The following is a 144,179-nucleotide window of genomic DNA, read 5'->3' on the forward strand; positions in this document are numbered from 1 at the left end:
GGGCTACGAAAAGCTGCAGAAAGGCTTGGCAGGAATTTAGCCACTGTACATGATTGCTGGCAGCGGTGTTCAGGAGAATGTACAGCCGCAAGGGGACGGAGCTCCCTTCGACCACGTCGCACTGCCGAGAGGGAAGACTATCGTGTTCGGCGTATGACTCTGGCACATCTTACTGCAGCTGTAGCAGCAATTTGAGCAATAGTTTGCACCACAGTGACCAATGAACTGTTACAAGTAAGTTTCTTCGAGAACAGCTCCGAGACACACGCCTTGTAGCACACATTCCACTGACCCCAGACCGTCGCCGTTTGCGTTGTCAAGCCAGACCTCGCTGGAGGGCAGGATGGAGGCCTTTTGTGTTTTCTGATGAAAGTTGGTTCTGCTCCGGTGCCAGTGATGGCCATTTGTTGACTAGAAGGAGACCAGTTGAGGGCTGCAACCAACATGTGTGCGTGCTACACACTGTGGGCCCACACCTGTAGTTATGATCATGGCTGTGACTTCGTACTACAGCAAGCCCACTCTTGTGGTTATCCCACGCACCGTGATTGCAAATTTGTACGCAAATCTGGTGACTCGACCTGTTGTGCTGCCATTCATGAACGGCATTTCAGGGGGTGTTTTCCAACAAGATAATGCGCGCTCACATACCACTATGCCAATCCAACATGCTCTATAGAATGATGACATATTGCCTTGGCCTGCTCTATCACCAGATCCGTCTACATTGGAGCACATATGACACATCATCGGACGACAAGTCCAGCGTCATCCGAAAACAGCGTTAATCGTCGTTTTACTAACCGACCGGGCACAGCGGGGACGTAAATCCATCCCTCAAATTGACATCCAGCACCTGTACGATACAATGCAAGCACGTTTGCTTGCTTTCATTCAACGTTCTAGCGGTTACACCAGATATTAATGTACCAGCATTTCATATGGCTTACATTAATCTGGAATCTTGCAGTGCTTATCACTTAAGTATGTTACTATACAAATATATTCCCAGAATTTCATTACTGTACGTTAATTATTTTTTGGTGTTGCGATTCTCTTCCGTGAGTGTAGTTCTCACGAATTGAGATGCCTTTATCCATCCATCAAGAGCATTCAAAAAAATGTTCAAATGGCTCTGAGCACTATGGGACTTAAAATCTGAGGTCATCAATCCCCTAGAACTTAGAACTACTTAAACCTAACTAACCTAAGGACATCACATAGAGCCATGCCCGAGGCAGGATTCGAACCTGCGACCGTAGCGCCTAGAACCGCTCGGCCGCATAGGCCGGCCAAGAGCATTCCTTTTGTCCCGTTCCGTGTAGATGTTGTAGAGGTCGGAGAATAGAACACAATCCTGTCTGACAACTTTTGATACACTGAAGAAATCAGACGTCCCAGCACTTGTCTGCATAGCTGTGAGGTAGTTACTGTATATTAATACTGGTTCCCGAAAATTTATAAGTACTTTTTCGCGGGCTAGTTGACGTATATCTTCGAACGTCTGCAGTTTCAGGTTTCACTCGTTGGGTGATTTCCGCACGTGGCGAAGCCTCATGGTGACATTTTACAACGTGACACATGCAAGGAATTTGTAGCAGAGTTCAGTGTCTTACAAAATGATCTAGTGATAAATCACTCACTTCGATTGTAGTTGTATATACTCGTGCATTTAATTTTGAAATTAATACTGTATATTAAAGATTTGCTAGCGCCAGACTCTAAAGACACTGCAGCTATTACCAGCAGTTTCTCCAAATGTACGTATGATAACCATCGGTAATGTAAAGAAGATGGTCAATTATTGTAATCTACAGTTCTCTACATGTCCAAGACAACCGGATCACATATATGGATGTACATCGCTACAGTATTTTCTTACGGAGGACGGAGTAGCAGTAATATGTAATGCTTCTGCTTTCTTGCAGTTTTGCACTCGGGAGAAGACGGACTGAGCAATAGGTACGGCAGACACCTCTCAAAGGTCTGCAAATATGTACACAGTCGCGCAGCACCTCTGCTTTCACCACCACCAGCATGGCTCACAGCTTGCGTAAAACTCTGACATTTAAAATTTCGACTTGACTGAACGGCTGGTTGTTTCTATTACGGCTCATACTCTCACTGAATCAATACGTTTCCTTTTCCTAGCAATGTACCATGTGGCATAGGGTGAAAGTACATATACGAGGCGTCGTAGTATCTTCTCTCTTTCAGCGGCGTTATATTTTGCCGAAACGTACTGTGAGAACTTTTTCAAATTTCTTTTTTTATAACTGTTCTTACAGTTTAATTATTTTATTTAAATACCACCATTTCTCATCACCTGCCTTTCCTTCATATCTCCATGGTTTTATACACCTCATTTGACGTTGCATCTGGAATTTTATTATTTACATCATTAGCTCTCTGCATTCTTAACTTACCTCTTAAAACACACAGCTTTAAAAACACTTCGCAATGCTTGCACAGATTTTCGTCTTCTGCTAGCTACTGTGCAATTCCTTCACCTTACAGCTATTTTCAAAGATTTCAGCCCCGAAATACTGGGATAAGAAATTGCCCCCGGAGAAGAACCGAATAAAGAGCTAGGCAACCAGTGTCGAAGCGGTACCAGCAAAATCTCAGAGATGGAAGCTGCCTTAAAGATCACGAGAGCTCATACAGTACTAGGTACAGAAAACTGATTAAACTGGTGTTGTAAGTAAGCTCTTTAGGTTTTTATGTTGGTAACGCCACGTTGTTGTTGTTGTGGTCTTCAGTCCTGAGACTGGTTTGATGCAGCTCTCCATGCTACTCTATCCTGTGCAAGCTTTTTCATCTCCCAGTACCTACTGCAACCTACATCCTTCTGAATCTGCTTAGTGTATTCATCTCTTGGTCTCCCTCTACGATTTTTACCCTCCACGCTGCCCTCCAATACTAAATTGGTGATCCCTTGATGCCTCAGAACATGTCCTACCAACCGATCCCTTCTTCTGGTCAAGTTGTGCCACAAACTTCTCTTCTCCCCAATCCTATTCAATACTTCCTCGGCCGGCCGAAGTGGCCGTGCGGTTAAAGGCGCTGCAGTCTGGAACCGCAAGATCGCTACGGTCGTAGGTTCGAATCCTGCCTCGGGCATGGATGTTTGTGATGTCCTTAGGTTAGTTAGGTTTAACTAGTTCTAAGTTCTAGGGGACTAATGACCTCAGCAGTTGAGTCCCATAGTGCTCAGAGCCATTTGAACCATTTGAATCAATACTTCCTCATTAGTTATGTGATCTACCCATCTAATCTTCAGCATTCTTCTGTAGCACCACATTTCGAAAGCTTCTATTTTCTTCTTGTCCAAACTATTTATCGTCCATGTTTCACTTCCATACATGGCTACACTCCATACAAATACTTTCAGAAATGACTTCCTGACACTTAAATCTATACTCGATGTTAACAAATTTCTCTTCTTCAGAAACGCTTTCCTTGCCATTGCCAGTCTACATTTGATATCCTCTCTACTTCGACCATCATCAGTTATTTTGCTCCCCAAATAGCAAAACTCCTTTACTACTTTAAGTGTCTCATTTCCTAATCTAATTCCCTCAGCATCACCCGACTTAATTAGACTACATTCCATTATCCTTGTTTTGCTTTTGTTGATGTTCATCTTATATCCTCCTTTCAAGACACTGTCCATTCCATTCAACTGCTCTTCCAAGTCCTTTGCTGTCTCTGACAGAATTACAATGTCATCGGCGAACCTCAAAGTTTTTATTCCTTCTCCATGAATTTTAATACCTACTCCGAATTTTTCTTTTGTTTCCTTTACTGCTTGCTCAATATACAGATTGAACAACATCGGGGAGAGGCTACAACCCTGTCTTACTCCCTTCCCAACCACTGCTTCCCTTTCATGTCCCTCGACTCTTATAACTGCCATCTGGTTTCTGTACAAATTGTAAATAGCCTTTCGCTCCCTGTATTTTACCCCTGCCACCTTTAGAATTTGAAAGAGAGTATTCCAGTCACCATAGTCAAAAGCTTTCTCTAAGTCTACAAATGCTAGAAACGTAGGTTTGCCTTTCCTTAATCTTTCTTCTAAGATAAGTCGTAAGGTCAGTATTGCCTCACGTGTTCCAGTGTTTCTACGGAATCCAAACTGATCTTCCCCGAGGTTGGCTTCTACTAGTTTTTCCATTCGTCTGTAAAGAATTCGTGTTAGTATTTTGCAGCTATGACTTATTAAACTGATAGTTCGGTAATTTTCACATCTGTCAACACCTGCTTTCTTTGGGATTGGAATTATTATATTCTTCTTGAAGTCTGAGGGTATTTCGCCTGTTTCATACATCTTGCTCACCAGATGCTAGAGTTTTGTCAGGACTGGCTCTCCCAAGGCCGTCAGTAGTTCCAATGGAATGTTGTCTACTCCGGGGGCCTTGTTTCGACTCAGGTCTTTCAGTGCTCTGTCAAACTCTTCACGCAGTATCATATCTCCCATTTCATCTTCATCTACATCCTCTTCCATTTCCATAATATTGTCCTCAAGTACATCGCCCTTGTATAGACCCTCTATATACTCCTTCCACCTTTCTGCTTTCCTTTCTTTGCTTAGAACTGAGTTTCCATCTGAGCTCTTGATATTCATACAAGTCGCCACGTAGCGCTCTGTATTACAATCGCTGACTGCGCTGTGTGCAGTCTGTGGCTGGTTGGACTCGTTGTTGGAAGTCATTCGCCAGTACAGTGTAGTGTTGGGCAGTTGGATGTGAACAGCCCGTAGGGTTGGGCAGCTGGATATATACACTCCCGGAAATGGAAAAAAGAACACATTGACACCGGTGTGTCAGACCCACCATACTTGCTCCGGACACTGCGAGAGGGCTGTACAAGCAATGATCACACGCACGGCACAGCGGACACATCAGGAACCGCGGTGTTGGCCGTCGAATGGCGCTAGCTGCGCAGCATTTGTGCACCGCCGCCGTCAGTGTCAGCCAGTTTGCCGTGGCATACGGAGCTCCATCGCAGTCTTTAACACTGGTAGCATGCCGCGACAGCGTGGACGTGAACCGTATGTGCAGTTGACGGACTTTGAGCGAGGGCGTATAGTGGGCATGCGGGAGGCCGGGTGGACGTACCGCCGAATTGCTCAACACGTGGGGCGTGAGGTCTCCACAGTACATCGATGTTGTCGCCAGTGGTCGGCGGAAGGTGCACGTGCCCGTCGACCTGGGACCGGACCGCAGCGACGCACGGATGCACGCCAAGACTGTAGGATCCTACGCAGTGCCGTAGGGGACCGCACCGCCACTTCCCAGCAAATTAGGGACATTGTTGCTCCTGGAGTATCGGCGAGGACCATTCGCAACCGTCTCCATGAAGCTGGGCTACGGTCCCGCACACCGTTAGGCCGTCTTCCGCTCACGCCCCAACATCGTGCAGCCCGCCTCCAGTGGTGTCGCGACAGGCGTGAATGGAGGGACGAATGGAGACGTGTCGTCTTCAGCGATGAGAGTCGTTTCTGCCTTGGTGCCAATGATGGTCGTATGCGTGTTTGGCGCCGTGCAGGTGAGCGCCACAATCAGGACTGCATACGACCGGGGCACACAGGGCCAACACCCGGCATCATGGTGTGGGGAGCGATCTCCTACACTGGCCGTACACCACTGGTGATCGTCGAGGGGACACTGAATAGTGCACGGTACATCCAAACCGTCATCGAACCCATCGTTCTACCATTCCTAGACCGGCAAGGGAACTTGCTGTTCCAACAGGACAATGCACGTCCGCATGTATCCCGTGCCACCCAACGTGCTCTAGAAGGTGTAAGTCAACTACCCTGGCCAGCAAGATCTCCGGATCTGTCCCCCATTGAGCATGTTTGGGACTGGATGAAGCGTCGTCTCACGCGGTCTGCACGTCCAGCACGAACGCTGGTCCAACTGAGGCGCCAGGTGGAACTGGCATGGCAAGCCGTTCCACAGGACTACATCCAGCATCTCTACGATCGTCTCCATGGGAGAATAGCAGCCTGCATTGCTGCGAAAGGTGGATATACACTGTACTAGTGCCGACATTGTGCATGGTCTGTTGCCTGTGTCTATGAGCCTGTGGTTCTGTCAGTGTGATCATGTGATGTATCTGACCCCAGGAATGTGTCAATAAAGTTTCCCCTTCCTGGGACAATGAATTCACGGTGTTCTTATTTCAATTTCCAGGAGTGTATATATCCGCTCATATAAACGTCTCAGAACTCTGGCATCTCTCTCCCCACATCATCCACTGCTGGCGGCTCACCTCCAGCTGCCCAACCCTACGGACTGTTCAAATAAATACATTGTTTGTTCTCTATCAAAATCTTTCATTTGCTAACTATATGCCTATCAGTAGTTAGTGCCTTCAATAGTTAGAACCTTTTATTTAGCTGGCAGTATTGGCGCTCGTTGTATTGCAGTAGTTCGAGTAACGAAGATTTTTGTGAGGTAACTGATTCATGAAAGGTATAGGTTATTGTTAGTCAGGGCCATTCTTTTGTAGGGATTTTTGAAAGTCAGACTGCGTTGCGCTGGAATATTGTGTGTCGGTTTAGTGATGATCAGAATAAGTAAAGAGAGAACTGAAACTTCCTGGCAGACTAAAACTGTGTGCCGGACTGAGACTCGAACTCGGGACCTTTGTCTTTCGCGGGCAAGTGCTCTACCAACTGGTCCGCAGAAGAGCTTCTGTGAAGTTTGTAAATTGGGAGACGAGATACTGGCAGAATTAAGCTATGAGAACGGGTAAAGAGTAGCTCAGTCAAAGCCGGCACGGTAGCTCAGCGTGTTCGGTCAGAGAGCTGGTTGGCCTCTGTAATAAAAAAAACTGAGTGGAAGGATCAACAAAACGAACTTTAATGGATGTCATGTGACGTCCGCAACGAACGACCAAACCCAACGATCAACAAAGAACAAAAGAAAAAGTAAAAAAATAAACAAAAAAAGTCGGTAGAGCACTTGCCCGCGAAAGACAAAGGTTCGAGTCTCGGTCCGGCACACAGTTTTAATCTGCCAGGAAGTTTCATATCAGCGCACACTCTGCTGCAGAGTAAAAATCTGGTGCTGGTAAGAGAACTGACTGAGTACGTTGAGTTTTGCTCAGCTGTTTGAAAATCAAATAACGTAAGAGTTTTACCAGCACAATCTCTCTTTACATTCAAAGGGGAAGTTTCAGTGTTTTTATCGCAGTAGACAAGAAACTCAAACCCACTGAAATACTCGTAGAAACTGCAACCGCAAGATATTGGTAGTATAAATGGGGCAATCAAAAAGTTTCAATTTCAGGATATTGCTGCAGCGTATACGCAACGTAGCGTGACTCCGCTGCAGCTGTATAAGCACCGACATGTCGGTAAGGGATTAGTTTAGCATTCGTGTCTTTCCCAGGTGCGTGCGGTAAATGCGGAAACGTAAACTATGGTGACGTTATTACCACATGTGTACAACGTGCTGTTATTCTTTTCAAACTCCGGTAGAGATCCGTCAGGGAATCAAGAATGTGTATGGGGCAGCATGTCTGTCGAAAACCATCGATGTGGAACAGTAAGTCAACTTCTGCACTGGTCGATTCGACACAAGACGCTGGTCGATCTGGGAGGCCTGCCTCATCCATTACAGAAAAGTTGATAACACCGGAGCGCCCGCTGTGTTGTCCTGATCTCCCTGCATGCAATAATCACGCGTTCGGTCCTTTAAAAAAGGCCTTGAATGGTCGACAATTCCTGTCGGAGGAGGATATGCGGCAGGCAGTTCTTCACAAGGCGGCACACGGTATTTTACCAAACAGGTATCTTCAGCCTGGTGCGTCAGTGGGATGATTGCCTCAGTGCTCATGGTGGTTCTGCTGATTGACATACCGGTTCTGGACTGTACGGCCTTCGAAAACAAACTTTTTGATCGCACCTTTTAAAATACAGGATGGTCGGAAATTCCCGTTACAAACATCTAGGACATGTAGAGGGTAGTGAGTACACAACATTTTGAATAGGAACCCATGTCCGGAATCGTATCGTTTCCGTTCTATGACAGTTTCAATTCAGATGTGTACCTCGTCAACGTCTGCTTAGAGGAGGATAAACGTCTCAGAGTTCCCTGTCCTGGTATGCAACAGGATAGACACGATGACATGTACTACGTGAAACGATCCCCAGATGTACTATCCGCTTTGCTGTGAGACCGAGTCAATACCTATGCATCACCGATAGGGGAAACTAGGTGCAGTACACGTTTGTGGAATACACAGACATGCTCCTTGTGTATGGCGAAGCTGGAGGTAACGAGAGAGCTGCTAGTCGGCTGTGTCACGAACGTTCTCCACACCGTCACACTCCATCGCACAAACTGTTTGCCCAAGTTACACAACGGCTACGAGAAACGGGTACCTTCACCGTGAGGAGGCAGGACTGTGGTGGTCCACGGCGACGCCGCACTCCCGAATTTGAAGAAGGTGTACGGCGTCGCACTGAAGATATCCAGTCAACGAGTTCGCGAACAATTGCGCGTGCAATGGCTGTTAGTCACAGTACCGTCTTGGACGTCCTGCATGAGCAACAATTACATCCGTACCACTTACAAAGGGTACACGGTATGGGTCCAGCAGACTTTCCATAACGCGTCGCCTTCTGCACACGGTTCCTGCACCGTTACACCGACGCGCCCCTGTTTCCACGTCGAGTTCTCTTCGCAGATGAACGTAGGTTCACAAGTGATTGTGGTCTGAATGCTCGAAATAGCCATGTCTGGACGGACGAAAACCCTCATGCCACGCATGTTCACGGATTTTAAGACAGGTTTGGAGTTAACGTGTGGGCGGGTATGCTGGACGGTCATGTGGTTGGACCATACCTCCTTCCATCCAAGCTCACTAGTCCCGCATACTTGGTCTTCCTACAACAACGTAATGGACCCGTTCTTGGAAGCTGTGCCATTGAATATCCGTCAGGAAATGTGGTCAGCATGATGAAGCACCACCTCACTTTTCACTGGCTGTCCGGAGACATCTCAGCAGACGGTATGGTGAAAGATGGATAGGCCGTGGTGGTCCAACCGCGTAGCCGCAACGATCGCCGGATTTAACCCCTATGGACTACTTCTTGTGGGGTCGTATGAAGAGCCTAACTTATGGCTCAAATGGCTCTGAGCACTATGAGACTTAACTGCTGTGGTCATCAGTCCCCTAGAACTTAGAACTACTGAAACCTAACTAACCTAAGGACATCACACACATCCATGCCCGAAGCAGGATTCGAACCTGCGACCGTAGCGGTCACGCGGTTCCAGACTGTAGCGCCTAGAACCGCACGGCCACTCCGGCCGGCCCTAATTTATGAGACATCTGTAGAGACAGAAGAAGATCTGCTGGCCTCTGCACAAGACAATGAAGAGACACCAGGTGGTATGGAGAGAGTGTACCAGAAAATGCTTCGGAGTTAAAATGTGTGTAACAACGTTGGTGGTCGCCACATCGAGCCGCTGTTGTAATGCATCGATACGTTGCGGCTGGTGCCGTAGATGCTGGGTTCTTGTTGTTGTCGACTAATGTAAACCATAAGGTGTAGGTTGTAATGAAAATGCGTAAGTAATAACGGAACGAGTCAGTATTCTTTTCAAATGGATTGAAATCATTGTACTGGGTCACGCCTAAGTACATTCCTCACGTGGGTGTGGATGAGATAATCATCCGCATTGAAACTGTCGTACAACGGAAACGTTACGTTTCCGGACATGGGTTTCTATTCAAAATGTTATGTACTCACTAACCTCTATATGACCTAGAAGTTTGTAACGGAAATTTCCGACCACCCTGTATAATGTCGGCAAGAATACATGACTGCACGCGTCTGGTATTCATGTGATTTTTCTACTAACTGTAATCAAGTCTCGAATAGCAGCGACAAGGGAAACTTAAAGAACTGTCATTTACTTTTTAAAGTTGATCAATATGGCACGTTGACAATCTGGTGATGGACAAATTGTACAGTATGTTATTAAAATTAGATTTTGCTGTAAGTGTGCCTGAAATAGCAAGTGTTTTAATGTCAGCCAGCGATGACCGAGCGAGGTGGCGCAGTGGTTAGACACTGGACTCGCATTCGGGAGGACGACGGTTCAATACCGCGTCCGGCCATCCTGATTTAGGTTTTCCGTGATTTCCCTAAATCGCTCCAGGTAAATGCCGGGATGGTTCCTTTCAAAGGGCACGGCCGATTTCCTTCCCCGTCCTTCCCTAATCCGATGAGACCGATGACCTCGCTGTCTGGTCTCCTTCCCCAAACAACCCAACCCAACCCAACCTCAGCCAGCGATGAATGAACAGCTTCGGACGGCACTGCGAGGAGCGCAGCGGTGTATCAAACATTTCTTCGCGTCGCTTGAAAACACTTCGGCTAAGGTTGGCGTTTCGACACAGAAGAACTGATAACAGCGAGATACTGTTTCGAAGCGCGTCAGGTGAGTAAACAGCTGGCGTAAAGGCTTTTGTTGACGGAATACTAGCCCCAGTAAGCCGACGAACACTTGCTCGCCCCGTTAGCGTATAGACTTATAGAGTGCGGCGGACGTTATAAACTGTCGCATCAAAAGGATTCAGACACCTATTAGTGGACATTAATATGGGGTATGTCCATCCTTCACCTTAAGGGCGGCTTCAAGTCCGCTTGGGACTTTTTCAGTGAGGTGTCTGAATGTCTGTAGAGGAATGGCAGACCATTCTTCCTCAAGAGCCAAAACCAGAGAGGGTAATCATGTTGTTCTGATGTGCTCTGGAGTGAAGTCGATGTTCTACCTCATGCCAAAGGTGTTCAGTCAGGTTCAAGTCGGGACTCTTGGCAGGCCAATCCATTTCAAGAATGGTTTTGTCCACAAACCATCACCTCACAGATGCTGCTTTATGACTTGGTGCATTGTCATGGTAAAAAAAAAAAAAAATCATCGCCTATGAACTTCTCCTGTGCCGTACACTCTACACAATGCCACAAAATGTGTTCATATCATTCCGCATTTAGCGTTTTCTTAAACGCAATATGGAGACTACATCCTAACCCCGAAAAACACCCCCATACCGTAACATTGCCTTCCGCGAACCTCTGTTGGCACTAAACATGATGACAGGTAACGTTTTCCACAGGATTGCAACACAGTGTAGTGTAATTAATTACTCCAAACCACTCGTTTCCAGTCATCTACTGTCAGTGGCGTTCCTCTTTACACCCCGTCAAGCGTCGCGTTGCACTCGCTACAGAAATGTGTGGCTTATGGGAAACTGCTAGACCATTCTACCCCATTCTATTTGACTCTACGTACACGATCACTTTTCTAGGTTTATTGCTGGTAGCAATTTGGAAGTCACGAATGACTTTTTCCGCTAACTTCATGCGATCTTTAACAAGCAACCTCGACAATGTTTGATGTTCCCTGTCCGACAGCACATGACTGGTCTTGATTTATGGGTGGTTGCTTCGTGTTTCCACTTCATCATCACATCACCACTGTCGAGCTGGGACGTTTTAGAAGGGTTCAAATGTGCCTGACAGATTTGTTAATAAGGTGACGTCCAATGTCTAGTCCAAGTTCGAGTCTACTGAACTCTCCTGATCGACCCATTCTGCTGTGCTGCTTCTCTGGATACAACAAAATACTTCCTGCCCGCCTCTCGCGACATCTAGAAGTAGACGTGTTTCATTTAATCCGAATTTGTTGTCATATACTCCAACAGTGATGAACTACCTGTCAGATCATTTGTCAATAAACGAACCTTGTCCTTGAAACTTTTGCATTTTTTTCGACAGCTGTGTACGCAATTGAGAAATTCTGTGAATATTATCCACTTAAAATCCAGAACTGTAGTAAATAAACGCTACTATCTGAAAGTAATGGAAAGCATTACACTTCCTCACGATAATGACTTTAAATTGCACGCATCAAAAAATATTTTGCATCACCTCGGTTCCGAAAGCTCCGGAACCTGTACAGAAAATTGCAATAGATATCAACATAAACATCATTTCTGCCCTTTTTATTGCTCATGAAAATCACACATTGCATGTTGTACCACCATACAGTGAGACCTTCAGATGTGGTGGTCCACACTGCTGTGCACAATCGTACCCCCAATACCCAGTAGCACGTCCTCTTGCAGTGATGCATGCCTCTATTTGTGGCAGCATACTATCCACAAGTTCATTAAGGCACTGTTGGTACAGATTGTCCCATTTCTCATCGGCGATTCGGCGTAGATCTCTCACAGTGGTTGGTGGGTCACGTCGTCCATAACAGCCCTTTTCAATCTATCCCGGGCATCCAGAACGAAATTTTCACTCTGCAGCGGAGCGTGCGCTGTAAAGTTTGGAAGGTAGGAGCCGAGGTACTGGCAGAAGTAAAGCTGTGGGGACGGAACGTGAGTCGTGCTTGGGAAGCTCACTTGGTGGAGCACTTGCCCGCGAAAGGCAAAGGTCCCGAGTTCGAATCTCGGTCCGGCATACAGCTTTAATCTGCCAGGAAGTGTCCCGGGCATGTTCGAGAGGGTTCATGTCTGGGGGACATACTGGCCACTCTAGTCGAGCGATGTCGTTATCCTGAAGGAAGTCATTCACAAGATGTGCACGATGGGGGCGCGAATTGTCGTCCATGAAGACGAATGCCACGCGAATATGCTGCCGATATGGTTCCACTATCGGTCGGAGGATGGAATTTTTGTATCGTACAGCCGATACGGTGCCTTCCATGGCCACCAGCGGCGTACGTCGGCCCCACATAATACCAACCCAAAACAGCAGGGAACCTCCACCTTGCTGCACTCGCTGGACAGTGTGTCTAAGGCGTTCAGCCTGATCGGGTTGCCTCCAAACACGTCTCCGACGATTGCCTGGTTGAAGGCATATGTGGCACTCATCGGTGAAGAGAATGTGATGCCAACCCTGAGCTGTCCATGCGGCATGTTGTTGGGCCCATCTGTACTGTGCTGCATGGTGTCGTGGTTGCAAAGATTGACCTCGCCATGGACTTTGCGCATCATGCAGCCTACTGCACACTGCTTGAGTCGTAACACGACGTCCTGTGGCTGCACGAAAAGCATCATTCAACATGGTAGTGTTGCTGTCAGGGTTCCTCCGAGCCATAATACATGGGTAGCGGTCATCCACTGCAGTAGTAGCCCTTGGGCGGCCTGAGGGAGGCATGTAATCGACAGTTCCTGTCTCTCTGTATCTCCTCCATATCCGAACAACATCGCTTTGGTTCACTCCGAGACGCCTGGACACTTTCCTTGCTGAGAGCACTTCCTGGCACAAAGTAACAATGCGGGCGCGAACGAACCGTGATATTGACCGTCTAGACAAGGTTGAACTACAGACAACACGAGCGGTGTACATATTTCCTGGTGGAATGACTGGAACTGATCGACTGCCGGACCCGCTCCGTCTAATAGGCGCTGCTCGTACATCGTTGTTTACATCTCTAGGCGGGTTTAGTGACATCTCTGCACAGCAAAGGGACTGTGTCTGTGATACAATATCCACAGTCAATGTCTATCTTTAGGAGTTCTGGGAACCGAGGTGATGCAAAACGTTTTTTGATGTGTGCATTTCCTTAAATGTCGCGACTTGAATTGTTTGATCTGTCATGTAATGCGTAACGGAATCTCTCTGCGCGTGCCCTACATCTCGTGGACTCGGACAGCGAAGAACGTGCCTTACAAATTTAAAGACCATGCATTTATGTACTTGTCTATGTGCAGTATAGGCAGCTGAACGTGGTACATAAGTATGAGACTGCGACTTTGGGAGTGATATGGTCGGCAGTACAAAAAACAATGCTCAGGCTGTGCAAAAACATTACCAGAAACATTGGTTGAAGATTATATTAAAATGAAAAATGGCAAAGATGATAGAGTTCCAATCACAGAGGTTACTGTTAGCGTACATATCCAATAGCTGAAAGCTCACAAATGCGTGAGGTACAATTTTCCAAAAGAAAAGAAAAAACGAGCTTTTCGTCAGGCCGATGAGACACAGGGGATGTCTACCGGCCGTCGCGTCGTCCTCTTCCTTGCGGCGTCATGCAGATGCGGTATGGAGGGACATGTGGTCAGCACAATACTCTCCACGCCGCTCTGCGCACTTCCGGTCCTCAGTTGCCACCACGAGGCTGTGTGCACCCCGTACCAACCCTCCCACCCTCGAAAATCCTTGCCAGTAACTGGGATAGAACCCGGGTCCACTGCATATTAGCCAACTATACTGAATACTCAGCTATGGAGGCGGAAAATTTGCTCAAAGTTCATCAGTTGGTTTTGGAACTAGGGGAGAGTACCACTTTGGAGTTTTTATTCATTATAGTCTAAATGGTCGCCGGTCGGTGTGGCCGAGCGGTTCTAGGCGCTTCAGTCTGGAACCGCGTGACCGCTGCGGTCGCAGGTTCGAATCCTGCCTCGGGCATGGATGTGTGTGATGTCCTTAGGTTAGTTAGGTTTAAGTAGTTCTAAGTTTTAGGGAACTGATGACCTCAGGTGTTAAGTCCCATAGTGCTCAGAGCCATTTGACCCATTTTTTTCTAAATGGTCAACTCCAAGATGTTTTTGGATTTTGATTTTAAGAACGGAAATTGTGAGAAAAATAAGCACAGTACACTTAATTTTGTAAACATCCGAAAGCGGTAAAAGTTAGGAATCTGATTTCCTAATTTGTACCAGTGCGTGCATAAATTGTACCACCACCATAAACGTTTTCGCTTGACTTAATATATGCTACAGTCTGAGTTTAAGGAAACGTTCTGCATGTTAGTTCTCACATCACTATTTGCAGGCCTGCAATATAACCCTTTCCCTTTGTAGCCCATCCCTGGACAGCTTGCATGGTTCCACATCTGTACACTCTGAGACTAATTGGCATGCCCATAATGCTCCAAACGTTCTCAACTGGGGAGAGAGCGGGCGACATTGTTAGCCAAGGTAGGGTTTGGAAAGCACGAAGACAAGCAGTGAAAACTCTCTCCGTGACAAAGCGGTCATTATCTTGCTGAAATGTAAGACGTGCGTGGCTTTCTATGAAGGGCAACAAAACGAGGAGTAGAATATCGTCGACGTACCGCTACGCTGTAAGGGGTCCGCGGATGACAACCAATAGGGTTCTCCTATGAAATGAAATGGCACATTGGATCATCACTCCGACTGGAGTAGAATTGTCTTCAGTGATGAGTCCCGCTTCGAACTTAGCCTCGATGACCAGGAAGGTTTCCGGATCTCTCCCCAGTAGAGAAGGATTGGGGCTTTATGGGTAGGAACCTCCAACCATTTTGGGATTTTGATGATCTAAAGTGCAAATAGGACACAATTTAGCACAATATCCCTCAGGAAGACATCCAACAACTCTATCAATCATTTGTCTGTGCTTGTACATCACGTGTACCGATTTCCGTCTCATTCGGATAATTTCTTCGTGGTGCGTAGGTTTTAATTTTTATTTTTATTATTTTTTATTTTTTAACAGTATATTCCAAGCTCCTAACGATTTCTTTTATTCGATATTCCTCGCACAATTGGCTGTAGCGTTCCTCCTTTTTACGAATGAGTTTCTGTGGCGGCTTCGCGGCTGACCTTCCATAACACTTCCTTACCACAAATGAAGCTGTAGTTCTAGATTTCTTCTTCTTTGCTTGCTTAGCCTTTTTTGCATGATTTGCTCGTCATCTCAAAGGCTCCTTAGCTAGGCCTTTAAGGTTTGCTTGGAACTTTCACCATATTTCTGGAATTCGTCGATATTTGTTCGATGAATACCTTCAGCCCACTTTTTGCCTGCTATAGCTTCTTCTGCATTGAAACTCTTGGGTAAAGTCAAACGTAAATTTTCTTATGCCTGACGTGCTTAAACTGAACATCATCTCTTCGCATGTTACCATGTAATCTTCCAAGTCGTTTTCAATCTCGCTGGAAACATTTTTACTGCGGCCAAACGTTTATACACTGAAGAGCCAAAGAGACTGGTACAGGCATGCGTATTCAAATATAGAGATACGTAAACAAGCAGAATACGGCGCTGCAGCCGACAACGCCTACATAAGATAACAAATGTCTGGCGCAGATGTTACATCGGTTATGCTGCTACAATGGCAACTCAAGATTCAAGCCAGTTTAAACATGGTGTTATATTCGGCGCTCGGGCGATGGGACACAGTGTCTCCGAGATAGCAAAGAAGTGGGGATTTTCCTGTACGACCATTTCACGAGTGTACACTGAATATCAGGAATCCGGTAAAACATCAAATCTCCGACATCAATGCGGCCGGAAAAAGATCCTGCAGGAACGGGACCAATGACGACTGAAGAGAATCGTTCAACGTGACAGAAGTGCAATCCTTCCGCAAATTGCTGCGGATTTCAATGTTGGGCCATCAAAAGTGTCATCGTGCAACCATTCAACGAAATATCATCGATATTGGCTTTCGGAGGCGAAGGTTCACTCTTGTACCCACGACACAAAGCTTTACGCCTCGCCTGGGCCCGTCAACGCCGACATTGGACTGTTGATGACTGGAAACATGTTGCCTGGTCGGACGAGTCTAGTTTCAAATTGTATCTAGCGGATGGACATAACGGGTATGGGGACAACCTCATGAATCCATCGATCCTGCATGTCAGCAGAGGACTGCTCAAGCTGGTGGAGACCCTGTAATTGTGCGGGGCGTGTACATTTAGAGTGATATGGGACCCCCGACATGTCTAGATACAACTCTGTCAGGTGACACGTACGCAAGCATCCTGTCTGATCACCTGCATCCATTCATGACCACTGTGCACTCCGATGGACTTGGGAAATTCCAGCAGGACAATGCGACACACCTTCTACATCTACATCTACGTGATTACTCTGCTATTCACAATAAAGTGCCTGGCAGAGGGTTCAATGAACCACCTTCAAGCTGTCTCTCTACCGTTCCATTCTCTCACGGCACGCGGAAAAAACGAACACTTAATTTTTTCTGTGCGAGCCCTGATTTCTCTTATTTTATTGTGATGATCATTTCTCCATATGTAGGTGGGTGCCAACAGAATGTTTTCGCAATAGGAGGAGAAAAATGGTGATTGAAGTTTCATGAGAATATCCCTTCGCAACGAAAAACGCCTTTGTTTTAATGATTGCCACTCCAATTCACGTATCATGTCTGTAACACTATCTCCCCTATTTCGCGATAATACAATCCGAGCTGCCCTTCTTTGTGCTTTCTCGATATCATCCGTCAGTCCCACCTGATGCGGATGCCACAGCGCACAGCAATATTCCAGAATAAGGCGGACAAGCGTGGTGTAAGAAGTTTCTTTAGTAGACCTGTTGCACCTTCTAAGTGTTCTACCAATGAATCGCAGTCTTTGGTTTGCTCTACCCACAATATTATCTATGTGATCGTTCCAGTTGACATCCAGAATTGCTACAGAGTGGCTCCAGGAATACTCCTCTGAGTTCAAACACTTCCGCTGGCCACCAAACTCCCCAGACATGAACATATCTGGGATGCCTTGCAACGTGCTGTCCAAAAGAGATTTCCACTCCCTCGTACTCTTACGGATTTATGGACAGCCCAGCAGGATTCATGCTCTCAACTCCCTCCAACGCTACTTCAGACATTAGTCGAGTCCATGCCACTTCATGTTGTGGCACTTCTGCCTGCTGGCGGGGCCCTACACGATATGAGGCAGGTATACCAATTTCTTTGATTCTTCAGTTTATATCCCCCTTTCAATTTTTGTTTTTAATTTCAGCGCCCTGTTAACTGTTTGCTATGGCACATTTTATATGCAGGTATGTGTATATAAATTTAATCTATCGTCCCTATTTAGGTAAACTGTTACAGCTATATGCAATTTATCTGTGCCCCACTTTCCATAACACATTTCTGTCACCGAACTACAACAAAAATCCTTATTTAATTATTAACGTAGACTAAAGAACGTTTTAGAAAACGTAACCCATCATTTTTAAACATTGTCTTGCTAGATGATTATAGGCTATCAGTCGCTGACATGTGTGATTACCTTCTTCGAAACTCAATTTCTACGTCATCTTAAGTGATTATAAAGGCCTATCCTGGAGTTCCAGATTTTTTAACATTGTTGACACGCATTTGTTCTGGTGAGGACTGGTTGCGTAATGTTTCTTATCTCCTGGAACACCTGTTGTTTCGTAGAATTGCGCTTGTCACTCGGGGCGCTGAACTCTTTCTCAAACATTACGACGATTAAGTGCACTAGTTTCCCAGTTACCAGTTTCAATTTGACATCTTTTCATACTGTCCTTCAATACATTTTTGTATCGTTTTTGTGGTCCCCCTAGCTTTCTATAACCATCCTTTAGCTGGGAATATATAATTTGTTCTGGTAGACGGGATTCAGGCGCACGAACAACGTGGCTCGTCCAACTTAATTGGTGCATGATGATCATGGCTTCAATGCTAGTACAGTTTACTTCTTACAGAACACTGCCGTTAGTGCACCGATCTTACCATTTCACCTTTAGGATCCTTCCCGGGCAGCGCTAATACCACTTATCCATACAAAACATGTCCCATGTCTCATACATAAGGCAGTGTTGGATTTCAGCATCAGTATTTACATTTTCTGAAAGATAGCTGCCAAGGTATGGGAAGTGTTCTGCACTCTGCAGGACTTTGCCTTGGACTGTGATTGTTGGGCGTAAGGTGATAGAGTAAGGTGCTGGTTGATGTAGGACCAGCGTCTTCTGGATCTTAAGGCTTAGTCCAGTGGTCTTCTGAGTTAGTAAGAACCGCATGTCATCCGTATGCTCAAGTTCTACGATGGATGTAGTGAATACTTTAGTCTTGGCCAGTAGTCTACTGAGATTGAACAAATCACTATCAATCCTGTATTCTTTTTCTGTGACATTTAGCAGTTTCCTATCGACAAGATTAAGTATGGCTCCAATAAATTTTGAAAACAAAATGGGAGCTGTCACACAACCTTGCTTGATAATCGGTGTGATTTCGAAATTCTCTCCAGGGCTATTGCTGATAAGATCCAGCTGCCTAACATATGATGACGAGCAGATAGAAGAAGTGGACGGTGTTAAATTCTTAGGATTACAGATTGATAATAAATTCACCTGGGAGGAGCACGCCACACAAAACTGCTGAAGCGTCCAAACAAATCTATTTGGAATGCGAATTCGTATCAGACATAGGGGATATAAAAATGAAAAAGCTGGCATACTATGCTTACTTTCACTCCACAATGTAATATGAGATTATTTTTTTGGGTAATTCATCAAACCAAGCTAAAGTTTTCCTGGCGCAAAAACGTGTAACAAGAGTTATATGTGATGAGAACTAAAGAACATCCTGCAGAGGCCTGTTTAGGGAACTAGGGATACCAACTACCGCTTCCCAATATATTTATTCCTTAATGAAATTTGTCATTAAAAATATATCACTTTTTCAAACCAACAGCCCAGTTCATGGAATCAATAATAGAAATAAGAATAATCTTCACAAGGATTTAAAGTCACTTACTCGTGTACAAAAAGGTGTGCATTATTCAGGAACACACATTTTCAATAACTTGCCAGCAGCCATTAAAAGCTTAACAACCAATGAAATTCAGATTAAGAGAAGCCTAAAGGATTTATTGGTGGGCAACTCCTTCTACTCCATTGATGAATTTCTCAGTAGAACCAACTGATATTTTGTGTGTGTGTGTGTGTGTGTGTGTGTGTGTGTGTGTGTTTACACATAACTTCTGCACCATTTCAATGCAGTAATGTGTTCATTGTAAATAAGTATTGTAGTAGTTCTATTACGTGTTAATTGCCTTATAAATAAAAAACTTTTTTTAATTTTAAATTCAGTGCATTAATGCCATCTTAGTAAATGAGTAGTGTAAAATGATCCTGTCATATAGTGTTCATTAAAAAACAAAAAAACACGATCATTCCACTTGGTACCTGTGGAAGGTATATTAGCTTATTTGTTTTAGTTGTAAATATTTGTCATGTATTATTGTTTTTCTGGCATGTTCTACATCCTGGAGGACCTCCTCACTACGGATCAATTGGAATGAAAGTAAATCTAATCTAATTTAATCCATTCCATTTATGTTATCGTAGGGCAGTGTTAATGTACTTCATAAGACAGCCTGTTTTAGGTGAGATCTTTCATAAGGCATGTCGTTTGACTGAGTCGAAGGCCTTGACAAGATGCCATGTACAGAGGACGTTATTCTTCGCACTCCTCCTGCATTTGTCTGGAACAGAAAATCATATCACCGATCGAGGTGGCGCAGGGGTTAGAACACTGGACTCGCATTCGGGAGGACGACGGTTCAAACCCGCGTCCGGCCATCCTCATTCATGTTTTCCATGATTTCCTTAAATTGCTTAAGGCAAATGCCGGAATGGTTCCTTCGAAAGGGCACGGTCGACTTCCTTCCACATTCTTTTCTAATCCGATGGTACCGATGACCTCGCTGTTTGCCCCCTCCACCAAATCGACTAACCAACCAAAATCATATCTGTGGTCCTGCGATTCGGTCGAAATCCACACTGTGTTTCAGGTAAATGATCTCCAGCGAGAGATATCAGGCGGTTGGATAGAATTCGAGCAAATATTTTTTCCAGCAGCAGAGAGAAGTTATACTCTAAGGTAGTTACCACAGTCAGTTCTATCGCCTTTTCTGAGGGTGGAAGCTGTCAGCGTATCTCTGAAATCAAGACGAGATTTTCAGTGTTCCATATTTTCACAATGGGCATTAGTATATGTTCAGCGAGAATTCGTCCACCTGCCTTGCAAAATTTAGCAGGGATTCCATCTGATCTGGTGGGTTTGTCATTTTTGAATTGCTTAACATCTTTCTCAGGTTCTTGTAGAGAAGGAACTTCGCCAAGATCAAGGTTTTTATACTTTTGCGGAATTGTGGAAGGTGTTGTTTCATCGATCTCAGGACCTTATTTCAAGAGCTCGTGGAAATTGTCCCTCCACCGTGTGTTAATGGAATTGCTGTCTTTCAGAAGAGTGAAGCCATATCTAAATTCAAGAGGGTTTTGTACAACAGTCTAAAAATGTAAATGTATCTCATAGGACTGCCTATTTTAGTTATGATTCTCCATAAGGCATCTAATTTGACTGAATCAAAGGCGTTGACAAGATCTATGAATGCCATGTACAGAGAATGTTGTTGTTCTTAGCACTTATCCTGGCACAGAAATAGTAATTCCCGCCGTCATGTACGCAAAAATTAGATAAAACCTGCAACAAAATCAACGCGGTCCTCAGACGCCCTGTACCACAACACACAGAACTCACAGTTGACAGTATGGCTCCAAGAAGCACCCAGTTCACGCTGACCTCACTAAAAGTTGTATAGTACAAGATGTACGAATTGTATAGCAGTAGTACCAATTAGGAACCGATACAATATAGGCAACTCTCCCGCACTACACCTAACAGTAAAAGAAAATATAAGTCATTTAAAAAAAACTGAAGACGAGAAACAAGGATATCCGTTTGGTCCTGTACAAGTGTTGAATGTCAGACAACTGTTAAACAAGCTGCGATACCAATGCAGCACTTTCTATAACCAGTTAATTGCACAGTATGATGCGGGGAGACTGGGATCTTGCTTTCTGTTGATAATTAGTACGAGGAATAACGATGACAACGGAAGATTGATCTCACGAGAGATGTAACAACTTCGCGACTTACTCTCAGATACTCGCAGGGAGACGTCTTGAATAAATATTTGGTGGCTGCATGCTCGTATCGCAGGGAAATTCAACATTTGCACTCTTCTGTCACACGAGAGGTAGGCTGAAGGCCAAATGCAATGTGCGTAATAACATTGAAAGTTTTTGCTACCAACTGCGATGTATTCTGGGTAGCTGACAGCAACAGGGCGACAAGGCGTGCAGACATGTGTGTGTTATCTGCGAGGAATTCACCTGTGAAACTGTCAGTGGTAGCTGATGTCGTGGCCTTGACCAACGCTACAGGGCAAAATGATATTTTGAAAGAAAAACAGTCAAGTGTTTTGCGAAATGATTTGTCGAAGAGTAAGAAATAAAATATATCAGAGAAAAATTTGGTGTGCTTTTGAATGATGCAGGTACAGGAATGGTACCTCAACGGACAAGTATCTTCTAGTAGTCTTTAAAAGTCTATGACTCTAATTTAATCATTAAACTTTTTAAGTTCTCATTCGCCACCACATTTACCATTAATGATTTCGAGCGCCATTCAAAGGCACGTCAAATGTTTCTCTAACCTGTTTCATTTCTCACTTTCACTCAAATAATTTCACTAAAAATTTTATTGAAAATACTTTCTTCATTTTTAGATTTTTTCACAAAGCATGAAATATAAATTATTTCAGTATCGACTAGTATTATATTTTTAGTAAGTTTGCACAGATCAAGAAAAAGCAGAGAGGTTTCAATTTATGCTGTGATATGATTTTTTTTGACACTACAATTACATAACTAACAGTATTTCAGTTTCCCCACAAACCATTAATGGCGACAGCGTCTGTTTCTTTAGACACGGGGAGTGTGTGAAGGACATTGTATTGTAATAAATACACATAAAAGTAAGCATATCCAATGGACATTGTATTCTAATAAATTGACTTACTGCGTCAACATAGCCGCTGTCGCCATTAATGATATAATCATAACTGGTGGGGCTAAAATGACGATACAAAATAACATTTGTCCTCCTGTGCTTAGATTCACGGATGTGCGAGCATTTGGATTGTGACTGCGTGTCGTGTGCAGGTTTGGGCCAGCATTGGGGGCGTGCTCAGATGTGCTCAGAAGTGGTTAAGGCGACTACTCATGACAGGCGAGAAATCTGCGTTCTAGTCCCGGTTTGGTATAAAATATCATTTGTCACAAGTAAATGACGCAAATATGTACTCACAATATGTGAATCCATTTCATTTTCCAGAAATCACTAGTTACATTTTTCTTAATTATCCTGATAACTTTCAAAACCAGACTTTATCTGGTAATGACCTCATTTGGTCCTTTCCCACTCTTTGTTTGGCTATGAAAATTCGAACAAAAAACCATTGTGTAATTTCGATGATGTCTTCTTCTCGCTCCACTCAAATATTTCACATAAAAATCTTTCTAACACACATGTGGTCTAGGACCAAAGACTTTCTTGCTTCATGAGTATCGATAGCGTGTGAACATAGCTGTGTATTTGCACGCATCATCTGCTAAATCAGTCAAAAGCGAGTGATGAAACTTCATTATTGCATATACAGTCACATTTCAGCCTGTTTCCTAGACGAAAGTGTTCACGAGTTGTGCGTGACGTGATCTGCATTATCATATTAAAAGCTGCACTCTTCGAGGGAAAGTTGTTTGTAGGGTTGGACATGTTCTGATATCCAGCATTCATCAAACTTCCCCGATAGAAGTAGAGATGTCCGACTTCTGTACATAATATTGGCCTACCACATGACTGACCCACTTCCCGTTCAATTCATGGCACTGCATGGCTGAGACCTGACACTGGCTGTGGGAAATTGCAAGACTGTAAATTTAAGACTCGTGTGTTGAATCAAAAGGGTTCTGTCGTGCACCAGTGCTCCTTAACACCCTAAAAGAAATGTATATCAATCTTGAAGCCAATTCGTTAGTACAGACATCAGCTAACATGAAAATAAATAAATGAGCAATAAATGAATAACAAAATCAAAGGGCAAACAGTGTAAAAATAATGAATGGCTTAAAATTTGACATGGATTTACTCAAATAACCTCCCAAATATGTGTAAATGATGGGCTCACATAATTTGATAAATTAATCGAACAGTGATTTTAGATGCAAAATTAAAGTAGACATGTTATGCAAGCAGAGCAGTCAGAGGCTGCAGCAATTTTGGGATAATCACACAATAATAATACAAAAACCTGCAGCAGGAACATAAAGTTCAAGAACGTGAGTATCTCGCAACTGCAGAACCTGAAGTTGATTAACACTGCTGTCAGAAGTAAAACCATCTGGGTTAATTCCACTAATCAATTACATAAGGCTCCAAACAACTATAGTTCACAGCTGCCAAGAAATACACAAATATATATACATACAATACTGGACATTAAAATTGCTACACCAAGAAGAAATGCAGATGATAAACGGGTATTCATTGGACAAATATATTATACTAGAACTGACATGTGATTACATTTTCACACAATTTGGGTGCATAGATCCTGAGAAATCAGTACCCAGAACAACCATCTCTGGCCGTAATATCGGCCTTGATACGCCTGGGCATTGAGTCAAACAGACCTTGGATGGCGTGAACAGGTACAGCTGCCCATGCAGCATCAACAGTTCATCAAGAGTAGTGACTGTCGTATTGTGACGATCCAGTTGCTCGGCCACCACTGACCAGACGTTTTCAGTTGGTGAAAGATCTGGAGAATGTGCTGGCCAGGGCAGCAGTCGAACATTTTCTGCATCCATAAAGACCCTTACAGGACCTGCAACATGCGGTCGTGCATTATCCTGCTGAAATGTAGGGTTACGCATGGATCGAATGAAGGGTAGAGCCACGGGTCGTAACACATCTGATATGTAACGTCCACTGTTCAAAGTGGCGTCAATGCGAACAAGAGGCGACCGGGACGTGTAACCAATGACCCATACCATCACGCCGGGTGATACGCCAGTATGGCGATGACGAATACACGCTTCCAATGTGCGTTCACCGCGATGTCGCCAAACACGGATGCTACCATCATGATGCTGTAAACAGAACCTGGTTTCATCCGAAAAAATGACGTCTTGCCATTCGTGCACCCAGGTTCGTCGTTGAGTACACCATCGCAGGCGCTCCTGTCTGTGATGCAGCGTCAAGGGTAACTGCAGCCATGGTCTCCGAGCTGATATGGCTCTGAGCACTATGGGACTTAACATCTATGGTCATCAGTCCCCTACAACTTAGAACTACTTAAACCTAACTAACTTAAGGACATCACACACATCCATGCCCGAGGCAGGATTCGAACCTGCGACCGTAGCAGTCGCGCGGTTCCGGACTGAGCGCCTAGAACCGCTAGACTCCGAGCTGATAGTCCATGCTGCTACAAACGTCGTCGAACTGTTTGTGAAGATGGTTGTTGTCGTGCAAACGTCCCCATCTGCTGACTCAGGGATCGAGACGTGGCTGCACGATCCGTTACAGCCATGCGGATAATATGACTGTCATCTCGACTGCTAGTGATACGAGGCCGTTGGGATCCAACACGGCGTTCCGTATTACCCTCTTGAACCCACCGATTCCATATTCTGCTAACAGTCATTAGATCTCGACCAACGCGAGCAGCAATGTCACGATACGAAAAACCGCAATTGCGGAAACGTGATGGTACGCATTTCTCCTCCTTACACGAGGAATCACAACGTTTCACCAGGCAACGCCGGCCAACTGCTGATTGTGTATGAGAAATCGGTTGGAAACTTTCCTCGTGTCAGCACGTTGTATGTGTCGCCACCGGCGTCAACCTTGTGTGAATACTCTGAAAAGCTAATCATTTGCATATCACAGCATCTTCTTCCTGTCGTTTAAATTTCGCGTCTGTAGCACGTCAACTTCGTGGTGTAGCAATTTTAATGGGCACTAGTGTATTTGCTAAGTATTGTGCTTAGCACCTTTGTTCAGTAAAGTATCCAATTTGTTTTACAGTGAAAGTCGCGATTTGTTGTTAAAACCGTCTGGCGCCAGTATGTACAATTATCATCGTTATTCTTTTGTAGCTCAAGGGATTTCCAATCTCCACAGATCAGCCCATTAACGCTGACCCATCGCCGTCGAAATAACAGTTAAATGAAGTTCAAGGCCGTTTCCTTGCTAAGAATGTCCCGGCAGAGGAAAAGTACCTCACCTCCGGCGACCCCTGCGTGAAATCAACAAGCGCATCAGCGCGGATCAGTGCCCTCTACGAGCGAGATAGCTTTCAGACATTGCTGCGACCCGCGTCGCCCGCCCTGTGGAGAAGTAAACAGACGGCGCGTCCTTCCAGCGCCAGGCTGACTGGCGTACGAGAGCTGTTGCACGGAGCTGTTGTCCAGAGGCAGCGCAGTCGGCGCCGATGTCCAGCTCCAGATAAGCGGTGCTCGCCCGCCAGGGACCTCGAGATCACGCGCTGAGCGCCAGCCGGGCAGCAACCACCGAACGCGTGTGCTGCGAACCGGTCCACGGTAGCTGAGCCGAGGACGCCGTTGGACCGTCTCGCGCAACTCACAACTGGTATTCACCAAGCCAGGGCACCTATTTGGCAGAGTCAAATGTAGTGATGTAATCATGCAGTTCCAAGAAGACACATAACTCTCTTCAAACTTTGATTTTGCCGCCACCTCGGGAACTTGTACAGAGGTTATACTGGAGAAAAACCTGAAGCTAACAGCTTGCACTCGTGCACCTGAAACACAGAAAATAGAGCGCCTCTGTAAATGAAGGATAATTATCCGTATTTAAATACAAATAGGCTATTCAGGGATATTGTCTCAATATTTTCGTACAATGATGTGATCTGGAGACTTTTCTAACTCTCTCTCTCTCTCTCTCTCTCGCTCTCGCTCTCGCACCCGCACACACACACACACACACACACACACACACACACACACACACAGGGAGGTTCCAACGACCTTTTCGTCGAGCCCAGGTAATACGAAATATTTAATTAATATCAGATCTAATCACAGATCCGAACTATGGAAGAGGTAACGAACCAAATTACCGCAGTCGTGGGTCAACTGCGTGCTCAGTCAGTTACCTGATAAATTTCCCATAATTTCGAAGCGACAGACTTTCTTTCTTTTTTTTTTTTTTTGCCAATACATAGTCTTAGACGTGTCATGTGACACCATACAGGCGGTTTATGACTCTACGAAGATAAGGACAACAGGCCGAGCGGTTCTTGGTGCTACAGTCTGGAACCGCGCGACCGCTAAGGTCGCAGGTTCGAATCCTGCCTCGGGCATGGATGTGTGAGATGTCCTTAGGTTAGTTAGGTTTAAGTAGTTCTACGTTCTAGGGGACTGATGGCCTCAGAAGTGAAGTCTCATAGTGCTCAGAGACATTTGAACCATTTGATAAGGACAACACAATACCCAGTCCCCAAACACAGAGAATCTCTGACCATGCTGGAAAACGAAGCCGGACCCTTTCTGCAACCAACTGCCGCACTCATTCCACAACTACCGAGTCCGACTGACCGAAGTGTTGCCAAGGATAAGGACCACAGGAACCTTAAAAAGGCAAAAAGGAGGCGTTGTGTTCAAATTTATTCCACGGCCACGCCGTAGAAGAAGAATACATTTTTCTTCCGCGTCTCTGGATTGGAGCTGCCAAAGACCACGGAAAACAGTAATGGCAAGAGATGTGGATGTGTACCAACAAACGGAAAGTGGATACTGTGCGGCATTACAACCTCAAATTCCGACAAGGACGTGGTTTATGAGGACGCATTTCGACCGGTATACGATTTCCGTGGTTATTCGACTCCGCTTTAAGCAAACGTCGTTTACTGTACGTCTGAACAGAGCCAACATCTACGGCTCCCCTGCATGTGAGTCTGATTACGAGTCTAAAGGTGATGTAAACCCCATTTCGGCGATATATCTCGTAATAAATATGCAACCAGTCGCTTTTTTACGATTTATTCAGTCATGAACATGTTTTCGAGGCACCACAGGCTCATCATCAGTAATGTTGTGGACCAACTGTAGCTAGGTGCAGTACTGGTGAGTGCACTGCCTTGTGGTATCCATATCAGAGCTCTTCCTATAATGTACATTATTAAGGTATACAGACAAATATACATAGTGTTTAGCTGCACTTGGTTTTACCGATTTACAGAAAGTAAACAGTGGATGTTTTTACAAAGAATATATTCTCTGTAAAAACATCCACTGTTACTTTCTGTGAATCAGTGTAAAACCAAGTGCAGCTGGGTTGGGGTTGTTTCGGGGAGGAGACCAGACAGCGAGGTCATCGGTCTCATCGGCTTAGCGAAGGACAGAGAAGGAAGTCGGCCGTGCCCTTTCAAAGGAACCATCCAGGCATTTGTCTGGAGCGATTTAGGGAAATCACGGAAAACCTAAATCAGGATGGCCGGACGCGGGATTGAACCGTCGTCCTCCCGAATGTGAGTCCACTGTGCTAGCCACTGCGCCAACTCGCTCGGTCCAAGTGCAGCTGAATACTGTGTGTATTTGTGTACACAGCTTAGTAATGTACATCACAGGCGGAGACCTGATATGGATACCACAAGTCAGTGCATTTACCAGCACTACATCTAGCTACACTTGGTACACAGCATCATGCTCTTGTAACACCTCCATCTGATGATGAGCTTGCAGTGGCTCGAAAACATGTTCATGGTTGAATAAATCGTAAAAAAGCGACTGGTTGCATATTTATTACCAGATAAATCGCCAATGTAAATCACAGTCGCAGTTCGACATCCACAATGGATATACTGAGAAAACCACATTTTGTTTTCGTGTACCAAATTTGTCAATGAACGGTCGTAATTTCTGAAGACTGATGAATATGTGTTACCTCCTCCTTCAAATAGCGTCTTTTGGGTTCTAAAGATATTCGCCTATATAAAGTGATTGCCAATTTTCTGAAGAGTATAGAGAAAAGTCTATAGGACTTGTATATTCGATTAGCTTTATCACTTATTATGAGATTTAAGAACTAGTGTGAATAACAACATACACTCCTGGAAATTGAAATAAGAACACCGTGAATTCATTGTCCCAGGAAGGGGAAACTTTATTGACACATTCCTGGGGTCAGATACATCACATGATCACACTGACAGAACCACAGGCACATAGACACAGGCAACAGAGCATGCACAATGTCGGCACTAGTACAGTGTATATCCACCTTTCGCAGCAATGCAGGCTGCTATTCTCCCATGGAGACGATCGTAGAGATGCTGGATGTAGTCCTGTGGAACGGCTTGCCATGCCATTTCCACCTGGCGCCTCAGTTGGACCAGCGTTCGTGCTGGACGTGCAGACCGCGTGAGACGACGCTTCATCCAGTCCCAAACATGCTCAATGGGGGACAGATCCGGAGATCTTGCTGGCCAGGGTAGTTGACTTACACCTTATAGAGCACGTTGGGTGGCACGGGATACATGCGGACGTGCATTGTCCTGTTGGAACAGCAAGTTCCCTTGCCGGTCTAGGAATGGTAGAACGATGGGTTCGATGACGGTTTGGATGTACCGTGCACTATTCAGTGTCCCCTCGACGATCACCAGTGGTGTACGGCCAGTGTAGGAGATCGCTCCCCACACCATGATGGCGGGTGTTGGCCCTGTGTGCCTCGGTCGTATGCAGTCCTGATTGTGGCGCTCACCTGCACGGCGCCAAACACGCATACGACCATCATTGGCACCAAGGCAGAAGCGACTCTCATCGCTGAAGACGACACGTCTCCATTCGTCCCCCCATTCACGCCTGTCGCGACACCACTGGAGGCGGGCTGCACGATGTTGAGGCGTGAGCGGAAGACGGCCTAACGGTGTGCGGGACCGTAGCCGAGGTTCATGGAGACGGTTGCGAATGGTCCTCGCCGATACCCCAGGAGCAACAGTGTCCCTAATTTGCTGGGAAGTGGCGGTGCGGGCCCCTACGGCACTGCGTAGGATCCTACGGTCTTGGCGTGCATCCGTGCGTCGCTGCGGTCCGGTCCCAGGTCGACGGGCACGTGCACCTTCCGCCGACCACTGGCGACAACATCGATGTACTGTGGAGACCTCACGCCCCACGTGTTGAGCAATTCGGCGGTACGTCCACCCGGCCTCCCGCATGCCCACTATACGCCCTCGCTCAAAGTCCGTCAACTGCACATACGGTTCACGTCCACGCTGTCGCGGCATGCTACCAGTGTTAAAGACTGCGATGGAGCTCCGTATGCCACGGCAAACTGGCTGACACTGACGGCGGCGGTGCACAAATGCTGCGCAGCTAGCGCCATTCGACGGCCAACACCGCGGTTCCTTGTGTGTCCGCTGTGCCGTGCGTGTGATCATTGCTTGTACAGCCCTCTCGCAGTGTCCGGAGCAAGTATGGTGGGTCTGACACACCGGTGTCAATGTGTTCTTTTTTCCATTTCCAGGAGTGTATATGTCTAGTTGACTTATAATTACATTTGCTAAGCTTTTGCTGTAGAAAAAATTGACGCCTTGAAATTTCAATTCTGTAAATATGCATTTATGTATTTCTCTCTAAAATTATCTATTCTATGGAAACATGTGTTGTTGGTGTCTAAACAGTGTAGAAATTCTGGAGGCTAAATGAAACAAGCAAACTAAAAAACAAATTTTCAGTGAAGACACATCGACTGAGGAAATAAAACCGATGGAGCTCTGAAGCAGTGTCTACTCGCGAGTGGTTGGTTTTTTTGTGAAGACTGGCATGCAAGATGCAGGTTGCAATACGTGCTACACTTCATTACCTGGGTGTCAGATGAGTACAGGAACCTCACGATAGTAATCAAGTCGTGTCACAAGAAAATGTACACGATTTCAGCTACGGCCGTAACAGCAAGCGGTCGTGTCCTGTTCTGCAAGCAGCCTGCCACCGGCACGCCGGTGCTTCCGTAATAAACTACACGCCCGTGCGCACGCGGCCTCGTTCTCGTATCTGTTACTCTCATGGCTCATTAATTCCTTACTTATTCCCTTCAGATTAGTCATCTCTCGGTATACGTAGTAATTTTGCCTAACGACTGGAACGTATTCGTACCGTCAGTATCTTTCTGTGCCTTAATGTATTATTTTCCTGCTAATAGCTTGCTGTTGCCAACAGTATTCCAGAATTGAGGATTCATGTCTTTTCCTCCACTGTGAAGGCTACCTCGCATTTTCCCGTGTGCTTCAGACGAATATACGAATTCTGGATTCAGCCGCAGCATCCCTGTTGCTCGTCTGTAGCCTTCCTCATATCGTTAAAATCGCAGACACGCCACTGTTGAGACGTTGCGAGTTCCGATACTGAATGGTCAAAGAAATAGGCAGATCTTTCAGATAAGCCGTAATTTTTTCGAAAAATTGTAGGAAGGAGTGACAGAGTTTCAGGTACGCTTGTGATCATCGACAGGAAAGAAGCATTCTATTTCCACATTAGTGCAAAGTCGTCACATGAGCGATTGCATCCCACCCTTTTTTTATTTATTAATTTCTTCACGAGTGGTGACGCAGCAACACCATATATCTCTCAAGCCATACCATGTGCAGCTTACAGGGGACCCGTAGTTTCCATTGGCACGTTACTGAGTGTGTCATTTCGTTTGATTTCAACTCCCTACTTATCTTTGGTATGTATTGCACTAAAAATATATGTAAAACTAGCGACATGTTGTCGGTATACTCTGTGTGTCTTCTTAGGAAACAAATTTGTTCCATTCATTGACCGCTACGGTCGCAGGTTCGAATCCTGCCTCTGGCATGGATGTGTGTGATGTTCTTAGGTTAATTAGGTGTAAGTAGTTCTAGGTTCTAGGAGACTGATGACCTCAGAAGTTAAGGCCCATAGTGCTCAGAGCCTTTTTTTTCCATTCATTCACGGCACTTCTTATGACAACAGCCATTCTCACTTCAGTTTACTCCTTGAAGCTCCCATTCAATGCTGCTAGTATCGGCCACGGGTTTGTTTTTCTGGCGGTGTTAATTGTAGGATAACAGAAATACACAACGGTACGGATGGGATTGCTGATGAAGAGTCAGTTGATATGCACCTCGCGTATGGGTTCACTAACTTCGATGAATAAGCGGCAAAACGATGTTATGCTGAGCTGATCCCGTAGCGACGGAGACCACATCACAATATCTTTCCATCTGTACAGAGGTGCCTGCGAAAAACCGGATCCTTTTCTATACCGAATAGTTAGAGTGGAGAGGACTTGCTGCTCGAGGAGTGGCAGAACATCCGATCTGGAATAGAATGCGTTATCGACATTAGTGACAACATGCCACCAGTAGCCGGCGCATTGCAATAGTCCTGAACAAAACCCAAGAACAAGTTTGAGAATCTTATATAAACGACAAATGCACCCGCATCATTCACAGAAGGTGCAGTTATTCCAGCTAGTGATCTTCCAGTGTCAACTTGAGTTTGCAAATTTATTCCTTCAGTAATGTGCAGAAAACAACAATTCTCTCACGTTAGTTTTGTTTGCCGCCGAGGCCATGTTTACAAGTGAAGGCATTTCCAGCAGATGGAACAGCCATCTACACTATGTAATCAAAAGTATCCGAGCACCCCCCAAAAACATACGTTTTTCTTATTAGGTGCCTTGTGCAGCCACCTATTACCAGGTACTCCATATCAGCGACTTCAGTAGTCATTAGACATCGTGAGAGAGCGGAATGGGGCGCTCCGCGGAACTCACAGAATTCGAACGCGGTCAGGTGATTGGGTGTCACTGGAGTCATACGTCTGTAGGTGAGATTTCCACACTCCTAAACACCCCTAGGTCCACTGTTTCCGATGTGATAGTGAAATGGAAACGTGAAGGGATATGTACAGCACAAAAGCGTGTAGACCAACCTCGTCTGTTGACTGACAGAGACTGCCGACAGTTGAGTAGGGTCGTAATGTGTAATATGCAGAAATCTATCCAGACCACCGCACAGGAATTCCAAACTGCATCAGGGTCCACTGCAAGTACTACGACAGTTAGGCGGGAGGTGAGAAAACTTGGATTTCATATCGGCTGCTCATAAGCCACACATCACGTCGGAAAATGCCAAACGACGTCTCGCTTGGTGTAAGGAGCATAAACGTAGCACTATTGAACAGTGGGGAAACGTCGTGTGGAGTGACGAATCACGGTACATAATTTAGCGATCCGATGGCAGGGTGTGGGTATGGTGAATGCCCGGTGACCGTCATCTGCCAGCATGTGTAGTGCCAACAGTAAAATTCGGAGGCGGTGGTGTTATGGTGTGATCGTGTTTTTCATAGAGGGGGCTTGCACCCCTTGTTGTTTTACGTGGCACTATCACAGCACAGGCCTACATTGATGGTTTAAGCACCTTCTTGCTTCCCACTGTTGAAGAGTAATTCGGGGATGGCGATTGCATCTTTCAACACCTGTTCATAATACACGGCCTTTGGCGGAGTGGTTACACGACAATAACATCAGTGCAGCGAATTGGCCTGCACGGAGTCCTGACCTGGATCCTATAGAACACCTTTGGGATGTCTTGGAACGCCGACTTCGTGACAGGTCTCACCGACCGACATCGATACCTCTCCTCAGTACAACAGTCCGCGAAGAATTGGCTGCGATTCCCCAAGAAACCTTACAGCATCTGATTGAACATATGCCCGCGAGAGTGGAAGCTGTCATCAAGGCTAATGGTGGGCCAACACGATATTTAATTCCAGTATTACCGCTGGAGGGTGCCACAAACTTGTAAGTCATTTTCAGACTGGTGTCGGGACACTTTTAATCACACTCATTGATATATCGATTTTATCACAAGTTCGCTGTGGATGTACCAGGTGGTATTGCCAACTACGCAGTCCAGTCACATTAATATGACCACCAGTCAAAAGCCTGAATAAGCACCGTCTGCAGCACAGACTGGTGCGAACCATGCAGGAAGAGCGTCAGTGAGTATCTGGAAGGTACCGACAGTGATGTGGAGCCATACCGACTCCAGTGCCGTAGTCAGGTGCGCTAGGTTTATCGGTGTGAACATCCCAGTCGAGATGGTCGACTTCGGATTAATTCGGAGTGTTTGGTGCACAGGGATATATGGTAAACAGATCCTCATTCTCTTCCAACCACGCACGTACACAGCGAGCTGGATAACACGTTGCATTGTTCTGCTGGTAAATGCCATCGTTGCGAGAAAAACTAACTCGATGTAGGGATGGACGTGATAGCTAAGGATAGACGCATATTTGTGCTGAAGCATTGTGCCTTCCAGAATGATGAGATCGCCCAGGGAATGCCACGGTAACATTCCCCATGGCATAACGCTCCCTCCTCTGGGATGGACCCATTGCTTTCAGACGTCGGCACTCAATGTACGTCCAGCTACAATATTGGCGTCCAAATTCCAACCGTTGTCGCTGATGAACAGCAGTCAACATGGGTGAACGAGGCGCCAGTTATAGCCCATAAGCAGCAATTCTCGTTTTGGATAGCGCCTTTTTTATATGCGTGATATACTTTAATCGCAGCCGCATGCGAATATTTTACAGACGTTGATATTTTGGAAATGCTTCCACCGGTGGCTCGAAAGCCAGTGATCATGCCCTTTTGGACGTCAGATAAATCGCTACACTTCCGCATTACAGCGACGACTGCTTTATTCCGCATCCCCATCCCGACACGCTTTATACACTCTTCACTGCTAGTGTTGCCACCTGCCTTCTGTGAGTTGTTGTTGCTCACTGACTTCGGACATAGTCGGTGGTCACATTAATGTTACTGGACAGTGTATCATGTGATTGAACCGCACGTGCTTCACGATTAACTGAACGAAGTCCTACGCGAAACATTTCTTCAGTATCCTTCCACAGTTCCCGGAAGGTGTGTCAGCTTGTATGGTTCAACATGACTGGTCGCTGGTGCGCTCTACAGCCGATGTTAAGAACTACAGTAATGTAGAGTCTGGACAACAATGAAATGATCGCGGTGCTCCCGCCACGTGGTTAGCTCAGTTATCAAACTTGACACCAATGGATGTGTTCTTCAGAGGGGCATGTGATGAGCTTAGTTTAAGAGATTCTTGTCGATAGTCGTATAAACCAGTTTGATAGGATAGGTTGCAAGACCCCCTCGCTTCTAAACTGATACTTGCATGGGGGCTTAATTATTTAAAATGCAAATATTTTTAATTTTAGTCGCTGTCTGTCCGGTTACGCAATCTCGTAACCGGTTGGCCCTGACTCGTATTAGTACGCAATCTGACTGCATAGAATAACAACAAATAATGAAAGAAAACTTCCGTTAACACAATTAATTAATTAAGTCCCCAGCAACTATAAAATCTACGAAACAACAAAGCACAAGTGTAACTGTTCTGTGTGTGGAAGTGTGATTCAGCATACACATCTGGCACGGTTCTTCCTCAATAATACAAGATATTTTAAACACCATTTACACTGAAGTAATTAAAAAAAAACAACAGAAATACTATAATTGCACATAGAAACCAGAATTACACTGTAATACATGAACACAAGCCAGATGCTTTGTTGACTGAACCTATGATCAAGAGACATTGTTAGTTAGGAAATTTAAAAAAATAAAAAAAATGTTTTTTACCTTCATATATTGACGAAAAGTACACTCTGATCATTACAACATCCCCATTCGAACAACACCTGCAGTCTAGCGCATCAAAACAACTGCACACGACATGGCCTCAAATAGTACAGCTATCAACATCCTCTCAGCAAACACTAGCCACCACAACTTCTGAACAAGCACTGCCAGTGGAGGCGGCGGAATAAAACTCTTTGGCGCAATCTCTGGCGCTGTGACTCAGTGTAGCCACCTTTCATATGCCCCTCCTCCACGGGCTAGAATTTGATGGTATTTTTGCCAACATTGGTGGTGAAAATACCACCAAATTCGTAAAAAAAATACAGACAAAAATAAAAGAAAATATTAATAAGTAAATATCACATAACTAGATAAAGTTTGGTTTTGCACTGACCCTTCAATAACCTAATATATAAAATACAGTAAGGAATACAAATGCTTGCATACATGTGATTTTACATAATAGTTTACACAAGTATCATTCAATCAATGGCACCAGCAATGACGAATAGGTGTAGGTAAGAGTCTCATAACATTTCATAAACAGTAAATACACAAAAAAAATCAGTTTATACAAATATTCACATAAAATCTTTTCAATAGTTCAATAAACGAGTAGCACTCCTCAGAGTAGTTCACAGTTCCAACAGTAGCACCCGGCAATGGTCAACAGGTGCAAATAGCAGTCTCATAACATTTCATCAGCAGTGTTTAAACAGCTCCAACAGTGGCACCCAGCAATGTTGAACAGGTGCAGACACCAGCAAGTGACATCATTTCAGTAGAAGCAGTTCCATCAGTGGCACCCAGTAATGATGAACAGGTGCAGGCAGCAACAAGTGACATTATGTCAGTAGAAGCAGTTCCATCAGTGGCACCCAGTAAGGTGCAGACACCAACAAGTGACATTATGTCAGTAGAAGCAGTTCCATCAGTGGCACCCAGCAATGTTGAACAGGTGCAGACACCAACAAGTGACATTATGTCAGTAGAAGCCGTTCCATCTGTGGCACCCAGCAATGTTGAGCAGGTGCAGACAGCAACAAGTAACATCATTTCAGTAGAAGCAGTTCCATCAGTGGCACCCAGCAATGTTGAACAGGTGCAGACACCAACTAGTGACATTATCTCAGTAGAAGCAGTTCCATCAGCGACACCCAGTAATGTTGACAGGTGCAGACAGCAACAAGTGACATCATTTCAGTAGAAGTTCCAACAGTGGCACCCAGTAATATTGAACAGGTGCAGGTAACAGTCCATAATATTCACTATCACTAATCAGACAGTTCATCAGAGTTCATTAGCACAAATTAAACATTTCCAAGTGGCACCCATCATGTTGAACAAGTGCACGCATGTACAACAGTTTGAAGGCACGCAAAATTGCTTTTACAAAATTATCATCAATGCTCTTACACTAAACATACAAATAATAATAAACACATAAATGATACCAGATAATTGTCATATTAAATATTACAAATACACAATTATCAGTAAACCTATAATATTTATGGGTGTCAGTGCAAGCCACAACAAACAAGTAAAATAATATTTAGGAGATAGGTCGGTACCAATTATTTGGGATTAGGAAGGGAAAACACACAAAACACACTCACTCACCTTTCATCCACATTAAGTACTACTGTGTAATTGAATAGTGTTAACTGTGTAAATGCAATTCTGTCAAAGATTTGATGTTCGACATGTGTATCAAGTAGTAGTGGCAGCAGTGTATAATAGTCAGTAATAGTTAGTCAACGTCATAATGTCAAGACCAATGTTTGCCAAGCCAAATCAAAATGTATGGTTTCTGAACAACTGTCAGTGTGCCAAGATATGCAATTACTTCATCTCTCCAAAAAAAAAGTATATACCGCTTATTGATATAACAAAGTGTGTGTGTAGACAATCTTCCTTCTACTTGAGTGTTCTAGTCTGCCATCTTCATCCTCCTTGTTCCATATAAACCAACAGAAAAAATATGCTCCTCACTTACTTTACCTCTTATCCACCAAAACTCCAATAATCATCAGCATCACATAAACTTAATACTTCAATAATACCTCTTACGTCGATACATATAGACCTTATCATCAATATCATTTACCTTACCTCTTGTCCACCAAATCTCCAATAATCATCAACTTCACACAATCTCAATACCTCAATAATACCTCTTCAATATATCGACACATATAAACCTTATCGCCAATATCATTTCACTTCCATAACAACTCTTTCCTCTAGTCAGTCTCCTCGAACAAGTACAGATAAAATCCTAGTACAAACTTCAATTCATCATCCCATACAATCCGAAGACACAATGTCCGCACACAACCTCTGTGTAATCCATCTGACACAAATATTCTACTCATTATGAATTATAAAATACATTTTGGTTACCTTGTCCATCATTAAATAAAAGAAATGCATACATGACCTCTAACAGCATTTAGTTTGAATAACTTTCAGTAAGTAAGTACGAGTACGGAGTGTGAATGATCGTAATATTTCACAGTGTGTACACCACTTCAAGAATCATGGCAAAACAGAAGCAAACATGTGGAGTATTTCTTGTGTCAAGTGTCACTTGCTATTTCAATTGCTCACGAACAATGCAATGTAATAACTGTCAATGGTCTAAACCTAGTGTTGGTATGTCATGTCGTTAGCTTCCTTCCTATTAGCATACATTTATACAGCTTCCATACAACCTCCAGCTCATGTGACTTCAATGAAGTTTCTTGTACCAATGTCGTTCGTAGAATTATACCAGTTCATTTTCTTATCTCAAAATATAAGGCACTGAGCGTAAGCAAAACATGCAATAGCGAGTAAATATACCAGAAGGGAACAGAATGTCAACAAGTGGATGCAGCACATTTCCTACAACGAGGCTCTGCCAAGCGAAAAATCTTTAATTGATACCATAGTGTGACCTAAACTCCATGTTAGTACACCGCATATCAGCATTTCTATATACGAAATTAAAGAGTAGTTATGACAACAAACAGAAATGTATAAATATGCAATCCATACGCAAAGCAGCAAATATGTATCTTACATAATAAACAGGTCATTAGCATCATATCAGCATAAGCAAATAAATGTTCATATGTAATCTTAATAAGTAAACATGAAGGCGCAAGCAGATAAATCAAAAAGAGTAACTTACATACATAACCACAGCCAGCACAATTAATCAGGTGACAATTATAATTTAAATAAATAAGCACAGCAGGCACATAAAAAAATAATGTGACATCAGTGAAAAAGCATAGCAGCCAAGCGATGCGTAATATACATAAGTAACAACCCTGTTCATTAATCAATCATTGTCAAAATCAGATAACACAAAGTATAAATCACGTAATCGCGAGCAGCAAATTACTTCTAAAGTACGTACCTAAGTGGAAATATGTTACCTGAAAAATAAACTCAATTAATAGTTACCTTTTTAGTTTATTAGTTTCTTCTTCGAAATTACATTCTTCCTGAAAATTTCTCGATAGCAAGTCCTCTTAACGTCGGACACACACAGAATTTACCTGAAGTTCTTAAATATTTTATACAACCGTATCCTGAAAAATACTGAACGTTAATAACATAATTTATCAAGTCACTATAGCTTTATACTGAATTTAATCAGAGAAAATAGACCGTGTATTTGTTTACGGCTGTCAGTGCATTCTTACTGAGCGCTCGATCAGCTGTAGGTACGCGTGACGTAGAAAGTAATTGTTTGCGGTCAACGACTGCCTTGTGCGCCCCACAGACTTGACTGTTGCTTTGAGTATGTGCCGCCGCCGGAACGCGGCGCGGTATCCTTGTACTCTCCGTGTGTTTACGTATAACTGTTAGTTTCTCAAAAGTATGTCATTCCACAAAAATTTTAACGTTCGATATATGATGTATTCCCCTAGAGCGCCGAGATTTAAGAGTTTCTACTTCGACAGTGTTATCGTGAATGATTTTGCGAACCCTATATGGACCGTTATAAAGCAGAAAAAATTTGCGACACAAGCCTTTTCCTTTATGAGACAAACGATGAGACTTAATTAACACCTTTTGACCAACTAACAAGGTTTTTAAACGACCAGGACGTTTAGCTGATTTCTCTCTTCTAGCAGCCACAGATGCAATATTTTGTACAGCCAGGTTGACAACTTCAGAATGCCGCAGTTTCCGTGAAGTCGGAAAAGGAACGATTTCAGAAATGCGATTTGTTGGTGCTTTATTTTTTAATAGCAATATAGGCGGTAAATAAGTTGAATCATTAGGGAGTTCATTCAGTATGTTTTGAAAAATACGAAGATACTGATCCCACGTTCTATGATTCTGATGACAATAAAGTCGACACAATTTACTGATTTCCTTCATCCATCTCTCTGAAGCATTAGATTGAGGGTGAAAAAGTGAAATGAAAATTGGTTTAATCTTACGACGCCGTAGAGTTCGAAGCCAAATTTTAGAGCGAAACTGTGATCCATTATCTGATATAACCTTATCAACATGACCCACTTCTTTAAGAAAATGTTTGATGAAAGCAATAGATACTGAACGAGCTGTTGCTTTGCGTAAAGGTGTAAAACACGTATTTTGATGTCAATTCCACTGCTACCAAAATGTACGCAAAACCATCAGTAGAACGAACCACTGGACCGAACAAATCGACTGCAGCAATCTCCTTTAATTTCGCTGGAATGATAGGAAATAACGGTGCTCTGTGAGAAATAGTTGGCGGCTTAGCCTTTTGACATAATTTGCATTTAGCAAGAACAGATCAAATACGTTTTTCCATATTACTGAAGTAGCAATTTTCTCGTAATTTATGAAAGCATTTTCTGGGACCAAAGTGTGCATAACTGAAATGTGTACACCAAATCAATTTATTAACCCACTCATCAGGAATGCAAACTAACCAAACAGAGTTGTCGACCGATTTTCGTTTAAAAAGAATATCATTGCGAACTGAATAATACTGTCTAATCGCTACGCTTTCCTTTCTCCTCCACTTCTCCTTAGTGTCCTTCCAGACTGGATCCTTATTTTGCTCCTTAGCTATGTCCTGGAGCGAAGACGAAATAAAATTTTCAAACGCAACACCTTGAATATACATCAAACAATAATTGTTTTCTTTGCAATCCTCTTCAGCACTTTGTTTCAAACCCATAGGTGCACGTGATAAAGCATCAGCAATAATATTTGAAGAACCCTGTATGTAAACAATACTAAAATCAAATTCCTGTAGATACAGCGCCCATCGTGACAATCTTCCATGAGTTAATTTTGTTGACATAAGAAATTCCAAAGCTCGATGATCGGTGTAAACCTTAGTATGTCTGCCATACAAAAAGATGCGAAATTTTGTGAAAGCCCATACAACAGCCAAAGCTTCAAGTTCCGTAATCGAATAATTCTTTTCTGATTTAGAGAGAACACGATTTCCAAATGCAATAGTTTTCTGTACTACAACGCCGTTTTCTTCTATCTCTTGAAATAAATGTGCACCTAGGCCTTTGTATGATGAGTCCGTCGCCAAACAAAAATCTTTAGATAAATCCGGATGTGAAAGAAGAGGAGCAGCAACTAAAGCATCACGAAGTTGTTCAAATTCTGATTGAGCTTCCTCATCCCAACACCAATTAGAATTCTTTCCAGATAGTTCACATAAACGAGGTGTGGCCAAATCGTCCAATCTAACAAAGCGTCTAAGAAAATTACAGACACCAAGGAAACTACGAACATCACGTTTTGTAGTAGGAACAGCATAATTACGAATAGCATCTAGTTTCTCTGGATCAGGAAGAATACCTTCTGTAGAAATAATATGACCAAGAAATTTCACCTAAGAACGACCAAATTCAGATTTTTCCAAGTTCACTATAATGCCAACCCTTGCAAAAATCCGTAATAATGAATCCAAAATTTTGTTGTGCTCACTCCAAGAACGTTTAGCAATAAGAATATCGTCAACATATGAAGTAATATTGTCACGAAGATAAACAGGTAAAATTTCGTTTAAACTACGAATGAATGCTGCTGAAGTTACAGTAAGTCCAAACGGTAATTTCCGAAACTGATAACAGTTACCAAAGGCTAAAAAAGCAGTGTATTTTCTACAATCAGGGTGGAGTTCTATTTGCCAAAAACTTGCGCGCATGTCAATCGTGGATAAAACTTTAATTCCATGGAAATGTTGAAGAAGTTCATCTAAATTTTGTGGACAGTCAGTTTCAGGAATGATGATATTATTTATCTGTCTGGAATCCAGAACCAAACGAATTGACCCATCCTTCTTAAGAACGACATGTAATGGGCTGGTATAAGGACTGACTGCTGGCTCAATAATGCCTTGATCTAACATGTATTGAAGTTCACTCTTAACCTTGTCTCTGTAAGCCAAAGGAATAGCGTACGTTTTTCCTCGAAATGGTGTGTGTTCTTGTAATTTAAATAAATATTGTAAGCCTTGTATAGTTCCTGTGTGATGACTAAATACTGTAGCATGCGAAGTCAAAATTTGGTGCAGTTCTTCTCTTGCAACGTCATCTGGCACTTCAGCTTTCTTAACCTTTTCATCAATTAATTCTTCGCTATTAATTATATCATCCATCCCGTCTCTGTATCTATTGTCGTTGTCATGAATGAACACATTGTCGTCATAATACTCAGCGAAAACATCAGAAATAAGAAACCTTAAACATTTTGTGTCTGATTCAGATTTTGTTAAACACTCGAAAAATTTCAAACATTTCGGCATTCCGGCAACAGTCAAATTCACACTTCCTTCTTTAAAGTTTAAAATTGCCTTATGTGTGTTAAGAAACTCCATACCTAATATAATTTGTGTACTGAGTAGTGGAACAATAATAAAATTAGCAGAAAATTCGTATCCTTGACAAATGAAATTTAGGTTGGTCTGTTGTTTGACTTCCACACTTTTTCCAGAAATAGCTCCTCGAATTGTAGTTTTAGAAACAGGTAACACAGGACAAGCAATAGTTCTTACACATATACGAAAAACTGATTCACTAATAACATTCAATGGGCTCCCAGAATCTAAAACCGCAGTGAACTTATTCTTACCCACACATACTTCAATAACAGTATGTAAAAATGCGTCTACATTATTTTCCTTTTCGTCTAGCAAAATGTCTCTCATGTCTTCCAGGCGTACGTAGTGTAAAGTCGTAGTGTCATTACTTTCTGAACCGTCTATATTGCTGCCAGAAGCCGAAGCTACAAGTCATTGTCGATTGTTTGCGTCACGTCTTTGATTATTCGCGTCATTTCGCGGATCAATTTCTACGATTTGCACTTGTCTTTCTGAATTTCTGTCACGCGGAGGGTGCCAATTAGGTCCCTCCTGTCTGTTACATGTAAATTCTTGGTTGCGTCTGTTATTAAAATTTCTGTTTTCCTGTCTATCTGCATGACTACTTCTTGTGTAATTTCGACTGTCACTTCTGAAATTGTTGTTATATCTACTACCCTGGTTATTTCTGTAGTAAGAATTTCTATTATTGTATGAATTATTTCTGTCTTGATGATACCGATTACTGTTTCCGTATGATTGATCATTCTGGTAGGAATTTCCGTTATTATAATTGTCTGTGTAATTTCTATTAGAACGTCTGTTATTGTCATAAGGCTGGTGTCTATTGTCCTGTCTGTTTCGTCTGTCATTCTCAAAATTACCCATATAACGTCCGTTCCGATCATTATCCCTTCTCTCTGAAAATCTATTGTGATTACCGTTACTGAAAAAGTTACAAGAAGTCCCGTCGTCGTTGTCATACTCAAGTTCTTGTAGCAAAGTCTTAAAAGTCTCAAATGTCGTCTTTACATCTTCCGGCTAAAGCAATTTGTCTTATCGATTGTGGCAGCTTAGTTAAACAAATGCGAATTAATTCAGTCGGGCTATAAGGGTTGGAAAGGAACTGATTCTTTCGAATCATGTCTTCAAAATATTCTGCTGGCGTGTGGAACTCAGACTGTTTAAAATTACGCTGCATAATAAGACTATGTTTGACTCTGTCTTGCGTGTTTTCGGACCAATATGCCGATAGAAATGCATGATAAAAATCATTTAAATTATTACAATCTCTAATAAGTGCGCGCATCCGCGTCGCCGGTTCGTTTTCTAAATATCCACACATAAATTCCAGTTTGTGACTTAGTGGCCAATTTGATGGAAGTGCGTACATAAATTGATCTAACCATGAACATGGATGTATGTCATTCTTAGAATTGCGAAAGATCTTAAATTTCCGAACAGTAAAAAAGTGTTTGTAGTCAAAGTTTTCGCCTCGTGGCGACAAAGACCTACCGCGTCTGTCCCAGTCCCAATGTCGATTATTGTCAAGTTCGCGCGCCTGGCGCTCTCTTGTTGCATCTCGTAAACGAAATAAATTATTTTCTTCAAAGCCCTCTGCTATCTGTGATTCTAAATTTCTTCTACTCTCCTTTCCTACGATTTCGCTTTCTTTTTGTTTGACTTGCTTTCGTAAACGCCTCAAATTCCCTTTTAACGCGTTCATTAAATTTTCCCTGATTTTCAACATGTTTATTTATGTTCTGGTACTCTTCGGTTTCTGCAAATGGCAATGGAGCTGTATCATCTGAATCTCTGTCCCCATTTAAACTAAGACTTGTCAATTTATCTGAAATCTCCTCAACTCTTTTCGATAAGTCACCTATTTGTTCTTTCTGTTTATTTACGTCTTCCGTAAGCGTCGCGACTCGGGTTTCGGTATTGACACATTTAGTAGTTAACTGTTCATACTGTTGTGTTAGGTTATTTATTCTGTCAATTTGTACGGATTCCTCGATTCTTTAAAATATTTCTTCCTTATCGTGTGCACGTTGTAAATTTAACACTGCAAATTTTTGTACTATCACGCGATCTCTTTCTTCCTGTTCTCTATCCTGTTCCTTTTGTCTAATTTCTATTGAAATTAATCTATTATTGTGAGCATTCAAAATTGGTTGTTCTTCTTCTCTAATTTCTTTCTTTAATTCATCTTTCATATTTTTGAAACATGTCCCTATTCGTGAGTCTAACCGCATTTCCATTGTTTCCATCTCTGTTTTAATTGTTCCTATTTGTGAGTCTAACCGTGATCCCACTGTTTTTAATTCAGATCTTAACTGTGTTTCCATTGTTCCCATATCAGTTTTAATTGTTCCTATTTGTGATCCCACTGTTTTTAATTCAGATCCCAAATTTAATATTGCACTCATCAACTGCTCCATATTAACTGGTTCGAAATTCTTTTTACCCCTAACATTTCCCGCAAAACCAGCTTCCTTCGTCATAGCTGTAAAGCTATCTGTCTTCGATACTATTCCAGAATCTTCTGTCGTTAATCTCGTATTCTGAAAATTCTTTAATTGTGAAAAGTTTTGAACTGGTTCTGGACTATTTTCCCTGCTTATTAAATTGTTTTCTACTTCATTATTCATCATACTGTTCTCCTGTGTTGGCGAGTTCGCCATGTTAACAATTTCGTCATTCTCACTATCCATCATTTTTGCCTTTTTCATCAATCGCGTAATCACTTACAAAACATACAAAACTCGTCACTATACGAAAATTACACACAATGACACTCTATCTCCAACTATACCATTCACACGAAATGCTTTCCGACAAACACGATTAACGAACAATTGAAATCTTCATAATTGCACAAAATTGTCAAACCCATATACAAGACATCAAAAATTAAATTCTGCAAAAATACCATTAGAAGAATGACAAGACAACTACAAATGTTCAATTACCAAATCTACACATGCAATATAGACTACAATTACTAAACTACAAATTACTACAACAATACTGCTGTCTGCTATTTTTACTATCAAAAGAATTCCAAGGGACGATCCGAAGCAGCGGTCGCCACGTGCATGGGGGCTTAATTATTTAAAATGCAAATATTTTTAATTTTAGTCGCTGTCTGTCGGTTACGCAGTCTCGTAACCGGTTGGCCCTGACTAGTATTAGTACGCAATCTGACTGCATAGAGTAACAACAAATAATGAAAGAAAACTTCCGTTAACACAATTAATTAATTAAGCCCCCAGCAACTATAAAATCTACGAAACAACAAAGCACAAGTGTAACTGTTCTGTGTGTGGAAGTGTGATTCAGCATACTCATCTGGCACGGTTCTTCCTCAATAATACAAGATATTTTACACACCATTTGCACTGAAGTAATTAAAAAAACAAAAATACTATAATTGCTCATAGAAACCAGAATTACACTGTAATACATGAACACAAGCCAGATGCTTTGTTGACTGAACCCGTGACCAAGAGACATTCTTGGTTAGGAAATTTAAAAAAAATAAAAAAAATGTTTTTTACCTTCATATATTGACGAAAAGAACACTCTGATCATTACAACATCCCCATTCGAACAACATCTGCCGTCTAGCGCATCAAAACAACTGCACACGACATGGCCTCAAATAGTACAGCTGTCAACATCCTCTCAGCAAACACTAACCACCACAACTTCTGAACAAGCACTGCCAGTGGAGGCGGCGGAATAAAACTCTTTGGCGCAATCTCTGGCGCTGTGACTCAGTGTAGCCACCTTTCATACTGTTATTACTCGGCTTAGCCGCGAGTCTGTAGAGGGTGGTATATGTGACGTACGGTATAACTGGTCAGCATTTCCACCCGGAATTTGCGAGTGTAAGTCGGACCTTCCTTGATACGCCTTGGTGGGTCGTGTCGTCGGATTTCCTCCTACCTGTGCGCGGTGCAGCTCTCGTAAATGTCGTCCCGCGCAGATTCTTGATTGGCGCATTGGATGTCTCTGTCGGTGGAAGCTAATTATCTGAAATTGCTGTCGATCAACTTTGGGGTATCTATTTACTCGAAATTAACATTCAGAATGCCTTAATATCACTTTTATTCCTATTAGATCAATAATGAAACACTCATGTCACAAACTACTTGTAACCGAGAGCATGGCTACCATCGAACAAGACAGGAAGAGCTCTTAACGCCGACTGCCGACTTTGGCGCGCAGTCCGTATCTCTTACTAATTTCATCACAGTTCGTGGATTTCCAATCAAGTTCGTACTTACTAAGATATGCATTTGTTAATGAACGGGTGTGAATTTCAACGAGGCAAAATTATGATAAATAGTTTTAAACATCCGGGGGCTCCTCGTAGTATTCATGTTGTCATAAATGACTTTAATTATTAAATATAAATAAACAAAATCGGTGACTTTGGCGCCAAGATGGCGGTACTTCCCGTCATGTATATTTCCCAGGCTGACGCTTGTTGCTACGGTCCAGCGCCGAGCTCCACCCCACTACGCGAGACATATGGTCGCTTCGTCACCTAGCCAGCCAGCGTGGGAAATGCTCTCCGACTCATGGCCCGCTACGGACTACAGCACTTCCTAACTATCGTGAATACATCAATAAGAGACAATAATTTATTAAAACTGGTGAAAATGTATTCCTCACATAAGAGGCACCTTACAAGGTGCAGCCGCGAAAGTGGTACCCTAAACTCGTGGGATACTTGAGTGTGTGAGACAATAGGTGGTGCGTTTCTGCACACGCTGCCGTGGTGACAGGGGTCGAAATTTGGAACAATACCTGTAAGGGAACAATAATGCTTCTGTTACACACTGCATTGTACCGTGACGTGTTACATCTGAAAGTTGCAGTATTGCTCAGTGTTTCGCGTTGTACGTTTCGTTGACTGCGTATGACAGGCTCTTTCTCTGCTGGGACAGTATTTTCAGAGAAACAAAGGTAAGTGGGATAGCAAAATGAACGAATCGTAAATACATTATTACTCTGTAAAGAGCCACCGGACACCATGCGTCCCTTATACCAAAATATTCAGAAAATAAATGAACGAGCAGTTCTTCACTACTACACGGTCCAGAGACAACATCTGGATGTTTTCATACGCAGAAGGAACGGGAAACTCGAAGAAGGACGAAATGAGACGATTGTAACCCCGAAGTTTGATGTTGCTTACCGCATTGTTTCACATGCATGGGGAGCAATCCGAACCATAAGTATGCTGCCGGAAGGAGAGGAAATGGTTGACCTAGGAGTTCTGCTATTTAGGGAGTAAAATAACTGATGATGGTCGAAGTAGAGAGGATATAAAATGTAGACTGGCAATGGCAAGGAAATCGTTTCTGAAGAAGAGAAATTTGTTAACATCGAGTATAGATTTAAGTGTCAGGAAGTCGTTTCTGAAAGTATTTGTATGGAGTGTAACCATGTATGGAAGTGAAACATGGACGATAACTAGTTTGGACAAGAAGAGAATAGAAGCTTTCGAAATGTGGTGCTACAGAAGAATGCTGAAGATAAGGTGGGTAGATCACGTAACTAATGAGGAGGTATTGAATAGGATTGGGGAGAAGAGAAGTTTGTGGCACAACTTGACTAGAAGAAGGGATGGGTTGGTAGGACATGTTCTGGGGCATCAAGGGATCACCAATTTAGTATTGGAGGGCAGCGTGGAGGGTAAAAATCGTAGAGTGAGACCGAGAGATGAATACACTAAACAGATTCAGAAGGATGTAGGTTGCAGTAGGTACTGGGAGATGAAGAAGCTTGCACAGGATAGAGTAGCATGGAGACCTGCATCAAACCAGTCTCAGGACTGAAGATCACAACAACAACAACAAGTCAACTACAGCAGCAGATTGTACAGCAAGCAAGAAGGGACGGACGTCAAACAACAGGTGCAATTGCAACCACATTTAGCAGGACTGCAAACATGCAGTCCTACGCTCCACAGTGTCCTGGCGACAGCAAGGTGGTGGTCTCTTTGCCCAACGACCAATTCTGTTGACGCCTGCACGTCAGCAGTACCGTTTACGACTGTTCCAAGAGCATAGGAGCTGGGCCAACGAGACGAGGTGTCGCGTGCTCTTCTCGAATGAGAGCAGGTTCAGTCTAAGTAGCGATTCTGAACGTGCCTTCATATGGCGAGAGGTGGAAATACTTAACATACTCAGGAACATTGTCGAACATGATCGTTTCTTTTTTTGTCCAAGTGTTATGGTGGGTGAAGGCATAGTGTTGCGTGTGCATATTGACCTCTCAATTTTGAACATAGTACACTCCTTCCTGTGGTGTCACCGCCAGACACCACACTTGCTAGGTGGTAGTTTTAAATCGTCCGCGGTCCATTAGTACATGTCGGACCCGCGTGTCGCCACTGTGTGATCGCAGACCGAGCGCCACCATAAGGCAGGTCTCGAGATATGGACTAGCACTCGCCCCAGTTGTACGGACGACGTAGCTAGCGATGCACACTGTCGAAGCCTCGCTCATTTGCAGAGCAGATAGTTAGAATAGCCTTCAGCTAAGTCAATGGCTACGACCTAGCAAGGCGCCATTAGTAACATTGCATGTATCTACAGAGTCTCACTTGTATCGTCAAGAGCGATGTACCACAAGTATGGATTAAAGTTAAGTATTCCAGAAGCTACGTACTTTTCTTGACGTATCCTGTTTCAGACCTCACGCCCATCTGCGTGAGCTTAGCGCGTGCCTTTCGGCTACTTCCGTGGCGTGGCTGTCTTGCTACGCCACAACACTTCCCTTTCTTTCTTTCTTTCTTTTGCGGGTGCCGTTTTCCTGCAATGACGCAGGGTCGGCATGGTTAATCGGATTTGGCAAAGTAAAGCCGGATGCTCTTCCTGCCACCACCCCATACCCCCCGGGACGGAATTAGTGTACCCCAACTGTCCGTGTCGTGTGTAATCCATGGAATAGTGCGAATGTGTTCAGATGTCTGCGAGCCATGGAACTGAGGCGGGACGTGGGGATCAGCCCGGTATTCACCTAGTGGGATGTGGAAAACCGCCTAAAAACCACATCCAGGCTGGCCGGCACACCGTCCTCCGTCGTTAAGCCGCCGGGCGGATTCGATCTGGGGCCGGCGCGCCTACCCGAGTCCAGGAAGCAGCGCATTTGCGGTCTCGGTTAACCTGGCAGGTATAGTACACTCCTTCCCTATGTTCGTCTTTTCAGGGAAGCATTCGGTCCTGTCTTCATTTTCATGAATAACAAAGCGCGACGGGGTCGAGGTGCACAGGTGGAGGAACTCTTGGAATGAGAGGATATTTGGAGAATGGAGTGGCCCGCCTGTTACCTCGACTTAAATCACATCGAGGACGAGTGGGATGCATTGGAGAGACATAATGCAGAATTTGCATATGCAATTGTGGCCAACAAGGGAGCATGCTGCAGAGAATGTACTGCTATCCATGGTGATAACGTACCCTGTTAATATCCATATCCAGCCTTTCCTAATATCCAGGGGACAGTAATAAATGTGACTTCAGTGTAATTATCTGTATTTTTTCTATTCAAGTATTTCTTTCAGTGACCTTCTGTACTACAGTAGTTCATCATACATACGGTCTAAATTTCATCGAGCTATATTACTCGCTAGTGACACGCCATAGGGAAGTTATTAGCTTTGCACATCAGTGTATTCGAATCCTAGTTTGAAAGGAGATTAGAAGAGGCGTGAACAAACACAACAGAATGTATGATAACATTCTCTCGGCATTTATAAAATCATTGGGGGAAGTGACAACCAAACAGTTATTCAACTCACTGTGTAGTGTCTACGAGAGTGGAGGCATAATTATTATTTGACCTTCATAAGAATATCATCCAACCATTCCCAGACATATCAAGGGGACGTAAAAGCGAGAAGTATTTCGCAGTCAGTTTGACAGCTCATGCATCCAAGTTGCTGACAAGAATAATACACGGAAGAATGGAAAAGAGAATGAAGGATTCATTAGAAAACGGCCAATTGGGCTTTAGGAAAGGGCAGTTCCACTATTGGGCTTGATACTGGAGGCAAGACTAAAGAAAAATCGAAACATCTTCATTGTTAGATTTTTCGACAAAAAAAAAGGAGCCCGTTAAAGTAATATAGTGCAATTGCAACCACATTTAGCAGGACTTTTTTTTCACTTGCTGCTCTTATTATTGACCCACCCTCTGATTTCTTATGGTGGGTCGTTGAAAGCCACTAGGCCGCTGTGACTGGATTCGGGGATCAGAGCGGCTAGTGATACACCACCCTGACTCCCGACACTACTCACACCGTTGCCCGTGTCCCGCCACGTGGAGACGGGCTCTATTTGCTTTGTTCCTACAAATGGTGCAATGTGCAGCATCTAATAATTTTACAAACAATACAATGGTAAGAGGATGATAATACAAAAAAAAGTTTTGATATACAGGGTGTCTCAGCTATCTTGTTCACCCAAAATATCTATGGAACAATAACAGCTATTGGAAAACGACTTTCACCGGTATCAATGTAGGGCTGGGGCCCATGAATGTACATATTTGTAAACATTATAAAACGAAAGCATATGTGTTTTTTTAACACAAACTTACGTTTTTTTAAATGGACCTCCTATATTTTTTCTTCAGCAATCCATAGCATGACAAAGCACATACACAATGGCGTTGATTGCATCGCAATATTCCCATTACATCCCGAGATATTAAGACGCGAAGTTGACGCTTGAAACACCCGACATGCGCTGCTAGCGCACGTCCTGAGGCTCAGGCGTGAACCCCATGCTGCCCGTAATCGCGATGTGATTGACATGCGTAATCACACTTCCATACTTATCAAGAGGTCCGAAACGAATAATACGGTCTGCTGCCATCCTGCATTAACGTCGTACATTCCAGCAGGTATTTATCCCATAGGCTAGGGGTGATGCGGTTCTGTAACATATCTGTGTACCGCAACGTTAGTCACAAAGTTAACTTCGCTTATCGTTAATCCGTTACTAAAAAGATAATGCCGTTCAGCGTTAAAACTTTACTTTACTATAGATCTAGCGCAAGTGACAGTTAATCATTCACTCGTAATAGTAAAATTCATGTTGATGGTTTTAGTGAAACGAGCAAGTGGACTAAAAGTTTTACCGTTGTTTAGGTAAAAATGTTTTGATTTGGGAAGTTCAGGTAGGACATAGAAGATGAATGTAAACATGTTTAACCAATTAGTTTTATTATCACATAATTATCAATGTTATGTTTATCTAATGCGTTAAATGACAAATTGTTGCAAGCAAATGTTTCTTAACATCACTGGGTAAAATGGCCCTTTGTAGAAACTTCCACTGTGATACCAGCACTACATACTAAACATAGCGTTCACATCTCACGCTCAAAGTGATGCCCATTGGCTTGCATACATAGGGTCACTCTGCGGATGAAGGATGCCCTACTTCGTGCTACTGTTTCCTCTTTGATGGCTGTACAAGCATCAATAATGCATTGCTTCATGTCCTCTGGTGTTGTTGGTTCATGTTGGTAAACAGCATCCTTCACTGCTCCCCAAAGAAAATAATCCACCGGTGAAAGGTCCGGAGATCGGGCAGGCTACCTAACTGGGCCACCTCGTCCAATCCACCTACCAGGGAACTTACGGTTCAGAAGTCCTCGTGCTCGTAAGGCGTTATGTGCAGGGCATCCGTCATGCTGATACCACATGACCATTCTCCGGTTCAGAGGTACGGTGTCCAAGAGAACAGGAAGATTGTGTCGTATAAATCTGGAGTATTGTCTGCCATTTTGCATGCCATTTATAAAGAAAGGTCCGATAATGGTATCTCCAATAATCCCACGCCAAACATTAACTTTCCACGGACGTTGATGCTCTACCTGACGGAGCCATTTTGGATTGTCTGCAGACCAATAATGCATATTCCTCATATTGACAATTCCTTTGTTGGAGAATGATGCCTCGTCGGTAAAGAGAACATCTGCAAAAAAATCTGTATTAGTCAGAAATTTTTGCTGAGCCCACCGACAAAATGTTACCCTATTGCGGAAGTCATTTCCATGAAGATCCTGGTGTAAATGAACATGGTAAGGATGCAATTTATGACGTTTAAGAATACGCTGTGCACTTGATTTCGACACACCAACTTCACGCTCAATTTGACGTGTGCTGATTTGAGGATTCACAGCTATGGCAGCGAGCACAGCAACTTCAGCACGTTCATCTGTGCGTGTTCTAGGACGATGTCGAGGTCTTGGATTTAAGCTTCCCGTTTCACGTAGACGAGATGTGAGACGACCAAACACCCGGCACGAAGGCGATGGCTTGTCAGGGAATCGTCTTCCGTACAGTGGTTCTGCCTGAACAGCATTTCGTCCATCTGCAACAGGGTACAGTACAGGTATGTAGAGTAGGGTAGAAAACAGACATATTAACTTAATAATCATAATGTTCGCTAACAGTACTATCAACAAACAAGCAATCTCATAACGTATTTCCCGTCAACGTACATTCTCCATAGATCAGCAGCATTTCTACCATATCTTCATGTGTGTACCTTATACTGTACAATATAAGTTCCACAACACAACGTTTATTCACAATGTGTATTACCTCCGTGCCGTCGCTAGATTACTCTGATGCACGACTACACTGGCAAGCGGTGTACTGTACGCCAAAGCAACAACAAATGGGATTCTCGGAGGGTGGTGGAGTACAGGAGTTTGCATGGGTCGCAAATCATAAACAAGAAACAAGGCGAAGTGGTAACTGTGGCAGTAGTGGGAACTACGTTGGACACTTGACTAGGTAGAGCCAGGCCCTGCGCGACAGACACAATGGGTCGTATAACGCATTAGATAAACCTTATTTTGGGTGTGCAGGATAAATAAGACAACCTGACGGGTGTACACCGATCGGTACTGGTTCATATTGTGTACGTAGATACGTAAAACGTGCAAGAGGGAAACCATTATGTGCTTATGAGAGTTGATGGCAACAGACCGTATTATTCGTTTCGGACCTTTGATAAGTATGGAGGTGGGATTACGCATGTCAATCACATCGCGATTACGGGCAGCATGGGGTTCACGCCTGAGCCTCAGGACGTGCGCTAGCAGCGCATGTCGGGTGTTTCAAGCGTCAACTTCGCGTCTCAGTATCTCGGGATGTAATGGGAATATCGCGATCCAATCAACGCCATTGTGTATGTGCTTTGTCATGCTTGGATTGCTGAAGAAAAAATATAGGAGGTCCATTTAAAAAAACATAAGTTTGTGTTAAAAAACACATATGCTTTCGTTTTAGAATGTTTCCAAATATGTACATTCATGGGCCCCAGCCATACATTGATACCGGTGAAAGTCGTTTTCCAATAGCTGTTATTGTTCCAGAGATATTTTGGGTGGACAAGATAGCTGGGACACCCTGTATAAGAAGAGTTGAGAAAAGAAGATAGGAAAGAGTGTAGGAGGAGAGATTCCCGTCACCTGGTTGTGAGTAGCGGCCAGGGCCATGGAATGGACATTTAGCAGGACTGCGAAGGATGCAGTTTCACGCTCCACAGTGTCATGGCGACTGCAAGGAGGTGGTCTCTTTGCCCGACGACCAGTTCTGTTGACGCCGGCACGTCGGCACGCTGGCGGTACCCAAAATTTGCGCAAAAATTGGGTATAATCTACAGAGAAAGACGAGTAATATAGAATATGGACAAGACCGAAGATGAAGCAATCAGAATGGAAGAGCAAGAAAAAATGCTTCGATTAAAAGGACCTTAGGTAAGATGAGATGAAATGAAAGAAAGGTGAAAGTAAAGCGGAGTAGCAGGAGGGAGATAATCCGTAAACTCAATATCGAAATTTGAGACCGCGTAGAAGACGAAGTTAAGCAATTCTGCTACATTGGATGCAAAATAACACGTGACGGACGTAGCAAGGAGGATATAAAAAACAGGGCAGCAAAAGCAAAGAAGGTATTCCTCGCTAAAAGTAATGTGGTAGTATCAAACATTGAACTTAGTTGGTGGAGAAAATTTCTGAGAATGTATGTCAGGACTTCGAAAAGTAAGTTAAACATCATTATTGCAGACCAAATAAGTTTTAGTGAATGATGCACTGCACTTCAAAGTGACACAGATTCTTGATACTAAGAGGATCGTCCACAAAGAAAGTTCCGTCTGGTTATATAAAACAAACGTGTGCGGATACAGAAAAAATTTTATTGTACAAAAATCTACAACTATTAAACTACTTTTCTACACAGTTTCCGAAATGTTGTAGGCACTTGTCATAGTGTGGCACCAGTTTTTGTAGCCTTCTTCATAGAAGGTTGCCGCCTGTGTATTCAAACATGTGGCTTTTCAGCAACAAGTGCATAAATTAGTGATTGTGAGACTTGCGGAACTTCCATAGCAAGGGCACTAAGTGTAAACTTACGGTTGTGCTTAATCTACTCTTCAATTGTGTGAACCAGTTCATCATTAACCACAGACGGGTGTCCACTTCGTTCTTCATTGTGCACTTGATCACGTCCTTCATCGAACAGTCTGATCTATCTTCTAACCATTGAATCACTCATAGCATTTTGTCCGTAAACCTCGCAGATTTATCGATGAATTTCCTTTGGTTTAACTTTCCTTGCATTTAGAAAACGAATCACATATCTGATTTCACAAGCGGCGTCATTTTAAATTACGGGTGACATTATAAAGAAGCACTACAAAGCACACGTCGGCTGCAGCGATCTGCAAATGGCGTACATGTCTTCTCCTTGAGGCAGAGTAACTGCCGCGCATGCTCGGAGCTGCGATCGTAGCGCTGCCGCGGATAGAAATAGAAACTGAAATTACTTTGTGAACGACCCTCGTATTTCGCAGCATAGTCAGAAAGACTGTTAACAACGATCGAAACCTTCCACCAGTTATTCAGTTCCTCGACGACAGGAATTCACTCCAGGTTCACGGAGCCTTTTGAGAACCTCAGTGAAATGTCCTCGTTGTTGGAAAACTTCTTTCCCCCAAAATATTCCTCGTACATTGCCCGAATATTGCCTCTGTGCCTCTGGAGGCGATGTCGCTGACCTTCCTTCGCCATCAGCATCCCGCACGTTTGAGCGGCCTTGGTCAAATTGTTGGTACCATTTCACTACGGCTGGAGGCGACACTGCGTTTGGTCTATACGCCGCCAGAAACTACCGGTGAATGTGCCTGCAATTTAGACGTTTTGCACACAAAAATAGTATTATCAAACGAGCGTAGTCTTTGGAGTAGGTTTCCAGTTACCTCGCCATTTCGCTCCCACACTGTGATGCAACTGTTGCGGGCACTGCAGTAGAACTGTTTCTGCAGGAGACCGAGAACATGTATTCTCTTCTCACAATGCGCCACTCTTATTGAGCGAGGGTGATAGCGACAGGTGCTCAAATGTTCAAATGTGTGTGAATTCCTAAGGGACCAAACTGCTGAGTTCATCGGTCCCTAAACTTACACACTACTTAAATTAACGTGTGCTAACTTACGCTAAGAACAACACACACACCCAAGCCCGAGGGAGGACTCGAACCTCCGGCGGGAGGGGCCGCCCAATGCGTGCCATGGCGCCTCAGAGCGTGCGCTCAATCCGCGCGGTGCGACAGGTGTAATTTACTGTCTGTAGTCTCGACGTACAGTAGTGATGTAACACAGCATTGTACAAAAATGAATCATGGATTCTGGGGAAAACCGAAAAGAAGAGAACTGAAGCGAATCAGATGTGGTGTTACAGAAAGACGCCGAAATTAAGTGGACTGATGATGTAAGACGTGAGGAGGTTCTTCGCAGAATCGAAGAGGAAAATATTATGTCGAAAACACTGGCTAGAAGATGGAACCACAAGATTGGACATGTGTAAAGACATCAGGAAAAACTTACATGGTCCCAGAGGGAACTATAGTGGGCAAAAAGTGTAGCGGGAGAGAGATCGGGATATATACACTACTGGCCATTAAAATTGCTGCACCAAGAAGAAATGCAGATCATAAACAGGTATTCATTGGACAAATATATTATACTAGAACTGACACGTGATTACATTTTCACGCAATTTGGGTGCATAGATCCTGAGAAATCAGCGCACAGAACAACCACATCTGGCCGTAATAACGACCTTGATACGCCTGGGCATTGAGTCAAACACAGCTTGGATGGCGTGTACAGGTACAGCTGCCCATGCAGCTTCAACACGATACCACAGTTCATCAAGAGTAGCGACTGGCGTATTGTGCCGAGCCAGTTGCCCGGCCGCTATTGACCAAGCGTTTTCAGTTGGTGAGAGATCTGGAGAATGTGCTGGCCAGGGCATCAGTCGAACGTTTTCTGTATCCAGAAAGGCCCGTACAGGACCTGCAACATGCGGTCGTGCATTATCCTGCTGAAATGGAGGGTTTCGCAAGGATCGAATGAAGGGTAGAGCCACGGGTCGTAACACATCTGAAATGTAACGTCCACTGTTCAAAGTACCGTCAATGCGAACAAGAGGTGACTGAGACGTGTAACCAATGGCACCCCATACCACGCCGGGTGCTACGCCAGTATGGCGATGACGAATACACGCTTCCAATGTCCATTCACCGCGATGACGCCAAACACGGATTCGACCATCATGATGCTGTAAACAGAACCTGGATTCATCCGAAAAAATGACGTTTCGCCATTCGTGCACCCAGGTTCGTCGTTGAGTACACTATCGCAGGCGCTCCTGTCTGTGATGCAGCGTCAAGAGTAACCGCAGCCATGGTCTCCGAGCTGATAGTCCCTGCTGTTGCAAACGTCGTCGAACTGTTCGTGCAGATGGTTGTTGTCTTGCAGACGTCCCCATCTGTTGACTCAGGGATCGATACATGGCTGCACGGTCCGTTACAGCTATGCGGATAAGATGCCTGTCATCTCGACTGCTAGTGATAGAGACCGTTGGGATCCAGCACGGCGTTCCGTATTACCCTCCTGAACCCACCGATTCCATATTCTGCTAACAGTCATTGGATTTCGACCAACGCGAGCAGCAATATCGCGACACGATAAACCGCAATCGCGATAAGCTACAATCCGACCTTTATCAAAGTCGGAAACGTGATGATACGCATTTCTCCTCCTTACACGAGGCATCACAACTACGTTTCACCAGAGCAACGCCTGTCAACTGCTGTTTGTGTATGAGAAATCGGTTGGAAACTTTCCTCATGTCAGCACGTTGTAGGTCTCGCCACCGGCGCCAACCTTGTGTGAATGCTCTGAAAAGCCAATCATTTGCGTATCACAGCATCTTCTTCCTGTCGGTTAAATTTCGCGTCTGTAGCACGTCATCTTCGTGGTGTGGCAATTTAAAGGCTAGTAGTGTACGAGGACTGTGCACTAAAGTATCATTATAATTTCCTTTAAATACCTTTGCTCGTCCTCTTACATCGTATGGTTCTTCTCAAAATAGTCTCCCTCGGATGCTTTTCTGCCTGTCTGCAAATACATGCTGAAAACCATTTGTTCAAGCGTCCTTCAGAATCACCTCCGTAGCCTTTACTCTTTTCATGTTGGAATATGTCTCTCACGGAGTCGTTGCTTGACGTTATGGATTCAAATGGTTCAAATGGCTCTGAGCACTATGCGACTTAACGTCTGTGGTCATCAGTCGCCTAGGACTTAGAAATGATTAAACCTAACTAACCTAAGGACATCACACACATCCATGCCCTAGGCAGGATTCGAACCTGCGACCGTAGCGGTCGCTCGGCTCCAGACTGTAGCGCCCAGAACCGCACGGTGACGTTAGGGGATAGGAAAAAATCACACATGGCTAGATGCACACTCTAGGAAGGGGAAGGCTGCAGTTCACATTGATTTTTTCAACATACTGCGACCGTGCATGACTGCGATGCAGCATCCAGCTTATCTCACGGATATGTGCTCTTTTACAATTGATATGGACTTGTTAAGTTTTCAGGAAATCCCTGTAGTGTTATCTAGTTACTGATGTGTGTTCTCGTACAACACGCTGATAAACCATTCGATGAATATCACAAATGAGATTACCATATAAATTTCTCAGCAGAATCAACCACCTTTGCTGTTTTGGGGCTTCGTGATAAAGGATACTTCCACACTGAGCTTTGCTGTTCGCTGTCAGGATGAAAATGATGTAGCCAAGTATCATTAAGGGAGATTAGCTTTGAAAGAAATTCAGGATCTTTCTCTAACATCAACTTCAACTGCATGTAGGCCTGCACACGACTGCCCTTCTGTATGGGAATCATCGCCGCGCGGGATTAGCCGAGCGATCTGAGGCGCTGCAGTCATAGACTGTGTGGCTGGTCCCGGCGGAGGTTCGAGTCCTCCCTCGGTCATGGGTGTGTGTGTGTTTGGCCTTAGGATAATTTAGGTTAAGTAGTGTGTAAGCTTAGGGACTGATGACCTTAAAAGTTACGTCCCATAAGATTTCACACACATTTGAAAGTTTTTTGGAATCATCAGTACTGGAACCAACAAACAAGTCTCATGTGTAAAGTTTCTGCCACCAATGTGTGGGTGGCGCCCAATGAATTTTTCAGTATTTCAGAAAGTGGTAATAAGGCTACTGCCGATCCTTTCACACAATGACAGCAGTGGTGTTGGTGTTTTCTTCCAAACGAGCAGTAACTGGAGCGCTGGATACACCTTCCATTGAAACTGATTGCCTCCCCTCAACAGCAGTTTAAACCATGTTCGGGCAGCGCTGTAGGAAAGAACATTCTCTCCATAGGTTTTCTGATACAACAAATAATTGAGGACGCTCTGTCGAAGTACTATTCTGAGAGGAAGAAGTTGACACAGGAGAGAAAGTTGTGGTGGGCCGCATCAAGCCGATGAGAAGAGAAAAAAACTCTTTTCACCGAATTACCGCCTGTACCTAAATGGCTGCAAAGCAACTCACACTCAAGTCCCCTGGCAGAGGGCTCTTCCAACCACATTCAAACTATTTTTCCACCGTTCCACTCTCCAATAGCGCGTGGGAAAAATGAACACTTAAATCTTTCTGTGCGAGCTCAAATTTCTCTTATTTTATTATCATGATCATTGCTCCCTGCATTGGTTGGCAACAATAAAATATTTTCACACTCAGAGGAGAAAGTTCCTGATTGAAATTTTGGGAAAAGATCTCGCCGCAACGAAAAATGCCTGTGTTCTGACTGCCGTCCCAACTCGCTTATTATATCCGTTACACTCTCTCCCATATTTCGCGATAATACATAACGAGCTGCCTTTCTTTGAACTTTTTCGATGTCCTCTGTCAATCCTATCTGGTAAGGACCCCATTCAGCACAACCGTATTCTAGAAGAGAAAGGGCAACGCAGTATAGGCAGTCTCTTTAGTAGACCTGTTACTTCTTCTAAGTGTTTTGCCAATAAAGCATAGTCTTTGGTTCACCTTCCCCACAACGTTATCTATGTCATTGTTGCAGCTTAAGTTGTTTGTAATTGTAATTCCTAGGTATTTAGTCCAAGTGACAGATTTTAAATTTGTGTGATTTATTGTGTAATCGAAATTTAACGGATTTCTTTTTGTACTCAAGTCGATGACCTCACACTTTTCCTTACTCAGGTACGGTTGACACTTTTCGCACCATACAGATATCGTATTAAGTCATTTTGCAAATGGTTTTGATCTGTTGATGCTTTTATTAGACTGTAAATGACAGCATCGCTTGCAAACAATCTAAGAGGGCTTCTCAGATTATCTCCTAAATATTTTATGTAGATAGGAACATGAGAGGGTATATAACACTTCCTAGGGCTACGCCGTATATCGCTTCTGCCTCACTCGATGATTTTCCGTTGATTACTACGTACTGCGACTTTCATGAGGGTAAATCTTGGATCCGGCCGCACAGCTGAAGTGATACTCCATATGCACGCAATTTGAATAGAAATCTCTTGTGAGGAGCGGTGTCAAAAGCCTTCTGGAAATCTAGAAATGTGGGATCAACTTGAGATCCCCCGTCGACAGCACTCATTACTTAGTGCGAATAAAGAGCTAGTTGTGTTTCATAAGAATGATATTTTCTGAATCCACGCTGACTGTGTGTCAATACACCGTTCACCTCGAGGTAATTCATAATGTTCGTACGCAGTATATGTCCCAAAATGCTACTGAAAATTGATGTTAGTGATATGGGTCTGTAATTCAGTGGATTACTTCCGTTTCCTTTCTATAACATAGGTGTGGTTCAAATGGCTCTGAGCACTATGGGACTTAACATCTTAGGTCATCAGTCCCCTAGAACTTAGAACTACTTAAACCTAACTAACCTAAGGACATCACACACATCCATGCCCGAGGCAGGATTCGAACCTGCGACCGTAGCAGTCCCGCGGTTCCGGACTGCAGCGCCAGAACCGCACGGCCACCGCGGCCGGCACAAAGGTGTGAACTGAGCGACTATCCCATCTTTTGGTAAGGATCTTTTGTTAAGCGATCGGTTGTATATGACTGCTAAGTATGAGGGTATTGTATCAGCATACTGAAATGAAGCTTGTTGGTATGCTTTCTGGACTACAAGAATTGCCTTTATTAAATACTTTAAGCTGCACCGAGAATATCTGCTTCTAGGTAAATCATGATGACAGTCGTTCTCGATTCTAATTCTGGAATATTTATTTCGTCTTTTTTGGTGAAGGAATTTTGGAAAACTGTGTTTAATAACTGCACTTTAGTGGCGCTGTCATTGGCTACATTACCATTGGTATCGCACAGTGAGGGTATAGGTTGCGTCTTGCCGCTGGTGTACTTTACATATGGCCAGAATCTCTTTGAATTTTCTGTCAGATTTTGAGACAAAGTTTCATTGTGGAAGCTATTAAAAGCATCTAACATTGAAGTCCGCAGTAAAATCGAGCTTCAGAGAAAACATCGCCAATCTTGGTGATTTTGAGGTCTTTTAAATTGGGCATGCTTTTTCGTTGCTTCTACAACAGTGTCCTGAACTGTTTCGTGTATCATGAGGGATCAGCATAATCTTTTATTGATTTATTTTATACAAATCTCTCAATTGTTTCAGTTACTATTTCTATGAGTTTAAGTTAAATCTTGTCTACACTTAAGTAGTCAGTTGTCGAGTGGTGGAAACTGTCTTTTAGAACGGTGTCAAGCGAAATTTTATCTGCCGTTTTAAACAGATGTGTTTTGCGTTTAATTTGGTGGATTTGGATGTTGTGGTGATCAGTCTCGTTACAAAGATCTTGTGTTGATTATTCCTGCATCCGTCATGGTGCATCCGTCATGATGCTCCCTATTTGCTTAGGATTAATTTTCAAGTATGTTTTTGCAACCTTTTACACTTCGAGTGGACTCCTGAATTAATTGACTAATTGCTCAAAATAATTCTCGGAGAAAGCTTTTAGCACAATTACTGACGACGTTTCATATACCTTCAAAAAAGGTTCAAATGGCTCTGAGCACTATGGGACTTAACAACTGAGGTCATCAGTCGCCTAGAACTTAGAACTACTTAAACCTAACTAACCTAAGGACACCACACACATCCATGCCCGAAGCAGGATTCGAATCTGCGGCCGTAGGGGTTGGTAAAAGGAACAAATCATTAATTTATTCCGGTTGTCATGTACAACCTCTACCCATATTCACAGGCACTATCTTCTTCAATATCGCTGCAAGATAAACTACCTCTATCAGCGACAAAGACGCCGTCACCAACGGTATCTAATCGGTTCTTTCTAAACACTGTTAGGTCCTTTCTAAGGATTTCGGCTGAACTTATCTCTGGCTTTAGCCAGTTTTCGGTATCTATAACGATTTGAGCTTAAGTGCTTTGTATTAGCCTGTAGTGTAATCGATCAGAAATCGATATTTTCGCCATTTGCGCGCTATGTCTCATTTGTATAAGTTCAAGGTCAAGTGCCTGTATTTGCATCTACTGTGTTACGGGTGGGTTGACTGCTTCAAACGGTAATTGTCCGCAGCTCGTGGTCTCGCGGTCACGTTCTCGTTTCCCGAGCACAGGGTCCCAGGTTCGATTCCCGGCGGGGTCAGGGATTTTCACCTGCCTCGAGATGACTGGATGTTGCTTTGTCCTCGTCATTCATGTAAGTGGCGAGACTGGATTGAGCAAAGGTTGGAAATTTGTGCGGGAGCTGATAAACGCGCAGTTGAGCGCCCCACAAACCAAACATCATCATCATCATCATCATCATCATCAACGCTAATTGAATCGCAAAACTGACCCAGGAACACTTTTCGCGCTGCTGAATTCCGTCCGCCTGGCCTTGAGGAAATGGAGAGGAGTCGTGAACGCGAGGAGCCGGGGAGTGACGGTATCAGAGAGCAAAGGTGCCGGTGGCCCGCTATGCAGCACGAGGCGGGAGGCTGACAGCGTGTTTGTTTGCTCAGAGCTGTTCACGAGAGCGGCAGCGGTCGTCTGGGGCCCCCTGGGAACTACTATTATACTCGCAACGCTGGGAGTCAAGGCCGCGAGCAGCGGCGTTGTGGCCCCAAAACAATGATAACCACACAACCACGCGCTCTGTCTGACAGGGGCGCCTCTGTGTGGGGTGGCCCCGTGAATGGTTTTCATCGCATCACCTTTATTCCGTGCCTCAAGACTTGTCCATGACAACGGTTACAACGATTATCTTCAGGCTTGGGCACTTTGAACGGTCCACTTCAGTTGCTGAGTGGCCAATGCGCCTGACAGTCATGCACAGGTCCAGGGTTCAATTCGAGACACTTGGAACGAGGTCCACTCAGCCTCGTGGTGCCAGCTGATAAACTGCTTGAATGACAAGTCGACAACGGATGGGAGGGCGGTGAGCTGACCCAGTGACCTAAAGATGTGAAAAACCGGCCGGTTAAAACCGATACCGTATTCCTCAGTAGTTTTTTGGTCTCGGTTACAACAGGTGTTTTTACTTTTTACTAGCAGCCGAGTAAAAAACCGAGTAATAAACAGTTAGCCTTAGCAGCATTCATATTTTTTTCTATTTTAAACAAACTTTTTTTAAGAAAAGAATTAATTTTTGTTCGTAAAATCTGTATTGGCTTAGAATACGGCGTTATTATAGAAAATGGGAAAAGCGATCGGTGCTGTTTTAATAACAATGCCTACAGAAATGAGCACAAAACACGCGGCATAAGGATTGGTGCAGCACTGCTGAGACTATTTCCGTGTTTCGCCGCTCAAGGAAAGCGTGTACGTGCAGTGTGCACGACTCGCCCCCACCTGGTCTGTATGGTAGTTCCTCGATAACGTCGCTAGACGTCAGTAGTATCTCAGAATGACACTAACCCTAGTCTGGAAATATTTTTACGAACCGACGCAGCAGTGAATTACATTGCTTCATTTTCTTTAAAAAGTTAAAGATTCGTCTGCCACTTCGATGAAACAACAAAAGAGGAAGGAAATTATGGTAACAGCAAGAAATCAAAAATTTAACAACAAATCAGACATAGTAGACAATAAAAATACAAAGTAGCTGACCTGTTACCTTTGTTCACACAATATACCTTTACTTTTATGTAGCTGTTGGAAACAGACAAATGAACACGAAAAACAATTTTCTTCACCCTCACTTTTCACCCTGTAACTCTGGTTACTTGTAATGCCCAGACAGTGGTATGATCCCCCATTATAACATAATTTTTCAATAGACTTTCAAAAAATTTGAAATAGTAGGAGATTACTTGCGTTTCTTTTTTCTTTTTTTTTTTTTGTAGTATTCAACCATTTATATATTTTCGAGAAAAGCAGCGAAAAATGAATGGACTAAGTTTACTTTTATTTTTCTGTTGAATTTCATATTTTGATTGTATGCATCTCGAACTGAGTGAGTCAAAATTTTTCAGTATTCGTTCCATTTCTACGTTTATTACAGTAAATAACAGGAACGAGAATCCGAGAATCGGATATTTCAGAAACCAGATATTTTGACCGGTTTTAGCCGTCCGGTTAAAATAGCGCGGAAGAAAACCTATATAACCGAAAACCACTTGTTTCAGCGGCAACCGCCGTCCGTAAAGTGACCTTCCGTACGGTATCCAAACAGCGCCTCGTGGTGTAGGATGACACGGTGGCCGGTCAGTATCGCGCAGATCAGATCACGGAATTTAGTTGTGGTTTTTCTTTTTTTTTTTTTCATGGGCATATTGAAAAGGAAGCATGGAGAGAATATTAGATTTTACGCGGAAGAGTTGGAAAATAAGTTTCCCTGTCGACTGTGGGGCAGAGTTGTGTGATATGGGCGAAAGACGACACGGCAGGTGAACGCGCACGTGCAAGACACTGATATACCATTGGGTAGAGGTCGACCGCGATCAAGGAGATGGCGCTGTCGCAGTGGCTGCGTAAAGCAGAGGCCAGCCGCTCAGTCTCTTCCCGGAGATATGGAGAGAAGGTGCGTTTTGGAGTCGTGGTCAAAGGCGGAAGTGAGAGCTGTTATCCGCTGTGAATGGGCAAGTGGAGTATCAGGCACAGAAATTCATAACCGTCTTATTGAGGTGTATGGGTCAGGTGTGATGTCGAGGCAAATGGTGCGGAGATGGTGCCAGCAATTCAGTGATGGACGTCAGCAAGTGCAGGAGTGGAGACATCCGTCATCACCTGTCCGAAAGAAGTTCAAAAGCACTCCGTCTGCAGGTAAAGTGCTACTCAACGTTTTCTAGGACGCCAAAGGAGTTTTGCTGGTGGACTTCCTGGAGGATGCAACCATCAATGCTGCGCGGTACTGTGCCACTCTGTCGAAATTGAAATAGGTGATTCGGAAAAAGCGGCCTGGCCTTCTCAGCTCTGGCGTTCTGCTGTTGGATGACAATGGGAGACCACACACGGCGACGGCAACGCAACACCACATTGCAACTCTTGGTTGGGAGCGCCTACACCATCCGTCTTACAGTCCGGATCTCGCACCAAGTGACGTCCATCTGTTTCCTGCTTTGAAGAAGACTCTCGGCGGAAGGCACTTTGGCAGCGATGCTGACGTCAAACAAGCCATTCAACGCTTCTTCCGTATGCAACGCCCTGATTTTTTCCTGGAAGGCTTTTCGAAGCTTATAAAGCGATATGACAAATGTCTCAATGTCCTTGGAAATTATGTAGAAAGATAAAGATATGTCTTATCTTTAATGTCGTATTCTCTTTTTTTTTCCTTTCACACACAACTCTGACCACAGTCGGCAGGGGAAACTTATTTTCCAACTCCCCCACGTAATATTGTGCCGACAGCACGGTCATTAGAGACGGAACACTACCTCGGATTACGAAAGGACGGAGAAGAAGAACGACCGTGCCTGTTTAAAAGAAATCATTGCGAAATTTGCCTCAATCGATTAAGGAACTTAATTCGTATACCACCTGGACTGGAAGACTTGCCTTTATTAAGCGATTTAAACTGCTTCCCTACACCGAGGATATCCGCATCTAAGTTACTCTTGTTGGCAACCGTTCTTCATTCGAATTCTGGAATATTTACTTCGTCATCTTTGGTTAAGGAATTTCGGAAAACTGTGTCTAATAACTTCGCTTTAGTGGCGCTGTCATCGCTAATATTATTGTTGGTATCGCGTAATGAAGGTATTGTTGTGTCTTGCCGCTTTACATACGACCAGAATCTGTTTGGATGTTTTGTCGGTGTACAGTACTATGATCCTTTTTCTCAATAATCTTCGCTGAAGTTGATCTGAAAAAAAAGTCTTGTATTAATTGGTGGAAACACTATCGACGCTTCCCAGCACGTACAGCCACATAGTGGTGCTGTGGTGCTGCATTCTGGCGCCCAGGTTGTCAATATGTCCGTCCTGTGAGGTATTACAGTACTTGTTCTTGTGGGCATCAGCGCTCGTATTCTGACTGCCTGACGAAATCCCGCTCCTATTGAATTTGAAAAAAGGAATGAAGAAAGCTTAGTGTTAAACGTTCCGTGGACGATACGGTCTCCAGGGAAGTCATTTTGCTGCGTAAGCTGTTGTTTTATTTTGAAATTCACACTTTGTCTCATAATTTAGCAATTAGAAACGGAGCACACGCAAGGACTGAGCAAGGACGGAGAAGAAAATCGACGGTGTTACAATGGAATCATACCAAACATGCCTCATCGACTGACGCAAACCGCAGAAAAACTACATTTCGATGGTCGGACGGGGATCTGAACCGTCGTCCTCCCGAAAGCGAGTCCAGTGTACTAACCACAGAACCACTGCGGATCCAGGGTTTGATTCTGTTGGGGGTCACAGTTATTCCGTGATTTAGTGTGATTTTCTAAATAACGGCGTCACACAACCACAGACTGTGCGCGACAGAGTCGGCGTCCGTACAGGGCAGCCATGCACATGGTTTTCATGGCATCGCCTTTATTCTGTACACTGAAGCAGTATCGAGTGGCTCAGGACTGCCCACGACAACGATCACACAGATTAGCATCAGTCGCGGGCACTTCGAACGTTCGTCTCATTCTACTACATTAAGATTATATCAACACAACTTGCGGAAGACGAAAACCGATTTCGCTGTCGTGTTCACATGTTAAACCTCAGTCGACCTTGCTAAACGGATCAAATGTCGATTTGTCGAGCGCCACTTGTTTTACACAAATGATGTTCCGTTTTTGCCGGCACGACGACATGAGATAAGGAGCATGTACGCATTTTTTTTTTCTCTTAGGAAACAATATGAGTGTACGACATCCTTACGGAAGTCACTGATATCGCATAAGGAGGAGCAGAGGGAGACTGATCAAGAGCAGATGTTTAAAAAACTTTCCCACGCCTGTTAATGAGTGTGGAACTCTACTATTATACTCATATAGATCATGCATGTTGTCGAAAAAAGTGCAGAAACATTCGTGGTGTAATATAACTGTAATCCAAAATAGCGGAAACTTGAAATGGTTGGAAGATTTAGTAAACATGCATTTCTGTTCCCGTGCACAGTAGTATGACATACACCGCCAAAAAAAAAGAAAAAAAAAATGGTGCAAATGGCTCTGAGCACTATGGGACTTAACTTCTATGGTCATCAGTCCCCTAGAACTTAGAACTACTTAAACCTAACTAACCTAAGGACATCACACAACACCCAGCCATCACGAGGCAGAGAAAATCCCTGACCCCGCCGGGAATCGAACCCGGGAACCCGGGCGTGGGAAGCGAGAACGCTACCGCACGACCACGAGATGCGGGCAAAAAAAAAAAAGTACACCCTTTCAGAGCTTTCCATTTCACTCCAGATTTACTGTTACAATAATGCATGTGGAGTATATGAAATGATTACATTTATAGGTCAATAGCACAAGCTGTTCTGAGGTACCAGGTAATCCTGCTGCAACACCCACGCTAGTATGTGGTTCAGCCTCCACGTGCGGCAATGCAGGCGCTGACTGTGGCATCCGGTCGACCGTACAGATGGCGAGTACTGTCCTGGGGTTCGTTATGTCACGCCTACTCGAGATTTTCACGTTGTCCTGTGAGAGTTGTTGGTTGACGAGTCACGCGAATCACTTTTCGTCCCATCATATCCCACACGTGTTCCATTGAAGACAAGTCCGGTGATCTCGTTGTCCAGGGAAGTTGCTGCACGTCTGGCAGAACACGTTGAGTTTCATGGGCAGTGTGCAGGCATCATTATCCTGTTGGAATAAAACATGATATTCCTGTTGCAAAAACGACAAAAGAATGCTTATGGCAACACACTGCACATACCGATCTCTAGTTAGCGTCAGCTCCAGAAATATCAAAGGTGAACACTCCAAATCTAATAAAGCCTGAGGTGGGGCCAGTATTTCTTGGAGGAGTGCACTCCACGAGACAGCTTTCACCAGGTAAACGTCGTCCGTGCAAAGAAGGATCATCACTTGCGTGCGGGCAGAATCTGGTTTCATGGCTGAAAACCACAGCACGCCATTCCATTTTCCAAGTGATCCTCTGACGGCAGCAGTCGAGAAGGAGGAGATTACTATTTAACGTCCCGTCGACAACGAGGTCATTAGAGACGGAGCACACGCTCGGATTAGTGGAGGATGAAGAAGGAGAGCGGCGCGTGCCCTTTCGAAGGAACCACACCGGACTTTCCCTTAAGCGATTAACGGAAATCACGGAGAAGCTAAATCAGGATGGCCGGAAGCGGGTTTGAACCGTCGTCCTACGGAATGCGAGTCCAGTGTCCTAACCATTGCGCTAACCTGCTCGACACAAATCGAGCCATGCACGTCGATACTGTGGCGTGAGTGGAAGAGGGGTTAGAAGTGTACATGCCTGTAATCCCACTGATAATAACCCGTTCGCAACAATTCGTGTTGACACGTCTGGGCTCACAAGTCCTCTCACCTGTGCTGTGGTAGCTGCACGATATGCCGCTGCTGCCCATACAATACGACGATCCTGGCGGTTGTCTGTGCTGCGTGGACGTCCAGAACTAGATGTAGATGTAGAACTCGTCTACAGGTCCGAGAATGTCGACATAACGAATGATGCTAGCATCATTGCATAGTTGACACAACACGTCCAACTTGTGTGGCAGCTCTCTGGAAGGACCGTCCCGCCACTCGGAAGGTCACGATTTGACCCCTTTCAGACTCGCTACATCTACATCTACATTTATACTCCGAGAGCCACCCAACGGTGTGTGGCGCAGGACATTCATTTGGCTGTAGAAAGCACGGGTGTGTCTCCGTAGTATTTTTGCTTTCAATACACCGAGCCTTCTGGCTGTGAGCATTCCGATTAAATGGTGCTCTGGTGATTATGCTATTGCGCTATCTGTTGGAGGAAGACGTTGAAACCGTTATGAGTACATCTACCATCCTCAGTTGACACATGCCGTCATCGGATCAAAATCGAAGTCGTCTTTTCAAGGGAACTGATTTTTTTCCGGCAGTGTAGTGGGCTGGGAAGCCACGAGCAGTAGGTTCATCCGCCTGTCTACGACGACATACCTTTGAGGTTGGAAAACTTGAGTGGAGTAACACTTCTGCGGAGAAACGTGGGGCCCTCTCTGGGAAGCCTATGAATGTGTAAGCAAAGTACCATCTGAAGTGTCTCGGACTGCGCAAAAATGTAAACATAAGCCATCTTCGTAAGTGTCATTCACCACACAATGGTGCCATTTCTTATGGTGTCTAGGGATTATGTCTTAAGTGTGTCTGCGGAATGTAGACGACTGTAATGAATGTATGTATAGCGCTGTGTCACGTTTTTGTTGTGTGGTGATGAGAGAAGGGAGATGGTGTATAGACTATTCCCCTCACAGAGCATCAAGGAATTCCCCACTCAGCAGATGAATCACCAACTACACTACTGGCCATTAAAATTGCTACACCACGAAGATGACGTGCTACAGACGCGAAATTTAATCGACAGGAAGAAGATGCTGTGATATGCAAACGATTAGATTTTCAGAGCATTTACACAAGGTTGGCGCCGGTGGCTACACCTACAACGTGCTGACATGTGGAAAGTTTCCAACCGATTTCTCATTCCAAACAGCAGTTGCCCGGCGATGCCTGGTGAAACGTTGTTGTGATGCCTCGTGTAAGGAGGAGAAATGCGTACCGTCACGTTTCCGACTTTGATAAAGGTCGGATTCTAGAAAATCGCGATTGCGGTTTATCGTATCGCGACATTGCTGCTCGCGTTGGTCGAGTTCCAATGACTGTTACCAGAATATGGAATCGGTGGGTTCAGGAGGGTAATACGGAACGCCGAGCTGGATCCCAACGGCCTCGTATCACTAGCACTCGAGATGACAGGCATCTTATCCGCATGGCTGTAACGGATCGTGCAGCCACGTCTCGATCCCTGAGTCAACACATGGGGACGTTTGCAAGACAACAACCATCCGCACGGACAGTTCGACGACGTTTGGAGCAGCAGGGACTATCAGCTCGAAGACCATGGCTGTGGTTACCCTTGACGCTACATCACAGACAGGAGCGCCTGCGATGGTGTACTCAACGACGAACCTGGGTGCACGAATAGTAAAACGTCACTTTTTCGGATGAATCCAGGTTCTGTTTACAGCATCATGATGGTCGCATCCGTGTTTGGCGACATCGCGGTGAACGCACATTGGAAGCGTGTATTCGTCATCGTCATACTGGCGTATTACCCGGCGTGATGGTATGGGGTGCCATTGGTTACACGTCTCGGCCACCTCTTGTTCGTATTGACGGTACTTTGAACAGTGGACGTTAGATTTGAGATGTGTTACGACCCGTGGCTCTACCCTTCATTCGATCCCTGCGAAACCTTACATTTCAGCAGGATAATGCACGACCGCATGTTGCAGGTTCTGTACGGGCCTTTCTGGATACAGAAAATGTTCGACTGCTGCCCTGGCCAGCACATTCTCCAGCTCTCTTACCAATTAAAAACGTCTGGTCAATGGTGGCCGAGCAACTGGCTCGTCACAATACGCCAGTCACCTCTCTTGATGAACTGTGGTATCGTGTTGAAGCTGCATGGGGAGATGAACCTGTACACGCCATCCAAGCTCTGTTTGACTCAATGCCCAGGCGTATCAAGGCCGTTATTGCGGCCAGAGGTGGTTGTTCTGGGTACTGATTTCTCAGGATCTATGCACCCAAACTGCGTGAATATGTAATCATATGTCAGTTCTAGTGTCATATATTTGTCCATTGAATACCCGTTTATCATCTGCATTTCTTCTTGGTATAGCAATTTTAATGGCCAGTAGTGAACATACGTAGCGTTTCGCATTTGTAGCGTTGTTCTCGGCTGAGAAAAAAAATGCGGTGCATTCCTTTCTGGGCAACCCTCGTACTCACAGACGGCAGGTGACAGCACTAGAAGTGGGGGGTATGTAAAGCGTGTCTGGAAACGTTGGGGTGGGGGGGTGGGGGGGGGAGGGGGACGCGGAAAACTGTGCCATCGTTCTCCTTATGCGGAAACGGAGCGATTTATCTGACGACCAGAATGGCATGATCATTGGTTTTCGTGGAAACGGTGGAAGTATTTCCGAAAAGTGCTGCCATGGCCAAAGTATACCTTGCAAGGCAAAATGGCGCTATTCAAAACCGCCGTCGAGGCAATTGTGGTGCACTGCGGGTCACATATGACAGGGATGAACGACGGCTGCGGTGTTGTGTTCGGGCGACTAGAAGTGGAACTGTTGAGCAGCTGCCTGCCCAGATGAACAAAGGGGCTACCAGCAGTATCTCCTCAACGACCGTTCAGCGAATGTTGCTTTGTATGGGCCTCAACAACAGGCGCCTGGTTCAGGCACCCGCACTGACTGCTGTTTATCGGCGATGACGGCTGGAATTTGCACGTAAAGATCGCAACTGGACGTCCACGAGTGACGACAGGTGGGCTTTTCAAGTGCAACACATTTGATGCCCCGTCGGACAGACAGCCGTTGGGAATTTGTTTTATCACATCTCATCAACCCTTTATATGCTTTTCTTTTCAGCCGGCCGTAGTGGCCGAGCGGTTCTAGGCGCTACAGTCTGGAACCGCGCGACCGCTGCGATCGCGGGTTCGAATCCTGCCTCGGGCATGGATGTGTGTGATGTCCTTAGGTTAGTTAGGTTTAAGTAGTTCTAAGTTCAAGGGGACTGATGACCTCAGAACTTAAGTCCCATAGTGCTCAGAGCCATTTGAACCATTTCTTTTCTTCTCAGTTATTTTATTACATCATCATGAACTTCTGTAGAAGAATCTATCAAATATTTGTTTCATAAAACTATGGAAATTGACAATGCAAAGTTTTTTGATCAGTTTTCAGATTTAAAAAAAAATGGTTCAAATGGCTCTGAGCACTATGGGACTCAACTGCTGTGGTCATCAGTCCCCTAGAACTTAGAACTACTTAAACCGAACTAACCTAAGGACATCACACACATCCATGCCCGAGGCAGGATTCGAACCTGCGACCGTAGCAGCAGCGCGGCTCCGAACTGGAGCGCCTAGAACCGCACGGCCACCGCGGGTGGCTTTCAGATTTAAAAAAGAAACCGCGAGGCCACTTATAGTAGAAAATCTTAATCAAGCCAGAAGAAATGGTGCAAGTGCGTTGAGTCGTTTAATAGTGAAAAACAGTTTAGTGAATTAATTAAAATTGTGCATTTTTTCTTTGAAGTGCTAACCCGTAACACTTGTGTTGAGACTTGTTCTCCTTAATACAGCTGCAGTGGACTCAGGAGAGTTAGATCATCAGTTGAATGTGTAAACTGGTAAAATCCGATTTGCGTAAAATTTTATTTATATAAACAAAAGGAACTTTTAAACAAGGTTCACTCTAGTAAAAAGTACACAAGAGTCTTGGGACCTAAAGTAAATTAGGTATGCATGATGTGTAGGCTATAATATTATTATTTTGTTTTTTTCGTATCTAATGTAGCCATATGATATCATAAAATAGAACTAGCAATGTTCCATTCCATTCCTAAATGGTTTAGTCTGGAACTTGATAGGAATATCACAGTCACAGTTTTGCACTAGGCGTACTTCCTTATTTAAAACCGAAAACATCCGTACCTAATACCGATTACCTTGGCTATGCTATAGATATGCCCTATTATACCCTCTTATCAAGATTCAGACTAGAACCACGCTAAAAGCGTGGTGGTCAATCGTGTTGCAGGTTTTGTGGTTCCAGAACCGTAAGAGAAGTACGTATAATACTCAGGTCTTGCAGATGTCATGCCTCCAATGAGCAATGAACCCTTCTACTAGGCAAATGTTAGTTGCTCATTTATCTGTTTTAGAGAGATTTGTAAAACTGCTTCCAGTAATGAATAGGGAACACACATGTTCAAGTAATGTTAATTAATTAATATGCTTTCACTTATTTTCTCCTTTTTTTAAAGTGTGCTTTCCTCTCTGTCTCTTTCTGTCTGTATATTGTCGTCATGGTTGTGCTGCAATTAACCATTTATCCATCCACGATTTTTTTATCATTTGCTTTTTATGATATTCGCCACAACGTCACAGAGGGCAAAATTCAAAAGTTCCAGTATGAGTTAAAAAAAAAAAAAAAAAAAAAACATGAAGCGATGCACTGCAACCTCTGAACCCCCAACTTATTATCTTCCACAATACAAAACCAAATTAGGAATACGTAAACAAAATACAAAATTTCATGGCGAATATTGGTTTTGTGGGGATGTGAGTATTCATTGCGTATTTCACTGATGCACAATGTTTAGGCTCCCATAGACTTCATATTCAAAAATTCAACGAATTCCACATTAAAACGTTAAGAAACACGAAATATTAGATGTCAAGGTGAATCACGAATTTGTGGGGATAAAAGGAGGCAACGCACAAAGTTTGATAGTTTGCTGAATTTGCACGAGCTGAGGTTTTTGCAAATCCTAGTCGTTTCATTACGAAAATTTCTTTTCTTTCTCCATTCATTTACTAACACACAATATTTGGTAAATATCAGACGTTAAGTCCCAGTCAACTTGCGCCGAACGTTTTCATTGGTTGATGGTAATGACGTGCTCATTGGTTGACTGCACTGCCAAGACTTATCTTTCGAATGGAATGTATTTTAGGTAAAGGGAAAAAGCGCACGTAATGAACATTATGCACGAGTAGTGAATAAGATCCTTGACTCTGTGTTTAGTTATCTGCGGTTGACTTGTTAGTCAGTCAGTTGCGCAGTGTTGGACATTCTTATTTGAGGCGTAGTAACGAGCAATTGAGTTTTTCAAAGAATGAGATCACTTTGCTGTGCATTTGGCAGAAGCTATGTAGAATAATTTATTATGGAGATTAAAAAAAGTGATTATAATACTTTCTTGTTCTTATATTGATGAAGATTTTGGAGGAATTTTAAGGGTATGTTTGTAATTTTTATAATGAGAAAATTGTGTCATTGTTAGCGTTTCACTTGAGAGGCACCCACATGCCTTGCTCATACTGTGGCATCGAGCAGTCAGGCCTGCAAGATGAGTGGTCTGCCAAGCGAGTGGATTCATTCTTATTTATCGAGCAACATGAACTCTCGTACTCACAATTAAGTCACAAATTAACCTCCTGTATGAATAATACGCAACGGAAACGCACATCTGACTATCAGTGATTTACAGAACTCTGACTGTTCACTATCACTGGCAATACCACATTTTCTTTTCGTCTTTTATTTAACGGCTTTTATCAACACGTGGCCACCGCACTGAATATGAATGGCGCACACATTATAAATTCGGGACATCATGACAACATACAATTCTAAGGAAAAGTCCACCAATCTTTTTCTTTTCACTATCTTATTTATTCCGATAAATTCTATAACCAAAACACACAAATTCTATAACCTACAACAATAACACATGAGAAATTCCGCCCAGTGGGCATGGCTTTACATTGGTGAATCTCTATGTTATGGTCTCGTAATTATTTATCGCTACAGTGCACTTTCTGGATAGGATGGTGGATCTTGTATTATATTTCACACTTCGACTCTCACAATCATAATCACGAAACTTTCCTCCAGATCGAGCGGTACAGAAGGAACAAGCATAACCCACTAATCTTTTGAAACTACCTTGCTACTCTCCCATGCAAACCACACATACCCAAATTACATGACATACATCACACTACAATATGAAATACTACACAGGGAATAGTCACAACATTATCACTTTCAGCTTTCCCACTTCAATTAATATTTATCCCAGTTTCCCACGACACTGCCCCACTTTGTAATTCAACTTTCCTACTATGAACTCTGTAGATATATGCACGTCTTCCTGTGCAATGCAAGCCAAGTGGCGTTGCTGGATAGATGGCCGACTCACCTTGCTTCTCTCTCAGAGTTTGGATCTAGCGTCACACGGAATCATATCACGCAAAGTAATATTAAGAACGTATTCATCACACACGCGAGTCCTCAACTGATACCATGGACGAGTACTTCTCTTTATCCTTTGTCTCATACACAGATTGAGACTCACACAGTACTCACCACGTGGAAGTACTCGTCTCTAATTTCAAGTCCTGCACACGCCATTTCTTAAATATTTCAACTTACTGTACACACGCTACTTCTTAAATATTTCAACTTATTGTACACACGCTAGTAATTCAGCTTAACTTAAACACATAGAAGGATTTCAACTTATTGCTACACGTGGTTTCATTGTGATCGTTGGTCACTTCCGAAGATTACTACAATCCCATTAATATTACCTGCCTGACATTTAATTCTCCCCACAAAAGTTCCTGAAATAGAGAAATTATTATTTCAAACTACTCTTAAATATTCCACATGCATACCATGTCTCCACTCTTTTGTCTTTATGGAGCACAACTAAAACAGTTCTTAACAGCACAAGATCCAGCGGCAGAGTGCTGAAACATGGCCGTTCTCCAGGTCATCTCGCACCTCTCTCGAGGTGGGGGAAGACCATGTTACCGTATTGGTCATCCACATTTCAGGCGCTCAAAGCTCCGGTAAGTTTCATCTCTTTGGTGCCACCAAAAGTGGCCAAAGGATCGTCTCAAAGATGGTCATATATTCACATTCGCTATCTGCGGTTAGCAGACGACCATACATTCATTCATTTCACAGATCTCACCAAACTGGATGTAGGGATTTATTTTGTGGTAGTGCACATGTGATCAATTAAATAAATAAATTGTCATTCTTCCCCACACTGGTATCCGGGTTCGCTGTATTAATTGAAATTGAGTTATTTTCCAAAAAAATGTGTTGTTCTGACAAAAATAATGAAGTATGTTTTACCTATTTTCAATGTCGGGCGGTACTGTACCCTTTCACCCTATGTTGTGTGTTTTTCCTCAATAATCAGTTTCATTTCTTAAAAACGATTTTCTTTACAGTAAAACCCACGTCCATGATTCATAGTAAAGTTTTGAATGTTTATCATGTGTGCATCCTTCTACATGAAGCAACAGATCGCTTCTGACAAAAAGAATTTAGCGTAGGTTATCTATCTTTAGCTGGTGCATCTACTGATTTGCATTTGCTTTAGAAAACGTCAGTGCTATAGACACACAAAGCAGCTTCCTGAGCAAGAGGTAAGTCACTTTTATGTCAGGGCAGATCTCACCTTACATTCTTGAGAAAACAGTGTGTAGTCAGGATAGTTCGGTGTCGTGTTAGCAGGTACATTAATTTTCAGTGAAGAGCATTTGTAATTTTTAATAGCTTTTTTAGTAGAGCAGTAATTTATTTTTGTGGATATCCTTAGTCTAACATTGCACTTCATATTATGCATAGTTCATAAAGTGCTTTGGTACTGCGTTTTAGTTATATAGTTTTCATTGTCCCCAATTAGTTTGTTTTGGAAGTTAATTAGATTAATTGTCCTTATTTAAAATTTTGAATTTCATGAAGTTAAAAGTTGTATTTCATGACAGTGTTCACATCCGCAACACATGGCCAACAAATAGTCAGTTTTGCTCAGCAACTGAATACGCTATCTAAAGTACATGTCGCATGAGGAGAGAGTTTTCGAAATTATTGCATTCAGTTTTATTTTATACCGACAATATTTTATAACAAGCTTCAAAGAATAGCAGATATTATCGAACATCTGAACTTCAACAGGGGTGGCACAATTAAACATGAAATATGAGTACAATAGTTCGCACATAAATAATGAGAATGGGTTTCATCAAAATATGAAATGAAACTACAGGTCTGAAAAAAGTGATGATTATTGCTAAAACGCTTGGACTTGACTCCAGACATTAAAAAGATAATGCAATGAATTATTAAATGCACAACGATTAAAACTAATTGTTAAATACGCACAATAATACCTTGGCACAAGTGGTTGGAAAGGGAAAGGAAACGCTGATAATGTCGTACAATTTGTTATGTCCACGTAAACCGCCAATGATTCCTGAATTAGTTAACAGACCCAGGACGGTACATATGAACACCGGGATCCTTGCCTCACCACATGTTGACTTCAACTAGGTGAGTGCGTGAATTAATTAAGAAAAGCGATATCCTAACTCAAAATAACTTCGCATCTTCCTAACCAAGTCATGAACAACTGTTGCACACTCTTTCCATTACTCTAAAACTCTGATGCAGAAATGGGCGCAGTGTTCGCTGAAAGTTACACCTAACCTAACCTAACCAAGTCATGCACAACTGTTGCACACTCTTTCCATTGTTCTAAAACTCAAAAGCAGAAATGGACGCAGTGTTAGCTGAAAGTTACAAGTTCGGTCCCGGCACCAGTGATCGGTTCTGAAACAGAGTCTCAAAACGACGAACAGCCGAATGTTGTCTGACCAGGCCAAGTCTTTCCCCTCTGGAATTCCAAGACGAAGTACACTACTCGCCATTAAAATTACTACACCAAGAAGAAATGCAGATGATAAATGGGTATTCATTGGACAAATATATTATACTAGAACTGACGTGTGATTACATTTTCACGCAATTTGGATGCATAGATCCAGAGAAATCAGTACCCAGAACAACCACCTCTGGCCGTAATAACGGCCTTGATACTCCTGGGCATTGAGTCAAACACAGCTTGGATGGCGTGTACAGGTACAGCTGCCCATGCAGCTTCAACGCGATACCACAGTTCATCAAGAGTAGTGACTGGCGTATTGTGACGAGCCAGTTGCTCGGCCACCATTGACCAGACGTTTTCAATTGGTGAGAGGTCTGGAGAATGTGCTGGCCAAGGCAGCAATCGAACATTTTCTGTATCCAGAAAGGCCCGTACAGGAACTGCAACATGCGGTCGTGCATTATCCTGCTGAAATGTAGGGTTTCGCAGGGATCGGATGAAGGGTAGAGCCACGGGTCGTAACACATCTGAAATGTAACGTCCTCTGTTCAAAGGGCCGTCAATGCGATCAAGAGGTGACCGAGACGTGTAACCAATGGCACCCCATATCATCACGCTGGGTGATACGCCAGTATGGCGATCACGAATACACACATCCAATGTGCGTTCACCGCGATGTCGCCAAACACCGATGCGACCATCATGATGCTGTAAACAGAACCTGGATTCATCCGAAAAAATGACGTTTTGCCATTCGTGCACCCAGGTTCGTCGTTGAGTACACCATCGCAGGCGCTCCTGTCTGTGATGCAGCATCAAGTGTAACCGCAGCCATGGTCTGCGAGCTGATAGTCCCTGCTGCTGCAAACGTCGTCGAACTGTTCGTGCAGATGGTTGTTGTCTTGCAAACGTCTCCATCTGTTGACTCAGGGATCGAGACATGGCTGCACGATCCGTTACAGTTATGCAGATAAAATGCCTGTCATCTCGACTGCTAGTGATACGAGACCGTTGGGATCCAGCACGGCGTTCCGTATTACCCTCCTGAACCCACCGATTCCATATTTTGCTAACAGTCATTGGATCTCGACCAACGCGAGCAGCAATGTCGCGATACGATAAACCACAACCGCGATAGGCTACAATGCGACCTTTATCAAAGTCGGAAACATGATGGTACGCATTTTTCCTCCTTACACGAGGCATCACAACAACGCCGGTCAACTGCTGTTTGTGTATGAGAAATCGGTTGGAAATTTTCCTCACGTCAGCACATTGTAGGTGTCGCCACCGGTCCCAACCTTTTGTGAACGCTCTGAAAAGCTAATCATTTGCATATCACAGCATCTTCTTCCCGTCGGTTAAATTTCGCGTCTGTAGCACGTCATCTTCGTTGTGTAGCAATTTTAATGGCCAGTAGTGTACTTACAGGAAAGCAAAAATCGATCCTGTTTCTCACCTGACACTCTTCTGCAGAAATAAGCCAGTCGGATTAGAGTGATGGTCACTTGAGATGAGCTTGTGACATAGACTTTAAGGAAACACATCACGCCTTGAGTTTTCCGGGACACATGACGTACGGTTATTTCCGCACAATTCTGACGTCGTGTCACTGCAGTGAAAGAGCTGTCGCAGTTGCACAATGACGAGGAAGGACACACTGCTGGCATAAGACTGATAACAGCGTCGCGCAGAGAGTAAGGCCGCAGGTGCCTGGTAGAGCTGGGCGGCTGCACGTCACTTCCGCTCTACATTCGCGAAATAAAGCTGTTCCGAAACACCGGGGCATCACCTACGGTATTACTCACTGACAGGAAAATATTCCTCTTATCAGCACGTGCAACGTTGGTTACACATGTTGAAACAGACGACTTCAAAAGAAAAACCAATGTCTTCCTTTTCTCATTTGCCAGTACAGAACACTACGATTGATCCCGGCTCGTACAGTGCGGATAAGTGAAGCTACGTTTCGCGAAGCACCAACTACTTGCACGCTGCAAATCCAAGTCCAACTGAACGCTGGAGTTCAGAAGTGCAATAACATTCTCCTTTAACATACACTATCCGATCAAAAGTATGCGAACAGATATTAGTGGATAGTAATAAGGGGTGTGCCCACGCTTCGCCTTTACAACGGCTTCAGCTCGGGTGGGGACACTTTCTATGACGTGTCCGAATGGTGGCCCATTCTTCTTCATGATTTTAAACCAGTGAAGGTAGTGCTGTTGGACGCTGGGATCTAGAGCAAAGTCAATATTCTGAATCATCCCGGAGCGGTTCCACTGTATTCAGATTGGGACTCTGAGTAGACCAACCCATTTCATGAATATTATTCTTCACAAGTACTTCACAGATGCTGCTTTATGAAGTGGTGCGTTGTAATGCTGAGACAAGCAATCGTCGCCTCGAAACTGTTCCTCTACTGTGCACAACACACGATACTGTAAAATGCTCGAAGCCCGGGAAATTAACAAACATCTTGCTCACAGTCCAGATCTCATCCTAAATTACCAGACACAGCTCAACTCTTCCCCTCTCCTAAACTTCATATAACCACCTTTGTTGTTCATTACTTGCCACACTCTCTCTTCCTACATATTCCCATTTCCTGTATTCATTAAGTTGTTTTGTTTTGTTGAAGTTGTCTTTGTATTCCACATAGACTGTAGTTTCAATAGTTAAGGCTTTCTTTTAACTGGTACTTGTATTACTGTCCGTGTTTAACACCCCTTGTAGTTGTCTCAAATACAGTTCATATTTTACTTTGCTCATTTATTTAATGGAAAGTGTTACACAGCCACTGCTTTGATTATAATGTTAATGTTAAAATGCAGTACCACCACACTCTTAGACTGTAGGTTTCCTCGAACACCTCCATTTTCCTGCATTTATTCATTTCTGCTTATCTTATTGATATTGCTTAAGTTCCTTATGTATTCTGTATTTACATTGATAACTGTCTCTTCTTTTAATTTTTTGTGTATCACTCTCCATGTTTCACATCTCCTGATGAAGCCTTGTCTAGTATCACATTTATTTTATTTTATTAGTTTTGTTTATTAACAGAAACTGTTATGTAGGCATGCTATTCCTATTTTGTGCTAAATGTTTTCCTGTCTACTCCATTGTTATTCATGTACAGTTCAGTTTTTACTTTTTCATTGCAAAGATGTTACTTACTGTATGTTTCTACATCAGTCTTGATGTGTTACTTCTCTTCCAATGTTGTCTGCTAACATTTAACTTCTTTGGTGATAATAATCAGTAAATGTCTGAAGATGGCCTTGTAAGCCGAAAACCGGTTTACAATAAAAGTAATATTGTAGAACAAAAGCAAACTGGTGCTTTTCATTTATTGTATTCACACACTTCTGAAATCAGCGTTTGCTTAAGCACAGTGAGAGGATCATAACATAACCCTCCGTCTCTAATGACCTCGTTGTCGACGGGACGTTAAACACTAATCTCCTCCTCCATAACATAACCACAAAAAACACTGCCACACAGTAATGCTACCTCCTCTGTACTTCGCTGTGATGATGGCAGGTCACGTTCTCCAGGTACACTTTGCACGGACTATAGAGAAATGTATGGTTTATGAGGAGTTGCTCGTCAATTGCACCCCATTCTAGTTAACTCCTTACGCAAGCTCATTGTTCTCGATGAACTACTGGTAGCACTTTGGAATTCATGAGTGGTTCTTTCTCCAGGTTCATGAGATCTTTTATAGCCACACACCGTAGTGTTCGACAGTCGCTGCCCGTTCATACACGAGGTCTTCCTGGCGTCGGTTTCGTTCTGGATCCTTCCTCCGCGTTTCCAGTCCTCGGTCTCATCACCAACAGTCGACCAAAGCAGCTCTAGAAGGGCTGAAATAGCTCTGATGGATTTGTTACTCAGATGACATATAACGATTAGATGTTTGTGTGTGAAATCTTGTGGGACTTAGCTGCTAAGGTCATCAGTCCCTAAGCTTACACACTACTTAACGTAAATCATCCTAAGGACAAACACACACACCCATGCCCGAGGGAGGACTCGAACTTCCGCCGGGATCACCCGCACAGTCCATGACTGCAGCGCCCTAGACCGCTCGGCTAAACCCGCGCGGCTCTAACGACTAGCCCACGTTCGAAGTCACTGAGCCCTCGCCGGCTGGAGTGGCCGTGCGGTTCTAGGCGCTACACTCTGGAGCCGAGCGACCGCTCCAGTCGCAGGTTCGAATCCTGCCTCGGGCATGGATGTGTGTGATGTCCTTAGGTTAGGTAGGTTTAAGTAGTTTTAAGTTCTAGGCGACTGATGACCTCAGAAGTTAAGTCCCATAGTGCTCAGAGCCATTTGAACCATTGAACACTCCTGATGACCTATTCTCCGTTCGCTGCTTGTCTATTGACAACACAATTCTGCCCGCCTCCTTTTATACTGCCACGTCCACCTCTCGTGACATCTAGTGGTCAATTCCGCATTACACAAGGGTGTCCGGATACTTTTGATTAGAGAGTGTAAGGTTGGCTTCCTGCGTCCCACCGAAGTGTATCGATTCGCCGTTCCATGCTCTTTACCAGCCCAAACAGGACCACAGTTAAATACGTTCCACCTCAGTGGCTGTATTCTCCTTCTTTAAATTAAGTTTTTCTTTGGACTACTTTGATATGCTTCTACGTTTCTTCCTATAGGGGTGCTAATGTGCTTACCAGCCGGCCGGAGTGGCCGAGCGGTTCTAGGCGCTCAGTCCGGAACCGCGCGACTGCTACGGTCGCAGGTTCGAATCCTGCCTCGGGCATGGATGTGTGTGATGTCCTTAGGTTAGTTGGGTTTAAGTAGTTCTAAGTTCTAGGGGACTGATGACCACAGATGTTAAGTCCCATAGTGCTCAGAGCCATTTTAACTATCAGTATATGTACTCCTTAATGAAATTTGTCCTAAATAATATATCTTTTTTTCCAACAAACAGCTCAGTTCATACATACAATACCAGGAACAAAAATGATCTGCACAAGGACTTAAAAGCACTTACTTTAGTTCAAAAAGGAGTCCACTACTCAGGAAACTCATCTTCAATCATTTGCCAGCAAACATAAAAAATTTAGTTACAGATAAAGATCAGTTTAAAAGGAGCCTGAAAGACTTACTAGTGGCAAACTCCTTCTACTCCATTGACGAAATTTTTAATAGAAAAAAATAATGTATTATATTTATTCATACTATTAGCATTGTTATTTCAGATTTAAAAAAAAAATGACATGTTCCACATCCACGAGGATCTCCTCAGCACGGATCTATGGAACGAAAAACTAATCTAATCTGAATGAAGCCGTGGTTTTTACGACGACATGATAAAAGCATTCAACAAAACTTGTTACGTGAGCTTACAGTGGAAGACGTCAAGTCGTACATCAATTGCTTAAGAATGGATGAGCATACATTTCTGTATGTGCTCAGTGAAGTGTATCCTCATATCACAAAGCACAATATTCACTTAAGAACTGCTACATCTTCAGAAGACAGGCTCACTGTAACACTCCGATTCCTTGCTACAGGAGAGGGTTATGTTAGGTTAGGTCAGGTTAGGTCAGGTCAGGTCAGGTCTCCAATCTTCTTAATCTATTTTTATATTCAGAGTGCCTCACGTTGTAAAGCTCCTCAGCAGCTTCATACAGCATTATTAACCTTGTAGTTGTCGGCACACACCAATTGTATTTACCGGCAATGTTTATAAACACACTACAGGCGACAGAACGCTGCAGCGATGCTAGCGCTCCATGTGGTAACATGTCACATTGCAGTGAACGGAAGACAAGCGATTTCTTTGATCAAATCTACAGCGAGGCACTAGATTTTATCAAATATTGGACGACATTTGACAAAGTTCGTATTACACCATCAAATATCTTTGACAAAGATTTTAGACAAAGATATTTGACAAAGAAATTTGATAGTGTTATACCGGCCTAACAACTGTGAACGCCAGATGTGCCATTTGATCCGTCAGCTGTAAGCGGGCAGTGTTAGGGTGCGTCGACACCTGTGAGCCCTGCGGCCAGTAGCCGTGCAGCTGGTGCTTGCGGCACACGTCCTGTGCGAACACACGTGGGAAAGGAATCACTCTTATGCACATGCGAGGGGGGTACCCAAAAAAGCGGAATTATTTTTTTAAAGCTATATATTTTCAAATTGCTTACAAAACAGTCTTTTCTCCTTCAAAAAACTCTCCATTACAACCAATACATTTGTTCTGCAGCTACTTCCCTGTTCGAAACATTTTTTCCAGTCATCTTTAAAAATGGCTGACAGCTCATCCCTTGTTTTTTCCTTGGCTTCTTTAATGTTGTCAGATCGATCCCCTTTCATGCCCCTTTTCATGCATGGAAATAAGAAAAAGTCGCACAGAGGCAATTAAGGTGCGTGGGGCAGTGGAACCGTGCCATTTTTAGCCAAAAAGTGTCCAGAGATGGCTGTGTGTGCAGGTGCGTTGTCGTAGTGGAAGAACCAGTCTCCTGTCTGCCACAAATTGGGTCGTTTTTGACGAACACTGCTGCGCGTTCTTCTTAAAACTTCCAAATAAAACGTTTGAGTGACGTTATGACTTGGGGAAGCAAACTGTGAATGAACTACAGCCTTAGCATCGAGAAAGAATATTAGCTTTGTTTTTATGTTTGATTTTACTTGACATTTTTTTGGACGGGGTGACGATGACGTCTGCCATTGGCTTGACTGTCGCTTTGTTTCTGAGTCGTAACCATAGCACCATGGCTCATCACCTTTGACAGAACATGTAGATCAGTTTCAAGCTGTTGTTTCAAAGCACGACATGTTTCAACTCGACGTTACTTTTGGTTGTCAGTCAGAACCCGAGGAACAAACTTGGCAACAACCCTTTCAATTCACAAATCTTCAGTTAAAATTCATTTAACCAAGCTCCAACACAACCCACCAATCTCTGGCAGTTGATCTATTGCAGGCATGTCGAAGACCTGTGAGCAGAAGCTCTGCAATTTTTTCAATATTTTCGTCGATTCGGACATTTAGTGGACGTCCAGAACGAGGTTTGTCACCAGTCGCCATTTTTACATCGTCCAGACCACTCGTACACTTGAGTTTTCGCCATAGCGTCATCTTGGTAAGCTGTTTCCAACATTTAAAACGGTTTCAGCAGCATTTGTACCGTGTACAAAACAAAATTTCACAGCTGCACGTTTTTCACCTAAACTTGTCATCGTGAGTTGCGCTATACACGCACAGCGGCAGAAATGCGTAGGTACTACACAAGCTCCGCCCACGGCAATATTATTCCCGTTCTTTTGTTTTTTCGGTGTCCCCACGTATTGAGCAAGAGGCATGCTACCTACACTCTTACTTTTACTTGCATGTTAGACAAGCACAGTGGCACAAGGCCTAGGCGCAAGCCGCACAGGTGTAAACGCACCTTTAAGTAGCGGAGGTGAGACCGTAGTGTTGCTGCGACACAAATCGCCGTGGAGGAACGTCCTAAGTCAAGTGTTCAAGACATTCTCTAGAGTGTTTTGAAGAAGAGAAAAGTGTGTTCGAAGTTAGTCCCGCGTGCGTTGGCTCCCGAACAAAAACAACGACGCGTGGACGCTTGCAACCACTCGACTGAAAAGCAAAACGTGGATAATTCTTCTGCGAAAAACATCATCACGGCTGACGAGACTGTCTCCGATAAATAAGGACCTGCCACGAAAGAACAAATTACAAATCTCACATGAAAGCTCAACGCTTTGACGACATATCCGATATTCAAGTCAATGTTAAGCACGAGTTGAAGAACGTCCCATCAAAGGACTTTTGTGACAGTTTCTCATGACTGTATGTACGTTCTTTGCGTTGTATTCAAGCGGGGCCGAGGGAGGGGGGCATTATCTAGAAGACCTTTTTTTAGTAATTCAGTCTCGAAATTTTTTCGACTGACGGAGTTACTCGTACATCCGTTTACAAGAATCGCAACTGTTTCTGTACCTGGGTCGTATGAAGTAGGGCCAAGAGGGAATACTTCTTGCTGCATATCACAACGTGGTCTCTTATCATAGCCCCACCTGGTGGAGTTTACACCGCAACAGCCGCCGGCCAGAGTGGTCGAGCGGTTCTAGGCGCGACCGTCAGGAACTGCGCGACCGCTACGGTCGCAGGTTCGAATTCTGCCTGGGGCATGATGTTCTTAGCTTAGTTAGGTTTAAGTAGTTCTAAATTCTAGAGGACTGATGACCTCAGAAGTTAAGTCCCATAGTGCTCAGAGCCATTTGAACCATTTTGAACCGCAACAGCCGATACCGGCTGGGCCTTTCGAATTTAGCACAGTTTTCGGATGCTCGTTCGAAAAGATTCTGCGTCATCATCAACGAGCGTTAAATCACTGTATTCGTCGTTTCAAGACTGAAGAGTACTATCATTATAACAGAATTACGTGCCCCTCTGCCTATTTTCATTGCCCGAAAACTTTGCTTCGCCACCTTCAACCGTTCACGAAATGAAACGGGTGTTACGTCGCACATGACTCATCCCGTATACACTACTGGCCATTAAAATTGCTACAACACGAAGATTACGTGCTACAGATGCGAAATTTAACCGACAGGAAGAAGATGCTGTGATATGCAAATGATCATCTTTTCAGAGCATTCACACAAGGTTGGCGCCGGTGGCAACACCTACAACCTGCTGACATGAGGAAAGTTTCCAACCGATTTCTCATACACAATCAGCAGTTGACCGGCGTTGCCTCGTGAAACGTTGTTGTGATGCCTCGTGTAAGGAGGAGAAATGCGTACCATCACGTTTCCGACTTTGATAAAAGTCGGATACTAGCCTATCGCGATTGCGGTTTATCGTATCGCGGCATTGCTGCTCGCGTTGGTCGAGATCCAATGACTGTTAGCAGAATATGGAATCGGTGGGTTCAGGAGGGTAATACGGAACGCCGTGCTGGATACCAACGGCCTCGTATCACTAGCAGTCGAGATGACAGGCATCTTATCCGCATAGCTGTAACGGATCGTGCAGCCACGTCTCGATCCCTGAGCCAACAGATGGGAACGTTTGCAAGACAACAGCCATCTGCAGCGAACAGTTCGACGACGTTTACAGCAGTATGGACTGTCAGCTCGGAGACCATGGCTGCGGTTACCCTTGACGCTGCATTACACACTGGAGCGTCTGCGATGGTGTACTCAACGACGAACCTGGGTGCACGAATGGCAAAACGTCATTTTTTCGGATGAATACAGGTTCTGTTTATAGCATCATGATGGTCGCATCCGTGTGTGGCGACATCGCGGTGAACGCACATTGGAAGCGTGGCGTATCACCCGGCTTGATGGTATGGGGTGCCATTGGTTACACGTCTCGATCACCTCTTGTTCGCATTGACGGCCCTTTGAACAGAGGACGGTACATTTCAGATGTGTTACGACCCGTGGCTCTACCCTTCATTCGATCCCTGCGAAACCCTATATTTCAGCAGGATAATGCACGACCGCATGTTGCAGGTCCTGTACGGGCCTTTCTGGATACAGAAAATGTTCGATTGCTGCCCGGGCCAGCACATTCTCCAGATCCCTCACCAATTGAAAATGTCTGGTCAATGGTGGCCGAGCAACTGGCTCATCACAATACGCCAGTCACTATTCTTGATGAACTGTGATATCGTGTTGAAGCTGCTTGTGCAGCTGTACCTGTATACGCCATCCAAGCTCTGTTTGACTCAATGCTCAGGCGTATCAAGGTCGTTATTACGGCTAGAGGTGGTTGTTCTGGGTGCTGATTTCTCAGGATCTATGCACCCAAATTGCGTGAAAATGTAATCACATGTCAGTTCCAGTATAATATATTTGTCCAATGAATACCCGTTTATCATCTGCATTTTTTCTTGGTCTAGCAGTTTTAATGGCCAGTAGTGTATATATGAGGAACTTTAGTTCTTAATCACAAAAACTCGTCATCGATCGCATTGGTTTTGCTTTTAAAAAACATAAGCACCACTCATGGATAAGTTATTTAGCCGGTTCTGGCTGGCCGACTGTTGCCTACAAGCGATCTGTGGTCGTGGGACATCTGATCAGCAAGTCTACCATCCCTCCAGCCGCTACTGCCAGTAGAAGAATGTTAATGATGCCGTTGCTTCTTTATTCGGCTCCTCATTTGACCTGAGGAGGTTAAGTGTACCCCGTTCCAGGCTTTCCTTCCTCAGAAAAATTCTAGGAGGTATCAAAAAATGGCTCTGAGCACTATGGGACTTAACATCTGAGCTCATCAGTCCCCTAGAACTTAGAACTACTTAAGCCTAACTAACCTAAGGACATCACACACATCAATGCCCGAGGCAGGATTAGAACCGTAGCGGTCGGGCGGTACTAAACTGAAGCGCCTAGAACCGCTCAGCCTAGGAGGTATCAGGAATCGAACGAGGATCCTTCCGCATCGAAGGCAGCGACGCCTACGATTCGGATTCCGAGGCAGCTAGGATTCATTTCAAACTTAAAATAAAATTTACAAAATCTTATGCCGCTGAGGTCATCTTTTAGACGTCGAAAACGAATTAATGGTAAAAGTTTCAGAATCGTTAAGCCCTGACGTATCCATCTTGAAACGTCATCAGTGCTCGATGCCGAGGAAGTCTGAAGAGGAGAATGACAGCCTGACGACTCTGAAGCTTTCACCGTCAGGGATAACGGCCACGACAGTCCGCATACTTGCATCAAAAACAGAGTTCCTGAGTTTCGTACGATCCGCAGAGAACCGACTGTATAAAATACAGGCTGTGTGGGCTAGAGGTGTAGACAAGGAAATGCTTATAACGAAGGAAATCGACATTTCCCGTTGTTAGGTACATACGCAATCGATAGAGACACTTTCCAATATCTCAGCCTCCCCCTTTGGTAAGCAGCGACAACGACAACCTCATTGCAGTGCTGTGCTGTTCAGTGATGAATCTAGTACCTTCCACATCTGTGGCAACGTTAACCGACATCACTGAAAAATTTGGGGAAGTAAAACTCCAGGAGAAGTCATTGAGTACGAAAGGCACACTTCAAAAGTTAATATTTGGTTGGTACTGCATTAACATTGTGTGATCGATACATTTTTATAGAGTCTACAGGGATAGGGCATACCTATCTCGAGATGCTGGCGAGGTATGCAGTTCCACAGATGCCTCCCGACTTCATAGTACCCCACCCCACTATCGTGGGGTGTTACCACATCTCTCCATGAAACGTTTCCTGAATGATGGATCGGAAGGGGTGGTGGTAGGGGGTTCCATTGACTGGCTCCCTCGGTCCGCCGACCTCACTGTGCTCGATTTCAGTCCATGGGGATTCATAAAGGACATTGTTTACAGAACATAGGTTCGAAATCTGCTAGATTTGACACAACCGACAACGCCGCAATAGAGGCAATAACAAATGTCGTGCTTATGAACATTTGGCAAGAAATGGGGTACCGTGTCGGTACCTATCGAGCTACAAACAGTGGTTACACTGCATTGTACCAATATGCATAAAAATGTTTGAGCTCCGATGTACACTGTTCGACTAATAAAGTTATAAACATTAATAGGTACTGAAATATAAACAAATATTTTTGCATAGCTCTAGTCCTAGCATCATATATATAAATGATCTTTCATCTTTCGCTGAGAAAGCAGGAATATGGTGAATTGCTGATGATAAAACCATCACAATCAATCTCATCAAAGGATCGACAACAGAACTAGCAGTGAATAGAGTACTCCGAATTATCATTAACTGGTTGTGTGTTACAGCTTTGTCACCCACGTTAGAAAAATTTACAGTGAATTCAAGTCTTTACAAGGCCCAGCATATCATCGCCAATAATAACAGAGAACGGGGTAAACATGCCTGTTGACCAAAACCTGAACTGGAAGTGATATATTAAAGAACTTCTCAAGCCCTTGAGTTTAGAAACTTTGCTCTGCGAATATTTATTGATTTTAGTGTTGAAAGCGACAGAAAGTTGGCTTCCTTTGGACATTTCTATTCATTAAAATGATGTTTTATAGGACAATTCCACACACAAAGAAGAATTATTCATTAAACAGCGACGTGCTGTCTATAAATCTTATGCATTTCCTCTCTTATGAAGTCTGTTGTAAAAGTAGTAGGTACTCAAGATATGAAAATGCCACTCCAAATTTTAAAGCAAACTCCACTGATAAAATTTTGAAGGTAGCTCAGAGACATTTTCTGCGAATTTCGTTACAAGAGACCATTGTCTGTAGTTGTACATAACAGTAATACTGTAAATATGATCCGTCATGATTCAGCTTCATAAACAAGAATCTATCCCTATTAGATCTTGGAATTTTGATCGTGCAGCATTACCGTCATAACGTATCCATCGATTTCGACGAAAAAGGTTAAGAACTTCTTAGAAATATTTTTCTAAAGCATAGAGTATATATAGGACTACGACCCTCTATGATAACCGAGGGCGCTAACGTACCCGCTTCCGGGGCACGGGAAGAGGAGTCAGTCTCAGATTGATTAACAACGATTGCTGGTGAGCCAGTCAGCCTAGATGCTTCCAAGCGGTTTCCCAGGTCCAGCTGGGTAGATAAAGGGCTGGAACCCATGACCGGCCTCAAATTGACGCTACGCAAACACATAGATAACGTTATCTTGGTCGAACATTATACCTACAACAGACACTATCAGATGGGGTACATAGATACTTTCCCGGAGAAGTGGTACAAAAATCTATGTACAAGAATGACCACCCCTTAGGGAAACGGGATAAGGCAATAGCAAAAGAAAGAAAGAATAGACAATACGGTACATACCAGGTGAAGCTAAACTACATTTATGGCCAAAGGAAAGTCCTACAGATTCGCGAAAGAACGAAAGTGGTTATCTCCTGTTATTCGTTCATCGAAACTCAGGTACTGGTCAGGAAATGAATTTGCAATTTTTTTCTGTTTACTACATTAATTATCCCTTCTTCCATCGATTATGCAATATATTAATTCCAGTGTGAGTAAATTATTTAATACCATAATGGGAACCAAAACAAAGCCTCTTCATGTCACAACTCACCACATCCGTCATCAAATATCCTGAATAAGACACGAGGCGTCCCAAACGTCTCACGACCGGACTCACATAGTTCGACCATGTTGGCCCTCTGACCAGTACGAGTCACCGCCTGCATCATGCAGCGTGCCAGAAACAACAAATCAGTTCTAACAGCTGTCACGGTGACTCACCAGCGAAGCCGCTTGTTTTCATTCCTCTGTGACACAATGGGGCCAGGTGGGAGCGTAAACTTTCGCGTTATGGTCTTTACACGTGTTTCTGGTAGTGTGCATCGTCTGCTCCGATATTCCATGGTAACAAGAGTTTATCTCTCCTTTCGAAAACAGCTCAAAGCTCTCCCTTTCTGGTGTCAGTGCCATGGATAGAGGAAAACAGGCTGATTCGACGTTTCTAGACTTTCCGTAAGATTTTGATTCCGTTCCACTTCGAAGCTTCGTAAAGGAGAACACATCATATTAGATAAGTAACTATAATTGCAACTGGGTCGTAAATTTCGTCTCAGCTCGTGCTCTTGGATTCATAATCATCTACAGAGGTTGAAGTAAACTCCGGTATTTCTGTCTGTGTCATACAGAAACAACATTAATAGCATCAATTGCAATCTGAAACTTTCTCCTAATGATGGAGTTAGAAATGAGGAAACTCGAGCTCAGTGGTCGCCAAACTGTGACCCGCAGGCGACATGCGAACCCAATCAAGTTGTGATATTCCTGGCTGTGGCCACCAGTATTTCATTTTGCTAGAAGCTCGCCTTGGTGCATCTTGATACACACTTAGTAGCATATGGTACAAAAGTGGAATGAGGTACAAGCGACATATGGTACAGTGTGTACCATTCCCGTCGGAGAGTCCGTCAATTGTACTGAACTTACTTCTGATTGGTCGACACATTCGGGTGCTAGGCGCCTAAACGCCTAACTTCTCTTATTAACTGCTTATATACTGTTCATTGTATTTAATCCAGTTTTCAGTATGCCAGTCTCTCATGGTTACCCTGCGAGTCTATCGTTTTTGTTTATTAAATTTCACTAGTTTTGAGAGACATAAGAGTAACGATATTGCAACCGAAGTGCTTAGGAAACCTTCGGGTCACTTTCGCGGATTACTGGGAACGAAGTACTTCGGCTATGCTAGTCACTCTGTTTCGGGCGTTCTAGAGCGAGGGAAATGTAACTCTGTTTCGGGCGTTCTTTAGCGCCAGACGCGTATTTATGTTTTGTGCGTTCTGGAGGGACGGACGTGTCACACTATATCGGAAGTTGGATGGAAAAGTGGCCGTACAACTAGGAACGCTATTCGAGTGTTGTAGAAGACAGTGTAAAATGTGTGAATAATTAAAAACTAACCAAACAGGATACTTTAATGAGAGGTGTCGCCTAACATCATTGTCAGTACTACAGATCTTACCGTCTGTAGATACGAAGACTAATCTGTGCAAGTGGCATCTGATAAAAAGCACATCACAGGTTCCAGATGACGGCATAGCAGCCTCCGCCGAAGAAGAACCTATGACCGACGAGCTGCCTTCTGCGCTGGGAACGCAACTTTAGAAGACGACAGTTTGGTGGAAAGAATGGTTAGAGACTCTTATTCAATCTCTCCAGCTTCCAGATCTCACTTCCAAAGGGCACACGCATAATTTATTCATGGCATCCCTGGCGGGGAACGCGTATTTAAAGAAGAGGCTACTATCCGTCAACGAGAACTGTGACCTTGGTGAGATGAGAAAATCATAGTGAGGACAGTGGACTGTGATGATTATCATAAAACGCACCGAATCAATAGTGTATGAACAGTGAAAAAATAAAAAAAAAAACATTGTGTGAACTGTAAAAATTATATCCTGTTTGAATTTTTGTAAGTTTCTCCGAACTGTTAGGCAACAAAATCGATAAATGCCGCTAATTAATCCGCGTCGCGTAGTTGAAAGTGAAAACACAATCGAAAGGTAAAGTTAAAAGTGTGTGCGCGGTCCAAACGGATTACGTTTGACTTCACCCCTGAGAAACCAACGCTCCAAGGGGCAGTTAGCAGAGAGCTTATAGCAGACGAGGCGAATGACTTGGAAGCAACACCTGTCGCCACCACCACACGCAGGCCAACGTCAGAGAGCGGCGAACTGCAGTGACAGGCGTCTGTGGTCGATTAAGGCAGCCGAAGACACCCAGCAGGACAAAAACAATGCAGCGAGCAGCAGCATCGCGCCGGAGAAGGCAGCGATATAGCGTGTACGCTAATCACTTCATAGCTAGCGAGAGGAAGCTGGTATTGACAACCATAGAGATTTTTAAGAATATTGTTAAACTGTTTTGTAATAATTTCTTTAATAACAAAATGTCGGGGTAAAGCGAAACTCGGTACAATCTTGGAAGTAGAGAGGTAGTGCAGCCTCAGGGTAATGAAATTGAAGAGAGAAGCCAATTACAGAGTATGCCAGATCAAATTGGTAATGTAAGTGAAGAGGAAAATCAAATGGATGATAGCTATCTAAAAGAATCATCTGATGTAGAAACTGAAGTCTTCCAAGAAAACATAATTTCAAATAGGATCAATTGTGGATTTGGAGAGGTGGATTACAAAGTAGACGACATGAATGTTAATGATAAGTTAAGTAAGGTGAATGGTGATATCAGAGGTAATGACTCTGACACCACTATTGCTAATCAATCAACAAATAGAACAAGTAGATTAAGCCATGGGACTGCATCAGCTGGTACATTGCCTACACAAGATAATAGTAAAACTATGGTTGAAGTATTGATGTAGTTAGTATCTGGGCTAGAAGGGAAGATAGAACAGGGGTATAAAGAAATAAGAAAGGATTCAAATTAATTAAAGAAAGGGCAAAAATTACTTGCTGATAAAATAGAAGCAACAAACGAGGGGATAGCAAAAATTAATCGTAAGTTTAAACACTTAGAGACCAGGGTTGATTCTCATGAAACTAGAACAGGGGCTTGTGCAAAAAGAGGGGTCAAGAATTATATAGAGGTTAATCATGATGAAGTAGCGAAAATAACTGATCTCGTGCAAGCTCAAGATACTTTTGTGTTGTCAGTTACCGATGAATGGTTCAAATGGCTCTGAGCATTATGGGACTTAACATCTGAGGTCATCAGTCCCCTAGAACTTAGAACTACTTAAACCTAACTAACCTAAGGACATCCCACACATCCATGCCCGAGGCAGGATTCGAACCTGCGACCTTAGCAGCAGCGCGGTTCCGGACGAAAGCGCCTAGAACCGCTCGGCCACAACGGCCGGCAGTTAGGGATGAAGTCATTAAATTAAGTAATAATCAGTTTAACATAAACAAAGGTTGCAAAAATACCCATGAAAGGCAAAACAAACAGGTCGTAGACTTGAAGGACGAAAATGCAGTCCTTAGCCATAAAGTATCACGAATAGATGGTTCAAATGGCTCTGAGCACTATGGGACTTAACATCTTAGGTCATCAGTCCGCTAGAACTTAGAACTACTTAAACCTAACTAACATAAGGACATCACACACATCCATGCCCGAGGCAGGATTCGAACCTGCGACCGTAGCAGTCCCGCGGTTACGGACTGTACCGCGTAGAACCGCACGCCTACCGCGGCTGGCTTATCACGAATAGGATATGTTTCTAATGGTAATACAAATACGAATCAGTGTCGTTTGAGAGAAATAGAACAGGAGGTACAAAACGTACCTCAACTAAGTGAGATGCGTAAAAATATAGATAATATGGAAATTGTGTTAAAACAGAAACTCGAAACGTGGTTTAAACAGGAAAAACAAAAGGGTGTTGTTCATATTAATGAAGTAGTCAGTAATGCCAATGCTTACAAATTTCATAATCTTTTAGCAAAGGTAGTATACATCCTTTTGCTTTCATTCGTCAGTTTGAAGACATCATACCTGACAACATGACAGAATAGCAAAAAATCAAATTTGTGGCCAATCGTTTTGAAGGGATGCAATATTATGGGGAACAGGAGCCAGTAACTCGTGTAAAACATACCAAGAATTTGTTAGAGCATTCCTAAACCAATAATAGTCCACAAAAACACAAAACATTATAAAAAAGGAGCATTTGAAGTTAGGCGTTTTGAAAACAGTGGCTGCGATAGTTATAAGGAGTTCTTTCAGCACTACTGGGAAAAGAACCAGTATTTTGCTGATCCCTTACGTGAATCTGACTTAGTAGAAATAGTAGTTCTTAAGTTTCCAGTGTCTTTTCAGGAGAAACTAATTCATGTCAACAGAAGTGAATTTAACAACCTCCTGCATATATTACACTACTGGCCATTAAAATTGCTACACCAAGAAGGTACAGCTGCCCACGCAGCTTCAACACGATACCACAGTTCATAAAGAATAGTGACTGGCGTATTGTGACGAGCCAGCTGCTCGGCCACCATTGACCAGACGTTTTCAATTGGTGAGACATATGGAGAATGTGCTGGCCAGGGCAGCAGTCGAACATTTTCTGTATCCAGAAAGGCCCGTACAGGACCTGCAACATGCAATCGTGCATTATCCTGCTGAAATATAGGGTTTCGCAGGGATCGAATGAAGGGTAGAGCCACGGGTCGTAACACATCTGAAATGTAACGTCCACTGTTCAAAGTGCCGTCAATGCGAACAAGAGGTGACCGAGACATGTAACCAATGGCACCCTATACCATCACGCCGTGTGATACGCCAGTATGGCGATGACGAATACACGCTTCCAATGTGCGTTCACCGCGATGTCGCCAAACACGGATGCGACCATCATGATGCTGTAAACAGAACCTGGATTCATCCGAAAAAATGACGTTTTGCCATTTGTGCGCCCAGGTTCGTCGTTGAATACACCATCGTAGGAGCTCGTGACTGTGATGCAGCGTCAAGTGTAACCGTAGCCACGGTCTCCGGGCTGATAGTCCATGCTGCTGCAAACGTCGTCGAACTGTTGGTGCAGATAGTTGTTGTCTTGCAAACGTCCCCATCTGTTGACTCAGGGATCGAGACGTGGCTGCACGATCCGTTACAGCCATGCGGATAAGATGCCTGTCATCTCGACTGCTAGTGATACGAGGCCGTTGGGATCCAGCACGGCGTTCCGTATTACCCTCCTGAACCCACCGATTCCATATTCTGCTAACAGTCATTGGATCTCGACCAACGCGAGCAGCAATGTCGCGATACAATAAACCGCAATCGCGATAGGCTAGTATCCGACCTTTATCAAAGACCGAAACGTGACGGTACGCATTTCTCCTCCTTACACGAGGCATCACAACAACGTTTCACCAGGTAAGGCCGGTCAACTGCTGTTTGTGTATGAGAAATCGGTTGGAAACGTTCCTCATGTCAGCACGTTGTAGGTGTCGCCACTGGCGCCAACCTTGTGTGAATGCTCTGAACAGCTAATCATTTGCATATCACAGCATCTTCTTCCTGTCGGTTAAATGTCGCGTCTGTAGCACGTAATCTTCGTGGTGTAGCAGTTTTAATGGCCGGTAGTGTAGAACAGCTGGACGCTCTTTCAGGCAACAGGCAAGTGCCAGAAGGCTGGCGTAAAAACAGGTGGCGTGCAGACCGCCACAGTCACCACGACTCAAACACAAATGGCATTTTAAACAATAAGAGAGCAAGGAAGAAGGGAGGAAGACAGACCTCACGATAGTAACCGTAGTCCATCTAGAAGGGGAAGATGTGCATTTCGAAGAGGTTTTAGGAGAGGATATAACTATAATGGTAGCAGGAAATATTACAGTAATAATGATCAGTTTCAAAGCAGAGATCGTACTCCGGAGAGAGAAAGAAATCGAGGGTAGTTGGAAAACGTATAGGCGGTTCGGACATGGTCCAGTCGCGAACGGCCGAAATAAGTGGACCACTGATGAAATTTTCGAGATATGAGGAAAGGGATAAGATTAAAGGTGAACTCATGGAAGAGGGTAGGCCAGAGGTAGAGGAGACGTACCAACCAGCTGGAGAAATTAAAGTTCAAAACATTAAGACAGTTGCTATTCTGGACTCAGGTAGTGAAGTTAGTGCAACCTCAAGTGGTTTTTACGAGAGAATAAAGAAAAATAAGCAAGTGCCAGAGTTATCTGTACAAGGAGTAACAGTAGTTACTGCCTGTGGGGCTCGAAGGAAGGTTATAAAGAAGCAGATGTTATTGGGATTTACACTGCAGGAAAAGACAATCGCAGTTAATGCCATGGTAGTGACCGGCCTGTGTGTCAATTTAATCCTGGAAGCAGATTGGTTGTTTGCTAATAGAGCAATGCTAGATTTTGCTGAAGGTGTAATGAAAATGAAAGAGTGACAAGAGGAAAATGTAATAAAATTTGTTGGGAACCAGGGACCACAGCGTGATGAAAGTAATGCCAGAATACGAAAAGATGTGTTGCGATTTCAAACCGAAAGAAACCCTTAGTTTCTTCACAAGAATAGAGTCCAGGTGGAGTAGGCATCGAGATTAGGTAGATTCAGAGAAAAGATCGCAAGAATTAAGGGTTTAACTGAGCAACAAGTTTTTAGTTAAAACATGCAATAACGAGTGAAAAGGAGCCACATATGCAAATGCATATAATCCGGTCTCTATCGATCACCTTCAGCCACGTCTGAGCGGTTTTGGTCAAATTACGGGCACCGTTCCACTACAGACGGTCGTGACATTATATTTGGTCCATGTCCCGCCAGAATTTCACGTTGAATCTGTGTGCAATTGAGACAGGAATTGTACTGAATCGCACTCTGCCATGTACATTTGGAATATGTTTCCAGTGCCCCCACCATTTGAGTTGTACACTGTGATGCAGCTGTTATCAGCACCGCTGCTGAACTGTCTGCCTGAAACATAGTGCATATACCCCTTTCTGACAATGCAACGCTCTCGTTGTGCAACGGTCTTAGCATGGGACGATTGGTGCAACTTACTTTTTGAATTTCCCTTGTAAAATGAGCACACCTTCGTATCATTTATTCTTGAAAAGAAACTATCAATCTTTGACTTCAAAACTTATCTGTCTTTTAGTAAAATTACAGCCAGTGATCCCTGTGGAGCTAAACGTCCTACCAAATTTAATAACAACGAAACTAAGGCCCGAATATTAATGACAAGTCGTAGTTTTTTCCTGAAATTTCAAGCAAATTTCACAACAATTTATGCCCGAATCCCGATATTGTAGTGTGGAGAAAAATATTTTATTGTATATATTTATCCCTGTGCGACGAGGAGGTGTTCAACAGCATAGGTGTCCATAGATGAAACCACCGACGTGGGTGGGCTTTTATGTTGCAAACGTTGTTGCTGGTGTTCTAAAAGGTGATGGTCCTGGAGAAATGTTCTTCCTAAATTGTAAAGCTCTCGAGAGAGTAAACGACTCGACAACTGCCATTTTGTTCGACAACTTTACAAAGCTACTGTGGCCGGATGGCGTAAACAAAGCCAACGTTTTGCTAATGATGGCAGATGTTGCTTCGTACATGGCGAAATGACCCATGGACGCTTCGGATTCTCTACCCAGTGTGGTGTATGTCACTTGCCTTGCACGTGTGTTAAAAGAGTTGCAGAAGAAGTGCAATCACATTACCTTGATGTGAACAAATTAATTTCCTGCGGCAAGAAAATACTATAAGCAATAAAGTGACAATAAACATAAAGAAAACTAATGCCATAAATTTCAGTTTGAAGAGGACAAATGACAATGTTAAATTAAATGTAGATGGCCCCTCTATAGACTATGTAACAAATGCAAAATTTCTAGCAATGAATATTGATTCTCAGTTGAAGTGGTCTGAACACACAAAGGTGCTTGCAAACAGAATGTCATCAGCATGTTGTGCCCTTAGACTCCTATCATCAGTGTGTAACATACAGTGTCTTTTAGTTACATACTATTCACATGTAAACTCAATTTTCAGTTATAGCATTGTTTTTTGAGGAACAAATGCACAAAATATGATCACAATTTTCAAACCTCAGAAAACAGCCATAAGAAACATAACCAGAAACGGTAATGGAGCTCATTGTAAAGATCTGTTCAAGACACTGGGGATTTTAGCCGCTCCGTGTGAATACATTTACCATTCAGTTGTACACATCAAAAATAACTGCACAAACAGCTCTGTCCATGACCACAGAACAAAGGCTAGACTCAACTTAGATTTGCCAAGAAAAAATAAACATAAAACTCTAAACAGCATATTCTATCAAGGAATAAAACTGTACAATGAATCACCACAAGAGATAAAAGAAATTGCAAAAATACACTTACTTAAAAAGGCAGCTAAAAAGTACCTGTTATGCAATACATTTTATACATTGAAGGACTATTTAGACAAAACAGAGTAGGGGTTTGATAAAAAAATGTTATACTAATAAATAATAATAATGATTATAAAACATCCAACATTCCACATAATAGCATCGTACTATATTTTTTCCTTCTTTTTTTTTGCTTTTCTAGAAAAACTTACCCCAAAGCTATGCATTGCACAGTACTAACACCCCTTCTTCTTTCTGAGTTCAACATCTCACTCATTATAGAGGGATGCTGTCTTAGTTTTTCAGGATAGTAAATGGGAAGTTGTGGTTCAGAAAATGGCCCAGAGATCACCAGTGTGAGTGTGTGTAGTGAGTGAAGTGTTATGATGCAATGTGTGTATTGTGTGTGCAGTGACTGATAGTGAGATATGAGTGAAAAGAGTGGCATTAGATTATTTAATAAGTTATTTGTAAAAGAAAGTATTGTATACCAGGAGTAAATCTAATGATTGTCTCTAACTAGAAGTCTGTAAATGTATGTGTATACGAATTAGCTTATTTTAAATTGGTCGAAACTTGTAAATACTTTGACATATCCTATATCCTTGTAAAAAGAGATCTAAAGAAGAATAAAGCTACTACTACTACTACTACTGCTACTACTACGTGAAAGCTCCTCTATGGGTCCAGAAATTCAAGGAACAAACACCTTCACTGCCCCCCCGTCCTTCCAACTTGTTCGTGTACGATGGGGTTCTGGGCTTCGTACAGATGATTAGTACCGCATCAACTGTATCATAATAAGCCGTCCGGTGTGACAGAGCGGTTCTAGGCGCTTCAGTCTGGAACCGCGCTACCGCTACGGTCACAGGTTCGAATCCTGCCTCGGGCATGGATGTGTGTGATATCCTTAGGTTGGTTAGGTTTAAGTAGTTCTAAGTTCTAGGGGACTGATGACCTCAGATGTTAAGTCCCATAGTGCTCAGAGCCATTTGAACCATTTTTGTATCATAATAAACACAATGTTTTATGTGACTGATAGCAATGAATCAAATACCATCAAAACTGTGAAAGAGGTCTATACAGATACTTTTTCTGGTAGCTTGGCATACATCAACAATAACTTGTCAACGGCATCAAAAGCCATCACACGACTGCAAGCTGCTGGTAGTAAACTGCGTAACGCACTGGATATTGTGCATCATGTGCAAAGTGAGTAGGGTTGAGCTCGTGGTCATGTAGCTGCTGACAAAGTGAGCACCAAATTGCGAAGTGTTCTCCAGCGGAATCCTGGATATTCTACAATATGCAATATTGGTGACATCCCTTCTGTGAATGCCATAACATTTGAAGACAATGAACCAACGCTGACCTGCAGTGACCACGCCGCGTTAAAATACCCTCCTGCGAAGTGGAAAGGTGATTTCCAGATACAAAACTGTACATCTCTGAAAATAGAAAATCTGAATTTCAACCACATGATCCAGTGCAACTCTGCAGAAACAGAAGATTGACAGGACGTGTTAACTAATTTGGACTTCTTTAAACAAGTGGTGTGCAGTCGTAAGAACATGGTTTTATTGTTTAGATAGGTGTTATTCATTTTCACTGTACTTCTTTTTTTTTCTTCAGGCACATACAGTCACTTCAGAAATAAGTGCTAGTTTGTTTCAAACACTGGAAAAGTAAGTACTATATTCACCATTTATTCTGAAGTGAATGTTCTCTTATATGTATGTCAAAACACGAACAGGAGTGTTTTTAAATAAGCTTGTCATATTTTATTTTTTAATGTTAGCTTTATATAAGTTTTAGTTGCACATTTCGCTGTTTTTTAGGTCGTTAAGACCTGGTCTCTAATTATAAGTAAAATAGCTGTAGACTGGCGCTAACTTACTAAAGTCAGTTCAGAATGAATGTAACGCAACGACTCACTGTAATACAATTCCACATTTTCTTAATTCCTGAGAAAACAATGGCTTTTTATCGATGTCGCGCCTTTTGTACTCTGACCACCGTTCCATGCCTCCAACACAATAAGACCATGACTCTTCCAGGTTCTCCATACGAAGTTGGCTGGTGGCTCAGACGTTATTTGCCATTTGTAACATGCTACAAATTTTTACAGACAGACTCATAAAATAATTTTTTCCACTCGTCGCCTTTCTTCCAACGCTCAACAACTGTTTAAGATTGATCATCTTCTGTTTACGTATTACATAGGTACTTCAGGGATGAAAAAAAAACGTATGTAACCGTATCGTTAAAAGAGCTTCTCTTCGTTACAACGAATGTGTGTTCCCAGTTGGTTGCCCCTTTGCACCATTCGCACTTCGATGAAAAGAAAAGATTGATAACTGACAAAACAATATGGTTGCGGGTATCTAGTGGGTCTAATAAGTAATGGTGATCAAAGCTGCTGTTGAGATACTTACTATCGGTATTGTTTCACTGTACTAACTTTGCTTGAGTTATTTGAATCCGAGGCTAATCACATAAAATTCTGCAAGAAAATACAGAGCAGATAGATATGGAAGTCCTTACAGCGGTGTTACTGAGGCAGGTGGCTGTCACAGTGGTAAGACAAGGGACGCGTATTCGGAAGGCCATCGCTCCAAATGCTCACATGGCCTTCCACATTTGGCTTTTCTGTGATTTTTAAAAATCGCTTAATACGAATGCTAGGATGGTTCGTCTGAAAACGACACGGTCGATTTCCATTTCCCGCCTTCCCCACCGCGATCTTGTGCTCCCTCTAATGACCTCGTCAGCGACTGGTTGTTAAACACTTATCCTTCTTTCTTTCTATATCAGTGTTGGAAGACATATTTTTGAATAAGAAGAGAAATGAAGATACAAGAATATCTAAACAAATTTAGCTTGAACGAATAAGTAAAAAAATTCAGAAACAAATATTTTTGGAGATAATTTGAATAATACCATGCCGTTTCCTTCCTTTTGAACCAAAAATGTTTCACCACTGCTTTCACAGCATCACTCAACATAGGATTAATTCGCGGGCTTCAAAATAAGACTTTAGAGTCTTGTAACTGCTCTAAAGATGTTCTAGTCAGTCACAACACTGTAACGCTCCTTCCGCACTATACTATAAGTCAACACAATTAACAGGCACTCAATGACGATGCTTCAACAGCGGCAAAACATTTTGGGTTGAGAAGCGAACGATATCGTTTCGTATACAGCAAATCTTTCCTCCAAAAATACACTGCCTGCCAAACAAATGAAGCACCGAGAAGGGGCGTAGGAAACAAAATGAAACTTGAAGGGGTTGAGGGGGTATCTGATATCATATTACTGATTACAATATCGAGTCAAATTTAGGAACAACTTGGCAGTATGAGCCTACTTAACATTATGAGGTTGCTACGCCTCTGGTCTGCAATAACGCACTGATCCGGCTGGGAAGAGTGTGATGAATAAATTTCTATCCTCTCCTCAGGGAAGCTGGCCCACAACTGCTGTGACTCGTCCTCAACTTCATCGACATTGGCTCTGGGTCGGAGTGACGTCCAAGCTGGTCTCACAGGTATTCTATTGGGAACAAATGGTTCAAATGGCTCTAAGCACTATGGGACTTAACATCTGAGGTCATCAGTCCCCTAGACTTAGAACTACTTAAACCTACTAACCTAAGAACATCACACACAGCTATGCCCGAGGCAGGATTCGAACCTGGAGACCGTAGCAGCAGCACGGTTCCGGACGGAAGCGCCTAGAACCGCTCGGCCACAGCTGCCGGCATTGGGAACAGATTTGGGGATCTTCCTGGTCAAGGAAGTATCTCAACATCATGCAGACAGACTTTTAGAGACACATGCCGTGTGTGGAAAAGTATTGTCCTGTTGAAAAGTGGCACAACGATACTGTCACATGAGAAGTAGCACGTGAACACGCAAGATTTCCGGGAAGCACCGCTGTCCTCGTCAGAATTTCCTAAATGATTATCAGCCGTGACCTGAAGTCATATCCGATGGCCCTCCACACCATCACTCCAGGAGTAATACCGCTATGCATATCCAAAACAATGGAAAAAGGGGGACTCCTACAGGTCGTCACCTTAGTCGCCGACGATGATCATCTGCGATGGTGCAGAAACGAGCTTCACTACCGAATACTTCCGATGCCATTCCTCGACAGTCCATGCTTTTCAGTCGTGGCACCACTCCAAACTCAGTTGTTTGTGTTGTGCTGTTAATGTCAGCCTATGCATGGGACACTAATTCCCTAGCACGGCTACTGCTGTTTTCCGACCAGTGCTGCGGGATGACACAGAATGTTGCACGGAGTACATTACTTGTCCTCGGATGGCAGGCGCAGATGTGCTTATGAACTCCAGAAAACTCCAAACAGCCAAGATCGCTAGTACAGTACCTATTTAGATGACCGGTTTCGGTAAGACTACGCTGCCATCTTCGGATCCGCAAGGACAGAAACAGATTGACAGGGTAAGAATATCCCAAAAGGTGTAACCAAACACAGTTGGCATGGAGAAGTAATACACCTTCAACTTTACAATTCTATACAATCACCACCACCATCATCACTTTGTATCGTGTTATATCACAAATGCATGTGTAAGTATTTTGGATCACACTGTATATATAAAACATACACTGAAAAGCCAAAGAAACTGGTACACCTGCCTAATATCGTGTAGGGCCACCACGAGCACGCAGAAGTGCCGCAACACGACTTGGCTCGACTAATGTCTGAAGTAATGCTGGAGGGAACTGACACCATGAATCCTGCAGGGCACTCCATAAATCCGCGAGAGCACGAGGGGTTGAAGATCTCATCTGAACAGCACTTTGCAAGGCATCCCCGATATTCTCCATAATGTTCATGTCTGTAGAGTTTGGTGGCCAGAGGAAGTTTTTAAACTCAGAAGTGTGTTCCTAGAGCCACTCTGTAGCAATTCTGGACGCGTGGGGTATCTCATCGCCCTGCTGGAATTGCCGGAGTCTGTCGGAATGCACAATGGACATGAAGGGATGCAGGTGATTTGACTGGATGCTTAGGTACGCGTAACACTTAAGAGTCGTATCTAGACATATCGAGGTCCCATATCAGTTCAACTGCACGCGCCCCATACCATTACAAAGCCTCCACCAGCTTGAACAGTCCCCTGCTGACATGCAGCCTCCATGGATCGATGAGGTTGTCTCCACACCCGTACACGTCCATCCGCTCGATACAATTTGAACGAGACTTGTCCGACCAGGCAGCATTCTTCCGGTCATCAACAGTCCAGTGTCCAGTTGATGGGCCCAGGCGAGGCGTAAAGCTTTGTGTAGTGCAGTCATCGAGAGTACCATAAACGAGTGGCCTTCGGCTCCGGAAGCCCATATCGATCATGTTTCGTTTAACGGTTCGCAGGCTCACACTTGCTGATGACCCGGCATTGAAATCTGCAGCACTTTGCAGGATGATTGCACTTCTGTCACACTGAACGATTATCTCAGTCATCGTTGGTCCCGTTCTTGCAGAATCTTTTTCCGGCCGCAACGATGTCGGAGATTTTATGTTTTACCGGATTCTTGATATTCACGGTACACTCGTGAAATGTTCGTGCGGGAAAATCCTCACTTCATCGCTACCTCGGAGATACTGTGTCCCATCGCTCGTGCACCGTCTATAACACCACGTTCAAACTCACTTAAATCTTGATAACCCACTATTGTAGCAGCAGTACCCGGTCTAACAACTGCGCCAGACACTTGTTATCTTGTAAAGGCGTTGCCGACCGCAGCGCCGTATTCTGCCTGTTGACGTTTCTCTGTGTTTGAATACGCATGCCTAAGCCAGTTCCTTTGGCGCTTCAGTGTGAGATTAATGGGCTGACTGCCAGTGTTGATGATCATACCATACAACTGAATACAGAGTACGATGTCAAAATACACGTCGTAAACTCGCCGGATGGCACTAACTAGTACAATTTACAATTAGGTTTCTCTTAAGGCAAGGCACAAAGTACAATATTAGGAGCTGTTACCGTAACAATTAAAAAGGTGTAGAAGAACAGGAATTTGTTACAATAATAATTAAAAATACCTCTGATTGGACTGGGAGTCGAAAAAGAATGACTACTATGTTGAAAGGCCATTTAATTACAATTTTAACAAATTTCTATTATTGTAAAATCTTTAATTAATACAGTAACAGTTCTTAGAGCTACTATTGATTTTGTCTGCTTGGAGTTTTCCGGAAGTCATTATGGTACAGATCGCCCGCATTCTGGCAATGTCAGGAAATGAAGGAGTTGTGATGTGTCTGGTGCACAATTCAGCGGTCCTCCCATGTGGCCGCCACAAGTCCTCGATTGGAACCTTGACGACGCGTATGCTTGCCCTCACCTTCTCACGCAGTCCATAATAAGGCCATTGTCACATCCGAATGTCCCAAATATCTGTATGTTACACGTTTTGATCAACCAACCAAACGGAGACATACAATGAGGACCATTTCGAACTTAATCAGGTTCTGATAACGCTGTCTGACACTAGTACAACGGCATCTCCGTGTCCTTCACAGTGTTCACTCGTCAATTGACCCTGTTGATGCCAGTTATGTACTCTACCGAGTCTGGTAACTGTGAAGACAAACAAAACTAACGTACCGGGTGATCAAAAAGTCAGTATAAATTTGAAAACTGAACAAATCACGAAATAATGTAGATAGAGAGGTACAAATTGACACACATGCTTGGAATGACATGGGGTTTTATTACAACAAAAAAAAAATACTAAAGCTCGAAAAATGTCCGACAGATGGCGCTTCATCTGATCACAATAGCAATAATTAGAATAACAAAGTAAGACAAAGCAAAGATGATGTTCTTTACGGGAAATGCTCAATATGTCCACCATCATTCCTCAACAATAGCTGTAGTCGAGGAATTATGTTGTGAACAGCACTGTAAAGCATGTCTGCAGTTACGGTGAGGCATTGGCGTCGGATGTTGTCTTTCAGCATCCCTAGAGATGTCGGTCGATCACGATACACTTGCGACTTTAGGTTGAGAGGTGGCATGAGCCCCCTCTTATATTTCTATCTTACGATTTTCCTCTCTAATTACATGCAGTGAAAAGTCGCTATTCCTTCACACGCGGACTTCCCACGCAGCGTCTATCGTCACCCGGGTGGTCCGGTGACAGGCGGGCTCTCCTGATCTGGAAAGGGTTAAGCCGACGGGTGTGAGGAAGTCGAGTGAATGCTTTGCAGACGCCGACATTGTCAAAAGACACGCCCGGAGGGGTCTGAAGTAGCGGCTGGGCTAGAGGTTCCGTTACTTCGCAGAAACTTAGCGAAAACACTTTCTGGCGGGCTACCAGCGAGGCGTGGGAATGACTTGTGTACCCAGGCAGTTGTGGCAGGAAAATTCCCGCGCTTTCTGCAAAATAGTAACTGTGATTGGCTTGTTCAGGGCATAGCTCCGTGACGTAGCAAAATCAGCGCAGAAATTGGCGCCAAGAATCTCCATTGGTGGAATGGTAGTGCTCCGGCAATAGAGTGGAATTTTCCGCCGGTTTTCGAGTTGCTGATTGGAACGTTTAACCACGGCCACTGTCGTGGGGGCGGGAATGTTGTGTGTTCGGCCTGTACGGGTGCTCTAGGTAGTCGGCTCTCGCCTTTCGGTCGAGGACGTCGAAGCAACCAGCCATCGCCTCCGGTACGCCAAATCATGTTCTTGCAGTTAAGAAGACAGATTGGTAAGGTATGTCCGCAGCACCGGCAGACAGGGATTTTCCTAGGTGATAATCAGAACTCAGCAGAGCGCGCCTGTTCGTCTTTTTCTAACTTTGTTCTGTCTTGGGTAGCAGCAATTAATGTTGGGTTGGCTATGTGTTTTCTCTTAAGATTTGAGTTGCAAGGAATTGGCTCCACATACCACTTCGTCATAATCCTCACAATGTAGTTTAGGGACAACTTCACATTCACAGCGTTTGTTTGAGTATCCAATTTGAGCCAATTTGATGTATTGTAAATGTTTCATGTGTTTTTGTTTATTATTTTGTGTTTAGTCTTAATAAATCATATTGTTATTTTGGACAGAACTTTCATTCTGTTAATCGGTAGAGCATCCCTATGATTCCTCACTATGTTAATGAAACCTTCGTTTATTTAACTTATTTATCAAATTAAATTATTGCAAGTGCCAAACTCTCTTCTACTCCACTGGTAGGGTTGATTAGAGTCAGTTCGCGTATTTTTTTTAATCCTTGTGCAATAGCAAAAGTCGGAGTTAGAATAGAGGGGGCTTAGAGCATCATTTACATATGTAGATTCTAGAAGAATTTAGTGTTAAATACGCTGCTAGCCCCGGCACCTCGCATAAAATGGCGACCCTTAGCCTCAGATCTTTCCTGTGAATCGCTGATAAGCAAGTATTATTAGTAGTAGGGACATTCAGAATTTTTTTTTTTGCTTAATTTTTTTTATTGATTCATACCCAAGTTTTTTTTCTGGTAGTTCCGCGTTTAGTTTTAAGAAGCGGCGCATGATTACAGTTTTTGTTTTCAGTGTATATATTCTTTTGTTCATTGTTTTTGTGTTCCTTTGATGTTGTGTCCGTATCACATCCCACTTTGTCGGGTTTGTGTGCGGTTTCTGTACCACAACAAATCGTGCGTATAATTACAGCGTTGGAGAGGCGTTGTTGAAATTTTATATCTATGTGTAAAAAATATATGGAGTAGGTTAATTTTATTGTGCGTTTTAGATAAATTTGTTTTTCATGAATGATAATGAGAAGTAAGGCACGACTATTATCGAGCGAAGCTAAAACAAAAGAGGATAGCATAATGGATAAGGGGCAATTTACTGACGGGAATAGGTTCAGAGATGAGATGGGCACATTTTTAGCAGGACAGGACGCCAGGGTCATTGATGAGGAAGGTGATTTGGATGCGATCTCAGAGCAGCGTTGCGGCCGTGATTATGATAGTGAAGTAGAGGATGCAACAGAGACAGGCACACAGGTCGAGACGGTAGCAGAAGTTTATAATCAAACGAACGAGAGCAGACAGGGGCTAGCTCGGCCACGTCAGAGCTCTAGCGCCCAGGTGTCCAGAGTTACATCTCCCACGTTTGAAGAGGATCAAAAAGATGACGTAAACCCAATACTGAGCTTCCTACGATCAATGAAAGAAGAAGCTGGCGAACAGCGTAAGAGGGAGAAGGAAGAAGATGAGAAACAACGTAAGAAGGAGAAGGAAGAAGATGAGAAACAACGTAAGAAGGAGAAGGAAGAAGCTGACGAACAGCGTAAGAAGGACACTCAGGAAATAATTTCGCATATAGGAGAAATTCGAGGGGAATTACTAACAATAAAGAAAGAATGTGGAGAACTAAAACAAATGTTAATGGCTGCACAAAAAGTAGCAGGCCTGGCCAAAACGGCAGCAATAGGGGCAATGAAAGTCGCGGAAGCAACTTCTAAACTCGCAGGGCGCTTGCGACGTACAACACAATCCCACTCAAAATCCCTAGCATTCTTAAAAACTCAAGGTAATATCGCGGTTGCGAACACCACGAAACGAATGGAAGAAGTAGAGAGTCGGATAGCAAAACTAGAGCAAAACGGGCACACGAGCACTGCGCGTTCGGATACCAATGATGGAATACACAGAATTGCGTCTCCGAGGAAAAGCCCGTCGTGCTCTAGCCCAATGACCGAGTGCGGAACTAACAATGCACACGCAGAAACAGCGAGTAATACCTCCAATAATTATAGCCCACTTAGGAGAGTGAATTCTGAGTGCCACTTCCATTGTGATACAGAGGTAGCACATCACAGTTGTCAGCAAGATAGAACAGGACACTCAGCAGACGAGCAAGTATCGGAAACGAGTGACAACACCAATGCGAGGATCAGACAGGATTTTGATCACAATCACTTCCTGTCGATACTAAAATTCCAGAAGTTCAAAGAAAATGGAGGGTCGATGCATCCGAAGAGCTGGGTGATGCAGTTTACAAATTCATTACCGGCATCATGTCCAACCCAGGCAAAATTAGAATTCATGTGTGGACACATCGAAGGCCAAGCCGCGGAAAAGATGTGGGGTGTGGCAGTGACGTGTCGGACTTATCAGGAATTTGTTGGTGCATTCCTGCGGACCTACTGGTCAAAGGAAACGCAAGACGGGATTAAAGAGGAAATAATATTTTGTCCTGAACTGGAAGCATCCGGGCATAGGAGCGCAACCAAAATTCTTTATGATTTACTCAAGAAGAATCAATTTTTAGATAGTCCATATAGCAACGGAGAAATCATTAAATTTTGCTTTTCCAAATTGCCAGTTAGGTACCAACAGACACTTGTCGGGAAGTGTGGATCTGACATAGAAGCATTCAAGAGTCTATTGCGCGAACTCGAAGTAGTCTTTGATAAACAAGACGCAAAGGACAGGAAGAAGGGGCAAAGTAATAAATACCACGGGTCAGGAAGGGAAGACGACAACAGATCGCATAATCGCACTGGTCAGTTAGGAAACCAGGGTTACGGAAGTCAAGGTTACGCTATTCAAGGTTATGGAAACCAAAGACACGGAAACCAGAACGTCAGGGAGCAGGGTCAATCTAGACAAGGAATGTGGGATAGGAGGAATAACGAACGGCAAAGCGACCGTAATTGGAGAGAGCGAAACCAAGGACAACAATGGAACCAGGAGACTGAAACTAGACCCGCAAATCCTAATGCACGTCAGAGGAGGGGGACCTTAACAAGGGATTGACGCCAGACTAGTGCGAACACAGGCCGCCGGAATTTCGCACGTAATCTCGGACCTGGCCAACTACGGATGATACATTACGAAGATTTATCAGAAATCCTGTTCGAGGAACATAAAGCAACTCCTCGACAAGATCGGCAGCCTCTTATCACAGTAGCAATAGCTGAAAAGAGTATGAATGAGATAATAGATAGTGGAAGCTACATAACAGCAATATCTGAGGCAGCATACAAGAGGTGCTCTCAGGAGATGGACTAGCCTGTCCTATCGGTTAAGAAAACCAAAATAAAAGGGGCATTAGCGGGTAAATGTACGGAGGTCACCCAACAAACAAGACTGGAATTCTACTGCCAAGGACACAAAATAGAGTCTAACTTCTGGATCGTGCCAAATCTGGCGATCGACATGATAATAGGAACGGACTTCCTAAATGAACATGAAGCGATAGTTGATCTAGAACGAGGTGAAGTGGTTTTGAGGAAAGGGAATCCCGTCCACATTAAGTTCGACGACCAGCTGATCCCAGCTGAACTACCGTCTAACTGTGTACGGATAAACTATGCGTGTCTGAAAGACAGAAAGGAAGAACAGGTCGACGTTGCGTGTAGGGGAGAGGACACGGATGAGAATGAAGTCGGAATAATGGGAGAAATAAAGGAGAAAATAGGAGAAAAAGTGGAAGCAATAAAGAATATAAGGTGCGACCACCGCAAAGAACTTCATAAATTAAGAGTAGAACATGCGGAGGTCTTCCTTCCCAAGACAAGATCAATAAAGAACTTCCAATATGAATTTCGTGTACGTCTGCACAACCAGTTTCGTGTGCCACCCTATCCAATCCCCTTGGCATATCGACAGAAAGTAGCAGCTGAAATTACGCGAATGCTGAGTGAAGGAGTAATAGAACCTACGGCTTCAGCCTATAATAACCCGTTAAGAGTAATCGAGAAGGCAGATGGTAGTATTCGTTTAGTCTTGGACTCGCGACAAATTAATACCATAATAGAACCCGAAACAGACAGACCGGATCGATTAGAGGAACTCTTACAAAACTTCCATAGAATATCAATCTTCTCATCAGTTGATCTAAAATCGAGTTTCTGGCAGATCGAGCTCCATCCAAATTGCAGACAGTACACAGCCTTTTTAGCATTTGGAAGATGTTACCGGTTTCGTTGTCTACCATTTGGTTTGAACGTTTCATCTGCCGCATTCATTCGGGGGCTGGACGGCATACTAAGCGATAATTTGAAACGTCATGTCACCAGCTATGTGGACGATTTGCTGATCGCGGAGAAATCTTGGGGAGAGCACAATGCGGTCCTCGGTGAACTCCTTGCGACATTCAAGGAATACGGAGTGACTATCAATATCGAAAAATCGAATTTTGGGACGTCCTCTGTCAAATTTCTAGGACATATCATCACGGATGAGGGCATTGCGCCAAATCCCGAAAAGATCGAAGCGATTGAAAAGTTTCCCATTCCTACTACAAAGAAGCAGTTAAGGGGGTTCTTGGGGATCATAAATTTTTACAACCGCTTTATACAGTTCAAAACTCACAGCAGTCCTAGGTTGCATCAACTTACAGGAAAGAAGATTCCTTGGGAATGGGATGAGGCGGCCGAATCCGAATGGAAAGCATTAAAATTCGCATTATTACAAGCACCCATCCTATCACACCCTAATTTAGCAGAAGAGCTTTGCATAGTAACGGACAGTTCATACTCAGGTCTGGGTGTCATGGTGTTCCAAGACTATGTACATGAAGGAAACAGGGTGTGGAAGACAATTGCGTTTGGTAGCAGAGTACTAGCCAAGAGTGAGAGGAATTACTCAGTAACCGAGTTAGAGGCGCTGGCTATTGTATGGGCGTTTGAAAAATTCAGATACCTTCTGTTTGGTCGCAAGACGAGGGTCTACACAGACCACAAGGCACTCGAGTTCTTGATGACTGCAAAGCTTAATCACAGGCGGCTCATTAGGTGGGCATCATATCTGCAGCAGTACAACTTTTCGATAGAATATATCCCCGGCAGTCAGAACATTATTGCAGACGCCTTATCACGGTCACCGATCGGATTTGAGCACAACATTGAAGAAGATCTGGAGGAAAATCACTACTGCCTTTTCTATATGCAGAAAGTAGCCTTTGAAAATTTTATTACCTGTAGTATGCAGGACATTAAGAAGGAGCAAGACAAGGACCCTGCCCTAGTGTTATTGAAACAGAAATGGATAGACAGAAGACACGCCACCATCAGGGAGTTCTACCTCTTGCGGAAAGGCATAATTTTCCACCGAAATTATGCAAATGACACTGAATGGGGGGTATACATCCCTGAACACCTAATAAACAAGGTTATATGGCACACTCACCTCAGCTATGGACACTTCGGACCACGCAAGTGCAATCTCAAGCTAAGGACCATGTGTTACTTTCGAAACATGAAGCGTCGAATTCGGAGGGTACTGTCGGTGTGCAAAGACTGCCAAAAGGCTAAGCACACCACTGTGAGCATGCAGGCACCATTATACCCAATCGTACCGACCAAATTAAGACAATTAGCAGCAACAGATTTGATGGGACCTTTGCCAAGAACAAGAAGAGGATATACTTACGTATTAGTGTTTGTTGAACTAACGTCCAAATACGTTACCTTTACGCCACTGAAGAGGGCGACAGGACGAACTGTATCACGAGCCCTAATCCGGGATTTCCTACCACAGGTTGGTCATGTGAGTAGAATTATTTCTGATAACGGGCCACAGTTTAAGTCAAAAACATGGAAGGAGACGTTGCGTCGATGTAAAATTGATCCCATTTTTATATCTTCACACCATCCGAGCTCGAATGCTGCAGAACGGGTTATTAAAGAACTCGGAAACTTGTGCCGGTTGTACTGTAACAAACAGCACACGACATGGGACGTTTTCCTTAAAGACTTCCAGGAGGTGATCAATGAGGCACCCCATGGGATAACAAAATTGGCACCCATTACAGTACTGAAAAACCGGATTCCTAAGGACTTGATAACCGAGGTCGTAAACTTCCCACCAAGGGCGCGAACGCAGCACCAAGCCATAGTGGATTTGGCTCTCAAGAGGATACGGGCTGCAGCAGAGGTCAGGAAGAGACGTGCCGACAGGGGAGCTCGTCTACGACACTTCCAAATTGGACAAAAGGTGCTCGTTAAGTCTTTCCGACTTTCGAACAAACAAAAAATGAAATGCCAAAAATTCTATTCTGTTTACAACGGCCCGTACCGTATAAGGAGAGCAGCTCACCACAATGCTTATGAATTGGAGACGCTGAAAGGAAAGAAGTTCGTAGGACTCCACCACATCTCTCACATAAAGGAGTTCGTGGAATAGTAGTAGTGTAAGTGGTGTACATAGTAGAATGGGCAAATACATGAACCTTGCTATAGTAGTAGTGTAAGTGGTGTATATTGTAGAATAGGCAAATATATGAACCTTTGTTCGGGGAACAATAATCGTTGCATTAATAGATTAAGATTGTTAAAGTATTAACACGCTGCGTTTTCTCGCATAAGAATTTACTGCTGTTAACTTTTTTTGTCTATGTTCGGGATCTCCTCTGTCGTTGCGATAAGAGGCACTACCTTTCCATGAGCAATGTTTTTGTCCTTTCCTATCTGGTTTCCATGTTAAGGGATAAAGATGAGTGACGAGATGTCGCACAAACGGGCGCATACAAGAACGTGCTCTTAGAAGCGTTCTGAGAAGTCGTGATACGCTCCATAGCGGCCACAACCAGTTCGTGAGATGTTCATACCAATGTTTGCAGGCACGCGTCAGTGCACTGCAAGATTGTGGTATATTGCGTGATTTCGAGGATGAATATGGGCAGTATAGTTTTTTTTGCAGAGCTGCGCCAGCATCGTTGTCTTGCAAGTCGGGGTGAACCTGTGAGCGTTTGACTCCAATGGTGCCCTAGACGAGAGAAATGCGGGCATAAAGCCTACCATGCCGATGTGCTGGTTGGGGATTTAGCGTGCTGCTCGTGACTGTCACAGATGAATAACCAGGGACTTATACTTGGGTATTCGTGACATACTGTGTACCTGGCGTGTGTTGGGCGACTGAATCCTCAACAGGAAACAGTCCTGGCTTGGTCATATTACGTTGCCTCTGGAAAGGTGTGCTTTGATCGCGAAAACCGCATCACATAGAGAACGAAGTTGCAACTATAAATTTATTGTCGTGTATAGCCATGACTAACCCAGTCTCTGGAGTTTCAGTGAGGCGTAATGAAAACTCGGAGGTCATGTCGTACGTCGCACACATCACTGTCGTCGATAGCGGCGAGCAGCGAGACATCTCAACGTAACAGGAATTATGTAAGAGTATTTTATAAGGTAAACAAACAAAAAAAAAAGGTACGATATACTAGGATAAGTTAAACTGTAGGATTTAACAATAACTAGATTAATATTGTGGGGGTTTTCTACCACAAGTGTTTGGCGTTCGCCTGTTGGGATGTTATTTTTCAGGTCATCAAATCACAGACCCAAGATGGAGGGACGACCGGCGAGCGAACGTAGAATAGTTGCTTGTTCTTTATAAGCTCAGTAAAACTTCGACCTGCATAATAACATAATTTATTCAAAAGACATAGAATGTAGATCGTTGGCAAATGGTAGTTAATTCTTGAGCATGTCTACTGTCGATCTATATAATTAATAGTAATATTAGTGCAGGCCCGCACATTTAGCTGTTCATCCAGTGTAGCGTCACACACCATGTACAGTAGTGAGATCGGTCTCTACACAAATATCAAGATTAATTATTTCCATGTCTAAATTTGATACACCAAGATTTTGTTATAATGATAGCCATAGATTAATAACTATAAAAGTAAAATAAGAGTGTCTGAAATGACAGACCATCAATGTGTCATTATGTAAATTTATTATAACATAGAAGGTCATGGGAAAAAGTTAGGCATAAGATTTTTGTCAGAACTGTGCAGATGACGGGTATCGTGGCAATGCAGAGGCCAGCCAGCGCAAAAACAAGAGGTCTTCGGCTACCTGCAAGAAGGCGAGCGTCCAGTCCTGCAAGCTGACAGTCACCGGGCCGTATACCTGAGGGATTAGGCGGGATCCTCGCCGGGCCACAAGCGAAAGTGAGGCTGGCCGTTGACTTTGACACGCGACCCACACGCGACAGCCTGCTAGCTCTCCGGACGCGGCAGCCGTTTGGAGGGATTTCCTGTGGCAGACCACGTTGTCGTGAGTACACGAAGAAGATCACATATCATGTCAGAACCTGCGCCTCATGTGCCTCAGGACAGAAAGGGACGCTATATACTCACCTGTTTGGGTTTTTACAACTCACTAGCATTGGCCGATCTGCATACACAAAGCAGTATCGTGCCACAATAACAAATGTATGGTCTCATTTCTAACTTCTCCTCTCTATTAGAGAGCAGTTTTAGCAATCGTCGCTCCTAGTTCGATCCTGTATGGATGACCTCACACACTTGTGGAGTCACTCCACGTGCCATCATCCCTCATCGAACTGCAATATTGGGAAACGTAAATTACTGTCCAGCGAGAGAAGAGACCTAGTCTAGTGATGTATCCCAACAAGTAGACCTCAGAGACAATTAATCGGCGTGAGGAGAGCCTATCACTGTGTCTTCCTACCATACTGCAGTGATCATATGCGTGGGTCTTGGTGCAATCTCAACAGAGTACTGCAGATGCTCCAGCACACCCTATTGCTGTTGCAACAATGTAGCAACAACATCCGACGTTTAGCCCTATGTGATGTCAGTACTGTGGAATTTGTGAAGTGCTTCGAATATTTCTAACAATGTGATTTAGTGCCTCATTCTCAGCACAGTCGTGAACTTTGTGCAATGTGCACGCACAACTTGATGCCCCATGAATCTTGTTTTTTTTCTTAAATTTCTTTCTCTAGTGTTGTTTTTGTAATGTATGTTATACCTTACATGTGTTTGTGTTTTACACTGTAATTCTTATTACAAATTACTGTATTGTTCTCCACACCATGTTTTTTTTGTATTTTGTATTTATTGTTGTGTGTACGCAAACAGTGTGCCTGAAGTCCCCATAAACTGAAGCAGATACCACCACTGTCATTGTGAATGGACCATCAGTTCAGGGAACATTTTGTAAAGGTTATTCTTGCTGCAGGGAGACAGAATGAATCGGAGGTTGTAATTAGATTCTGAAAGCTCACAAAGAGATTGTTAACTTAAATAGTATCATGTGTGAGTGAGTTCAGGTTAGTTTAATGATTAAAATTGTTGAAACATCTTGGGCATTTAATTACGGAGCACTCCAACTCTGATTGTAAAGAATAAATTGCTCCATATTTGGCTCACATGCGCGGGCCATATTTAGAGAGTGAATGTCTGTGTGAATCGGTGTTTGGAAGGGGCTCCCTGGGTATGGATGTGTGATGTGAGTGTTAGTGTTCCATATTAAGAAGGTGAAGTTGGCTACATCATAAATAATCCACCCTCTATGAGCTGCATTTTTCAGTTGCAGTGATTTTCTTTATAGAGTGCGGCATGTGCAGCCAGTTTGCGAGATTGTTCTTGGGCGATTGACTCACTACCTTGCTGCTAAGTGAGCCAACCGCTCACCAATTACAATCTAAAATGGCGTAGGGGCTATGAGAGGTGGCATGAGCCCCCTCTCATATTTCTATCTTACGATTTTCCTCTCTAATTCCATGCAGTGAAAAGTCGCTATTCCTTCACACGCGGACTTCCCACGCAGCGTCTATCGTCACCCGGGTGGTCCGGTGACAGGCGGGCTCTGCTGATCTGGAAAGGGTTAAGCCGACGGGTGTGAGGAAGTCGAGTGAATGCTTTGCAGACGCCGACATTGTCAAAAGACACGCCCGGAGGGGTCTGAAGTAGAGGCTGGGCTAGAGGTTCCGTTACTTCACAGAAACTTAGCGAAAACACTTTCTGGTGGGCTACCAGCGAGGCGTGGGAATGACTTGTGTACCCAGGCAGTTGTGGCGGGAAAATTCACGCGCTTTCTGCAATATAGTAACTGTGATTGGCTTGCTCAGGGCATAGCTCCGTGACGTAGCAAAATCAGTGCAGAAATTGGCGCCAAGAATCTCCATTGGTGGAATGGTAATGCTCCGGCAATAGAGTGGAATTTTCCGCCGGTTTTCGAGTTGATGATTGGAACATTTAACCACGGCCACTGTCGTGGGGGCGGGAATGTTGTGTGTTTAGCCTGTACGGGTGCTCTAGGTAGTCGGCTCTCGCCTTTCGGTCGAGGACGTCGAAGCAACCAGCCATCGCCTCCGGTACGCCAAATCGTGTTCTTGCAGTTAAGAAGACAGATTGGTAAGGTATGTCCGCAGCACCGGCAGACAGGGATTTTCCTAGGTGATAATCAGAGCTCAGCAGTGCGCGCCTGTTCGTCTTTTTCTAACTTTGTTCTGTCTTGGGTAGCAGCAATTAATGTTGGGTTGGCTATGTGTTTTCTCTTAAGATTTGAGTTGCAAGGAATTGGCTCCACATACCACTTCGTCATAATCCTCACAATCTAGTTTAGGGACAACTTCACATTCACAGCGTTTGTTTGAGTATCCAATTTGAGCCAATTTGATGTATTGTAAATGTTTCATGTGTTTTTGTTTATTATTTTGTGTTTAGTCTTAATAAATCATATTGTTATTTTGGACAGAACTTTCATTCTGTTAATCGGTAGAGCATCCCTATGATTCCTCACTATGTTAATGAAACCTTCGTTTATTTAACTTATTTATCAAATTAAATTATTGCAGGTGCCAAACTCTCTTCTACTCCACTGGTAGGGTTGATTAGTCAGTTCGCGTATATTTTTTAATCCTTGTGCAACAGCAAAAGTCGGAGTTAGAATAGGGGGGGCTTAGTGCATCATTTACATATGTAGATTCTAGAAGAATTTAGTGTTAAATACACTGCTAGCCCCGGCACCTCGCAAGGTAACCCCAAAGCCAATAATCGCACGGACTGAAGTCTGGAGACCTGGGTGGCCAAGCATGACAAAAGTGGCGGCTGTGCACACGATCATCACCAAACGACGCGCGCAAGAGATCTTTCATGCGTCTAGCAATATGGGGTGGAGCGCCATCCTGCATGAACATCGTACATTCCAGCAGGTGTTTATCATCAGCCAGGCCGGAGATGATGCGATTCTGTAACATATCGGCGCACCTCTCAACCGTCACGGTAGCAGTTACTGACGTTTTGCTGTCCAGCGCCGTCTGTTGGACATTTTGTGAACTTTGTTTTTTTTTTGTTCTAATAAAACCCCATGTCATTCCAAGTATGTGTGTCAATTTTTACCTCTCTATCTACATTATTCCGTGGTTTATTAAGTTTTCAAATTTATACTGACTTTTTGATCACCGGGTACACCTATGACCGTTTATTTACATAACCACTGATCGTGTGTTCGTGTACGAAGTTACTTTAACATCCAACCATGTCTTCTTGCTGCTAACCTTCTTTTGTCAGGCAATGTAATTCCCATAATGTGTCGAAAATGTGTTGGTGCCGTGATTTTTAATCAGTTCTTAATTGCGCAATATATTACGTCTATCTTATGGAACCTTTTAGTCTAATCTGTGCCTTGTCACCTTAGGTTTGCAAACCAAAGGAGGCTGCTATTCTTCAGTATCTACATTCACTAAGTGCTCAGAGAGTATTGTTTTGTATTGTTTCCTGACGACTTTCTGCATTCATAGCTTTCCGGGTCCACGACCGTATCATTAACTAGAAAGGGTTCCGCCCTTAGACGATACTGTCGATGGTCTGGGTATCCTTTTACAGCGCCTTTGAAATGAGCGGCGGTGAGAGGCGCGGCGGGTGGCCTTTGTCGGCTGCTCGCTGGCTGGCGGCAGGTGCGGAGAGAGTGCGATGGCCGAGATACGATCCCGGGACTCCGCCGTGTAAGCCGAGAGCCCGAGCAGATAATGCGGCGGAACCGGGCGCTTCGTTTTAAATGTCACGACGACCCAGAACAGCGCCAGGGGTTACGCTTACCGCCGCCAAGCGTTTCTGCAGCTTACGGTCGGCTTTCCCGGCGAATGCGTGTGGAGGACGACGCTTGCCGAGCACCTGTGCCGTCGAGTGTTCAGGTGTCGATCAACGGCGCTTACGGATTTGTTAGCCCGCGTTCGTGTCCTCCTTCTGTAGGAGTACGTGTCTTCACTTTCACTCCAGAGTAATCGCAAAATATCATTCTCCATTATTATTAATGAGGGGACGATCTTCAGCCGTCTTCTCATGAGACGGAAAAACGCACGTCGACGAGGAGATGATGACGTCACAAAGTGGAATTCCACGTTCCACTACACAGTGGAGCGTGAAATAAAGGACTGGCATGACAGATTTTTGCCTCGTGGAGAGGAAGCTGGCCAACGAGATGCGACATCGTTTACTTCACAAGCAGAACATGGGAGCTGGCATATTGTATGGCGTTAAACATCGTATTTGGAGGGTTTTCTTCCTCATAAAGTACGTGGGGCTGGCCGGAGCGGCCGAGCGGTTCTAGGCGCTACAGTCTGGAACCGCGCGAACGCTACGGCCGCAGGTTAGAATCCTGCCTCGGGCATGGATTTGTGTGACGTCCTTAGGTTAGTTAGGTTTAAGTAGTTCTAAGTTATAGGGGACTGATGACCTCAGAAGTTAAGTCCCATAGTGCTCAGAGCCAGTTGAACCATTTGAAAGTACGTGGTATGAACATAAGCTGTTTCAAAACATCAGCAAACTGAGGGACTCCCGAAAATCAGTCGTTTTAACTACGATTTGTTACAATAAAATGACAGGGAGCTATATATCGGTAGGTAAAGGTTTCCTGTGGTTGATATTTTTAGTGTTATATGCTACAAAAGTATTCCGTTTCAATGCTATGGCACAACAACGATCTATCAAAAACGCGCCTGTGGTGAAATTGCGTATCAGGTATCAAATAATGGCTTTTGTAAATACAGTCTTCAGGTAGTGTATACCATATACGGAGATGTAACTACAATGTCGAAGCTGTAGTGCGGTTGATTGCGTCGTGGGTTCGTAAGGTATAAACGCAAAGGCAGCAGATTCCCGTCCGCCTCCTCCTCCTCCTCCTCCTCATCATCATCATTTAAGACTGATTATGCCCTTCAGCGTTCAGTCTTGTGCATAGTCCCTCTTATAAAATTCCTCCATGATCCCCTATTCAGTGCTAACATTGGTGCCTCTTCTGACGTTAAGCCTATTACTTCAAAATCATTCTTAACCGAATCCAGGTACCTTCTCCTTGGTCTGCCCCGACTCCTCCTACCCTCTACTGCTGAACCCATGAGTCTCTTGGGTAACCTTGCTTCTCCCATGCGTGTAACATGACCCCACCATCTAAGCCTGTTCGCGCTGACTGCTACATCTATAGAGTTCATTCCCAGTTTTTTCTTTGATTTCCTCATTGTGGACACCCTCCTGCCATTGATCCCATCTACTAGTACCTAGCTACTTTCATATCCGTAACCTCAACCTTATTGATAAGGTAACCTGAATCCACCCAGCTTTCGCTCCCATACAACAAAGTTGGTCGAAAGATTGAACGGTGCACAGATAACTTAGTCTTGGTACTGACTCCCTTCTTGCAGAAGAGAGTAGATCGTAGCTGAGCGCTCACTATTTTTCGTTTTCTATAAGATTCTGGGTCTTTTTTTATTAATTTAATCTCAAAAGTCGATATTATTTATTATTTATTATGTGTTTGCTGAATTTATTGTTGCGAAGTCCAAGGGCTTGGATGTTACCCCAGTGGCCAGCAATCTTAACTTACTGTCAGTCTGTGTCTGAAACTAAACACAAGTTACACACTGGAAGTTTTTGCTATATGAAACTTCTCGTACCTATCTCTGGATTTATCGGCTGCCGCCTGTCTGTATTTTATAGGTAAATATCATTTTCAATGATGCTGAGCAGCTTCGAAGAAATCTCCTGTTTCATTCGAATGAAATTACGAAACGAATCTCGATCTTGAAATCTATGTGACGAGGTATGTTATTTCACAGTGCTGGCAGTCAACGCAAGATCGCGAAATAGATGTTACACAAGTGCAGACTGACAGTAGACACTATACTTTAACTATACTAGAGCGCCAAAGAAGCGGGTATAGGCACGCGTATTCAAATATTGAGATATGTAAACAGGAAGAATACGGCGCTGCGCTGGGCAACGCCTATGTAAGATAACATGAGTCTGGCGCAGTTGCTAGATTGGTTACTGCTGCTACAGTGACAGGTTATCAAGATTTAAGTAAGTTTGAACGTGACGTTATAGTCGGCGCATGAGCGGTGGGACACAGCATCTCCGAGGCAAGGATGAAGTGGGGATTTTCCCGCACGACCATTTCACGAGTGTACCGTGAATATCAGGAATTCGGTAAAACATCGAATCTCCGACATCACTGCGGCCGGAAAAGACTCCTGCAAGAACAGGCCCAAAGACGACTGAAGAGAATCGTTCAAAGTGACAGAAGCGCAGCCCTTACACAAATTGCTACAGATTTTAACGCTGGGTCATCAACAAGTGTCAGCGTGCGAAGCATTCAACGAAACATCATCCATATGGGCTTTCGGAGCCATATGCCCACTCGTGTACCCTTGATGACTGCACGACATAATGCTTTTCACCTCGCATGGGCCCATCAACACCGACATTGGTCTGTTGACGACTGGAAACATGCTGCCTGGTCGGACGAGTCTCGTTTCAAGTTGTGTCGAGCGGATGGACGTGTACGGGTATCGAAACAACCTCATCGATCCATGGATCCTGCATGCCAGCAGGGGCTTGTTCAAGCTGGTGGAGGCTCTGTAATGGTGTGGGGCGTACGCAGTTGGAGTGATGTGGGACCCCTTATACGTCTAGAGACGATTCTGACTGGTGACACGTACGTAAGCATCCTGTCTGATCAGCTGCATCCATTCATGTCCATTGTGCATTGCGACAGATTTGGGCAATTCCAGCAGGACAATGCGGCACCCGACACGTCCAGAATTGCTACAGAGTGGCTTCAGGAACACTCTTCTGAGTTTAACACTTCCGCTAGCCACCAAGCTCCCCATACATGAACACCATCGAGCATATCTGGGATGCCTTTCAACGTGCTGTTCGCAAGAGATCTCCACCCCCTCGTACTCTCACGGATTTGTCGACAGCCCTGAATGATTCATGGTGTCAGTTTCCTTCAGACATTAGTCGAGTTCATTCCACGTCGTGTTATGCCACTTCTACGTGCTCGCGGGGGCCCTACACGATATTAGGCAGGCGTACCAGTTTCTTTGGCTCTTCAGTGTATAAACAATTCAGAACCGAAAATGAAATGAAAATTCAATTGAGTTAGCCAATAACTTCTACTAGTATGTGTCTTAGATCGCTGCACAGCATTATGTGATTTTCCTCTAACATCAGTTAGATGTTCGAGCCATCGACGAGTCCCGAATCTTGATCGCGATTTTGTCCGCTCTTCTTCGACAATCGCAAACAAAGTCAAAGCAGCTATTTCAGACGCATCCACCTTCATAAACAAGAAGTGTAATCTGCAAGCCAAATAAAGCGGACAGCGGTTGTTTGAGAGAACTGAGAGCGCAAACCGCGGTAACCGGCTCGTCTCGTGTGCTGACAGCGCTGTCTATAGCGCGGTCGGCTTTCCCGTCCCGAGGCCCACGAGAAAGACAGGCCGGCTCGCGTGCGTCACAGCACATGATGCTGCACGTCTTACGAGTGCCAGCAGCCGTCTCCGGTGGAGAGTGAGCGACTACCGGGTGGTTATAATTAAACTTTCCCTATTTAACACGTTATAACACGGAAAATAATTACCGTACGAGTACCGAACTTGGCAGCATTAATGAAAGCTACATGCGAAAGAGAAATAATGCAGAATAAATTCAAGTGATATGCTTTTAATGTACTGCTGCGGTGCATCATACCATTACATACCGGTACGATTTCTGCTTCAAAAGGGTCTCAGTGTGGCGTCCATCAGTGTCCAGAAGTCAGAAACCGCAGGGGTGCGATCTGCACAGCAGAACGAAGCATATCCGTAGGTATGCTGACCACCTCACTTGATATGCTGCGCTTCAGATCAGCGCATGTGTGGATGTTTCCCTGGTAAATCCTGTCCTTCAAGTAGCCCCACAACCATAAATCACAGGGAGTGAGATCAAGCGATCTTGATGGCCATGCATTTGGAAACGATCGGCTGATAATTCGTTTTCAAATGTGTTTCGAAGAAGCAGGTGAACTTCACGCGCGATGTGCGGCGGAGCCGCATCTTGCATGAAAACTGTTGAGTTCAATGTGTGTGTCTCTCCCGTAAGACGGGTGTGACATGCTGGCGAAGCATATCGCAGTAACGCTGAGCAGTCGCACTGCACGTCTTTGGTCCTTGAGCGCTAACCTCTTCAAAAAATAATGGGCCAATGGTGGACGAAGCCTTAAAGCCACGCCATAAAAAAATGGCTCTGAGCACTATGGGACTCAACTGCTGAGGTCATTAGTCCCCTAGAACTTAGAACTAGTTAAACCTAACTAACCTAAGGACATCACAAACATCCATGCCCGAGGCAGGATTCGAACCTCCGACCGTAGCGGTCTTGCGGTTCCAGACTGCAGCGCCTTTAACCGCACGGCCACTTCGGCCGGCGCCACGCCATAGAGAAGAACTTCATACACAGTCACTGGAGGTGAAAATCACCACACTCACCAATTCTATGTGTTCATCTTACCCGTCAGAGAAAAATAAACTTCGTCCATAGAATAGTCCAGGACCAGCCCTCGTCAACTTCAGTCCTTCCAAGAAAATGGAGAGCTAAGTCAACACGTCGTTGTGCGTCCTGTGGTGCAATCTACTGTGCGATATGGATCTTATGCAGATACCATTTGAGAATGGTTCGAAGCACCTTCCGTACAGTGGGTCATGCGATGTTCGACTGTCGTGACACAGCATGTGCACTGCCTGACGATCGGATATTGCGCACGTCTTGGAGTGACGCCCAGTTCTCCAGTTCATTCGATCTTCTTCATCATCCTCCGCACAGCAGGTGGAGAAAAGGGACCCTTCCATAATCCTTTCAGCTGGCAGTGCTCTCGAAGTGCAGTTGCGGCATGACTGATCAACACGTGCACTGCGACTAGTCAGCTGTTCAAGTGGTTCAAATGGCTCTGAGCACTATGGGACTTAACACCTGAGGTCATCAGCCCCCTAGAACTTAGAGCTACTTAAACCTAACTAATCTAAGAACATCACACACATCCATGCCCGAGGCAGGATTCGAACCTGCGACCCTAGCAGCAGCGAGGTTCCAGACTGAAGCGCCTAGAACCGCACGGCCACACCGGCCGGCTAGTCAGCTGTGCGAGGCTATGAATCACGATGACTGATCACGGCACATGGTGGCCATAGTTGGCCTTCTGAGGCATGGAAACCATGCACCCCATACTCTGGACATTAATGCTACCAAGTTCGGTACTCGTATGGGAATTAGTTTCTGTTTTATAACGTTTAAATAGGGAAATTTTAATTATAACCACCTCCTATTTCAGATGAACTTAGTGATTCTTGACTGTGTGTTTAAATGTATTCAAATTCTCGATATCACACGACAAAATTAAGTGGGTACCTTTTCAATTAAATTTTTATTTTCCGTGCGTCTTGCATAAATCGAGCATTTGCGTAGTGTGGCGGACAAGACGAGTAGTGTGACGCCACAAGTTTGTTGCAGGGCCCGTGTATCTCGAAGCCCCGTCCCGTCCACGTCCACGTCAACGTTAGCTGCCTCCTCCCGTGTGTGGCCGGCTTTAGCAAACTCCTCCGCTCATGTCACTACGGTGTCAACATGTCTCAGCTCTGCCTCTCGCTCTTACAGCAAACTGTTTTCTTTTCACAGAGCGTCACGTTTAAATGCTCATAATTGTTGGACATGAATTTGACAGACACCGGATGAGGTCGTTTAATGACACCTGTAAGATACGTATCGGTGCATGTAGCTATCGATCTTCTTCCGTTAGAGTCCTCTTTATTTCTTTGGCGTGCGATCGGGGACGATGCCACCCAGATCCAGAAAGTGTTCTGGTCCACAGAAACGTAGACATATAGAAGCTTGGCTCGCTCGTAGAAGTATGGGCGGAAAATGAAGTTAATAGGTTTCTTTAACCAGTAAAATGGCAATCATTTTGTGGTACGCCTACATACGTGCCACGTAATATCGCAACCGATACAATTCAGTGCACAGTTTGGACAGTTCACGCCTTTATATCTGTCATGCGATGCTGATAGAGCCATGTGTTTTACCAGTGAACTGTATTGTAAGAATTGACTGTGAAAATACCGAACTGACCGTGAACGTATCAATGCGATATTTAGAAACGAAATAAGTGATTATTGTAATACGAAGAACTCGATAATTCTCATGGAAAAGCGACTGACAAGCTAGGTTGATTTTACTGTGAGAAATATTCCGATTTGTGTACGAGAATAGCACATAAACCGTGCTACACTGTAAGTAGTGTAGAAGAACAATTTTGAGGTTAGAGTTTTTTTTTGTTATGGTTTTCGGGCGCAAAACTGCTACGGTCATTAGCGCCCGTTCTGTGACTTAGGAAAAGGTAAAAAAACGAAACTGGAAACCAGCAGCAATGGGAGCGAAACTCAAAAAAGTGGGGAAAATAAAAACAGAAGGAAAGCTTAAAAAACCGCTATGGAAAGGGAGTTGTTTGTCGCCAAAAAGAGCTTCAAATGACTGACGTCATCTCACTGGTACTAATAAACTCGAGAACGCGATCGGCTGAGGGCGTGTCATTTGCTAAAATGGAAGATATATCAGGCGACAGAGATTAGAGTTGATGATACCACAGCTGTATTACTTCAGTCTGTATAGAAGCAGCGAAGATCCAACGGAGAGCAGCGCGCTTCGTTACAGGATCATTTAGTAATCGCGAAAGCGTTACGGAGATGACAGATAAACTCCAGTGGAAGACTCTGCAAGACAGACGCTCAGTAGCTCGGTACGGGCTTTTGTTGAAGTTTCGAGAACATACCTTCACCGAGGAGTCAAGCAGTATATTGCTCCCTCCTGCGTATATCTCGCAAAGAGACTATGAGGATAAAATCAGAGAGATTAGAGCCCACACAGAGGCATACCGACAATCTTTCTTTCCACGAACAGTACGAGACTGGAATAGAAGGGAGAACCAATAGAGGTACTCAAAGTACCCTCCGCCACACACCGTCAGGTGGCTTGCGGAGTATGGATGTAGATGTAGATGTAGATGTCGAGCTTCTGTACAGTGACGGAACACTGTAGCATTTCCACGAGCGACAGTGGCGCACAAGAAGGAGTAGCCAGTGCTGAAGCTTCAGGTTCGTGGTTTAGGCCTCGGTCACTAGACGAAGTTTCCCATTGCCTACCTCATAACGGTTGGCTTGTAAAGAGCGTTAGTACATAATTTTACTCCTCGTACTAACAGTAAACTTAAAACTGATAGAATAGTTGTTCCTGAATAAAACTGAAGATTTATTATTCCGTATGCTATGTATGGTATATTTCAATTCCTGTAATTGTTAACCCACGTTTGTATTTCGTTATTGAATGAAATACGTTTCTGTTTGGAGTGTAAAATATTTTGGCCTTTTCTGGCGAGGCAGAGAGTATACTTACGCTCTCTGGCAAGTCCTAATCGACAGTTATCACCATCATATATGAAGGAGGTGTTTGACAACATTGAGTAACAGTTGATTGTAACTTGCATTTAATTTCATGCGTAATAACGTGTAATGCTTCCATTCATGTGTAATATTGGACATGGACTACGCAAAATGTGGTCACAAGTGTAGAATAGAAATTTTAATCACTTGTCACATGTCACGCATCATGTATTGCTCATCCGCATAGAGTCATAGGTTTATGTCATGTCAGTAATAAGATTATTATGTATTGTAGGTTTTTGTTAAGTATGTACTGATGTTATAGTGTGCTTCATTTTGATATGTTTCATTTTAGGTGCTTGTTAATGACGTAATTGTCATAATCGGCCGACAGCACACCTACTAAAAAATAAAAACAATACACCGTACCACGGACCATGCTTTCCTTCGCAAAATTTCTAATGGCTGTGGCCCCCATACAGAAGCAAAAGTAACTAAGGGTAGAAGAATGTGTTGAAGAATATTTGCTGAGAGGACAGGTGAAGCTAAAAGTTGGAATTGGAACCAGGATTCCGCGCCTGTAACGTCGTATAATTTCTGGGCTATCAACATCGGACTTCGGCTGAACATTAATATGTGCTAATGCGTGGATCAGTATGTTCTAGAAAGAGATTCTGTAACTTCGCCACGGAGTATGCAGAATCACTGGGGGTGATAAAAGTACCTGGCCTAAATTGCGTGAGCAGAAATGGCAGGGTGACAATATTTTGACAATTGTATAGCGTCGTGAGGGCACTGCTGCTGAACAAGAAATATGAAGTTAAATCATGTACTCTCAGTCTTGAGTTTATATTCCTGATAAACTGACGCGAATTACTTATGCTGCGTAAAGCCAAGGCTCTTATCATCATGTACTGAACTGAATCTTGAATTACTTGAAGTACACTCTCACGAAAAAGACGGCACCACGAAGGATTTATCCGAATGGGACGGAAATCGAAACCGAAGCTAGTCAATGACTCTTTCCTCCACTTCTGGTCCTTATACAAGCAGTAGTTGTCCAGCTTGGAGTTGACTGACAGAGTTGTTGAATGTCCTCTTAAGGAATTCTGCCCCAACTGGCGCGTTAGTCGTCAAAGTTCCGAACTGACTGTAGGGTCCTGCCCATTATGTTCCAAAGGTTCTAAATTGGGGAGAGATCCAGCGATCTTGCTGGCAAAGACAGGGTTTGGCAAGCACGAAGAAAATCAGTAGAAACTCTAGCCGTGTGCAGGCGGGCATTATCTTAAATGTAAGTAAAGGATGGGTTGCCATGAAGGGCAGCAGAGAGGGGAGTAGAATATGATCGACGTACAGCTGTGCTGTAAGGGTGCTGCGGGTGACGATCAAAGGGGTCCTGCTATGAAAAGAAATGGGACCCCGGTCAGTCATTCCTCGTTGTCAGACTGTATGCTGGGCGACTGTAATACTAATATCCAACTGCTGTCTCTAGACACGTCTTCGGCTTGGCATATCATTCACTGGAGTGGAATTGTCTTCAGTGATGAGTCCCGCTTTGAAGTGAGCGTCACTTATCATCTGATTTCACAAGACTATATCTTCCAAATGAATGAGCATAAAAATTTGGCGATGAATTTTAACTTTTGCTTATTATATTTCTAGGGCTAGAAGCTTCTTTTGACGAGTCTTACATGTTTGTGAATTATATTTGGCCGGCCAGTGTGGCCAAGCGGTTCTAGGCGCTTCAGTGTGGAACCGCGCGACCGCTATGGTCGCAGGTTCGAATCCTGCCTCGGGCATGGATGTGTGTGATGTCCTTAGGTTAGTTAGGTCTAACAAGGGGAGGCCGCCAATTGTGAAATTCAGATTCGATTCATACTGCGCATAATAAAAGCACATGGCTAGAGGTGTAATGTGGCAAAGCACCAAGATGCACTTCTCAGCCGTTGTCGAGAAAATCGACAGTTAAAATAAACCGTTGCCATGAAATGCTCTCTACGATTAATAATTTTCTACAGCATCGTGGCGCAGCGGTAAGCGCTCGGGTTCGTAATCCGGAGGTCGCCGGATCGAATCTCGCGCCATGCAACATTTTTTTTATTGTTAGTTTATTGCTTATGCATGTTGGTGAAGGCGGAACGCTCTCCAATTGTACCGCCTCCATTTTCCGTTTGTTTAACAGGGTGTACCAAAGCTCTCACGTCCGCACTGATTTTCGACAATGTTATAAGTTGCGCTAGGGACCGCATCTACCTTCTTTCGAAGTTAGCAGGCAACTACGCTGTTATGCGGCGGCTCATTTCGGCCCATTCAACATCTGTCCTTCAAGTGTAACGAGCGAGTAACGGAGTTTATATTTCATACCTGCCACAGAAAATTTGTGTTCGTGCGGTTTCTATTCTAATTCGAACGTTTGACTTACGCTATACGTATTCGTTTCGGAATATCGTTTCTACGTCTTCCGTTAACTATATATGGTTAACATTATGAAGACAATTAATAACATTTGTGAAATACAACTTTGTTTGCGGAAAACATAATGATGTTCGAAGTTCCCAGTTTTTCCACGACAAACGACTTTCAACAGCTTATTATATGCATAATTGTTGCAACTGATTGCCGGGAATTATATATATATATATATATATATATATATATATATATATGTGTGTGTGTGTGTGTGTGTGTGTGTGTGTGTGTGTGTGTGTACACACTCATTTGAATTACAAAAAACAAATACTAAAAAAAAAAAAAAAGTTGCATGGCGCGAGATTCGATCCGGCGACCTTTGGATTACGAACCCGAGCGCTTACCGCTGCGCCACGACGCTGTAGAATGTTATTAATCGTAGAGAGTATTTCACAGCAACGGTTTATTTTAACTGTCGATTTTCTCGACAACGGCTGAGAAGTGCATCTTGGTGCTTTGCCACATTACACCTCTGGCCATGAGCTTTTATTATGCGCAGTATGAATTGAATCTGAATTTCACAATTGGCGGCCTCCCCTTGTAAGTAGTTCTAAGTTCTAGGGGACTGATGACCTCAGATGTTAAGTCCCGTAGTGCTCAGAGCCATTTGAACCAATTATATTTGAATTTTTAAGTCCGCCTTCTGCAAAACACAATGTATTTCTTTTTTGTGTTTATCCAGTCATTTTTCGACACCTGTATGGCATCTGTGAGTCTCTATTTATTTCTGAAAAAAATTATACAAGGTTCAATTTAGTTTTTCTATTTTAGGCCAAAAAGCTATAACATGTGCATATTTTAATTGTATTTGAACTGCTCGCGCCGACTACATTAACTCTGAAGAATGGCTTTGTACAGGTTGGACTGTTTTTATGCCCTTTTATGCCTTGAGAGTATGTCATCTTATTTTTCTCTCCTTACCTCATTCTGCTAAAGCAGAACCCTTATAGGGCTACTTCGTTGTCCGTTCGTCTGTCTGACTTTAGAAAGGCCATTTTCTCAGGAAGGGGTAGATGTATCAAGTTGAATTTTATGAGACATACTAATATCTACGATCCCTTGGCGGTGTAAAAAATTTAAGCTTCTCCGTCAGTGCAGTCGAAAGATACAGCCATTTATGTCACATATTTTGATACTCGACATCTCACTCGTCAAAACCTGCAGGGTACTTCCAATTGACCCAGAATTATGAAACTTGTTCCAAGGTACAGCTAAAGAAAAACATCCGAAAATCGTTAATTTGTAATTATATCACACACTACTTTTTTTGTCTTTTGTTATCCGACTATCGGTCTGTCCGTCCGTCTGTAAAGACCCTGAAACGTCTCTGTGAATTCGTTTCATAAGACGCTTGTCGAATTCGGTACAACTTATTCACTTTACTTCCTGATTTTAGCTCACTTCATGAACTCTTCCAGAATGACTGAGTACTGAAATAAGGCCCATTGATTACTATATGCGTGTTTTAATGTGGGGTTTCGGTTTTGTTTTGTGGGAATCGCTGAATTGGTCATCGTCTGCTGGGAGCAGACGATGTTACTTCTCGTTCGAAGGAGAGCACTGGATGACCAACTTAGGTTTCCAATACCTGAACAGAGAGGTTTACCCATCTTAGTCGAGGGCTGTGTCGAAGGCTGTTTTGATGAGTGGGGTTGGTAGCTTCCGCTGCACGGGGAGCTAGGTAATCTCGAAAGAGAAAGGGACACTCTTCGGTGAACGCTTGGTGAGTACGGATCGTAGCTCTTAAGGGGTGTTTCAGGTGATAGGAAGCAGGTTGAGTTAGGACTTCGTTACGTTTAACTGTTGAAACACTTAAGAACTTCAGTTAAACTCAAGCGTGTGAAGCGAGTTACTTTTCTGAATGCTCCATAATTATATTTCTTTAAATAGGCGATTTTTGGGTGTTTGAGTTAAAAGTGTGGAAGTTACTTTGTTCATTTTGAACAACGATGAAGTAGAATTTCAAACGGTAAATCTGATTAGGAAAAGCTGGTTAGCATCACTTCAACCTTACGTGGGTGTAATACTGCGTGGAAGCGAGTATGATTTTTAATGATCCTTAATCTTATATTTTGTGGAAGTTGCTTTTGTCTTCGTGTGTCGATTTTGTGCCACGTGTTTGGTAATCAATGACCCTTCTGGTCCACCACGGCACCGCAATAGGCTTTATTTTAACAGTTTGCTTATTTAATGCGCTATAATTTCTGTAAGAATATCTGTTCTTTCGTGCGCTTTCTTCAAAGCAACACAACAGTTTGATTCGGAATGCACCACGTGCTCTTGTGCGGCCGTTTGCAAGCAGCAGACGCAGTTAGTATGTTGAATAATTATCGCACAACCTCGTGCATTGGTTAAACCTCTGTCCAGTAGAGTGCATGCGTAGAATCGTAATGCGAATCTCACTGAGATATTTTTATGGTATGAATGCAAAGGAGATGATAGTATCATTATCTCCCACCCCCGTTTTCTGTGTTTCTTCTTGCTGTGGTTAAATTGTGCTCTGTTACATTCTCACGTAATTCTTACTTAAATATTTCTAGTCAGGCACCAGTTATGTGTAGTTAGGATGGGCAACCAAATACTTAGATACAATAATGAAAGATAAATTCTGTGGTGTTGATCTTACCCACTTACTCCGATTTCCAATCCTGAATTAATCAAGTTGCTTCATGCACGACATGGAGTGTTATTTATCTGGCTACTTAAAGAAATTTGCATACTTGTAACTAAATTATTAAAGTAATTAAACTAATAATTTTCCAGCTCCGTTTTTTCTAAATGGTTAGGAAGAGCTTGGGTTGGTGGCGACCCTGAATTTCTGAATTTTTGTCATTATTTTTGTGAGAGAAGCAGCTAGAAATGCGAGATAACGTATATGGCCCGATGAGAAACGTCGTAATGATAGTAATACGTTACACCCATTTTTCTCAGGAACGGGTAGACGTACCAAGGTAAAATCTACGTCGCATACTAAGGTCCATACTTTCCGCCAGTTGAATAAATGTAAGCTTCAAGTCAGTGAAATAAGAAACTTTGGTCATTTATGTCACCCTTTTTGTTGCTCTTAAAGTCACTCATCAAAACCTATAGGGTGCTTCCCGTCGGCCTACGAATCACACACTTTGGCAAGAAACAAGGTTTCACAGTACAAGTAGTGCTAAAAATCATAAAATTGTTAATTTGTTATTACATCTCTTTGGGTGAACTGTGATGTCGTAAAGCAACTGCTGTGTATGCAACAACTTCGGACATGCTTGCTAAACTCTGGTATTAGTATGGCAATCATCTGGATGTTTGCCATACGTCCGGCGAAGGCCACATAGAAAATTTGTGGAAAGTAAATGAAAAGTTTGAACCTAAACGTAATTGTAACACTAACCCAAGGTTGCTGTAAAAAAATATAAACTTTTAAATCGGATCACGCTTTGCGGATAATAACTTTGTAGTCCTCTGCGTAAGCTCAGATTTGCTCCTAGTATCTACACTGAAGAGCTAAAGAAAATGGTATAGACATGCGTATTCAAATACAGAGATGCAGGGTGTTTCAAAAATAACCGGTATATTTGAAACGGTATTAAAAACTAAACGAGCACGATAGAAATACACCGTTTGTTGCAATATGCTTGGGACAACAGTACATTTTCAGGCAGACAAACTTTCGAAATTACAGTAGTTACAATTGTCAACAACAGATGGCGCTGCGGTCTGGGAAACTCTATAGTACGATATTTTCCACATATCCACCATGTGTAGCAATAATATGGCGTAGTCTCTGAATGAAATTACCCGAAACCTTTGACAACGTGTCTGGCGGAATGGCTTCACATGCAGATGAGATGTACTGCTTCAGCTGTTCAATTGTTTCTGGATTCTGGCGGTACACCTGGTCTTTCAAGTGTCCCCACAGAAAGAAGTCACAGGGGTTCATGTCTGGCGAATAGGGAGGCCAATCCACCCCGCCTCCTGTATGTTTCGGGTAGCCCAAAGCAATCACACGATCATCGAAATATTCATTCAGGAAATTAAAGACGTCGGCCGTGCGATGTGGCCGGGCACCATCTTGCATAAACCACGAGGTGTTCGCAGTGTCGTCTAAGGCAGTTTGTACCGCCACAAATTCACGAAGAATGTCCAGATAGCGTGATGCAGTAATCGTTTCGGATCTGAAAAATGGGCCAATGATACCTTTGGAAGAAATGGCGGCCCATACCAGTACTTTTTGAGGATGCAGGGACGATGGGACTGCAACATGGGGCTTTTCGGTTCCCCATATGCGCCAGTTCTGTTTATTGACGAAGCCGTCCAGGTAAAAATAAGCTTCGTCAGTAAACCAAATGCTGCCCACATGCATATCACCGTCATCAATCCTGTGCACTATATCGTTAGCGAATGTCTCTCGTGCAGCAATGGTAGCGCCGCTGAGGGGTTGCCGCATTTGAATTTTGTGTGGATAGAGGTGTAAACTCTGGCACATGAGACGATACGTGGACGTTGGCGTCATTTGGACCGCAGCTGCAACACGGCGAACGGAAACCCGAGGCCGCTGTTGGATCACCTGCTGCACTAGCTGCGCGTTGCCCTCTGTGGTTGCCGTACGCGGTCACCCTACCTTTCCAGCACGTTCATCCGTCACGTTCCCAGTCCGTTGAAATTTTTCAAACAGATCCTTTATTGTATCGCTTTTCGGTCCTTTGGTTACATTAAACCTCCGTTGAAAACTTCGTCTTGTTGCAACAACACTGTGTTCTAGGCGGTGGAATTCCAACTCCAGAAAAATCCTCTGTTCTAAGGAATAAACCGTGTTGTCTACAGCACACTTGCACGTTGTGAACAGCACACGCTTACAGCAGAAAGACGACGTACAGAATGGCGCACCCACAGACTGCGTTGTCTTCTATATCTTTCACACCACTTGCAGCGCCATCTGTTGTTGAAAATTGTAACTACTGTAATTTCGAAAGTTTGTCCGCCTGAAAATGTACTGTTGTCCCAAGCATATTGCAACAAACGGTGTATTTCTATCGCTGCTCGTTTAGTTTTTATTGCCGTTTCAAATATACCGGTCATTTTTGAAACACCCTGTATGTAAACAGGCAGAAGACGGCGCTGCGTCGGAAACGCCTATATAAGACAACAAGAGTCTGGCGCAGTTGTTAGATCGGTTACTGCTGCTACACTGGCAGGTTATCAAGATTTACGCCAGTTTGAAAGTGATGTTATAGTCGGCGCACGAGGGATGGGACACAGCATCCCCGAGGTAGCGATGAAGTGAGGATTTTCCTGTACCACCATTTCACGAGTGTACCACGAATATCAGGAATCCGTTAAAACATCAAATCTGTGAGATCTCTGCGGCCGGAAAAGATCCTGCAAGAATGGTACCAACGATGACTGAAGAGAATCGTTTAACGTGACAGAAAAAATTGCTGCAGATTTCAATGCTGGGTCATGAACAAGTGTCAGCGTGCGAACCATTGAACGAAACATCATCGATATGGGCTTTCGGAGCTGAAGATCCACTCGTATACCCTTCATGAGTGCACGACACAAAGATTTACGCCTCGCCTGCACCCGTCAACACCGACATTGGGTTGCTAACAACTGGAAACATGTTGCCTGCTCGGACGAGTCTCGTTTTCTCGTTTCAAATTGTATCGAGCGGATGAGCGTGTACGGGTATGGATACAACCTCATGAATTCATGGACCGTGTATGTCACCAGGGGACTGGTCAAGCTGGTGGAGACTCTGTAATGGTGTGGTACGTGTGATGTTGTAGTGATATGGGACCCCTGATACCCCTAGATACGACTCTGACAGGTGACACGTGCGTAAACATTCTGTCTGATCACCTGCATCCATTCATGTCCATTGTGCATTCCCTAGGACTGTGGCAGAATTGTTACAGAGCGGCTCCAGGAACACCCTTCTGAGTTTAAACACTTCCACTGGCCATCAAACTCCCCAGATATGAACGTTATTGAGCATATCTGCGATGCCTTGCAACGTATTGTTCATAAGAGATCTGAAACTCCTCGTACTTTACGGATTTGTGGACAGCTCTGCAGGATTCATGGTGTCAGTTTCCTCCAGCACTACTTCAGACATTAGTCGAGTCCATGCCACGTCGTGTTGCGTATCTTCTGCATGGTTGTGGGGGCCCTACACAGGTGTACCAGCTTCTTCGGCTCCTCAGTGTATAAACTTGTGAAGTGGACGACGTGTTGCAGAAAAAAACCTTGTAGTTCTCTGCGTACGCTCAAATTTGCTCTAAGTATCTGATTACATTCATGTAGAGGATATACTCTTGCAAGACGCGATGTATCTTTTTGAAACATCCTGTGGAGCTCGGATCTTTTCAGTCACATTCCAGCAATCCTGATTTGGGGGGAAAGGGGTTCTCAACTGGAAACACAGCGGCGTTTCTTTACGTTCAGTGGCGGCGCGTGCCCGGCGTTCCGCGGTAGGCTGTAGCGGGAGAGCAGGATCTGAGCACCACGTCGCTGTCACCCGTGCCTGGGACGTGACGTGTCGGCTTCAGCCCAACTGACGAATTAGGAGCGGCCTTGCCCGCAAGTCCGAGAAACTCGCTGCAGTATTCAGCACTACGGACCGGTCCGCCGGTAGCGTCGGCTCACAGAGCTGTGCGAGAACTGAGACTATGACCTTACAAAGTAAGGTAGTGCAGTAAAAAGAATATTCGCTTCAGCCTACAGAGCACTTTTATTTTGCCTACTGGCTACGGGTACCATGATCTTTTAATTGCACTCAGCTTACTGTTTTAAGTTGCGGATGAATAAGAGAACAATTGACGTAGGGTGTTTCGTAACTTAAAGCAGTACGGGACTACTACGATAGGACATACGTATTGGATTTACATGCCAGATGAGAATCTATGTCACCTCACGACACATTTATATTAATTACTGTTGTGGTCCTTTGTGGACGCCTCCTAAAATGGAAGCCCATCGATACAGTGTCTCACGACTGAACGCTACGAGGGGTCTTCGGTAAGTAAGGCAACTTTCATTTCTCAATGCCGAAGGAGGGTTGGATACACCGTATTATTCCCCACTTTTTCGGCTACGAAACCCTGTTTTTCAACATCATCTCCGTAAATGCGACTGCCTTATGCTATCTTGCTGCGACAGCGTGTTTGCTCACAAGGCACTGCCAACGTCTCGCTGCATCAATAACCTCCCCAACACCCAAGTACTGCTTCCAGCGGAGTGAATCCTTCCTTGGGCCACACAGATGCAAGTCGGAAGGCGCGAGATCCGGGCTGTAGGGCGGATGAGAAGTAACAGTCCAGTGAAGTTTTGTGAGTTTCTCTCTGGTGCACAGACTTGTATGAGGCCTTGCGTTGTCATGGAGAAGCAGAAGTTCTTTAGTAGTTTTGTGGCGACCAACACGCTGAAGTCGTTTCTGCAGTTCCTCGAGCGTAGTACAATACCGGGTGGTTATAATTAAACTTTCCCTATTTAACACGTTATAATACGGGAAATAATTACCGTACGAGCACCAAACTTGGTATCATTAATGTCAAGGACATAGGGAAGAGAAATAATGCAGAATCAATTCAACTGAAACACTTTTAATCTGCTGCTACGGTACATCGTACGATTACATACAGGTACAGTCACTGCTATAAAAGGGGTTCAATATGGCGCCCATCAGTGTCCAGAAGAGTCTGAAAGCGGAGGATTGCATTCTGTACAGCGGAACGAAGCAAGGCCGTAGGTATGCTATCTACCTCTCTTGTTTTGCTGCGCTTCAGATCAGCACATGTGTGAGTGTTCCCCTGGTAAACCCTGTCTTTCAAGTAGCCCCGCAACGAGAAATCACAGGGAGTGAAATTAGGTGATCATGATGCCCAAGCTTTTGGAAACAATCGGCCGATAATTCGATCGTTTCCAAATGTGTTTTGAAGAAGCAGGTGAACATCACGAACGATGGCGGTGGGGTTCCATCTTGCATGAAAACTGCATGTCGATATATTATTGTGAGCTGTACTGTAACAAACTCACAAAGACGCCGTCACATTGCAGCTCACAATGATATATCGACATGGCAACACAGATCGACCGCGGAGTCACAGATGTAACTCGCGCATTGTGCACGTCTCTGCCGCCGACCAACGTCTCTGGCGCATTTGCATCTGTGGCCGCATGCGCAGTTGCGCGGTACACGAGTATAAAGGGACGAAGCGAGCACTGGAACGGCCTTTCCGCATTTTTACGCCATTTTCCACTTTAAATCACCATTTTATCGCCTGTTTTTTCTTGTTTCTTTCTTCTTCCTTTTTTTTAAAAAAAGTCTGTAGGCTGTAGAGCAGCATAGTAAGCTGCTGCCAGCCCGCCCCCTTCGGGGGGAATTGAAAATCAATAAAGAAAAAAAAACTGGAACGGCAGTCTTGCGGCTCACTCTGAAGATGGCTGAACGTTATACAGCCGAAATATTAGAAGAAGGAGAATTCTTGCGGCTGCACACTCGAAACTTAATGGAACAACCTGTTCGTTATTGCAAAAGTAATCGTTGTATCCGTTAATACATTTACCCGACTGTGAAATAAGGTGTCAATACCTACGTGGAAAAATGTTTGCGGTTGCCTACAGAACCAAGGCTGTAGCTATCCAGGAGTGCGCCTCTTCGTGAGAAGCAAATCGACGGCCACGAATGTGAATTCCTGATGCATCCTCCGTACTGTCCCGATCTCTCTCCTTGCGATTTCCATATTTTTGGAGCTCTGAAGAAAGACGTTCGTGGCTGCCGACTTACTACGGAAGAAGAGCTGTACGCCTGGGTAAAGTCATGGTTCCGTAGGCAACCGCAAACATTTTCTATGAAGGCACTGACCGTTTTGTCTCAAAATGGGATACATATATTTACAATTGAAGTAATTACTTTTCAGACAATAAACAGTTTACTTAATTTTTTCTCATCTGTCTCGTTTGGATTTGACTGCCCCTTGTACCTACTTAAACTACATATTTTATGCTTTTTTGTATTTTTTAGATATTTTTTACATTGAAAAGTTGAAAAAAGCTGTGTTCATGGGGATACTCTTATCAGTCCACAATTTGCATTGTTTTAAGCATAGCACTGACTTTTGCTCATAGTGTAAAGCACACCCACGCCGTTCGGTCACATTAATGTGTCCACCTGTGAAAAGCCTGAATAAGTACCTTGTGCGGCACAAGACGCACAGGAAGAGAGTCGGTGATGTTCTGTAAGGTACCGACTCCAGTGCTGTGGTTAGCTGCGCTAAGTTTCTCGATTGAGGACCCATGGCGCGAAGAGCCCGATCGAGGTGGTCCCACAGATTCGCGACTGGGTTGAAATCCCGGGTGACTGGTGGTCAGAGGAGTGCGGTAGACTCATCCTGGTGCTCATTTATTACGAGTTGTGTGAGGCGTTGCATTGCCTTCCTGGTAGATGCCATAGTGCCGGGGAAAAACAAATTATATGTAAGGGTGAACATGGTCCGTAAGGATGGTAGCAAGGTGTTTCCTTTCAGACTTTTCACGCCGTATGCCTGTCCGATGGAGAGTAAAATGTAATTCAACTGAAAAGGCCAACTGTTGCCAGTCAGTGAACGTCCAGTGCGGTACTGGCGTGTAAATTCCACCCTTCGTCGCCAATTAACAGTTATCAGCGTCGGTGCACGAACCAGGCGCCCGCTGCAGAGGCCCATTCGCAGCAACGTTCACTGCGCAGTCTTCGAGAAGACGCCGTACGCAGCCACTTGGTTCATCTGGACAGTCAGTTGCTCAACAGTTGTACGTTCATTCGCCTGTACACATCTTCGTAGCTGTGGTTCACCTCTGTCAACTATGGCCCGTAGTACACCACAGTTGCGAAGGTCTCTAAGCACTATGGGACTTAACAGCTGAGGTCATCAGCCCCCTAGACTTAGAACTACTTAAACCTAACTAACCTAAAGACATCACACACATCCATGCCCGAGGCAGGATTCGAACCTGCGACCGTAGCAGCCGCGTGGTTCCGGACTGAAGCGCCTAGAAGCGCTCGGCCACAGCGCCCCACAGTTGCCTCGGCGCCGCTTTTGGATTGCACCATTTTGCCGTGCACGGTATATTTTAACCACAGTGGTACACGAAGAGTTTATAAACTTTGCTGTTTCGGAAATGCTTCCACCCTTGGCGGGAAAGCCTATAATCATTCCGTTTTGGACGTCAGATAAAGCACTCCGTTTGTGGATTACCACAACGATTGCACTGTTTTCCGAGTCCCCCGCAACAAGCTTTACTGCTAATGCTGCCACTTAACGTCTGTGAATGCTTAGTGCACGTTGATCTCGAACGTAGGCGGTGATAACATTAGTGTGACTGGACCGAGCATATGCAGAGAGAGCTTGACGACCGTGCGTTAGGGGTGAGTGCCTGCCTACACTTGTTACTCGATCACAATACTGCACCTAGTAGTGAGGATGCTTCGGTCGGCTTATCGTGGATCAGCGTGTGATTGGGGCTGGAAATGTATGCACAACTGACCTGAAAACACTGACATTGCGATGTCTTGTAAATAGTCACCGCCGGCCGCTGTGGCCGAGCGGTTCTAGGTGCTTCAGTCCGGAACCACGCGACTACTACGGTCACAGGTTCGAATCCTGCCTCGGGCATGGATGTGTGTGACGTCCTTAGGTTAGTTAAGTTTGAGTAGTTCTAAGTTCAGGGGACTGATGACCTCAGATGTTAAGTCCCATAGTGCTCAGAGCCATTTGATTTTTTGAAATAGTCCCCACTGTGCTTGTTTACTGTAATGCCACTTAGCGTTTTCGATAACGGCCAAGTGCAATGACATCGTGGTTGAATAGTAAACGTTGGACTATTTATCGTATGTCTACTATCATTGAGGAAAAATATTTTGTAAATGTTTCTTAAAGAATTATTTGACTATACACTGCTATACAGTGATCAGGCAGAATATTATGACCACCAACCCACTATCCATATAAACCCGTCCAGTCGATAGCACCGTCACCCGGCGAGGAGTGACTGCTAGTCAGACACATGCATGCAGTATCAGTGAGCATGCTGTCCGTGTGTAGAATGAGGAAGGCGCGCGATCCATCTGAGTTTGACCCAGGACAGTATGTGATGGCCCGCAGGCTCGGCAAGAGCATTCTGGAAACTGCACGTCTTGTCGGGTATTCGAGGAGTGTCGTGGTGAGTGTGAGTGTCTTCAACATGTGGCGAAACCAAGGTGAAACCACGTCCAGACGCCGTGGGGTTGGGAGGTCAGGCCTCATTACAGATGTCGGACGTCGTAGGCTGGGCAGGCTGGTAAAACAGGACAGGCGGCGAACTGTGCCAGAACCAACAGCAGACTTTAATTCTGGGCAGAGTACAATTGTGTCTGAACACTCTTAGCGATGGGCCTCCGCACCCGACAACGTTAATACCGTCAATGTTAACACCGGGACATCGGCATCTACGACTGAAATGGGCACGTGATCATCGGGACTGGAGGTTGGCGCAGTGACAGAGCGTTGCCTGGTGGAGTGAATCCCGATACCTTTTTCATCATTCTAATGGGTGGGCGCGAATCCGTCGTGTTCCATGGGAACAGTTTCTTTGCACCTATACTGCGGTTATGCTCTGGGGAACATTTGCGTGAGCATCCATGGGTGCAGCGGAGCTAGTGCATGGCACCATGGTGGCCAAGGAGTATCGTATTGCAAATACGCTTCTCGGGTTTGCCGCCGGATCGTATTGTGTAAATCGCACAATATTTCTTCGATGCAACTGCTCGACATCATCAGGTGGTGGTAGCTGCTGCTGTCACTGCTGCAAGGCTACCACCACCTGATGATGTCGAGCAGTTGCATCGAAGAAATATTGTGCGATTTACACAATACGATCCGGCGGCAAACCCGAGAAGCGTATTTGTAACAGATCCGTCGGGAAAGCACGAAAAGTCACATCGAGTATCGTATTGGTTGGAGACCACGTACACGCCTTCATGACGATCATGTTTCCCGACGGCAGTGGCGTTTAACCAGCAAGATAATGCGCCATGTTGTAAGCCAAGAGTGTGATGGGGTGGTTCGAGGAACACAGTGGCGAGTTCTAATTGATGTGCTGTTCCCCCAACTCACCAGATAAGCACCCGATCGAACAAATCTAGGATGTCATTGAGCATGCCGTCAGACATCATCGCCCCCTCGCTGTAATTTACGGGAATTAGGTGATTCGTGTGTGCAGATGCGGTGCCAACTCCCTCCAGCGACCTACAGAGGTTTCGTTACTTGCATGCCACTAGGCCCACGCTTCGCCGCTGTTATCCATGCCAGACATGGACATACATGCTATCAGGTACGTCATCATAATGTTCTGGTCGATCAGAGGATTTTGATCATAGAATAGCTTGGTGATGGTACTTTGTATCGAAACCGGTAGACAGAGAAAAAATAAAGTTGTAGCTCTAGACTAAAGCAATTAACATTTTTTCTGACTGTGTTGATGGCTCTTTCAACCGACAGTATGTCGGCAATGTGCTAGCGCACTGACTGAAGAGATTCAGATACTGTTGCCTAACATCAATACCGCAGCTGGCTGTGCATGATTGAGAGGGCGATACTGAAACGCTCTCTTTTGTAATGAAGACGATACTGACATAGCCATCATGGACCAACTGCCGCATTATCCGCCATCTCAAATCAGCAGAAAAAAGTTCCGGTATTGCATCATGCATGTACCGCATTCTCTAACCGTAGCACATGGGTGAAATCTGAACCCAGTTAAATGAAGACCTCACTGAAAACTTGGTATTAACACGATTTTTTTCTGACTACGACAGTATTTCACTCTGACGTCAACGGCGACTCGTAACTGCACGTTCGTAATTCTCTCGCAAATGACTCCTTTGCCGACCCATGTTTATATGGATGTTTTTGTTCCTGTTGTCGCACACATTCATCCACGAGAGCTTCCGCTATTAATTATTATACATGACGTCGCTAGGAACTTCTTTATGAAGTACAGAGAAACATGCGGGTGTTCAGCACTTGGTACAAAGAATGATAGATTCTGAGCAGAAATAAATGTAACGCAGCGCGCGTAACTAGACAAAAACATCCCACTGACGATCAGCACTGAGTACCCATCAACCTCGATGCATTATATTATTGAACTCCCGCGTATCGAACAGTTTCAAACGTCTGATGGCTTCAAAAATGAGTTAATGTGACAAATATTTGACGTCGATCATGTAAAACGTTCAAAGCGGATAGAAATGTAGAAAAGGTTTGAGACTATCTTTAAAGTTTATTGGAAGTCGCTAAGTGCTCTCGTATCAAACAATAGAAGAGTAAGTCTGAGAACTTCCACTCGGTTTAAAGAAAGCTAGTTCTTCACCGATCTCAGTGAGTATGACGTCATATCTTCTGAACTTAAGTGTCGTACAGTGATATAATTCTGCTTTTACAGGGTGGCAATTATTGAACTATGTGAAATAAAATTGCCTGAACTATTGAACGGTTTGCGTTAGGACGTTCAAACTCCACGGTTGGCCGCGGGGCATGATGGGAATTAGTATGCGCTGTATGGTTTGCTTTAGCGATGAAGTCCACTTTCATTTGGATGGGTTCGCCAATAAGTAAAACTGCCGCCTTTGAGAGACTGAGAATCCGCATTTCGCGGTGTAGAAGTCTCTTCACCCTCAACGGTTGACTGTGTGGTGTGCAATGCCCAGTCACGGAATAATCGGTGCGATATTGTTTGATGGCACGGTGACTACCGAACGGTACTTGAAGGTTTTGGAAGATGATTTCATCCTCATTATCCAAAGTGATCCTGGTTTCGACAAGATGAGGTCCATGCAAGACGGAGCTCAACCACATCGAAGCAGGAAACTGTTCGATGCCCTCTAGGAGCACTTTGGGGCCCGTATTCTGGCTCTGGCGTACCCAAAGGCCAGTGGCATGGGCCTCGATTGACCGCCATATTCTCCGAATCTGAAAACATGCGACTCCTTTTTGTGGGGCTATGTTAAAGACAAGGTGTACAGCAATAACCCCAAAACCATTGATGAGCTGAAAACAGCCGTTCAGGAGGTCATGGACAGTATCGATGTTCCGCCACTTCAGCTGGTCACGCAGAATTTCGCTATTCGTCTGTGCCACATCATCATCAATGATGGTAGGCATGTCGAAAATGTCATAACCTATATCCGAATACCTTTAGTGACATTTACATGTTGAATAAAGAGTGTTCACGCCTTAGTTTGTAACTAATTTCTGTTTTTTCCATATAGTTCTATAATTGTCACCATGTAGGGCCGACATTCAGTTGTGTATGAGTATGCCGTGTGCAAAATCTGTTGCCAATAGAGTTAGTAGTAAAGTAATAATAAACTAAAGCGTCGTGCCTGATGCCGAAAATTTACTGTAACAGCAGCAAAAATGATTGTGTCTGTGTGTGGGCGGGGGGGGGGGGGGGGGGTCGGGGTGAGGATTGGGGGGGGGGGAGGGGGGGGAGCGTCAACCAGAAGAATGTTTCGATAACAGAACAGATTGCTCTCATCCTCAATTACTGCATGAATTATTGCGCGTCATGATATGCGCTGCCTCTAGATACATAGACTTACTGTGTTAAACCTCTTGACGTGATTTTATACCCGTTAATCAGTACATTACGCCAGCGTTTTATAGTTGTACATTAGGTCAATAATCAAATGAAATACTGAAAATCAAATTTTTGAAGCCCTTGGAAGCTCGTAACAGGCAACCTGAACACAGTCCCGGTGACGGTTTTAAGCGCTTGGTAACATAGGTGGTTCAAAAAGGTTCAAATGGCTCTGAGCACTATGGGACTTAACATCTGAGGTCAGCAGTCCCCTAGAACTTAGTACTACTTAAACCTAACTAACCTAAGGACATCACACACATCCATGCCCGAGGCAGGATTCGAACCTGCGACCGTAGCAGTCGCGCGGTTCCGGACTGAAGCGCCTAGAACCGCTCGGCCACCGTGGCCAGTGGTAACATAGATCTCAGAGTCTCTCTTAATATATGTTAGGAAGGATTTAAAGTGGAACAACAGAATGAATGCGTGCATGGGGACTTCAGACGTCGGTCTGTTTGTTGGATGAGGAAGTGTGATTTACGTACGTAAGATGTCGCTTACGAAACTCTCGTTCGAACAATTCATGAGTATTCCTCGTCGTTCTTGTACGTGTACCAAGTTTTATTAAAGGTTTACTTAGTCAGCGTGTGTCACATGAATGATCAACGTACTCCAGAGGACGCCGTCACAATAAAGACGTTCTAAGTCGCCTTTCTATCTCAACAAATTGCGAGTGTTCATGCAAAGTGATGAACACATTTTGTGTCACGAAATTTAGCCCCAGACAGTGAATGTGACCCAATGATAACGTGATCTGACCATTTTACTAACGACAGGCGACGGCAAGCTCGCGTGAAATGCAACAAAAAAGGGAAACTTTATGGGGAAGTAACACAATCGAATATTGAA

This window comes from Schistocerca americana, chromosome 7, assembly GCF_021461395.2.
Source record: "Schistocerca americana isolate TAMUIC-IGC-003095 chromosome 7, iqSchAmer2.1, whole genome shotgun sequence".
NCBI classification, from domain to species: Eukaryota; Metazoa; Arthropoda; class Insecta; order Orthoptera; family Acrididae; genus Schistocerca; species Schistocerca americana.